Raw genomic sequence first — 144179 nt, 5'->3', positions numbered from 1 at the left:
GTCAAAATTCTTCGAAGTGATAATGGTGGTGAATATATTGCCAACTTATTTCATGATCAATGCATCAACCATGGCATCCACCATGAGTATACCATTCCATATTCTCCCCAACAGAATGGAGTTACAGAGCGAAAGAATCGTATAATTTTGAATGCAATTAGATGCATGCTTATTCATCATTCTAGATTATCTGTCTCTTGTTGGGGCAGAAGTAGTATTGATAGCCGTTTTTGTTCAAAATCATCTTTCAACTATTACACTTTTTGGTAAGATTCTAATCACAGCTTGGACATGCCAAACTCCTTCTGTTACACATTTCCAAGTCTTTGAGTGTATTGCTTATATTCATGTCCCAAAAGAGACACGACACAAGCTAGAACCTTCAGGTTTAAAGGTTATTTTTATTGGTTATTCTGACAACTCAAAGGGTTACAAGTTTTACGATCCAAGTTCTCAAAATACAATTGTTAGTCGAGATGCTATATTCAATGAGCAATTGATGGGAGGTTCGTGGTCCACGGATGATGCTGACGATACAAAAACATTACTCACTTCTTTTCCTTCTCTACTTTTGGACAATGATTTTCATGATGACAACACTGTTTTGATGGATATTGGAGACAATTCTATTGATGTTAATCCTATAGTTTCAAAGGAGGAGACTGCTACAGATCTTGATATCTATGTTGATCTTCCTATTGAACTTGAGCATGGTGCAAATCATGTATATGATGATGATCTTGAAACCTTTAATCACGTATTGACTGTTTGTTGTGAAGATCCTTCAACTTATGCAGAAGCTATGTCCTCTCCACAAAAGGAACGATGGAAGGAAGCCATGGAAGCTGAATATGAGTCTTTGATCTCCAAAGTACATGGGTTCTTACCAATCTACCTTTTGATTGTACTCCTATCAAATGTAAGTGGGTTTACAAGACTGAAACAAAGGCAGATGGATCCTTTGATAAATTCAAATCTCATTTAATTGTTGCAAAGGGATACTCACAAATTGCAAAGGGATACTCACAAATTGCAAGGATTGACTATCATGACACTTTTTCACCCGTAGTTCGTAGTACAAGCATTCAAGTATTACTAGCTTTTGCAACTCAGTTTGATTTGGAAATACATCAAATGGATCTTAAGACAGCTTCTCTTAATGGAGACTTAAAGGAGGAAATTTATATGGAGCAACCTGAAGGATTTACAATTCCCAGAAAGGAACATCTTGTATACCAACTCCACCGTGCTTTGTATGGACTAAAACAAGCTTCACAATCATGGTACATCAAGATTGATTAATTTCTCACATCTCAAGGGTTTGTTTCTTGCTTCTCTGATCCAAATCTTTATATCAAGATGAATGTGAATAACCATTTTGTGATTGGCCCTTTACGTTGATGACACTATAATTGTGTCTAATAATCTATCTTTCATGCAACAAGTAAAAAAGGTTTTATCCTCAGCCTTTGATATGGTGGATCTTGGAGACATCCATTCATGCCTTGGTATTCAAGTTCAAAGGTATCATCACAATGATATTTTGCTTCTTCGTCCCGTCAAACAAAATTTATCCAAGATATTGTTCAAACGTTTGGATTGGTTACTGCATATTCAACAAACACTCCTTGTCTTGCAAGCTCTACTAGGAGTACTTCTACAAATATTGAGGCCAAATAATTAGCTTTAAATCAACCCTATGCTAATCTTGTTGGTTGTCTTCAATGTGTGGGCATGAGCACTCGTCGTCCTGATATTCTGTTTGTACAAAATCTTTTAGGACAATACTTGTCCTCTCCATCTACATGCCATTGGTGTCAAGCTAAACGTGTTTTGAAGTACTTGAAGGAAACTATAGATTTCGAACTTGTATATAGCCGTCAAGAAGACATATCTTTATCAACTTCTCTTAATCTTTTGGGTTATTCAGATGCTGATTGGGCAAGCTTTAACTTGTCCATGCAATCCACCAATGGTAATTGCTTCTTTATCAATGGTTGTTTGGTATCTTGGGCTAGCAAGAAACAACGCTGTATTGCAGTTTCTACTACAGAGTCTGAATATGTAGCTACATTTTGAGCAGCTCCTGAATTGGTTTGGCTTTGACAATTGCTTGCTGATATTGGTCATTCTCCTTCCTCAAGAACTCCTCTTAGATGTGACAACCAAAGTGCTATTAGTCTAGCCAAGGACTACGTGCAACATAGCAAGTCCAAGCATATTGCAGTTCATTATCACTATGTTCGTCGTTCGACATGAAGTAAGGAAAGGAGCAATAATGGTAGAACTTTGTCCAACTGATCAAATGATTGCAGACATTCTCACCAAAGGACTCCATGAAGCTTAGTTTACACTTTTGCGATTAGAACTTGGACTTCGAGTGGTCTCTCTTTTTGGAGATTAGCACATCTCATGTCATGTCAATTTTGCCTAGACTTGTACACAACCTATAGACTTTAGGACACCTTACACATTACTTCACATCATGCACATTTATTCTTTGTACTTTGTATATAGAAGCACATTGCACATGGACTTTAAGGTGGCATTGTAGATTTGTATGTAGGAGCTCGAGTTTTTCCCTTGTGCTCCCAAGGGTTTTTTTACTCGCAGTTGGATACCTTTATTTGAGTGGGAGTGCTGGAGCTATATCTAGCTAGCCCTGAGTCACTCTAGGTCTTGCCTATATATATGTAACTTGTAACTAATATGATTCATTCTTGTGGAGCGTATGTGGTGTCTATTGTCTCGTCTCTCTCCATCTCTCAACAGATAGAGCCCTCTATGCATTTACATAAAACATGTACCTTATGCATAGAGCTCAAAACACCTCTATACATAAGGTAAGATCCCTTATGAAAATGTATAAATAGCTCCAATATATTTGGTATATTCCTCTATACATTTGCATAAGGAATATTCCTTATCCATAAAGGTCAAAGAGAGCTCTATGACAAGGTACAAGCCATTATGAAAATGCATAGAAGATTCTTTGAGTACTACATATAAGGTTGAGCCCTTAAGCAATCTCGTAGAGACCTTTCATGCATTCTTTTGTAGATCCCTCTTAGTAAATTCACAAGAGCTTTAGCTTAAGCATATATCTCAAAGAGAGCTCTATGAATAAGGTAGTTATATAACTTCATAGAGCTCTCATGCATTTGGTAGAGCACCCTATACATTCGTATAAAGGGCTCTATCTTATGGATAAAGCTAATGCATTTTGTAAATCCTTTATGCAGAGAGATATACATTATACATGGAGATATCATACATTTGTGGGTAGATCTTGTTGGAGCTATATATAGCTTGCGCCCAACTTAACCCTAGGTCTCACCTATATATACTTAGCCTCGGTGTGCTTTTCATAGACTTTTGGGAGATATCTTTGGTGTATCATGACTTTCTTTCTCCTTCTTTCAACATGGTATCAGAGAAAATTATGCACTCTTCAAAAACTTAAAACGATCATAATTTCTTCATACGATATCGGAATTTGATGATCTAAGAGTCATTTTTAGGATTTAAAGGCATTCTGAGACTGCTCGTCTCACATCACATTCATCAAATTCTACACAAAAAAAATATCTACACTAATATAGCAGCTTTATTCACATAATAGAACACTTTATGGATGTGACCAATTGGTGCATTGATTATCTCTTGTTTACGCTTCATGGATTCATGTATACGAATTGGATCTTCTCTTTGAGTTCTGCGTGGATCTTCTCTTCAAGTTCTCAACTCTAGTTTTTCATCAAATATTTCCAGGAATGTTTCTCTTTTCCTAATTATTTCTAATCATATTTAAGTTTTGTTTTATATCACAGATTTGGATGCATGTTTTTCTTTCCCTTATATCCATTATCTACTTTGATAGTTATACATGGATCTTCTCTTCAAGTTCTCAACTCGGGTTCTCCATCACATATTTCCAAGACTATTTCTCTTTCCCTAATTATTTATAATCATATTCAAGTTTTGTTTTAAATCACAGATTTGGATGTATGTTTTTCTTTCCCTTATATCCATTATCTTCTCTAAGCCTATTCAATTATTTCTTGACTCTTAGCCTATTCAATTTTTTTCTATTGCGTACACACATAAAAATCAATATTGACATAGTATATCTATTTTATGGAGATTAATGCTTCTATGTGATATTATTGCAATTTGCTACTCGCTAGAGATATGACATATCTTGATTTTTCATGGCTTCCTCTATGTTTTAATTTTCTAACAAGGTCTGATTGTGAGTGTGCATGCAGAAGGTAAGATATAAAGTCACTTTATGCATGAAATAATTTGAAAGTTAATCTTTCTGTGAGTGCCTCTGATTTTATATTCACGTGATCACAATTTTTTTTTTGTTAATAACATGTGTTAACATGTTATTAACATGTTCACATGTTAACATGTTCTCAAAAAAACCGGTGGCAAGCGACCTGGTAACCGGGAAAAATCCCGCCGGGATAAATCAAAGCCCGGCGGGTCCCTGCGCGGTCGTCATATAGCCCGGTGGGGTACAATTTTCGATATATATGGGCCCGGGGGGCCCTTTGGGATTTCATTGCTGACAGCATACACAGGTAATGAAAACTTGTGTGTGTGTGTGTGTATGTGGGTGTGTTTGTGCGGGCAGCCGCCCACTGTCGCAATGCGCGGCAGGATGTGGGTGGTCCGCCACACAAGGGATGTGTGTGTGGGTGAGTTCGTGCAGGCAGCCGCCCATTGTCGCAATGCGCGGCAGGATTTGGGTGGCCCGCCACACACGACTGGTGTGTGTGTAAGGCCATTCTTCGGAATGGTGCTTACCCTGGGGCACTTAGTCGGTAACGCGGCTAGTCTGTGTCCTATGGTAAGTATGGCACGCCGTAGCGGTACTAGTCGGTAACGCGGCAAGCATAGTATTGTTATGGCGATGTCACCTTCCCTTCCCTTCCCTTTGTTAAATGCAGACATATGGTCGGTAACGCGGGCAGTGTATGTTCGTATCCTATTGGTATTCCCATAGACTGGGGCCGCATTTTGTCGTTAACACGGCAAGTTGGTGTCGTTCGCTAGTGCATAAAATGTTTTTTGCATATTGCGGCATTTGATCGTTAACGCGGTCGAAAAAGTGTCGTAAATTTGCTTGCGTATTTCGGCATATGATCGTTAACGCGGTCGAATAAATGTCGTAAATTTGTTTGATTTGACTTGTATTGTTTTTATTGTGTTTGATCCATGCGATACTTGGTTGCTAACGCGGCATTAGTATTTCATGGATCAAAGTTTACATCATATTGTCTAAACGTTTTATTTTATAATATCGTGATTCGTAACTCGAAAAATATGGATCTCTCTCTTCTTACCCCCCTCTCTCTCCCATGATACACTTCACAACTCTTTCTCTATCTCTCTCATGATTCACTTCACAACACGATAGATGTGTAGATAATGATTTTTTTTTATTTCTCTTAAAATATACATAATTTTTAATAATTTCTTTTTTCTCCCTCTATTTACTTAAAAATTAAAACAATACAAGACTTTTCTCTTTAGGAACTCACAAAAACATTAAAAATGTCATCTAATGTTTCTTCTCTCTATCTGTCTCACAACTCTCTCTTCCTCTCCTCTCTCTCTCTCTCTCTCATGATACACTTCACAATTCTGTCTCTCTCTCTCGCAATGATACACTTCACAACTCTTTCTCTCTCTCTCTCATGATACACTTCACATCTCTCTCTCTATCACGATAGGTATGTAGATGAAGAGTGCTTTAGGATTACAAAACATTATTTTTCTCTCTTTAGGAACTCACAAAACTATAAAAAATGTCATTTAATTTTTCCTCTCTCTATCTGTCACACCTCTCTCTCTTCCTCCCCCTCTCTCTCTCTCTCTCATTCGATAATGTATACACTTCGTAAGTAATAATGCGCTTGTTGCGGTTGTCTCACGTTCGATAATGTATTGCATGAAGCGAGCAAAGAGCCAAGAGCAAGCGCATGAAGGCGTTGGATGCAGAGTCCCTCCCCAAAAGAGTGCGCATTGCCCAGGACGTCACTGCAACGTCCAGTCAGGCAGATGCAAGTGGTACAGGTGTCATTAATCGTACCATCTACAATTCTATGTGCACACATCTTATTGGCATCCGCACGAGGCTTTGTTCGAAGGGCGAACAATAGGCTCCGGTGTCTTTGGAACAGTAAAAGAGTATGCAATTAAAGGTATATCATTTTTACCAGAGCACATCACTTTTTACGGAAAGCACTACAAAGGAGAAGGCAGCGCGAAGTTCGAGAGCTTCCAGGCAGAGCAGGGTATGCAAGTGCTACATCCATCGATTGTCCGATGCATTGCCTTTACAAAAGAGGCTCCTTGGATCACAATTTTCCCGTACTATAATGGCGGCGCTCTTGGTGATACTCTTCTGAAGGTTCCCTTCAGATTCAGTGGGTTCACCAGAGCAATTTTCTGTTTGGATCGAGGATGGAGACAACCCCCGCCTGATAATATCCCTTTAAGTCATCTAGAACTTTCAAAAATAAAACAAATAGTAATAAGCATGCCACATATTATGCATGCCCTGGTGGAAGGTCTAGCGGCAGCACATATGGCAGGTATTGTATATACCGACCTACATCCTTTCAATGTAGTGTTGGATTATACAAAAGAGCTAAAGCCACGCATAGGTATTATCGATTGGGGGTTGCTGCTGAGAGCGCCCAAAAAACGGGTGTCTCTCAATTTTGTGTTTGAAGCAGACAAGAACCCTGAGAAGGTGGCACAGGCAGTCTCCTATGCAGACAGAGAGTGAAATAAACGGCCGTGGATAGCCCCAGAGCTTTATGATCCATTTTTGGCAGATGCATACACTCCTGCATCTGATGTTTTTGCCTTGGGATATTTATTACAAACTTTATATGACTTTTGGCAGAAAGTGCAAGAGTTGTGGATGGATAATAGTTCCCATGACAAAGTTACCATGGATACTATTATTCATAGAGTCAAAAATTGGATGTTTCTGCCTAATCGCGATGAGCGAAAATCAATTTTGCAAGTAGTTGAATTTTTTAGATCACTAAATACTGACCCTACGAGGGCACAACGTCCTCTTGTAGAGCTATCGGTGGCATTCACCCCAACTTTGTAATGATACAGTATCAAGAGATTAAGTTTTAGGAATGGCATTTTGTTTCTCTCTTCATTGAGTCTTTGCAATATCTCTCTCCTCTTGTGGTGTTTAAGTTTATGTTTTCTATTCAAAATTTGATGTGCGAGCATTGTTTGAAGTGTTTTTGAAGTCAAGTGGATATTTCTCATCGAGTCTTTGCAATACATATCTCCTCTCGTGGTGTTTGACTTCAAGATTTTGAGAGTAATGGTCAATTTATCTTACGTTGATCTTTACAGTTCATTAAAATCCTAAAGTCATTTACGTTCATGCAGATATGGAGCAGGCGCAAGCGAATGAGCATCAGGAGTTAGCCAAGAAGGCATATGAGCGAATGAAGGCCCTTGCACATGGCCAGACAGCCCGCGAAGCTACAAGAACAGCATGCAGGTTATCGAAATGGACAAATCCAACTTATGCCCAATGGAAAGACATAAACAAACGCGTAACCACGGAGATGATAAAGGAAATATGGCCATGTCCAGATGGCGAGATTAAGAAGGGAAGATGGAAGATTTCTCGTTGCACTCACAATGACATAAAAACTAATGCCGAGCACATTTTCTTGGAGGTGTACGGTCGTCCTCTCCATAACGCCGACGCTCCACTGTATTTTGCTAAAATGCTATATGCTCAATTTATCCTAGAAACTCCAGTGGACTTCGCCTCCAGAGAGGCCACTATCAACACCCACGACATACGTGAAGAGACAGTGACATTCACAAGAGAAGAACTTGCTCTCATGGTGGAGGGCACTGGACTGGAGTTAAACCAGGTCAAAGAAAGCTTAGGGACACAGCTAGCAGAGAAGGAGAAAGAAGCTGACCGATTAACTCAAGCGTCAACTCCTCCCCCGGCCAATAGAGGGATTCAAGAGCAGCTAACAATAGAGGGATTCAAGAGCAGCTAACAAAGATCAGCCAAGATGTGCAGAGCATCTCTTCACGTATTGCTCCTGTGCGCCAAGGAAACCACATCTCTCATTTTTTGATACATCCTAATCTTGTGGGAGTTTCTGCTGAGGCTACAAGTTCCTCCATCCCCCAATGTCCTGTATGTTACAAAGTATTCGATGGGTGGAGCGGCCAATATATACTACCATGTGGACACTACTACCACTTAATATGTTTAGTGAGACAAATGCAAAATACTTCCACATGTGCATTGTTCAATGTCCCAATAAATCAAGGTATTTATACAGTGTTCGGCATGGCTAGCGAATATAAACCACCAGGACCTTTAGATGCAACTCCTAGTGCAATTCGCAATTTATTTCAAGATGAGAGCTAAGAAAAACAAATTCTACTTTTGTATTGATAATTTCTCCAAATATGATCATTTGTACAAGTACTTTTTATTAAATTAATGAAGTGACTTCTTCCTCTATGTCAGTATCTTGCTCCAAAATTCTTTCACCGTTTACTCTCTCGTCTGCTAAATTAAGCTCATCTAAGTCAATGTCTAAATTGTCTTCTATCTCAAGGGTGGTGCACAACGTACGTCCAACATCAAAGTTCTCGTCTACTACATCATCACAATTCTACATCCATCTGGGCATATCTTCTTCATACTCTTCGCTTTCAATGTCTCGCAAGATCTTTTCATTGCAGTACATGTAAACAAGTTTATCTGCTCGATCTGCAAGAAGTCGATTGCGAATAGTACTATGAATATATTTATACATGCTCCAGTTTCTTTCTGAGCCTGAGTTTGAAGAGCACTGACTTAGAACCTTCATCGCAAGGTTGCGCAATAAAGCATAATGCTCACCACCATTCATCATCCACCACTTCCATGCAGGTTGCTCTTTAGCCATTTGTTGAACAAGGGAGTTGGAAAATAAACCCTCTTTCAACCGAAATGAGGTCATCTCCTTTATGCACTGTACACGATCATCATCATTATTATAGAAAGTGTTTACCACTTTATAAAAATCTTGCACCACCTCAACGTGGACATCAAATCCATATTCCAATATTCAGGATCTAACATGTAAGCAGCACTGTGCAGTGGTGAATGCGCTCCAATCCATCTAGCATGAAAGTACTTCAACAGAACTTTTCTTTCTCTACTGGAGAATGGTACACGCCATTGCTTTTCCACCACCGAATGCTCTAATTTCGTAGGACACTCCAAACTCCGCTGGGCAGTTCACCATTGCATCCATGCTTTTCTGAGATTAGGCGCTCTTTGATCAAGAATTCGTACAGCATACATAACAGGCATCATTACATGCCATCACACTGTTCCACCAACTTCTTCTCGTAAGCGCTCCCTTCAAGACTTTGATTTTCTCTTTCACTTTTTCAAGTTGAGTGTTCTCCCACAGTCATGAAATGCCATGCATGTAAATGTTTCACAAACTGCATCTTTATTTCTAAGAAGAGACTCAAAAGTGTAAAAGTGAGTGCAAAACCTAGTCTCCGCTGGAAGCTTTAACATAACTGACATGCGAGGTCGAAACATATCTAAAACTCTCTGTCTCTTGAGCATGAATTTCACAAGCTGGCGAGCAGTGTCGACGATTGAGGCAAACCATTTGGTATCATCAGATTTATACCAATCTTTTAATACAAGATTCAAACTATGAGTATTACAACCTACCGGAAAAATATGTGGATATTGTCGCTGTAGGATTCTGGATGCATTTTTACAATTTTTGCATTGTCCATGACGACTTGGACTACATTTTTGGCACCCACTTCCTCTATCACAGAGCTAATGACTTGAGCAATGTAAGCCTCAGTTTTGATTGAACCAGCTGAATCCACGGCACGGATGAAAGTCTCACCTCTAGGTGAAATAACCATCACTACAAGATCTTGAGGACATACCGACGCCAAAATACCGACGCAAATGTCGAACGTCGGTATGTCCGTCGTCATGTTGGAGGAGACAAGCATGGCGGGGTTTTTTTAAATTTTCGTGTCCCGTCGCGTAAACCGACGCCTATACCGACGCTTATTCCGACGTCTATACCGACGCATATTCCGTAGCATATACCGACGTATATTCCGACGCATATTCCGTAGCATATACCGACGCTCGTAAGTTTTTCACAGCCGAGAGCCTATTTTCTGGTTTTTTCGCAGAAGAAGCGCAAGTAGAAGCGAATTAAGGTGCTTTCTCTCCCTCTTCTCTTTCTCTCTCTCTCCTCTTTTTTCCTCTCTCCTCTTTTCTCCTTCTTTCTTCTTTTCTCCTCTTCTCCTTCTCCTAACATGTTATTGCAATTGCTTTTAGTTTTTAATTCAAGAATTAGGACGTTTAGGGTTTTGTGTTTTTTTGGCTCTCTATGCATGTTGAGAGCTCTCTATGTATGCATAGATCTCCTAATGCATGCATAGAGATTTTAGGGTTTTGTATTAGTTCTTTTTCTTGTGTTTAATTTACTAATTAGTTTGTTTAATATTTTATTTTGCAGCTCTTTCACCTCACCAATCTTTCACCAATCCTCTCCTTCAGCTTTGCAAAAAAGAGGTAGATCCTCTTTCGATTTTTCTTGTTTATGCTATTTTCTATGAATTTTTGCATCCCTGTTTTATGGTTTAGGGTTAGTTTTGGGTTCTTGTAAGCTTACACATAGGATTAATTTAATATCTATGCATAAAACCTATAATAAGCTTGCAATCTCTATTATCCATGTACGTAAAACAAGATCATGTTTATTACACCATTGGGTGATGGGATTAGGGGTTAGCATAGTGCATAAGGCATATAGCATAGAGCTTATGCATAGAGCTTATGCATAAGTCTTGCATAGAGCGTATGCAAGAGACTTATGCATAGAGCGTATGCATAAGACTTATGCATATGACTTATGCATAGAGTTTCTGCATATGGCTTATGCATAGAGCGTACGCATAAGACTTATGCATATGGCTTATGCATAGAGCTTATGCATAAGGCTTATGCATAGAGCGTGTGCATAAGGCTTATGCATAGAGCGTAATTGCATAGAGCGTGTGCATAAGGCTTATGTGAAAGGGATTAAGGGTTAGCATAATAGTGCATAAGGCATATAGCATAGAGCTTATGCATAAGTCTTGCATAGAGCGTGTGCAAGAGACTTATGCATAGAGCGTATGCATAAGACTTATGCATATGACTTGTGCATAGAGTTTATGCATATGGCTTATGCATAGAGCGTACGCATAAGACTTCTGCATATGGCTTATGTATAGAGCTTATGCATAACGCTTATGCATAGAGCGTGTGCATAAGGCTTATGCATAGAGCGTAATTGCATAGAGCGTGTGCATAAGGCTTATGTGAAAGGGATTAAGGGTTAGCATAATAGTGCATAAGGCATATAGCATAGAGCTTATGCATAAGTCTTGCATAGGGCGTATGCATAAGACTTATGCATAGAGCGTATGCATAAGACTTATGCATATGACTTATGCATATGGCTTATGCATAGAGCGTACGCAGGTAGACTTATGCATATGGCTTATGCATAGAGCTTATGCATAAGGCTTATGCATAGAGCGTGTGCATAAGGCTTATGCATAGAGCATAATTGCATAGAGCGTAATTGCATAGAGCGTGTGCATAAGGCTTATGTGAAAGGGATTAAGGGTTAGCATAGTGTATAAGGCATATAGCATAGAGCTTATAAGTCTTGCATAGGGCGTATGCATAAGACTTATGCATAGAGCGTATGCATAAGACTTATGCATATGACTTATGCATATGGCTTATGCATAGAGCTTATGCATAAGGCTTATGCATAGAGCGTGTGCATAAGGCTTATGCATAGAGCGTAATTGCATAGAGCATGTGCATAAGGCTTATGTGAAAGGGATTGTTGAAATGCAATTGCAAATGCCTTGATTGTGGTTAACAAATGCTTATGCAAATGCCATGGTGAGGGCATTGTGAATTGTTGGTTTGTGTTGGAGCTTTTGGATGATGGATTGAGGCATGAGTCCATGCTTTATTGATGAGTTCTAAATTGTAAAAGGGCATGAGTCATGCTCAATACTTGTAAGCCAACAAACTTGTTCTGTCATTTGATATTATCCACATCATTTTGTACCTACACTCACCATTGCAACCACTTCAAGTTTCTATAGAATCTAGCAATGTGTGAGGGTACCTTGGCATTGGTTGGAGAGGCCAAGGGGAGAATGGCTTGAACTCTTTGTGCCGTGATTGCTTGGTAAAGCGGTACGAAGGGGGTTAGGTACACCGGTGTGAAGAAATGGCCTCAACCTTCACCTTGGAGGAAAACTCGGTGAAGGGGTGAGAAGAGCTTGGCCGGGAGATCGGCAAGCTTCAACGTGCGTCCTCAACAATCCTCACCATCGACTTTGTGGCTGCATTTGGGCAATGGGGCCCCTTTTCCGTCATATTGTGTGGATATTCCAAATGCATATGATCTTTCATGACATTGTGGGATACAAAGAGTATTGCGTACAAGTTTTAAGAAGTTTAGGGTTTAGGGTGAGATTTGGTTCCAATTACAAAGCAGACTCTTGCGGAATTTACAAAACCGTAATTCAGTCCTAGGGTTTTTGGGATTAGGTCCGAGCTTATGGCTTATGCATAAGACTTGTGCATAGAGCGTGTGCATATGGCTTATGCATAAGACTTGTGCACAGAGCGTGTGCATATGGCTTATGCATAAGACTTATGCATAGAGCGTGTGCATAAGGCTTATGCATATGGCTTATGCATAGCATAGAGCTTATGCATAAGACTTATGCATAAGGCTTATGCATAAGGCTTATGCATAGAGCTTATGCATAAGTCTTGCAGCCTTATTATGCAAGCTTATACTTATAATATGCATTTAGATTATTGCATAAGGCCTTTATAAACAGCTATTTATGAATAGAGATAGCTTCTCTCTCCATCCTTGTTCAAATTCTATTTAACTTTGTATGGAGAGGAGATAAGCTGATTTGTGTTTAATGAGCTGCATGTACATGTTATCCTGCTAGATGGAGCCTCTCAATCTTGAAGAGAGAATAGCGTGTCCATGCATGCGATGTAAGTACCAAATCTTTCGAAAACGAAGGATTTGCAACGAGCATGTTCATGACGCTGGCATATTTCCAATGGAGCGCTTGCAAAATTTACGGTTTCAATCGTACAACCAAGCAAGTGCGCAGCCGCATCTTGATAACATTGCGCCTGTGAATTCTCGTCCCCAACAAAGGATGAGGATATCGCAGGAGGGAGTGACAGATGGAGCTCAATTAACAGCACCCGAGGGAATGGAAGAAGGTCAGGAAATGGAAGAAGGTCCAATGGAAGAAATGTTGGATGCCTTCATCGAGCAACAAGAAGCTCTCTTCGAGGAGCATGAACATGAAGATCATCAACCACGACATTCTCAACGGTCAAATTATGAACCAGAGGAAGAGGCCATGCGTAAACTTGCACGCCTTCCATTATACAATGGTGCCAACATATCTGTATTGCGTGCATCTCTTACGATGCTAAATTTGCAGTCAATTTTTGGATGGTCTAATACAAGTGTCACTGAACTATTCAAGTAAGGTCTTTTTTTGGAGATTACACCTACTGTTGAAATGTTAAATTATCAACTTGTATTTGAGAAAATCTTAATAGTAACGATCAGATATTGCCATACTTGCAGGCTTTTGAAAGATCAAATATTGCCCCCTGGCAACGAGATGCCTCCATCTCGTGCAGATGCGAAGAAGTTATTGAAATCCATAGGCATGGATTACAATAATATTCATGCTTGTCGCAATGATTGTTGCCTCTTCCGCCATGAATATGAGCATTTGCAAGAATGTCCCCATTGTGGCTCTAACAGATATAGAGAAGATGTTCAGGGGGAAGTTGTCCCGGTAAAGGTTCTCAGGCACTTTCCAATCATCCCAAGGATAAAAAGCATGTTCAGGTGCAAATCAATAGCAAGCTTGATGACATGGCATGCCACAACTCGATCCACAGATGAGGTGATGCGTGTGCCTGCTGACTCACCCGCATGGAGACACATTGAAGAGAAATGGCCGGCTTTTAAGGAAGAACCTAGAAACCTCCGTCTTGGCCTAGCAATGGATGGTGTAAACCCTTTTGGTCTAAGGAGCTCTTCATGGAGCATATGGCCTGTGTGCCTTGTGAATTATAATCTTCCGCCATGGTTAGCAATAAAGAAAGGTCATCTGTTGCTCTCATTAATGTTCCAGGAAAGTACAAGGTGAAGAACATGGATGTATATTTGGCACCACTTATTGATGAGTTACGCACCTTGTGGAACGAAATTGAAGTGAAGGACATGTCAAAGCAGCAGAGTGGCCAAAGACTTACAACTGTGCAAGGTATTCTCATGTGGACAATGCATGATTGGCCTGGCTATGGAGAATGCTCAGGTTTGTCTATATCGGGTTACAATGCATGTCCTGTATGTGGTCCTCGACTTGATTCAAGATACTCAAAAGCATTATGAAAGAATGTCTACCAAGGACATGTTAGGTATCTTCCAGAAAATCATGAATTGCGGGATGGTAATCTAGGAAGACCTCCTCCAAGTGCATTGAAGGCAAGCGATTGGAAGATCAAATGGGAGGAATGTGGCAACTTGGCATGTCCTGGGATGAAGAGGCTCTCTATCTTTCACCAACTCCCCTATTGGGGTGATCTCCTTATAAACCATTTGCTTGACCCGATGCATATTTTCAAGAATGTAGCTGACATTCTGTGGAAGACCATGACAGGAAAAAAGGATACTAAAGGCCAAAGGGATGACTTGGAAGAGATTGGTTGTATGCAAGAGTTGTGGGCTCGCACTAGACCCAATGGAAAGGTGCTACTTCCAAGAGCCCCATGGGTTTTTAGCAAGATGGAGGAATAACAAGTCAAGAGGACAATTTCTGAGTTTCGGACTCCTACAGGTTGTATGCATTGCTTGAAAAGTGCATTTACAAAGGATGATGATCTTAGTGGTCTCAAGAGTCATGATTGGCACAAGTTTCTACAATTTGTGCTACCCATAGCAATAAAAGATTGCCTCACTGAAGACATTAGAGCTACTATCTATAAGATTGGCACATTGGTGCGCTGGATTTCTTCAAAAGAGATAAAGAGAGACACTTTGGAGACAGCGCGTTTAAACTCCATAGAGGCAGTCTGCATGGTAGAGAAGTTTTTCCCTACAAGTTTATTAACAATCTAGATGCATCTGCTAGTTCATGTTGTAGATGAGGTTGCAGTTGCTGGAACAGTCCATTCAAGATGGATGTTCTTTTTGGAGAGGTTTATGAAGACATTAAAGGGATTTGTTCGCCAAATGGCTCACCCAGAGGGTAGTATGTCAGAAGGGTGGCTGATACAAGAGTCCCTTGTTTACATCACTGAATATTTAAGTTCCTCAGATCCAGAGATACCTTGACTATGGTCTCAAGAGTCCAACAGGCGAGTCATTGGTGAGGAACCTCAAGGCCAAGGCATTAAGAGAAAGATGGATAACACTTTGAGAGAAAAAATCAACAAATTTTGCATCTTGAACTCTCATGTAATGGAGAAGTGGATTGAGACATATGAAGCTCTCAAGCGACAGCGAGTACAAGATCATTGTGTGCCCAGAGCATTGTGAGCAGGTTGTCTTTAAAGCGGATCCAAAAGATCCACGCTGGCTGTTTGTGGTTCAAGTCGCCTCCCGCAGTAAGCAAATTTTTGAAGAATTTGAGCTACAACAAGGTGATGTGGATGCACATGGTAATGGAGAGCAGCAAGAACAAGCCGAGATCAACAATGAAGAGGAGCAAGCAAAGGAAGAGGAGCAACTAGAGCAAGATCCAAATGAAGAGGTGCAAACCAAGGAAGCTGAAAAACAAGTTGAGGAAGAAGACATAGATGATGAAGACATCCTTCATCAAGGGACTTTTAATGATGAGGATGCTGAAATGTACATAGACATAGATCTCTTTGGGGCTACTGATCTTAATGAGGATGATAGAATAGATAACGATTTTTAAAATGATGTATCTCAATGATTATGCAAATAGTTATGACATATTTGTAATGGGTTTATGACATTGAAGGTCCATTCATTGTTTACCATTGTTAATGTTTACCATCATAATCACTACTGTAGGAGCAAGTTGATATAGTTTTACCAATGTTGTTTATCATTGTTAATGTTTATCTTATGGTTCTTTCATTCATTGTTTACCGTGTAATTTTCATTTCGTACAAGTTTGTCATATGGTTTTTTGTCCAACAGGCCATGGGTGACTCACCGCCCTACGACTACAGTCCAGATTTCTCATTTAATCCTACACCGCAGGGCATGAGTCCCCAGCAGTTATATGGTTTTCTTTCGTCCATGACTCCAGAGCAGAGAGCCATGGCTCAGAGTTATTGGGGTTCTGGAGCAGGGACATCTGCCTCACCATCTGGCTTCCCGACGCCAGTTCCCACACCCGTGGGTACGACAGCAGCTCCCACACCTCATACCACACAGCCTTCCACTCCTCTTACAGCTCGATCTACCACCTCTTCACATAGACGGCGCTCACGTAGTAGGTCTTCAGGGGGAGGTTGTTGTGGTGGTAGTGCCACAGATGCTGTGACACCACCACCACGTGAGCGTCGTCCTTCGCTCTCATCTGTTGATAGCACACGCATAGGGTCACCTTCCACTCGCTGGGGTGCACATGACCATGACAACAGCAAGATTTACACAATTAGGGATGGGGCACCAATAATGGATAGTGCAGGGAAAGCAATGAAGACACGCATTCGACAATTGTGCACTATACAGTTTCATGACTCTGTCATGACTAAATGGGATCAGCAAGACAAGGGGAAGAAAAATTATATAAACACAAAGATAAAGCAAGAGTTCCAGCCATCTGACCCTATGAATGTCATCTCTAATGAGTGGATACAGTATACAGCTCGCATTTTGATGGGGCATCGTAGGTCAGAGGCGAGGGACGCATTTAGAGAGGGGAAGGAGAAACCTATTTGGCTAGATGACAGGGAGTGGGCAGCCATTGCTCAGGAGCTCACCGAGACACCAGACAGGTTTCAACAACAAAGAGAGGCGGCAAGGGCAAGACTCCAAACAATAGGGGCTTCTCATCTCGGGAGTGGTGGTTACGAAACCATGCGCCATGAATTCGTAAGTGTTTGTAGCAATTTTATTTATTTAAATGTATGTTTGTGGACTAAATGTTGATTTCTAAAAGTTATAATTGTTAATCGTGTGTGCAGGAGTTGGCCATGAATCGCCCACCAAGTAGGCGAGAGGAGAAGTACGCTCACAAACATGGCCTTGTGGCCTTGTTTGAGATGCTTGAAGAAGAAGGAGAGACCGTCAATTGGGAGGCATTACCATGATGTAAGATGACCTTCAAACTAATGAAATATGATCAAAACATTCTTGAGTATTAATGTTTAATTTAATTTCTTGTTTCTCGATCAAGAGAATATGCAAACGAGCACGGTTATTTTTGTGCTCTATTGTAGACAGAATGGTGCTGTCTGTTGCTGTTGTTGATCCTGCTCATTGCAGGCAGCTAGGCAACAGCCAGGCAGCACTATTCTACCCAAAAAAAAATTTCTGCTACAGCGTCGGTATATGCCCCGGTACGGACGTCGCTATATTCATTGGTATTTTCGTCAGTATTAAGGTCGGTACAGACGCTGGTATAGGCGCCGGTATAGAGACCGGTATAGACGTCGGTATAGGTGCCGGGTGTATTACCCGACAGTTATACCGACGCTGTGGTTTCGGCGCATATACCGGCGCTTATACCGATGATGTGGCTTTTTTACACCCCGTTAAATAGCGCCGGTACAAGCCCCGGTATTAGGCTAACATGTAGTAGTGCATTACATTAATTAATGGTTTTCTTTGCACATTAGACCATCCATCACTTACTTTACTACATCCAGAAAGCTCTATATTGCTAAGAATTATTCTTTGTACACGTTCTTTTACCTACGCATAACATTTCTCTAATAGATCATTTCGCATAGCATGATACGTAGGCGGTGAAAACCCTCGTCCAAACTCACCAATTTTTTTCCATGCTCTCTTCCAATGCTCACTGTCCACCATCATCATAGCACTCCCAGAAAAGTAAATCGCTTCAGCAAGGACGAGTTGTGCATCATTGAGTCGACCTTGACGTAGGCTTTCTTGCAATGAAGTTTGACGCATGGGTATATTTCCTACGTCAAAGTTTCGCTTGCAAGAAGATGCACTGGGTAGATTACTTTCTGGTTGCACATTGCCGTTCAGGGTACAAGTAGGCGATGTAGCGGGAGTTTGATGATTAGAACAACAGTGTTCTTGCTGCCTTGATACATTAACAGTAGGAGTGTCATGTTTTCTTGAATCTTTCTTTTGAATTTCTTCTCTTATGCGTTTGGCCACTATAGGTGCAGAGGGGTGGGTACATGACTTTTTCTTCTCTTATGCGTTTGGCCACTATAGGTGCAGAGGGGTGGGTACATGACTTTTTCTTCGGTCCGCCTAAAAAGTGTTCTCTTAGTCGAGGCGCCCCACCTGATTTTACTGCATGGCATAGCTTACAATCCCAATCTATGAAGCGATCACCAACGTTAATTGCATATTGCCACTCTATCCCAGGTGCCTTTTTTTTCCTGCTATTTGAAATTTGGACTCTATTGGAGGTAGCACTGGATCCAACATTGTCCTCCATCTCAACAAATAACCTATTCAACCAAGCATATAACAATGAATACACAAATGAAAAAACAACAAATCACTCACGTATAACAAAACATACATCTGCAGACAAAGTACTTCGAAACTATCTTGACAAATACAAAAGATCATCACATAACACAAAACTACTTCAAACTATCTTGCAAGGTCTTACTACAAAACTACTTCGAAACTATCATGCACATTGCACCCCCAATGAAGGATGCCTTTTGTACCCAATTAAGGATACTTTACGCAATCAAAGATCTATGCTTGCCCAATACTCTAGTATAGGACAATAGACCTTCTCTAACATTCACAAAAAAAATCAAAGATCTATGCTTGCCCAATACTCTAGTATAGGACAATAGACCCTTGTCTACTCTAAACTATATCAAGTATCAAGAACCAATACAAGCCCCTAAGCAGGACTCTTGGCTCCATCAAACAATTCATAAAGCAGAATGAGGTAGATTACGTACGTGGCTCAAATGCAAAGCTGAATGACTCCAAATTTGTCCCTAAATCTCCGCAAGTATTAGCTACGAACCACACCCTGCCCCCAGTTCAAAGAACTAAGGATAAGTGGCTCAATAGCCTTACGAGTGTCTACAAGAAAAGACGACAGCCCCTAAAATAAGGACGTTCTTTCCAAGAGGACACTTCTAGCAACTCGAGAGCTCTACAAGTACTTTGAGGAGAGATATCACGCCCCCAAAACAAGGACTATCTTCCCAAAAGTTGTACGATGGTTGTCGGGCAGTGTTTATATACAGAATAATACCCTGCCGGTGTTCCTTGTTTTTTCCGGCGGGCCCGTCGGGCTTTTATCTTTCCCAGCGGGCCCGCCGGGAAAGATAGAAGCCCGGAGGTGTTACTGGACTAGTGGGTTCCGGCAGGTCATTTCTCAGGTCATGTGAATATACAATGTGATCACAAGTTTTAATATGTTAACACTAGGTTTTGTTAACGTGATCACGAAATTGTGAAGACGTTAATGAAATCCCTGGTGAGTGCAAGTGCACGTCCAAGATTATGAGAAAGAGAAAAAAGTTGCATGCAGGTAAAGAAGCTTTGATCTAAGTTGCAAGCATGTAAAGAAGTTTTAATTTAGTTATATGAGAGGAAAAGAAGCTTTGATCTAAGTTGCATGTAGAAAAAGAAACTTTGATCTAAGTTGCATGCGGGTAAGAAAGCTTTGATCTAAGTTACATGCGGGTAAAGAAGCTTTAATGTTTTGGGAATTTTACCACTTTATTAAGATTTGAAGCTAGCAATTGTGTGTTTCTGTATGTGATAACAATAATGTATCATGTGGACACTTAAGCACTATGATTGGATATAGGCTTGCTATGCAGCTTTTTTACATGCTATGGTTTTGATCCATTTTTCATACAATTTAAGCTTGTTCACATGCTATGGGTTTCAATTATCACATCATGCTTTGTACTTCTAGAACTAGTTTTGGCATGTATACATTACCTTACAATGTTTATAGGCTATGGATTTTGATGCAAAATACAATCTCTTGAGCCTTTTGCAGATAACAGATAATTTTGGCATCTATACATTATCTTATAATGTGTAATAGCTTTTCCTTTTTTTGCATGGATGGTGTAGGTATTTGAAATTTATGTAAAGATTTTACAACCTTACGTAGACTTTATGATAAGTTCACTTTTATGTCGTTTGGCTTTAAGATTTTGATGAGCTGTTTGGCCTTATAATTTATGCCACTTGACCTTATGCTTAAGATTTTTATAAGCTGTTTTGCCATATAATTTATGTTGTTCGGCCTTATGCTGCTTAAGATTTTGATGAGCGGCTTGGCCATATGCTTAAGATTCTGATGAGTTGTTTGGCCATATAATCTATGTTGTTTACCATATTATTTTATATGTTCACTTATGATATAGCCTACCAAGTGGGTGCACACATGAGGCATGGTTGGTATCATACAGATGAAGTATGATTGATTCATATATTCTATTGGGGATGCTGCTATGTTATTCTATTGGGGATGCTGCTATGTTATTCTATTGGGGATGCTGCTATGTTATTCTATTGGACATCTATTTGGATGACTATTGGATGTTGATGCTGCTATATTATCTCATTGGACATCTATTTGGACCATTCTATTGGACGAGATGACCATTGGATGCTATTATGTTATTCTATTAGACATCTATTTGGACAACTATTGGATGTTGATGCTGCTTTATTATCTCATTGGACATCTATTTGGACCATTCTATTGGATATCTATTTGGACGACTATTGGACGAGATAAACTTTGGATGCTATTATGTTATTCTATTAGACATCTATTGGATGTTGATGCTACTATATTATCTCATTGGACATCTATTTGGACAACTATTAGACAAAATGACCATTGGACGCTATTATGTTATTCTATTGGACATCTGTTTCACCCACTATTGGATATTGATGCTGTTATATTCTATTAGATATCTATTTGCCTATTGGATATTGATACTACTATATTATCTCATTGGACATCTATTTGGACCATTCTATTGGACATCTGTTTGGACAACTATGCTGTTATGTTATTCTATTGGACATTTATTTGGACCACTATTGGATGATGCCTGCTGTTATATTATTGATTGGACATATGTTTGGACCATTCTATTGGATATCTATTTGGACAACTATTGGATGTTGATGCTACTATATTATCTCATTGGACATCTACTTGGACCATTCTATTACTCTACAGGCTATGAAGGGTCTGTGGGTTTTTCCCTTCTTAGTCCCCAAGGATTTTTCATCCATAGCTAGAGACCTTTGTTTGAGTGAGGGTGCTGGAGCTATATATAGCTTGCCGAACCTAACCCTAGGTCTCACCTATATATACCTAACCTCGGTGTGCTTTTCACACATTTTTGTGAGCTATCTTGGGTGTATCGTGGCTTTCTTTCTCCTTCCTTCAACTTATCTCTCTATGCATTCATATACCCATGCATATAAATCTCTCATGCATTTGAAAATAAAAGTACTTCCAGAGCACCCCCACCATGGATACGACATTCAAGAAAAGATCAATGGGTTTCAATCTTAACATGCATGATAGAAGAAAGACCTACACTTTCAAAAACATGAGCTACGTGAAAACAAAAATGTATAAAGAGAGCTCTATGCATAGGGTAAGAGCCCTTTAAAAAATTCACAGAGAGCTCTCATGCATTTTGTAAGGCCCTATATGCAAATTCATAGGGCTCTACACTCTACATAGAGCTCTCATGCATTTTGTAAGGCCCTATATGCAAATTCATAGGGCTCTACATGCATTTTGTAAGGCCCTATATGCAAATTCATAGGGCTCTACACTCTACATAGAGCTCAAAGAAAGCGTTGTGTATATGGTAAGAGCCCTTTAGAAAATGCATAGAGCTCTCATGCATCCGGTAGATCCCTCCATGCATTTTCATATAAAGCGACCTACCTTATGCATTGAGCTCAAAGAGAGATCTATGCATAAGGTAAGAGTCCTTAATCATAGGCCTCTCATACATTTGGTCGAGCCCTCTATGCATTTGCATAATGGCTCTATATTATGATTGGAGAGGAAGAATGGAAAAGAAAATAAATATGCATTATACTCTATGCATATAGTATACAATAGAAAACACATACCTAAATCCTAAACATAAAACCATGAAACATAAACACTCCTTGTAGGGTTGAAGCTTAGCTCAAGAGTTATCCAAAGAGAGAATTTCCTAAACATTATTCACCTCAACAAAAAATGAAACTCACAAGAAATAATATTCAATTCATTATAAGAGAGAGAGGGACTAGATCAGGAATGCATAAGAAATAGAAGGTATGGGCATTTTGATTGAAAAATGATGAGACACGTATCTTATGATTGAGAGCACTATTCTCATGGAAGAGAGAACTATATTTGTTGAAGAGTAAGGAAAGAAGAAGATAAATGAAATAAACGTAAAACAGAAGGTAGGTATGTCATGGAATTAGGGTACTATAATGCATCATGGACTGGGTGGGATAATCCAAAATTTTCCCATTCAATGTAGCTATTTCCATGGCTATTAGGCTAGCTATACACTTGGATATACATGTGGATAGATGTGCGAGTAGTCACCTACATACACTTGGTTATTGGCATGGCTATACACTTGGCTAAACATGTGGATAGCCATGTGCGTAGTTGGGTTTATACCCACTTGTATAGCTACATGTACAACCACACAATAGCCACATCTCATTCATTACCATCGATATCACTACTTAAACTACTCTCTTAGTACTTTCTCTCAATTATGTGGCTACCTTTTTGTAGTGACTATTGCTTAACCAAACAATAGCCACGTCACATTCATTACCATTGATATCACTACTTAAACAACTCTGTCAATACTTTTTGTCACTTATGTGGCTATCTCTTTAGAGATATAGCCTTCATTGTCCTGTAGTGACTTGATACTAATCCCCTTCATGATTATCATTCTCTTGTTTCTGATGGTACCAAGAAATTTAATTTACGCATCAATTTTTACCTCTTATAATGTTGTTTCAAATGAAAAGTGTTTATCTCTCTTCTTGTTACTAATGGCTACTAAAGTGCAACATACTCAGGCTCAATATGATGTTTTTTATTTCTTCGAAATGGGAAAGTATCTCATGAATTTGCCGAGTCCAATGAAGTTGAGGTAGATTCCCACAAAGATTATCAAACCCCTTATTCATTCATGTAGTCTCTAGGTTTACATGAAGAATCAAAAAAACCTTTCCACTCTCTATGGTTCACAAATCTCCATTGATCTAGCAGGACACAAAATTATGGACATGTAATCTTTATATTAAGTAACCAAAGATTGAAATTAATGAATTTCCTTTCATGCACATGTTTCTTTAGCACATATATATGCTCTCATGGGAGGTGGAATGTAACTATGAACACAACGATTTCAATCAACATGTCTCCAACTCATGCAATCCATAGTATTTTTATTATCAATTACCTTCTTCATATATCAAAATAAATCAATCAAACACAATCAACTATTTTGTCTATATTCTATTTATGTGTATACTGTCTTTGTGCTATCTTATATTTTTTTCACCTATGACCCTTTGCACTACCCCCTAAGATTCACGGATTGTCAATGTTCTATTCATACTTTGTCTCTGTCCAATGCTTTACACCCTCTAGGGCTATCTTCTATTCTTTTTACCGAAGAACCTTTGGACTGTCCCTAAGCTTCAAGGCTCAAGTTGATGCTTCTTCTTTATAAAATAACTCGCTCAAAGCACCCTTCTCTACTTTTGTGCATAGGTGAAAGCAATAGAAGATAGCGCAAAGACATCCTATACTATTTTGATACATGAAGAAGGTAATTGATAAACACAATCAACTATTTTGCCTATATTCTCTCTGTTTGTGTATGATGTCTTTGTGCTACCTTCTATTGTTATCACCTATGACCCTTTTCACTCCCCCCTAAGGTTCAAGCCTCAAGTCAGCGTTCTATTCATACTTTGTCTCTGTGCATTGATTTACACCCTCTCGAGGGATATCTTCTATTGTTTTTACTGAAGACCCTTTGGATTGCCCCTAAGCTTCAAGGCTCAAGTTGATGCTTCTTCTTTATAAAAATCACTCGCTCAAAGGAACTTTCTACTCTTTTATGCATGTGCCATTATTTGTGTTAGCTTCGCCACCACCGACCATAAATAAGGAGTTTTAATGTGGCCTTCATATCCACCAAAAGACTCCTCTAGAAGCAAATGTAAGGCTTATTGCATGCCTCCAAAGATCTAAGGCTAACATTTTTAATCCCATAAAACCTCCTTAGTCCTGACCTTCCTTTCCATCCCAATATTATTTGCAAAGTTTAGTTAATCCCCCATAATAGCAATAAAAAAGAAGAAGATTAATTAGAATTAGCGATCTCCACATCCTAAACTCTTTCCAAACTCTATCGTGGGTATGCCAAGAAAACAAGAGCGTCCCATCCTTAATGCTATATAGTACCACCCAATGTTCTTCTTTCCTACATGATAAAAATCTTATTCCACCATTATGTAGACTCTCCACCTCGACATCAGAAGCATCTCTTATTCATGTAAGCAAGGGTCTCTCGATTATCCTTGAGGAGCTCATTATTCCAACGTTTGTTTCATGATGCAAGGGATCACACTCTTTTTATGTAAGAGCTCCTCCAATAGATGTATTATCTATTTTTAATAAATCAAATGCCTTGTGCATAGGCTCGTGTGTATTATGCATAAGGTCTCGTGCGTAATGCATAAGATCCTATGCATTTGCGATAATGTATATGATCTTATGTATTATGCATAATGAATAAGAGATTATGAATTTGAGAAAATGTACATGATCTTTTTAATTTTTTACAATATTAATAAGAAACCAAGAAAGAAATTGATCGAAATGTATGTTGGGCTCGTTATTGATAGATATTTGGTGTGGTAATGTTGGCACTATATGTGAAAGAGTAAATCTAACCAATGTGGTTTAAAATTTAACCAATGTGGTTTAAAACAACCCCCTCCCCAATTTGTACTTTTCCCTTAGATTTCTTGAAATGAAAAAAAAAATTCTTACCCAAATCATATACATATTTGCTTGCATGGTTTTAGTAAAGTATCTCCTACCATATCTAAAATATTATGCTTGCATAATCTCTTAATACATAAGATCCTAAAGAAAAGAAGTAATTCATTAGCGTCAATGCATTTTGTCTTATCCATATGAGCTAATGCAATATATTTAATGTAAAACAGCGCATGCATTGAAGTTTATCGTTAATCTCTTCTGCAAAGGATTTTTTTCATTATGCAAAATCTAAGCTTATAAATAATATCTTAATGCATAATAGCTTTGGTTTCTCTATACATAAGCTTATACATAAGTCCTTAAGGCATATAAATTTCTTAAAGGTTAGAAATCTCTAACATATGTGAGGGTTCCCAAATAAAAATAATGAGAACTTGAGGAGAAATCTCCTAATTGAGAATGAGTGTCAAGGAAACCCACAAAGGAAAAAGATTTTTTTGTCTTCTTGTACATGTGTTTTTCTTACAAATAAGAAAGAAAGATATGAAGAGGACCATAAGTGTGTAAGAAGAAAAAAATACATTTGTTTCTATAAATAGAGCCTTTAAATAAATAGTATGTTACAAAAGTATACATGATTTAATAATCCTACTTGAATAAAATTTTAAGAGAAAATACAAATTATTATTATTATAAAATAGAGGATTAAACTAAAACAAAAAATCTAGATTTATCAAAATATTTTTTAATATAAAAAATAAAGCTCCATATTTTTGATGTTAATAAAAATGAAAATAGAAGAAGATATATCAACGTACCAAACCATAAAGTAGTGTTAAAGATATCTATAATGGTTTTCATGAGTGGCCCCACCATTATACAAAATTAGTTTATATCCCATTATCACAAAACTTCCAGATTTAATGAAGAAAAAGTTCAAATCATGTACTTCTATTGAAAGAGATATAATTATTATAGGGTAGCTAAAGTTGTCTACAAATAATTAAAAGTGTATCTTTAAATTTGAAAAGTGCTTAGACATTTGCTAGTCCAAGACATATAATCATGTACTTCTAATGTGAGAGTTATGTAATTGCATTCACAATAGCTAAAGTTGCATACTACACAATCAAAACTATATTGTTTAACTTGGTAAGGGCTTAGACACTTTCTTGGAATACTAATTTAAATGCACCACTTCAAATGCATTTGATCCTTTTTTTTGCATCTTCTTTCATCATATGTTTGTGTTCGTCAAATGGGTGGAAGTTAGATCTAAAAAATCTTGCATATTTGGCATGAGTGGTGTAGGAAAGTTCACATTATTCCAACCCACCAATAAAAGCTCTAGCACTACTTCAACCATGTCCATATTACACAAATGAAAAAGTTCAAATAAAGGCAAGAGTCCACACAAAGTGACATCATGAACTTGCCCATACTATATGTAAAGAGTGAGTTAAGAAAATAATATGTTCTTTATTGGCTCAATTTTGCACTAAATAATTGCAATGATCCATTTAATTCAAATAACATCATCCAAGAAGAACTGGTACAAAAAAGAAATAGAACTTGTAAAAAGTAAAAATTATGCAATATTACTAGTGAAGCCTTTTAAAAAAGGTTCCTTGGAATACGTGGGAGAAATTGTGCTCATTCAATGGGGTGATGGAGATGAATAATTGAGTGCATGTGCAAAACATTTATTGCATCATTGTCCCACTCACTAAAGAATTGTTGATTGATTCCATGTCCAACATATCTATTGCATCATTTTCCTTCCCAATCCTTCTTAAAATTAGACTCTCACTTTCATAATCACTATAAAATCAATAATCTTTAAAATGAAAAATAGCCATATTTTGGAAGATTTTTTAGTATGCGAGAAAATGTGATATGAGGAACCATCTCACATTTTCTAATATGTAAGAAAATGTGATACGAGAACTCGTATCTCTGAAAATAAGAAAACCATATAAGGAAACAAAATTGTAAAGGAAATGAGTAACTAATAACCTTGTCTTTGATTGTTTTTTGGGACATGGTAATTTATTTCATACTCCTATATATTATAAAACTCTCTAAAAGAGTTGAATATACTAGGTAGTCTTTTAGGAAGGTGATAACATTTGGTGATTAAGTGCTAAAAACTACTCGATATAGCAACCATTTTTCCTCCAAAAAACAAGGATGAAAAAGGGTATAATTACAAATTTAATATATTGGAAACATTGTTTAAAATTTAGAGAACTTCATAGGGCTCTTGAAATAAAGTGATCCATTGGAATAACAAAACAATTTCTCTAAAATATATTTTTGATGTAAAACAATAGTTAATGGCATTAGTATACATACATTTGCGAGTAGAGATATAAGCATAGCATTGTGCCCTCAAGAATAAACTCTCTAATACTTTGTAAAAAGCATTAATGTGCTGATATACCATAGAAATGCTAATGACCTATCACAAAGCCTAAGGGTTATGCAATATCATAGCTTGTAATAAGAATTAGGCTACTATTAAATTATGTGATAGATTGAGTGATGGAAAGTTTTTTTCTCCAATTTGTCTATACTATATGATGTGATAAGATAGAACTAATAGTTCCTCCTTGTATTTCTATTTATAGATAAAAAAAGACGGTGGAAAAGAATTCACCTCTAAAATAAGAAGGTGCAAAAAAATATTATGTCTAAATGAAACTCAGCACTTGTATATATGAAAAGATATTATGTCCAAACAAACTTTACCACTTGTATGCATCCACTTCATGCATGTTCTTTGGTGAATAAAAGTTGAATTGCACTTTTATCCTCCATTACATATTATATAAAAAAAGTTCAAATCCTATTTTACTTTGTTGAGGGTATTCATGTGATGTGTGTCTTCTCTAAAGTCATTGCTATTACCTTTTTTAAGGTAACCTTTTATTTTATAAACATATTAATACGAAAGGAAATTCAATGATCTACATGTAGAATTGTCTAAAGTATTTTTTAGCTTGTGAAAGTTTGATTGCATCTATGTTTGTATAAACATTAGAAGGTTGCTAGATCCCGTTAACATGCTAACTATAACTATATAAATACTACTACTCATTGTGATTTAATTTAAAAAATGTCTTATCACAATTCAACCAAGAAATATTATACTCAAGCGTGCATATGTTTTGTTAACCAACATTGATAACTCTCACAAGAAAATTATACATTGACATCACTAAAAAAAGAGTAACTTTTATGTTGTGTCAGTGTGTGTGAGTGGGGAAGGCGGGAGAAAGAGAACATGCACATGTGTGTGTGTGTGTGTGTGTTTGTGTGAGAGAGAGAGATATTTGAATGTTTTTCCAATATATATAACATTATAGGATACTACCATTGGTTTTGGAAAAATAAAGGAAGAGAAAGTTATTCCCCTTATCTCTCTCATGCCATCATCATTTCTTCTACCAACACCACAGGAAAATTCTTTGGAACATGATGATTGTAAGAAGATTTTTTTCCAAATCTATAAAAATTAAGTAAAAATAAAAATTTGACCTTTCAAAATTAAGCTTTTCTACATTCAATGATGCTCTTTTACTAATTTGATATAGGTGGCCCTTTACGTGGAACTTATGGGAAGTTCAAAATATATATTTGTATTTTTGATATGGACCCACCTATTAGTTTTTTCTTGAGATTTATTAAAATTGGACAATGAAAAGATGTGAATGGATGAAAAATAAAACAATGACAACATAATCATAAAGCATAGTGTAAGAGATAACCTTATAGAACAAGTAAAAATAGGGATGTGATACAAAAGACTTATGCACCATGCTTTGCTACGATGCAATTATAGAGTTGGAGGAGCGTTCTAATTTTGAGGAAACCCTATCATCATAGACTTGCAACCAATTATTTTTACTTAAATAATTTTTTAAAAAACTCATATAGAACTGTGATTAATAGTGTGATAAAACACATATTTTCCAAATGTTTTGCATGTCATAAAATTAAATTTAAAACCAACATAAAGGAAACATGGAAATAGGATGAGGAATGCTTAGAATACAATATATAATTTTATCTCAAGCATACACCCTTCCTTTCACCTACCTCTTGTAATAAAATAATGCAGCCCCTTTTCCTTATATTTCAAGACCAAATTGTCTATGCCAAAGAACAAACCTTCTTAAAGCATCTTAATTCCAACTCAAGGGCAACCATATTTTAGCACTTTTAAGTAGAAAATAACATCAATATTATGTCTATGTATTCAATTCGTAAGATGAAACAAAAAGGTGCCAAGTTATTGCAAGTCATTGAATCGTAAATAGGTTTTTTAACTAAGATGTTTGAAATCAAAAGCTATAAAGGATTAAAGCCAATAACAAAATTCATAATTATAAGATTAGGATATCTAAATCTTAATTTTAACATAATCTTGGTGCTCTAATAATCATGGAAAAGAATTCATAATCCTGATTATTCAAAGAAGTTTATAAATACAATCATTTTATAGCTCTACTTAGATCTAACTAACCACAGCAAAAAACAACTAGTGGCTCCACATGTGCCCATAGCATTCTATCCAAAACCATAAAATTTTGACCCTCATGTTGGACTATTCTTTAAACCCTTGTTCTAATTCCTCATTCCAACTATACAAATGAGCCATAAAATAATGTAGGAAAACCCTTTTCCTTAATCAAATCAGAAAACAAATTAGTGATTTTCCATGTCAACAAAAGGAGACCAAATATTTCAACGCTTCCCTTGAAGGGATGTGCTTATTTGAACATATTTAGTGACTATATCTTCCCCAACACCCTTCATGGGTGAGAACCACATTGACTATTAAAATTCCTCCTCACTCAGCTTGCCGTAGGGCTATTTTTCTTGATATTTGTTCATGCACCAATGTACACGCTATCATCTCTCATCTCTAGAGAGCTTGTTTGCATCAAAGTTTTTTATTTTTCATGCACCAATCTAGGTGCTAACATCTCTCATCAAGAGAGAACTTATTTTACATCAAATGTTTTTGGGACTATATCATGAGGCTCTCGATCCTTCGGCTTTCACCCAAAAAAGGTTCACAAATTTTGGCTTATCTTTTCCTTCTAAGAGATCTTAGAGGATAATATATGTATAAGGGAGAAATCCTCAACAACAATAATGAAGAATTTACTAATGAAGCCCAATTTGATAACAAATTTTGTTGATGATGCAACATTGATAGAGTATATTTAAATAATAAAAAAGGATTTTGTAAAGAATGTATTGGTGATATCCCATTTGTTAACATTTATTTTATGATACAACATTGATAGAATATTTAAATAATAAGAAAGCCTTTAGTAAAACATCTAAAAACAATCATAATAATAGTGTGCATATGGATTGCAGGAATCAGGGGTCCTAGGCTATGGATGCTCATAGATCACCATAGTGGATGTGTAGGAGAGAGAGACTTAAAGATGAGTCCATGGAAATGACCTACACATAGATGAGAGAGAGTAAGCTACATAGGGACAGAGAGACCAAAAGGGAGAGAGAGAGACAGAAAGATGTGACACTCAAGTCAAGAGGAAAAGTTTGCGCAACTCAAATGATATTCACTGTGATAATGAATCTACCCAGATGGATGCTTTTATTGGCACCATGGCCTTATCTTTTGACCCTAAATAAGAGGATATTCACATGTACTAATAACACTTCACTAGACTCCATACCAGCTCCAAATATCTAAAATAAAACCCCTTCAGAGTAATGGTGGAATTTCATGCATAAACTTCAACAGTCTTTTATTGCAACACAAGAAAAGACCAAACTTGGAACCCATAATTATTGGCTTAGTGGCTCGTGCGCATATGGCTCAGCAAACTAAAAAGGTTCATAAAGTATCTCTACGTAGAAAGGACTTAGAGGTCAAGTCCTGTCCTTGAGTAAACACCCCCTACCTAAAGGAAGGTCAAAAAGGAAATAACGGAGAAGAGCCTTTTATAGAAACAAGGTGTTAGAAATTCAAAAAGAATCCAAAATATATAACTCAAATTTTTGGGGACTACCGGGCAGAGAACCCAACACAAATAACTGAAAGCTAACAAACTTCCCACATGATAGAATGTCGATGATGATCTGATGTCGTTCTCTTCCATCAACATTTATAAAATTCTAGCACTTGAGCGCCAAGTGTCGATAAAGTTATTCCAAAGAGTAGATGCTTCACAATGATGTTTTTCGTACTGATAAATAATCTTCTTAGACATGATAGCCAATGCATCGAACCCAAGTAAACCAAGTAAACCAATGAGCTCCTCCATTACTTGTTTTGTCAAAATTGATATGATGACATACGTGAGCTATTTCAGAGGACTCCAATTAAGAAGAACAACAGCTAAACCCCAAGGCCAAGACTCAGGAGTAGGTACGTTGATACAGAAGATAGTCTCTATTTGGCTTGTTATATGGGTAACATAGAAGTAGACGGTTGGGCCAATGGGGTGGTGCTAATGTGGGATAGAAAAGGAGGCTAAAGGCCTGCAGAGGTTCGAGCTCACTGGTGGAGAGATAGATTAAGAGTAGTGAGGTGCCTTTCAAAGAAAATGGAGAAGGAAAAATTGTATATGGACTCTGAAGACTATAGAGTTATGGGTATTAACAAGGAGACACACGTAAGAGAGTAGGCACACGTGGCGGAGAATGCAGGTTAAGCTGGTTGAAAAACCCAGGTCATATGGTGGAGGAGGCAGCTAGGGTAGAACATCAGCTAAGGCAGAGAGGCGTGAAAGAAACGCCCCTGTGACGATGACAGATCCCTTTATACTAGCATCCCCTCTGATGGGCGGGAGGAGGTCGTTAAGCAGTTAGTGATGCCAATCCTATCGCCAGTAGTGCCCGCTGGCCAGCTGCACTATTGGGGATAGGAGGTGGTCCATAGCTCTCAGTAGTGCTGGAGGGGATGCTTCACAACCTAGGCAGTGTGGTGGAATAGATGGCTTTTTGTGATAAAAGAGGTGGTCCATGGCTCTCGGCAGGTGGAGAAGGAGGTGGTCCATAGCGTGGGCGATGGTGGAATAGACAGCTTCAGGCATCCATATTGGTGGTGCTTTGAGGACGATGGAGCTCGCAGAGGAAGAATAGATTGCTTCGGCATGAAAGAAGAAAAGATTGCTTAGGCATTTTCATTCGACTGAGAATTACTGGTGACTTGCTCTGATTCCGTATAAGAAAAAGTGTCTCCGGCTTAGGAGGCTCATAGATCACGATGGTGGGTGTGTAGAACAGAGAGAAAAAAGCTGGAGGGATTTGAGGCTCAGGCCATGGAAGTGATGCACAAGGCTAAGAGAGAGAGATAGAGAGAGAGGGAGAATACTTAAGGCAAGAGAGCAAGTTTGTACAGCTCAAACGATATTCACTCTCCTATTCACTCTCCTATTCGGAAAAAAATATAACTCTCGATTCAAAAAGAGGACGACAAAAAGAAAACCATAGATATTTTTTATTTTTCAAGACAAAAATTCCTATGGATTCACATTTGAGAAAAACATAATAAAAATGTCATTTATTGATATTTCAAGTGATTACAATACCAATATTTTTTTTCTGTAATAAAGGAATATATTCTAGCTTGTGGATGTTCTCCTCATTGTCACTATCATCAACTTCGATATCAATTGGAATGTCTTTATCTTTTTCAATTTCTTTACCCGGTCTATGTGTTTGCTCTTCCTCCATTATTTCAATTGTTTGCTTATTTGTCTTATAAGAATTCTCTACTATTTCATCTTCATTAAAGGCATACCTCAAATCGTCAACTTCATTCTCATTTCTTTTCCATCTGTTCATAAACCAATCTAATCTTGGATGTGAAGCATCAAAATTTTGTTTATTAATAAAAATATCATAGATATCTTTCATTGTTGTGTTGGATGGGTATACCATTGTCCTCCATAAAGCATCAACTTTTTGAAGCTCCATTCCTCTTCCTTGATATGGTGTTATCCAATTAGAAGATGGGTAGTACTTTCCTGTCTTGATCATTTTATGAATGGTGGTGCAGAAATTATTGCCTAAAGGGTGCTTTAAATAGAACTTCCAAAACATCAATGCTCTATCAAAAATGTTTGTTGGAGTAAGACAAACTTTGTTCTTCAAATCATCTGCACCATATTGCATGTAAATTTCTATTCCCTTTGAAATATCTTCAGCACTAATATTATGTGACACATTTTTATAATGAGGTTTATCAATATCTTTCATACAATAGCCTATCATACCATGAAATGTGTGCATGTTTTCCTGTCTTAATGCTCTACACATTACAATGCCACCAATTGGATTATTCTTATCCCATCCAAGATACTTTTTGATGAGCTTATTTACTGCAATTATTGACTTTGCATGAATTCTAATGACCATTTGATAGTGTAAATGGAAAACTGTGCCTTCTCTTTCCAATGAGCAACTACCAGCAAGGCATTCTTTAGTGATAAAATCATGAAGATTATTTAGTAATGCTTCATCAATGTCACTACCACCTAATGATATAGTCACTAAAATCATGAAGATTATTTAGTAATGCTTCATCAATGTCACTACCACCTAATGATATAGTCACACTTAGCTCAAGTACTTTCAAGCTGACATTGGATTGATCTAACATTGCATCTTCATTAGATAACTTCTTTGGTCTTCCACGATTCTTCTTAGGTTCCATGCTTGAAACTTCATGGCTTTCAATAGTTGAATTTATAAATTTTCCAGTCGTTGATTCTCTTGCTCTTTTTTTCATTTTTGACATTTCACTACATAATAAAAAAGAAAAAATAAGTTAATAATTCGGACTACATATAGTCAATCGCCCGCTGATTGTGTTGGTTCTGTTCACTAAACCGACGGATCTCATTTGGGTCAAAAGAGATGAAATTTATATTTTTTAGATATAAATAAAAAAAATTTCAATAAGGTCTCTTACAGGAAGTTGCTGAATCGAACGACTGTAGAGCGATTGCGGCACACCGCTAACTGCTGTCTCGCCCACGCCTGTGAGAACAATCTGGAACAATCGCACGTTGATTGTGTCGGTTCTTTAGAGTCATTAAAACAACCATAATATATATGGACAAAAAAATAATAATAATGAAAAAAAAGTAATTAAAAAATAATTGCAGCCACCCTCCGTCTCCGTCTCCATCTCCGCCGCCACCCTCCTTTTTTTTCCCCCGGCACCTCGGTCTCCGTCTCCATCTCCGCCGCCACCCTCCTTTTTTTGCCCCGGAAACACCTCGTGTAACATTCCTGAATTTTTCATTAAGATCCTTGCATCTTTAATCACATACATAATTCGCATTATGATATTAACTATGCAATTTCCAATTTCGCTAATTTTCTTTTCACATCCAACAGATCCAGTCCTTGAGACTCTTGATTTCTATTTTTATTTATTTTTTTGCTTCAATTAATAATTTGCTCAAGACGCCTGCGCTCAATAGCATCATCAAGGTATCAAAGCGGATTAATAATTTGCTCAAGATGCCTGCGCTCAATAAATAGCATCACCAAGGTATCTGCGGCCCTTTTTGCTTCCCATTAATTAGTTAATGTCTTGTAGAACAGACACAAAGCAAGCTTAAATTAATGTATTGCATTAACTCTAATCCAGCCCTAATTCGAACACATCCACTAATCCTCTCCTCAATCGCATGGCTGCACTGCTAATCTCTCAATAGATTAATCCACTAACGTTTCTTGCATGCGTTAAACTAATCCACAATGCAGGAATTCGTTCGATTTCGCCCAGTGAAAATCTACCACCCTACGTTATAATCTATTCGATCATTATTATAAATCTTCTAGAGAATGTGGATGAATAATGTATCTTACAGGAAGTTGTTGAATCGAACGACGGCCGCCAACCATCGTAGCGTCTAATGTTGAATTGAACGACTGGCACCAAGCGGAGGTTGCTGAGTTGCACGAGGAGGAGGGACAGATGCGCGGGTGAGAGAGAAGCGGGTGAGAGAGAAGCGGTGACGGTTGTCGTTTAATTATTTCATGCAACCAGTCTCTAAATTAAATCGTAATGGAAAGGACCTTGGAATAGCATCTCCTTCACTAATTAATACATTTCTTTTTTTAACTCATTGTGGACCCCTATTCACTCTATAATAATAATCCATCCAAATACATGCTTTTATATGCACCAAGGCCTTATCGTTTTCACCACAATAAATGAAGAGCACGACCACGTCAAAAGCTTGCAAATTTAAAAGAATCTATATATAGAGAAAAATATTGGCACGGATATCAGTGCAGCTATGCATGTAGCTATGAGCATGCGGCTACAATCAATGATTAATTGCATGTATAGTAGCATAGATATCTGCATATACAACTGCATATGTGTGTGTGTGTGTGTGTGTGTGTGTGTATCCACGCATACAAGTGCATATATAGCCATGTATATCTGCTTATACAACTACATATATAGCCATGTATATCCGCTTATACAACTGTATATATAGCAATGTACGGCTATAGCTACGATCTGTTTGTAAAAACAAACGGGAATAGAACGGGTGAGATTTGTGGAGACATGTGCCCCACATCTCTCTCCCATTCTTTCCCTATTTTTGTTTTTGAAATCACATTATTTAAACACTAGTTAATCACATTTTTTTAGATCACTTAAACACTTAGAAAATTAAAATAATTACAATACAATAATGTCATGACTTATATTGCAAATTACATACATAGTTGCAAATTAGACAGTCTATTATACCTAGATCCTAAACTACATTTTGTTGAGCTTGTTGCACTAAATTGGTAAGCTCATTATGATCTGTTGCTTCTTGCATAGAAGAGATAAGATGATTCTGCATCCACTCTTAGATTTCTTCAAAAAGATTCTCTTGAGCTTTGTTGATGTCATCATAAGTTCACCCGCCATGCTCTTGTATGCCATGAACAAGATCTACAACATACTGATTTCTACAAAGAACAATGTTGTATGCATCTTGATTTAAAGAAAAATAGCAAAAAGAGTATTTTTGTACTTTACCGATATATTTGTTGATGCCTTAATTGATTGGAAATCCATGTCTACCTTCCAAAAGTCGTGGAAGAACTATTTAAGGATTTGACAAGCCTCTTAGATTTGTTGTCAGGATTACAACCTGCAAAACAGGTATAACTTCACGCAGAGTTATGAGAAACTAGTTATAAGGATACTTAAAATTACGAGAACATGTGCAGTCTACAACCCAACACAGGAAGAATCGGTAAAATCTGTTGTATGTGAAAGTTGACTCTAAAAATAGATTACGTTTTACTTTTTTATCAAAGTTTGATATGCATGTCCATATACACACTTAAAGGCTTTCTTTGAGTATACTAACTAATTGGAAAATCAATCTTGAATTTTCACTTAATTTTAACACTTAGATATTTTGCTGCTGAAAAACTACTGAAAATTTGTTGGAATTCACTACTAAAATCTGTAGCATCCAAAACTTAAGATTATCTTTGATCACAACTTCGTTAATCTCAGAGGTATGTTACATTGTTCGAGTTTCAAGTAGTGAGAAATCTATCATATGATAAAAATACATCTAAACATCCTAATCTCACATCTAAACCTAGCTTAGCTTTAATACTAGTTGTTAGACCCCTACCATTCATTCATGACTTTACAACCAGGGATTTTATATTGATGTAATTACTCAATTGTTTTATATTATTTACATGCATAAATTGTTGGACTATATATAGCTCACCCAAGCTTAGCCTAGATCTCACTTATATATTCCTATGTACTATCATTAATATAAACTACTTTAGGAGTAATGTTTTGTGTACCTCTCTTTCTCTTTATCGTATCTGTCAACATGGTATGAGACCGAAATACCCTTTCAACAATGTAGAAGATTGGTTTGAATAATTTTGAACGTTTTCATTTTGCAGTAATTTATGGATTTTGTAGGCTTCTTTGAAAAAAAATCTATGTTTATCTATGTAAGTATTCATGATTTTGCATGACACATCACTTTTGTCCTTGTTGTGTATTAAGAAAAGTTGCAAAATTTTAACCCCCTAAGCTTACCGGTAAATTTTGAGGACCTTATGGTCCGCATTTGACAAGTTGGTTGACAAATAGGATCTTAGATTGAATTTGTCATGGGATTGAAATCATAGAGCCGCTCATGCCCTCAATCTTGAATTAAAAAAAACTGTTGAAAACCGAAGCGAAAGTTATGACTATTGTACGGTTATGTATGTTTTGGCATTCTACACGCATCATCATGTAGAAGTTTCCTCAGTTTTTCTCTAAATATTTTTGCCTTGGATCACTAATTTTAGCAACCACATGCCCTTTTACATATAAACTTTGGGAACTTTTCCCTATTTTTCAACATCTTATTATTCAAAAAGAATTAACATTGCTATTTTGGTGAATTTCATTTTTATTATCAAGGCTTTTTTGCCTCATATCTTCTTTACGTCTCCAAAAGCATTAACACTACTATTTTGGTGACATTCATTTTTCTTCATCACACTCTCTCCATTTTGATGTTGCTCTTATTAATGGTTATGCTTCTAGTCAGCGCTCTATTCCTATTTCTGAAGGTCATGGTTTTCTTAGTTGGAAGGCAAAGATGACTTTGATTCTTGAAATTGTAGATGAAAATTCTCCATATCCTCCGCAACCTATGTTGGTGGTTCACTTATTATACTGATGGGAAGTTATTTATTGATTGGAAAATACTTTCATCTAAATGGACAAAGAAAGAGAAGGACGCTTGACGGTATATTTTGTCTGCTCTTCATGATTCTCTTATGTTGGATGTATTTAATCTTCCCATTTCCAACGATATTTGGAAATATCTTATTTATACTTTTGAAACGAAATCTATCACCGAAATTCTATCTCTGTAATATGTTGGACGGGTTAATTTACAAAGTTTCTACTTCTATGACTTCTCGTATTGAATCATTCAAAGAAATTGTTAATCAACTTGCTACTGGTGGTGCTCCTAATGCACAACCTCAACTTGTTACCCAGATTCTTCTTATTATCAAAGATGAAAATATGATAATATTGTCACGATTCTTTCTAATGAAGATGGTAATGATTTTGATAGTTCTTGTGTCTCTCTTATTGAATATTCACAGCGTGAAGAACGACGTACAGAGCCCTATGCTACAGATGCTTTTCTTACACGTCACTCATATTCTGTAGAGGCTTCTCTTCTAAAAAGATCCTCTTTCCATGGTTTCCTCATGGTGGAAATCTTTTTTCTCATGAAGCAGGCTTTAATCAGCAATATGGTTCTAGTAGGTGTTGCAATTATTGTCACAAAAATGGACATTTTGAATCTAATTGTTTTGCTAGATTATATGATGAAGAATATGGGTTCTCTTGATCTAATAAGATATAAACCACAAGTCCACCTACAACATGTACAGGTTGTGGTCATACAAATCATCCTACTTCTCAATGTCTAAACAAAAAATATGATGATGAATGTAATCAAGCTTATGCTATCAATAACTCTCATGATGATATTGATCACGAGAAGGTGAATTATGTTAACCACCATATTTCATCAGATAAAGTGCTTCTTGTTCATGATGGTGCTATGCTTTTAGTGGATTTTGGTGCCACTAGTAACATGAGATATCAATCTTAATGGCTTCATAATTACAATACTTTACTAATTAAGAAGATAGTTTATCTTGTTGATGATACTAAATGTCAAGTTATGGGTATTGGTGATCTTTTAGGTATAAGAATTAAGTGTACATTTAAGAGAGTATAATTTAAAAGAACTTTGTATACATTTAAACGCATTACAATAGACTAGAAGAATACCCTTAAAGTTTAAGAATGAAGTATACATTTAAGAGAGTATAATTTAAAAAACAATCACTTTATTTCATTTCAATGATTAGGTTTTTATTGAAATTTTCAATATTGAAAAATCTTGGTGAAGATATTTAGGCTCATTAACAAGAATCCGCGACTTGACTAGGTTATTGTTGGTGTTGGTCAATAGTGCCTTTTGTGGTTATCACTTGGTAACTTATAATAGCTAGTATAGTCACAATTAAACTAACCACGAGCCTAGTTTCCCAACGTGCTAGCTAGTTTTTTCATCAACTAAACCAACTAGCTTGTAGAACCTCTTGGCCCATCATCTACCTAGTTTTTTGAATGTTGTTAGGTTGATTATGACTCTATTTCAAACACACTAGATCTAAGGTTGACACAACAAGTCCTCAAGTAATCCCCTAGCAAACATGCATGCTTTTCACTACAAGCTAGCGAGTTAATTCTCATTGAATCATTGTCCTTTGGATTGTTTTTCATGGCATTACTTGATATGCCTAAGCCTTTGGATGTATCCATTCCTTTCACCACATTACTCGATTTATACCTATTTCTTTTCTATTTCCTTAGCATATTTTTTCTTGCAAATATGCTTTCTAGAGATTCATTTGTATATAAATGCACCAAAAAGTCATGCATATTATTAAAATCTTGTGCACATAGTTCAGCAAATGATATTTTTGGGGATTGAAGATTCTGTTTTTCTTTGCAAGGTCCACAATTCCAATGAAATTGTTGTAGACTACGTCTATAAGTGCGTCTGTAATCACATCTATAAGCACGTCTAATTTCAAAGAAACTAGACGCGCTTATAGACGCGACTGTATATGCAAACATAACTTATGCGTCTAGTTTCAAAGAAGTAGACACGCCCACAACCTGTGCGTCTATGCTCGCTTTATGTTGTAGTGGTGTAGTTGGGTCAAATGCTCGTGTGCGACTAAGAATGGATGAAAAAAAGAAGAAAATAAAAAACTTCACAAAGAAGAAGGAAAGAGAAGACTTCTCAAAAATAAGGAAAGAAAAAACCTCATGCACTCTTCAAATATTAAGAAAAAAATAACGTTACATTTTTACAATTAAATTAATAAAAAAGTATTATAAACAAAGAAAAATACCTTGATATGAATCCTCTCAAGGCTTCTTCTTATGTTGCTCCTACGTAAGCGGGATCCTGAGCTCTCCCTCATTTGTTAGGTCAATTTCTAAGCACCTTGGCCATCATCCTCCTTGAGATCATTCTTCACATACTCCTCCTTGCTCTAAGTTAATTTAGCATTAATGATGCTAATAAGGATACATGAGAAGCTTTCTCACAAAACATACCACTCACAAAACAGATGTGAATAATGTCAATAGGAAGCAAGTATGAGAAGCGCTCACAAAACGTGTTCACCATCCAATTAACTCTGAAACGTCAATCAAAAGGAATGACGAAAATAGAATTGATACACACCACGGCGGCGATGCGTTGACAGTGAGGGAGCCTTGCTTCAGCAACCAATGAGAGAAAACTGGAGAAAGTGTTGTCTGTACGAGGGCACTCGTGCCCATGGATCAGAAGATTGTTGCCGCCGCTAGCTGTTCTGATAATTAACATCTTCAGCCTGATTTGGATGATGATGGAATCGAGCTGCTGCTGCTGCCGATCACAAGATACTCTTATCTCGTATTGAGATAAGAGATGATGGTGTAGGTCATGAACATGCAGATCTACATGAAAAACTACTGAAAATTTGTTGGAATTTTAACACTTAGATATTTTGCTGCTGAAAAACTACTGAAAAATTTGTTGGAATTCATTACTGAAATCTATAGCATCTAAAACTTAAAATTATCTTTAATCACAACTTCGTTAATCTCAGAGGTATGTTACATTGTTCGAGTTTCAAGTAGTGAGAAATCTATCATATGATAAAAATACATCTAAACATCATAATCTCACATCTAAACCTAGCTCAGCTTTAATACTAGTTGTTAGATCCATACCCCTCATTCATGATTTTACAACCAAGGATTTTATATTGATGTAATTACTCAATTGTTTTACATTATTAACATGCATACATTGTTGGACTATATATAGCTCACCCAAGCTTAACCTAGATCTCACTTATATATTCCTATGTACTATCATTAATATAAACTACTTTAAAAGTGATGTCTTGTGTACCTCTCTTTCTCTTTATCGTATTTGTCAACATGGTATGAGACCGAAATACCCTTTCAACAATGTAGAAGATTGGTTTGAGTAATCTTGAACGTTTTCATTTTGTAGTAATTTATGGATTTTGTAGGTTTCTTTGAGCAAAAATCTATGTTTATCTATGTAAGTATTCATGATTTTGCATGAAACATCACTTTTTTCCTTGTTGTGTATTAAAAAAAGTTACAAAATTTTGACCCCCTAAGCTTACCGGTAAATTTTGAGAGCCTTATGGTCCGAATTTGACAAGTTGGTTGACAAATAGGATCTTAGATTGAATTTGTCATGGGATTGAAATCATAGAGCCACTTATGCCCTTGATTTTGAATTAAAAAATCTTTGAAAACTGAAGTGAAAGTTATGACTATTGTACGGTTATGTATGTTTTTGGTATTCTACGCGCACCGTCATGTAGAAGTTTCCTCAGCTTTTTGCTAAATATTTTTGCCTTGGATCACTAATTTTAGCAACCACATGCCCTTTTACATATAAACTTTGGGCACTTTTTTCTATTTTTCAACATCTTATTATTAAAAAAGCATTAACATTGCTATTTTGGTGAATTTCGTTTTTATTATCAAGTCTTTTTTGCCTCATATCTTCTTTACGTCTCTAAAAGCATTAACACTACTATTTTGGTGACATTCGTTTTTCTTCATCACACTCTCTCCATGGTGAATGTTGATCTTATTAAATGGTTATCCTTCTAGTCAGCGCTCTATTCCTATTTTTGAAGGTCATGGTTTTCCTAGTTGGAAGGCAAAGATGACTTTGATTCTTGAAATTGTATATGAAAATTCTCCATGTCCTCAGCAACCTATGTTGGTGGTTCACTTATTACTGATGGAAAGTTATTTATTGATTGGAAAATACTTTCATTTAAATGGACAAAGAAAGAGAAGGCCGCTCGACGGTATATTTTGTCTGCTCTTCATGATTCTCTTATGTTGTATGTATTTAATCTTTCCACTTCGAACGATATTTGGAAATATCTTATTTATACTTTTGATCACCGAAATTCTTCATCTTTCTAATATGTTGGACGGGTTAATTTACAAAGTTTCTACTTCTATAACTTCTCATATTGAATCATTCAAAGAAATTGTTAATCAACTTGCTGCTCGTGGTGCTCCTAATGCACGACCCCAACTTGTTACCCAGATTCTTCTTATTATCAAAGATGAAAAATATGATAATATTGTCATGATTCTTTCTAACAAAGATGGTAATGATTTTGATAGTTCTTGTGTCTCTCTTATTGAATATTCACAGCGTGAAGAACGACGTACAGAGCCCTATGCTACAGATGCTTTTCTTACATGTCACTCATATTCTGTAGAGGCTTCTCTTCTTACCTCCAAAAAGAGCCTCTTTCCATAGTTTCATCATTTTTCTAATGAAGCATGCTCTAATCGACAATATGGTTCCAGTAGGTATGGCAATTATTGTCACAAAAATGGACATTTTGAATCTAATTTTTTTGCCAGATTATATGATGAAGAATATGGATTCTCTTGATCTAATAAGATATACACCACAAGTCCACCTATAACATGTATAGGTTGTGGTCATACAAATCATCCCACTTATCAATGTCTAAATAAAAAATATGATGATGAATGTAATCAAGCTTATGCTATCACTAACTCTCATGATGATATTGATCACGAGAAGGTGAATTATGTTAACCACCATATTTCATCAGATAAAGTGCTTCTTGTTCATGATGGTGCTACGCTTTTAGTGGATTCTGGTGCCACTGGTAACATGACATATCAATCTTAATGGCTTCATAATTACAATACTTTACTAATTAAGAAGATAGTTTATCTTGTTGATTATACTAAATGTCAAGTTATGGGTATTGGTGATCTTTACTTGGGAACACACTCCTCTACTTGAATTTCACGAGCTCTTTTACATGTTCCTGATCTTCAACACAATCTTTTATCAGTTGCTCGTCTATATAGACTATAATAAAAACCTTAGGTATAAGAATTAAGTGTACATTTTAGAGAGTATAATTCAAAAAAACTTTGTATACATTTAAATGCATTACAATAGACTAGAAGAATACCCTTAAAATGTAAGAATTAAGTATACATTTAAGAGAGTATAATTTAAAAAACAATCACTTTATTTCATTTCAATGATTAGGTTTTTATTTAAATTTCCAATATTGGAAAATCTTGGTGAAGATATTTAGGCTCATTAACAAGAATTTGCCCCCTGACTAGGTTATTGTTGGTGTTGGTCAATAGTGTCTTTTGTGGTTATCACTTCCAGTAACTTATAATAGCTAGTATAGTCACAATTAAACTGACCAGGAGCTTAGTTTCCCAATGTGCTAGCTAGTTTTCTCATCAACTAAACCAACTAGCTTGTAGAACCTCCTGGCCCATCATCTACCTAGTTTTGTGAATGTTGTTAGGTTGATTATGACTCTATTTCAACCACACTAGATCTATGCTTGACACAACAAGTCCTCAAGTAATCCCCTAGCAAACAAGCATGCTTTTCACTACAAGATAGCGAGTTAATTCTCATTGAATCATTGTCCTTTGGATTGTTTTTCATGGCATTACTTGATATACCTAAGCCTTTGGATGTATACATCCCTTTCACCACATTACTCGATTTATACCTATTTCTTTTCTATTTCCTTAGCATATTTTTTCTTGCAAATATGCTTTCTAGAGATTGATTTGTATATAAATGCACAAAAAAGTCATGCATATTATCAAAATCTTGTGCACATAGTTCAGCAAATGATATTTTTGGGGATTGAAGATTCTATTTTTCTTTGCAAGGTCCACAATTGCAATGAAATTGTTGTAGACTGCGTCTATAAGCGCGTTTGTAATCGCGTCTATGCTCGGGTCTATAAGCACATCTAATTTCAAAGGAACTAGACGCGCTTATAGACACGATTATAGATGCAAACATAACTTACGCGTCTAGTTTCAAAGAAGTAGATGCACCCACAACTTGCACGTCTATGCAACGCGTCTATCTTGCTTTATGTTGTAGTGGTGTAGCTGGGTCAAATTCTCGTGTGCGACTTAGAATGGAATAAGACCTCATGAAAAAAAGAAGAAAATAGAAAACTTCACAAAGAAGAAGGAAAGTGAAGACTTCTCAAAAATAAGGAAAGAAAAAACCTCATGCACTCTTCAGATAGTAAGAAAAAAATAACGTTACATTTTTAACATTTAAATTAATAAAAAAGTATTATAAACAAAGAAAAATACCTTGATACGAATCCTCTCAAGGCTTCTTTTTATGTTGCTCCTATGTAAGCCGGATCATGAGCTCTCCCTCATTTCTTAGGTCACAATTTCTAAGCACCTGGCCGCCATCATCCTCCTTGAGATCAATCTTCACATACTCCTCCTTGCTCTAAGTTAATTTAGCATTAATGATGCTAATAAGGATACATGAGAAGCTGTCTCACAAAACATACTCACCTGCATGCACTCACAAAACAGATGTCAATAATGTCAATAGAAAGCAAGTATGAGAACAGCTTCTCACAAAACATACTCACCTGCATGCACTCACAAAACAGATGTCAATAATGTCAATAGTAAGCAAGTATGAGAAGCGCTCACAAAACGTGTTCACCATCCACTTAACTCTGAAACGTCAATCAAAAGGAATGACGAAAATAGAATTGATACACACCACGGCGGAGATGCGTTGAGAGTGAGGGAGCCTTGCTTCAGCAGCCAATGAGAGAAACCTGGAGAAAGTGTTGTCTGTACGAGGGCACTCATGCCAGGGCACTCGTGCCCATGGATCAGAAGATTGTTGCAGCTAGCTGTTCTGATAATTAGCGTCTTCAGCCTGATTTGGATGAGGATGGAATCGAGCTGCTGCTGCTGCCGGTCACAAGATGCTCTTATCTCGTATTGAGATAAGAGATGATGGTGTAGGTCATGATCATGCAGATCTACATGATATTCATGTGGATCGTGATCACCGACATGGGTTTGAAGGCGACTACGCAGCTCATGAAGAAGAGGCGAGAGGTTATCTGTTGATAGGATCTGCATTGGAGTACTTGAATTTCTAGCCAGACGGTGATGGTCCGCGATTCTGCAGGACGATTAACTATCAAAGGAGCTACTGACAGGCGCCAAGGCAAGCTAACAGTCTCGCTAAGATGACTACAGTACTTTATTGCCCTTCTACAGTTCATCATTGACTAGCGGGAGGGAGCGGTGGCCGGAGTCCGGACAGCCGTTCATTTTTCCTGCGTTTTCTTCAGCACGGTGTTCCAGTTCTTCTTTATCTCCTTGTCCATGAAAGCCTACTGGCCTGCTATAGTTAAATTGATTAATGCAGGCACTAGATAGTGACTCTTACGTTTTTATTTTTATTTTTTGGTACAAACTTGCAAAATTATTTCTCAGCCAGCCGTCATAAATTACATGTAAATCGTATAGTAATTGCAAGTCTCATCCCTTTCCCGTCAAATTGCATCATTAACCTTGTTATGTGTAACTTAAGTCACTAATTGTTTTTTTTTCCAAAAGAAGATTTTTCAAAGTTCAGGTGTCCACAAAGCAAAGCCGTGAAAAAGCCCTATAGAATCAAATACGCACATGCATTTGCTCGAAGAAGTCAATTTATTTAGAAATTTAATGATCCTGCTTGAACATTTATTTCTTTGAGGAAATATTTAAGATGAAGAGAATAATAGTACGAATGGTGCCACAAAAGGGTAAACCATTTCCTAAGTGGTATAGCTTGCATTCAAACTTAATTTTAAGCTTAAAAGTCTCTATGATTTTAAATCCTCTTATTATTATCAAAAGATATCCCTTTTTTGTGCTTATTGTAATTAAACTGTTTTAAAAAAGATTTAAGAATTCAAAGCAAGGTCAAGGTTAAAAACATAACCTAATGATGTTGTTGTCTTTAGCTTTCATCCTTTACATACACCGAGAGTTACACTAAATCCATTTTTGGGCCTTATTCTACCCATGCAACCTCTTTCTAAAGTATACACTTCGTGGACCTCCATGGTCCACAAAGGTTTATAATCAAGGCATATCACTCCGTGTTCCTCAGCCCCTTAGTTGCTCATGAGACCAGAAAGCTTTATGACTCATTAACAATCCCAACCTAGCCAATTGATACTAAAACTCAAGTAGCAAAATCACGTGAGGAGTGACCCATCAAGTTACATGAATGGCAATACATCTATATTCTCCTTATCCAATTGCATCTTGATAAGCCATCAAAAAATTTAAGTAAATATATTTGGTTGGTTGGAACCATGCATGTACTGACTCCTAATGAGGCACTATAATAGTACTCCACAACCATGTTAACTCCAACCTAAAAGTTTATGTGAGCATTGGTTAATGCATTATAGCGAGCCTCATTAGGGAAATTATGAGCTCATTTTGGGGCTCTCTAAAGAGTTTCATGCTCTTTCTCTCTCAAAACAATGGGTCCATGGTGATCCCTATCAATGTTATGTTAGAACCCCTCCATGTGACATATCATTAAGAAGCTTATGGATGAGTAGATTTCAAATATATAGCGTTTGAAAACTTTCAAGTAGTAATTCTCAAGATACACCACAAACAAGATTTAAGCTGCCAAAATGTAACGTCACATACCACATCATGACTTCTGAAACCACTTTTTGAGGAGCTTCACTATCCTATGTTAAAACCCCATCATGTTATATACCATTGGAAGATCTTAAAAAGTACATTCTAAATCTACCAACTCTGAAAACATGGGATTGATGTGCTCAAATTTCACCGTGGCCCCATTTTTTAGAGAGAGAAAGAGCATGATCCTCCTTATTAGAGGGTACCAAAATGAGCTCTTAAATTTCCTAATGAATACTCAAACATTACAGGTACATTTTGGTCATCTTTGGCCATGCCCTTTTAAAGAATTTAAAGGCTTTATCTTATGGACATGGAGTCTAACTCATTGAATCCCGTTCAAGATAGCTACATAACTTAACTAGTCATACATATAGAATTAACTTTGACCACAACCTTGTCTATGTAGAAACCTCAAGCTTGAATAATATGATAACACTCCTTGTACTAATCTATCATCACTTTATTTACTTCTAAGAATTGCATACCTATACTCATCCAAGTTGTTAAAATACAAATAAGCACGTTAGTGGAACATATACAAACTTATATGTCTATACCCTAGTTCTAAAAATTCTATACCTCTCATCCCAAGTTCTTAAAATATAGACAACTAAGGTAAGTCCTACATATATATACTTCTATGTCTATACCCTAGTTAAGCTATACTTTCCAAACTAGGCATTCACAACATGATACCACTCCCTATAATAATCCACCATTACTTTTATTTTTACATGTAGTAATTTACTTATAAGGATTCCATACCTATACTCATGCAAGTTGTTAATATATAGATAAGTAGGTAAGTGGAACATGTACATACATAATTATTTCTTACATGTCTATACCCTAGTTAAGCTATACTTTCTTAAGCTCTGATGTCACCTTTTCTTAACATGGCATTAGGCAACATGTCAGTTCACTTTTTCCCTTCCTCTAGGTCCTTTTGCACCACACCATTAAAGCTAGTGGTATATCTCATCTTTCTCTACCACATTGAATACAACTCAAGATAAATTCTCCCTTCTATCTCTTCTACAAGATCTCTATCTTAACATTCACTGGATTTTGTTGATCGGTAACTTTCTAAAGTGTTTACCACTGTCAAGAACAATCCAACAACACTACACTCCTTTCTTCAATTGGTACATACTTCTTCTCTTCTTAATCGATGCAAGCTTCTTTTATTACTATTTAGGGGCCATCTAACTATGAGCATGTATCTTCATCTCGCCTTGTGCCCCAAAATAAGGGTTACCCCCATTAAGACTTCTTTCGCTGTGTTGTGTGATTCTCTTCACTTAACTATTTCTATTTTACAATGATACTTGTTTTGGTACCTCCTTGCTCTCTCTATAAACCATGCCATTTCCTAGACTAGTTAAATTCTTTGATCTCAAAGAGATAATTAAGTAAATATCTAATGACAAGAACATCACTATACTACGTCAGATATGCTGCTCGTCAAGGTTTTTACTATGTCTATAGGTGTGGTAAATAGGTTCATAAAGTTTTGGGAGAAAGAGTTATCTGGGCGCAAAGAAAATGATGCCCTCCAATAAATCTAGGGGAAAACAATGAATGCAACTAAACAAAATATTAGATGATTGGATTAGGAAGTTAGAACATGAGTTGGAGCCAAGATCTGATACCATTTAGAGATCATGGGTTAGAGCTTGAGCAAGAGCGAAGGCTAAAGTTATGGTTTATTAGAGACATAACTACCAATGACTAAAAAGAGAAGAGAAGGCTGATTACATGCTAACTACACACGAGTAGCATTAAGGGAGGACCAAGAATATTTATTTATTAATATAGGTCCATTTTTTAAAGTAAGTACAATCCAAGAAAGAAACCAAAGTCAACTCCTCAATGAGCTTCTAGATTCTCTCCTGAAATATCTGCTAGCCCCATTCTTCTCTCTCCATGATTGTCACTCCTTGATTCATGGGCATCTACCTTTCCACTTGTAAATGTAGAGATTCTTAACTAGCTAAGATACTTTTACAATAATGAGGAAACCTTAGAACATTTCACCTAACACATTTTACAAGGAGTATTTCGTGAATAATCCCAACATTTAGATTAGACCCATGTTTAGATATTTTAATAGAAGGGATATGGTTAGATGGAGTTGAAATATTGGACAATTCTACCCATAAAACTCGATTCATCGTTTTAAAAAAACTTAACATAATAATAAATAAGAGCCTACCTACCCTGATTGTATCTAACGTACTCATATGTACGTATTTTTGGGCCCATTTGACTTGGTGATTTTTAGCATCTACATTTAATGTTGAAATGTAGATGCCAAAAATACTTAGAGGACATAAAATATTAAGCTTGGTCACAAACTTAGTAATTTTAGAGATATCAATTTCTGGTCAATTTTGGGGCTTTTTATGCATGTTTTATAGTGTCATTTGTAAGCAATTTCTATTATATACATAACCATATTAGATAATGTATAAGAGGGTCATAGTGAGTAGTTTAGCCTACAAAGGAAACTCATATGGGGATTTACATAGTAAATATAATCGCAACAACGGACACCCGCAACATGACCCCGATACCAAATTGACCCTTAATTTTCAGTAATAGCCTTGCATGAGGTGGTAGATAACTTTATTTGTCAGAGAGAAGTATTAAAGAAAGGTAGTTCATCACAAGAAGAACAAAGTCCGTGTTCGGATGATTTGGATATTCCGCATTTGCTGGCCGGTATTCGTGAAATGAAGCTGACACCACTTTCCAGTGTTTTTAGAAGGGATTTCTATCTTTATCGTTTTCGTGCATGATAATCAACTAATTCTCGTGGGCTGTTTTTTTAGCTTCTTCCAAAGCCTTGAGATGATTTTTGTGCAGGAGAGATAGAGAGAGATTTTCAGATTCGGGCCGATCGTCCCTAGATAGGGAAGACCAGACAAAGAATGCGATTTATGCCCTCTAGGAGCCATGTAGTAGAACTAAGAGAGGACGAGATGTAGAAGAAGCATACCCAGGATAGCCGCAACATCTAGCGTGGAGGTTGGGTGGACGAGCGTTGGAGAAAAGCCATAGATTGGCTAGATCTTTTTGTCGGTGATTCTCTCTCTATTTTTTGTATTTTGTATTAGCGATTATTATGCTACTTTGCATTTTCAACTATTATGGTTTATTGAAAATCTCTTTGTTTTCTAAACCATGATGTGATTTTTCTATAAATCTTGAGAAATTTTGTGCATAGATCATGGAACATAATAAGGGTACATTTTATTGTAGGCTTATTTTTTTAAATGTCGATTCAAAGAAGTTTCCTTTTCTAAAAACTTTAATTTTCTTCTTGAAAGATTACAACAAAAGCCGTAAGGGACTATCCATCTAGGTTAGAGATAAAGAGTTTATTTGCAAACCTAAATCCAAGCAAATATCACTCCATCTATTTCATGTAGTCGTCAAAATTAATGAGATTATCATTGTTATTATTCTAGATAATAAATTGCATCAATTTCTAAGAAAATTCTAAAAAGTAGTCTTTAAAGGTCTTCTAAATCTTAAAATTCTATATTTTCAGATAGAATTAATAAACCATGCTTTTATTCAAGAAGTGAGGTTCTCAATAAACCTACACAAAAATACCCTTCTTAAATAAACCTACACCAAAATACCCTTCTTAAATAACTAAGAGATGAAATTACACATAGCTTACATTCAAACTTATTCCAAGCTAGAAAGTCTTTGTGGTTTTTATTTTTATTTATTTTTTAGTTTCTCTTACAATAAACACCCTTGTGATCGAGCCTATGATGGTGCATTAGGTGGTCAGAGAAATTTATTGTCAGATCAAATGGCATACCACCCGATTTTTATGTTGTTTATCTCATGTGTTTCTTCGTCAGACAAAATGGCATACCCACTTCCTCCACTATTTAGCTCATGTGTTGTGCCTCCTTACAAAATAATATGCAATGTATGTTTGATCTGAGCATTGTGATAAGGTATTTTAGATTTTGAATCTCGTGTTAGTAGTAGCTCTTGATTTTATAACCTTCATATTCACTACAAGGAAAAGCGATCGTAGGTGCGTTTATAGATGTATTTTGACAATGTGGTTTAAAATGGTACGAGTGCAATTATAAGTGCGTCTAAAATAACATCTACAAATGCATCTATAGGCATATCTATAGGCATGTCTATAAGCGCGTCTATATCATTATAGATGCACTTATAGACGCGTCTATAGATGTGCCTATAGACGCACCTATAAACGCATCTATAGACATGCTCTGGAATTAAAAAAGTTTCTAGAGAGCTGCTTATGCAGATGTACAGCTGCATTTTTGCACAAGAGGCAGCTCTCTCTGGTTGTATTGGTGTTCTCCTTGCTCGATTGTATTGGTCGTCGAAGATGATCCCTTCATTGTGAAGGTAATCCCATTTATCTCCTCTACTGTAGCATTCATGAGCATTATTCATAAAGCTTATGCGCAAACCTACAAAACACAAAACAAATCCCCACCAGCACCCAAGGGTGCAATAATAATAGAGGAAAGAGAGAAAAGATATGAAAGCACTTACCTCTTTTTTATGATGTTGAAAGAGAGGATTAGAGGACCTACAAAACAAACAAAAAGGTAAGAAAAATATCAGTAATGCATACATACAAAATCTTATGCAATCTATGCTAAATCTTATGCATAAAGCATGAGGCCTTATGTATAAAGCTTCAAGAAAAATGCTTTATGCATGAGGCCTTATGCATAATAAAGCTTTACACATAATGCTTTATGCATGAAGCCTTATGCATAAGGCTTTATGCATGAAGCATAACGCTTTATGCATGAAGCCTTACGTATAATGCTTATGTATGAAGCACTATGCATAAGGCCTTAAGCATAAAACTATCCATGAGGCCTTATGCATAAAACCTATGCATGAGGCCTTATGCATAAAGCTATGCGCATGAGGCTTATGCATAAAACTTATGAATAAATCTTATGCATAAAGCTTATGCGCAAACCTTCAAAACAAATCTCCAGCACTCAAGGGTGTAATAATAATAGAGGAAAGACAGAAAAGATAGAAAAGCACTTACCTCTTTTTCGTGATGTTGAAAGAGAGGATTAGAGGACCTACAAAACCAACAAAAAGGTGAGGAAAAGATTAGTAATGCATACATATAAAAGCTTATGCAAGCTACGCTAAAGCTTATGCATAAAGTATGCATGAGACCTTATGCATAAAGCTATGCATGAGGCCTTATGCATAAAGCATGCATGAGGCCTGATGCATAAATCCTATGAATAAAGCTATGCATAAGGCCTTATGCATAAAGCTATGTAGTATGAGGCTTATGCATAAAGCACTATGCAAGCCATGCTAACCTAAACTAAACCGTACCCCGGCACTATGCATAGAGCTTAATGCATGCATAGATTAAGCTCTATGCATGCATAAAGCACTATGCATAGAGCTTAATGCATGCATAGATTAAGCTCTATGCATGCATAAAGCTCTATGCATAGAGGTCTATGCATAGAACTTAATCTATGCATAGATCTCTATGCATTATTATTGCATGCATAGAGCTTAATCTATGCATTAAGCTCTATGAATAGAGCTTAATGCATAGGTTAAGCTCTATGATTAGAGCTCTATTTATAGATTAAGCTCTATGCATAGAGGAACTACAAATAAAACCCCTCTTTTTTATAGATAAAAATAGAGGAAAGAGATGATAGAAAGATAGGAAAGAGAAGAAAGATAGGAAAGCTATGCATGAGGCTTATGCATAAAGCATTATACAAGCCACACTAGCCTAAACTAAACCGTACCCCGACACTATGCATTAAGCATGCGTGCATAGAGCTTAATGCATGCATAGAGGTCTATGCAAAGAGCTTAATCTATGCATAGATCTCTATGCATAATGAATGCATCTGTGAAGTGCATTAAGCTCTACGAATAGAGCTTAATGCATAGATTAAGCTCTATGATTAGAGCTCTATTCATAGATTAAGCTCTATGCATAGAGGACCTACAAAACAAAACCCCTCTTTTGGGTAGATAAAAATAAAAGAAAGAGAGGATAAAAAGATAGGAAAGAGAGGAAAGATAGGAAAGCACTTACCTCTTTTTGGTGATATTGAAAGAGAAGATTAGAAGACCTACAAAACCAACAAAAGGGTCAGGAAAGGATTAGTAATGTATACATACAAAAGCCCTAAGAACCTAATGCATACATATAAAATCTAAAAGATTAAGCTCTATGCATAGATCTTAATGCATCATAGATCTCTATGCATGGAGCTTAATCTATGCATTATGAATGCATGCATAGAGCTTAATTTATGCATTAAGCTCTACGAATAGAGCTTAATGCATAGATTAATCTCTATGATTAGAGCTCTATTCATAGACTAAGCTCTATGATTAGAGCTCTATTCATAGATTAAGCTCTATGAATATAGGACCTACAAATTAAAACCCCTATTTTTTGGTAGATAAAAATAGAGGAAAGAGAGGATAAAAAGATAGGAAGGAGAGGAAAGATAGGAAAGAAGTTACCTCTTTTTGGTGATGTTGACAGAGAAGATTCGAGGACCTATAAAACCAACAAAAGAGTGACAAACGGATTAGTAATGCATACATACAAAAGCTTTATACCGCTATGCAAGCCTTATGGAAACTATGCTAAAGCTTATGCATAAAGCATGCATGAGGCCTTATGCATAGAGCTATGCATGAGGCCTTATGCATAAAGCTTAAGCATGAGGTCTTATGCATAAAGCATTATGCATCAGGCCTTATGCTTAAAGCTATGCATGAGGCCTTATGCATAAAGCTATGTATGAGGCTTATGCATAAAGCACTATGCAAGCCACGCTAGCCTAAACAATACCATACCCCGGCACTATGCATTAAGCATGCATGCATAGAGGTTAATGCATGCATAGATTAAACTCTATGCATGCATAAAGCTCTATGCATAGAGCTTAATGCATGCATAGAGGTCTATGCATTGAGCTTTATCTATGCATAGATCTCTATGCAATATGAATGCATGCATAAAGCTTAATCTATGCATTAGGCTCTACGAATAAAGCTTAATGTATAGATTAAGCTCTATGATTAGAGCTCTATTCATAGATTAAGCTCTATGCATAGAGGACCTACAAACAAAACTCCTCTTTTTTGTAAAATAGAGGACAGAGAGAATAAAAAGATAGGAAAAAGAGGAAAGATAGGGAAGCACTTACCTCTTTTTGGTGATATTAAAAAAGAAGATTAGAAGACCTACAAGACCAACAAAAGGGTGAGGAAAGGATAAGTAATGCATACATTAAAAAACCCTAAGAACCTAATGCATACATAGAAAATAAAAAAGATTAAGCTCAATGCATGCATTAAGCTCTATACATGCATGAAGCTCTATGCATGCATTAAGCTCTATGCATGAAGCTCTATGCATAGATACAAAAGCTTATGCAAACTATGTCGCTATGCAAGCCTTATACAAACTACACTACTATGCAAGCCTTATGCAAGCTATGCTAAAGCTTATGCATAAAGCATACATGAGGCCTTATGTTGCATAAAGCTTTAAGCATAATGCTTTATGCATAAGGACTTATGCATAATAAAGATTTAGGCATAATGCTTTATGCATTAGGCCTTATGCATAAAGCATTATGCATACAACACTAGGCATAAGGCCTCAAGCATAAAACTATGCCTGAGACCTTATGCATAAAGCATGCATGAGGCCTTATCTATAAAGCTTATGCATAAAGCTATGCATTAAGCCTTATGTTGAAAATACAAGTGAATAGGGTGTGTGCGGGAACAAGCCCTTGGTTAGAGGCTGTAAAAGAGGATGAGTAAATGTAAGAGAACTTGTGAAAAGGTGAGAAGAATCTACTGGGAGAGAATAAAGGGTAGCATGAGAAGATCTAGGAAGTGTGGAGATATTCTAGGAAGTGTGGAGATATTCTGAAAAAAGTGAAGAGGTGGAGAGAATCTGGGAAAAGAGGTGGAGTGAATCATGGAGAAATCAGTGGGATTTGATGCTTGGATGTAAGCTCTATAAATTGAGACATTGCCCTAATGAAAATTTGCTAGTTTTTGAGTATCCATGCCTACATCAATCTATATGTTAATTATCTACTAATTACGTCTTAAATAATATTGATTCTAGTGTTTGATCCACCATATCTCATCACAATGCTCTAATTTCAACATGGTATCAGAGCCATGCTAATTTGTGAGCCCATTATCTTGCTAATTATTTTACTAATTAAGATTAGTAAAAAATTATAATTTTCTCTCTGTTTTCAACTCATCTCTGTATCCCCAGCCAGTGGAGGAGCTCCCTCTCCTTGCACACATAAAATTAGCCCAAACTCTTCTAGCCATAGATAGCCAACTCCTTGCTACTCCAGCCAGTCAAATCAGAAGCACAAACCGCCAACCGGATGAAGAGAAATCACGTTTTTATCAAGCTACGTTTTTTTACCAGAGCAAATCAGTAATTTTCACTTCATCAAATCAAATTGCTCTAATTTCTCTTAGCCCCAGGGGTTTTCAAGCAGCATGCTCTACAAGCTGGTGAAGACAGAATTCAATTTCATCAAGTCTATAGTGAGATCCAAGCTCTTCATCAAATCTGCAAGTGACTTTGGTAAAACAGAGATTAAGCTTTCAATATTTGATCAAATCTTGTGTTTATTGGCTTAATCTTCTACTAGAATCATTGTTATTGATGCCTTTGAAAGCATTTGAGCTCATTTGAAGTCTAAGGCACCAGATCTGGACTCCCCACATACTCTGTTTTTTGCACACAAAATAGTAGATAAATTTACTAATCAATGATTAATCAATACTAATCACTATATTTTGATACAATTGAGGGTTCAAATAAACCATTAGGTATCTAATATAGATCCCTATAACTTCATATTGCAATTTGTAGTTGGTTTGATACTCCAACCATTCCGTACAAATTGATTATCCTTGATTTAATATAATTTTTGAAAAAATTATGCTGATAAAATTGTGATAATCATCATTTTATATTTAACCCTTGGTTAATGCCTATAAATCTCACTCAAATTCAAGATTATTCACAGCCAGAGTTGCATTTGAGAATGTGCATGAGAATGAATGCTATACGCATCAGTGTAAATATGGGATTAGACACTACCCTTGTCTAGAATAAGGCAAGAGGTAAGACCACCTGCATAAATTTGGATTTGCATTGCATAATGATACAAGATAAATATCAAAAGCCCAAAGGAACTATCAGCAAAATGGTTAAACATGTTGCTCACATGGAGCAAAAAGACCTGACGGACAAGCTCATGGTCCCAGCCACATGAAAGAAGAAGAACATCTCCTTCCAAGAAGAAGATCCACACCAAGAAGATCTAGAAGAAAAGCTGAAGGAAGACATGGACATGAGAAGAGAAGCTGCCACAAGAAGACTGAAAGAAGAGACGAATGCGTGGAGAGAACTGCCACGACAAGATGACTAAAGACAAGAGAAGATGTGTGGCTCCAAAGAGTGAGGAGCCATGTGAAAATCTCTAAGAGAGAGAGAGAGAGACCCCACAACCCAATGTAACCTGCCCCAACAAAGTAAAACCATCTCTGAGCCACTCGATGATGTAGGCCATGTGGTAAATGTATGTGTGAGCACTTTAGTCAAGGTCGCGGGCACTTATAGTAGCCTTGGACACATAGAGAGAGAGTGTCAAGGACTATGGAGTTTAGGGACTTGAGGCACTGGTTGCTGACTGTCAAGTAAGAAAGAAACTTGATATAGGGTCCAGGTGTGCTAAGATAACTTGAGGGGAGGAGTAGACACTAGTCGCGGACTATCAAGTAAGGGGAGGCAAACTTGGTATAGGGTCTAGGTGTACTAGGAGTATTCACTTGAGGGGAGGTGTTGAAAATACAAGTGAATAGGGTGTGTGCGGGAACAAGCCCTTGGTTAGAGGCTATAAAAGAGGATGAGTAAATGTAAGAGAACCTGTGATGAAAAGGTGAGAAGAATCTACTGGGATAGAATGAAGGGTAGCATGAGAAGATTTAGGAAGTGTGGAGATATTCTGGGAAGTGTGGAGATATTCTGGGAAAAGTGAAGAGGTGGAGAGAATTAGGGAAAAGAGGTGGAGTGAATCATGGAGAAATCAGTAGGATTTGATGCTTGGATGTAAGCTCTATAAATTGAGGCATTGCCCTAATGAGAATTTGCTGATTTTTGAGTATCCATGCCTACATTAATCTATTTGTTAATTACCCACTAATTATATCTTAATTATTTGCTAAATTAATAATGTTGATTCTAGTGTTTAATCCACCATAGCTAATCACAATGCTCTAATTTCAACACCTTATGCATGAGGCCTTATGCATAAAGCATGCATAAAGCATGCATAAAGCTTTTGCGTAAAGCATTATACGCAAACCTACAAAACAAATCCCTAGTACCCAAGGGTGCAATAATAATAGAGGAAAGAAAGGAAAGATAAAAAAGCAATTAGGTCCTTTTCGTGATGTTGAAAGAGAGGATTAGAGGACCTACAAAACCAACAAAAGGGTGAGGAAAAGATTATTAATGCATACATACAAAAGCTTAATGCATATATACAAAAGCTTATGCAAACTATACTGCTATGCAAGCCTTATGCAAACTATGCCGCTATGCAAGCCTTATGCAAGTTATGCTAAAGCTTATGCATAAAGCATGCATGAGGCCTTATGCATAAAGCTTAAGGAATAGAGCTATGCATGAGGACTTATGCATAAAGCTTATGCATAAAGCATTATTCATAAGGCTTATGCATAAATCATGCATGAGGCCTTATCGATACAGCCTATGCATAAAGCTATGCATGAGGCTTATGCATAAAGCACTATGCAAGCCATGCTAGCCTAAACTAAATCGTACCACCCTAGCACCATGCATTAAATGTGCATGCATAGAGCTTAATGCATGCATAAAGCTCTATGCATAGAGCTTAATGCATGCATAGAGCTTAATCTATGCATAAAGCTCTATTCGTAGAGCTTAATACATAGAGTAAGCTCTATGCATGCATTGAAGATGCATAGAGATCTATGCATAGATTAAGCTCTATGATTAGAGCTCTATTCATAGATTAATCTCTATGCATAGAGGACCTACAAAATAAAACCCGTCTTTTTGGTAGATAAAAATAGAGGAAAGAGAGGATAAAAAGATAGGAAAGAGAGAAAAGATAGGAAAGCACTTACCTCTTTTTGTGATGTTGAAAGAGAAGATTAGAATACCTACAAAACCAACAAAAGGGTGAGGAAAGAATTAGTAAGGCATACATACAAAAGCCCTAAGAACCTAATGCATACATATAAGATAAAGCTCTATGCATAGAGCTTAATGCATACATATAAAATCGAAAAGATAAAGCTCTATGCTTAGAGCCCTTTCATCTACCTGGGGGGAAGAGGATGCGGTTCGGGTTGATGCGTAGTGCAACTCGTTAGATATGTAGAGCCATGCTGAACCCTTTTCCATCATTTCTTATCCGATCGATATGTCTATATCTTGCTTAGAAGCAACTAATCCATGAGTGGTCAAACGCACAAGATAAGGTCTAGCAAGATATTTATTAATCATTAGAATCCATGGCTAGTTGGAATGAATAGAATATTCATAGGCTCTGGTCACTAAATCCCAAGAATCAATTGTAGCAAAGGTCGCTACGGAATAGAAAATAAAAAAAGGGGCTCTAAATGTGAATAGGCCCATTATTTTTGAATACATGAATCATGGGAATAGAAAGAGAGAAAGTAATACTATTTGTTCTTTAGAGCCTAAAGATTCTTTTCGTTGAAGGGACTAGATTACAAAGAGGAAGATACTGGTGTCAAGGAAGTAGGGGCGCTGGGGTAGGTACACCCCTCGACACACTGGTTTACAATACGGTTCAGGATGTTCAATAGATGGGACAGACAAACGTAAACCAAAAATGGATGTATTATGAATGCATGCATAGAGTTTAATCTATGCATTAAGCTCTACGAATAGACCTTAATGCATAGATTAACTCTATGACCAGAGCTCTATTCATAGATTAAGCTCTATGATTAGAGATTTATTCATAGATGAAGCTCTATAAATAGAGGACCTACAAAACAAAACTCTCTTTTTGGTAGATAAAAATAGAGGAAAGAGATTATAGAAAGATAGGAAGGATAGGAAGGATAGGAAAGAGATTATAGAAAGATAGGAAGGATAGGAAGGATAGGAAAGCACTTACCTCTTTTTGGGGTGATGTTGAAAGAGAAGATTAGAAGACCTACAAAACCAACAAAAGGGTGAGGAAAGTATTAGTAATGCATATATATAGAAGCTTATGCAAGGCCACTATGTAAGCCTTATGCAAACTATGCCACTATGCAAGCTATGTTAAAGCTTATGCATAAAGCATGCATGAGGCCTTATGCATAAAGCTTATGCATAAATCATCCATGAGGCCTTATGCATAAAGCTATGCACGAGGCCTTATGCATAAAGCACTATGCAAGCCACGCTAGCATAAAGTAAACCGTACCCCGGCACTATGCATTAAGCATGCATGCATAGAAGTCTATGCATAGAGATTAATCTATGTATAGATCTCTATGCATTATGAATGCATCCATAGAGCTTAATCTATGCTCTACGAATAGAGCTTAATGCGTAGATTAAGCTCTATGATCAGAGATCTATTCATAGATTAAGCTCTATACATGGAGGACCTAAAAACAAAACCCCTCTTTTTTATAGATAAAAATAGAGGAAAGAGATGATAAAAAGAATATAGGAAAGAGAGGAAAAATAGCACAACACTTACCTCTTTTTGGTGATGTTTAAAGAGAGGATTAGAAGACCTACAAAACCAACAAAAGAGTAAGGAAAGGAATAGTAATGCATACATACAAAAGCTCTAAGAACCTAATGCATACATATAAAATCAAAAATGTTAAGCTCTATGCATGCATAAAGCTATATGCATAGAGCTTAATGCACAGATCTTAATCTATGCATAGATCTCTATGCATTATGAATGCATGCATAGAGCTTAATCTATGCATTAAGCTCTATTAATAGAGCTTAATGCATAGATTAAGCTCTATGATTAGAGCTCTATTCATAGATTAAGCTCTATGCATAGAGAACCTTCAAAACAAAACCCCCCTCTTTTTGGTAGATAAAAATAGAGGAAAGAGAGGATAAAAAGATAGGAAAGAGAGGAAAGATGGGAAAGCACTTACCTCTTTTTGATGATGTTGAAAGAGAAGATTAGAAGACCTACAAAACCAACAAAAGAGTGAGGAAAGCATTATGTAATATATACATACAAAAGCTTTATGCCGCTATGCAAGCCTTATGCAAGTTATGCTAAAACTTATGCATAAAGCTTGCGTGAGGCCTTATGCATAAAGCTTTAAGCATAAAGCTATGGATCAGATCTTATGCCTAAAGCATTATGCATAAGGCTTATGCATAAAGCATGCATGAGGCCTTAGGCATAAAGCCGTTGCATAAAGCTATGCATGAAGCCTTGTGCATAAAGCTATCTATGAGGCTTATAGATAAAGCCATAGAGCTTAATGCATGCATAGAAGTCTATGCATAGAGTTTAATCTATGTATAGATCACTACACATTATGAATGCATGCATATAGCCTAATCTATGCATTAATCTCTATGAATAGCGCTTAATGCATAGATTAAGCTCTATCATCATAGATCTATTCATAGATTAAGATCTATGCATGGAGGACCTAAAAATAATACCCCTCTTTTTGATAGATAAAAGTAGAGAAAAGACATGATAAAAAGATAGAAAAGAGAGGAAAGATAGGACAGCACTTACCTCTTTTTAGTGATGTTGAAAGAGAAGATTAGAAGACCTACAAAACCAACAAAAGGGTGAGGAAAGGATAAGTAATGTATACATACCAAAGCCCTAAGAACGTACCCTTGCTCAGGCCCCCAAGGCAGCAACATAACTCTCTCTCTCTCTCTCCTCCCTGCCTGTGGGAAGGACTGCAGAGTGATTTGGAGGAATGGCCCCGAGTCTCCAAGAGAAACTCGAGGCCCTCGAGATGGCAATGAAGGCACTAATCAAGGAGAACAAGAAGACAGCCGATTCCAACCTCAATGAGGTGGAAAACAAACTACATCGGCACATCATAGCTCTCGAAGCACGGGTCACAAACCTCGAACAAGAGAACACAGCACTCAAGGAGGAGGTGAGTGCATTGAAAGTGGAAATGGTAGCCATCAAGAATGCTGAGAAGGAAGAAGGGGAGATCAATGACAACACTCTCACGGCCATCAAAGAAGAGATCTCCAAGGAGATCACCAAGGACATGGAGGGAAAGCTCGAAGCCAAGCAATCAGGATGGGTCGAGGTGGTGAAGAAGAACATCCGAAAAGAAGTGAGGGAGGAGACTCAAAGGGAAGAACACCAAATCATTCACACCACCATTGAGGAGGAGAAGATGAGGCATGCTCGCCGCCTCAACATTCGAGTCACAGGTATAGCCGAGACACCCGACTCCACCCCCGAGAAAGATGGACAGCTTCTATGCATGAAGCTCGGCTACAAGGAAGAGCACCCTCTCCCCTTCACCAAAGCGTGGAGAGCCGGGAAAGACTCAACACGCAAGCGAGCCCTCATCCTGCAGTTTGCAGGAGAGATGGAGAGGGTCACCTTCATGAGGAAGAGGGTCGTACTACGGGGTTTAGAGGGAGCTCCTATTTTCTTGGATGATGATCTCACGAGGATGCAGCTTGAGCATAGGAGAACTTGCATGCCACGAGTCTTACACGCGAGGAGAGAAGGCAAGAAGGCCTTCTATCGAGATGGTCGGGTCATCATTGATGGCCGGCCCATGGATTAGTGGTTTGGGGTCTATGGGACACAGACCAGGCCACTGACAGAGATACACATGGCAGTATGGAACTGTAATGGTTCACTATGGGTGCAGCCTGGACGACTGGAGCATGTTATGGTGGGGAGAGACATCATACTTCTGACAGAGACACATCAGAGCCCAGAGAGAGGGCTACCTCGAGTAGAGGGATTCCAGTGGGAGTCAGCATACAGGAGGACCACACGCCAGGGTACCTCGAGAGGGTCGGGGGGAGTAGCAGTCCTATTCAGACGGGAGTTACAGGGGAGACTGAGAGTGGTAGCACAGGATCCAGAGGCTAGATACATGTGGATCAGCTTACAGCTCTCACAAGACAGGGTTATATACATAGCTTTATGTTACTTTTCTCCATCAGGATCCTCCTATGTCATTACAGAGGACATGCCACAGGAGGAGGAGACAGGAGCCTCGCCATACACTTGTCTGTCAGAGGAGATTATGCATTATTCTACACTAGGGGAAGTATTTCTTACGGGCGACTTCAATGCCCACACAGAGCAGACAGTGTGAGGTGTATGACTATGATGACATGGAGATCCTCCACCCTGTGGATCCAGAGGAGATAGGGGCTAGTCGGGCATCAGAGGACACTGGACCAGATAGAGGACATTATGGGGACCACTTACTAGAGTTGGGAGCCAGGCATCGTCTCGTTATTTATAACGGGATGCTACAGTGGCCGGGATCAAGAGGGCTGACATGCTTTCCACATGGGGGTCATACACGGACCGGAGGCACGGTGGTAGACTACATTATGGGGTCTTTGGAGGCATCACAGCTTGTCACCTCATTCTCCATTCCACCTCGTCCTATTGGGGCAGATCATACATACTTGGCATTTTCACTAGCCGGATCACCAGTATCACCAGCCCCCCACATACCGACGCCACACACTACCATCTACTTCACACATGACATGGCAGACATATACACTGGCATAGTAGAGGATGGGCTCCTACTCATGGATCCCCTGGCACCTATGGATACCATTACAGCCCAGCTCGCATCACTCCTACACACGGCTGCATTACAGAGCTTCCCACATCGTGTACACTCAGGAGAGCCTGCGAGACCTGGGACTATGCCCCAGAAGAGATGGTATGATGACGAGTGCAGAGCCCTATACTCACGGCTGCGCATACAGAGAGCCTTGGGAGCCATCACAGAGCAGGAGTCGAGGAGAGAGATGAGGAGACTTACTCACCGCAAAAGGCGGGCCTTCGCAGAGATACAGGAGCTAGAGATCTTTCATTTCTTCATGAGTAGAGATAGCCCTGTCTCATGGCGGCACTTTAGAGAGCCCCGGACCCCGACACCTATTGCAGACCCACAGACATGGCACACATATGCAGAGGGACTATACCATGCCCCATAGCAGCCACCTATACCTCAGCCACAGGAGCCTCGACCTACCACAGCTAGCTTCTTTACCCACTCGATGGTACAGGAAGCTATCCGCCGCCTACAGCATGGACGGGCCGCCGACCATATGGGCCTGCAGGGTGAGCATCTCATATATGCAGTAGATTCTTTAGCTCCTTTTCTTGCACACCTGTTTAACATGGCACTAGCAGTGGGTTTGCCTGCAGAGTGGACGATGCATACCATTGTGCCGATTCACAAAACACGGGATATGCTCGATCCGAGCAACTACAGGACGGTTATGGTTGGCCACGTGCTGGCCAAACTGTATGGTGCAGTGCTGGAGCAGGAGCTTAGCTTATATGCTGAGCGAGCAGGTTTACGCTCATCAGGGCAGGCAGGCTTCAGGAGAGCTTTCTCTACCACCGACCATGTATTCACTTTGAGATGTATGATTGATCAGGCCAGAGTGAGGAAGAGAAAGCTCTTTTGCTGCTTCGTGGATTTCCGCAAGGCATTTGACACAGTACCACGAGAGAGGCTCTTTCAGCGCCTGCAGTCTCTTGGCATACCAGCAGATATGACATGGGGCATCTATGCATTATATGAGCAGGTTTTTGGGCGAGTCAGATGTCCAGGAGGCATGTCCGAGACTATTGCTAGCACCATTGGTGTGAAGCAGGGATGCCCACTTTCCCCCACGCTATTTGGGTTATACATTGATGAGGTGGCTGACTTCATTACACGGGGAGGCGGAGATGGAGTTGATTTAGCAGGTACCTCAGTACATATTATGCTCTATGCTGATGATATTGTATTAGTGTCTGAGTCTCCAGGTGGTCTACAGCAGCATTTACATGCACTCCATGATTTTTGCACACAGAGGGGTCTTACTGTGAACCTTGGGAAAACCAAGGTTATGGTCTTTCATACATCGAGACAAGGCAGGAGTCAGCTGACATTTACTCTCGCAGGATGCCACGTGGAGGTGGTGACATCATACGTGTACCTAGGGGTTACCTTCTCTGCAGCAGCCACACGCTTCACCATGGGTTCAGCAGCCAGAGCTAGATTGACACGGGGATATGCAGCATTGGCTATGCTAGAGAGACAATGCCACCAGGCGCATTTTCAGGAGCCCCGGACGAAGGGGTGGCTATTTGACACATTAGTCACACCGGCATTGATGTATGGAGCAGCGGTATGGGCGCCAGGCCTTGCTACCCATTGGTGGACACAGATAGAGAGACCACAGGCCCTCATGATGGCATGCATGATACGCAGCAAACCGTCAGTACCTCATGACATTATCCGAGCAGAGTTTGCTGCGCCTCCTATGATGGTAGAGGCCATATTTCAGACTATATGCCTGCTAGACAGATTCAGAGAGATGCCACAGGACAGATTGTCATACAGAGCTTTTGAGGCATCTAGACAGCTGGCTGAGGCAGGAGACAGAGGATCATGGTATGCACAGGTCACACATTGGTTCTCACAGCATGGCCTAGACATGGATCATCTACCACCATTCCAGTATGATAGGGATGCACCACATATCCGTCTCTCTCATAGTGAGAGGAACAGAGTATTGAGACAGGATCTATGGCAGCTCTATACACGAGAGACATGGATATCGCCTACACAGCCTCTTCCACCGAAGATGCTATACTACAGAGATCACTTCATGAGTATCACTGATGATGGATTTATAGAGAGGCCTAGATACATGGAGGGCTTTTTATCACACGGCTCCCGAGTGGCTATTGGTCAACTCAGAGTTTCATCACACCGATTGGAGATTGAGACTGGCAGAGCAGCACGGATCCCCCGAGAGGAGAGGGTATGCAGATTGTGCAGAGAGGCGGTGGAGAGTGAGGAGCATTATGTATGCAGATGCAGAGCATATACAGCCATCAGAGAGAGATATCCCATTCTATTCAGAGAGCCACGTTCCCTACGCCAGATCTTTGAGGCAGCAGACCAGCGCATACTGGGGAGATACATTCTAGACATACAGCGCCACAGAGAGACATTATTACAGGCTCAGACAGCTCCAGAGGGGGGGAGACAGACACAGATTACTGCATTTTTTCAGAGATCCATCCCCCTCCCAGCCCCTACACGGCAGGGAATTACTCTCCAGAGAGCAGAGACACTTAGAGCCCGCAGGAGACAGAGGGCACCTGGCTTTCGGACACCACGCCTATACCAGAGAGAGATGACAGAGATCAGAGCTCAGTTTCACAGAGAGGGTGCGGAGCGACTGGCTCGCTTCAGAGCACACCCAGGCATGTTCTTCAGGGAGCTGTGGACACCCCCTTCACTGATGTATACCATTCTATACCCCCACTATGGTACAGGATGGAGCTAGCTAGGTTGCATATCATGATTGTATACTCCATGCATATAGCTTTGCATTTTTCTCCTAGTAGTAGAGCTCCATCCCCCGCACACCCAGATTCAGCTTTTTTTTGTTCAGTACTTTTTCATTTTGTTGGGATGACAGAGGATACCCCATACAGGTACTCCGATTTGTCTCATAGGCCGAGTTCGGTCTTTTGGAAGACGTTAATAAAATCTTTCTTTCTTTCTTTCTTTCCATCATCTCCATCACCATCCACATTTCCATCTCTGTATCCATCTACATCTCCATCTCCATTTGCTAGGTACAAATGGCTCTACGGGACATCACCAACAAGCAATCAAAGTCTCGCTTGCACGTGGACTTAGACGAGGAGTATGCCACAATGCGAAGTAATCCAACGAAGGGATGTATTCCTACTGAGGTGCTACGACTTCAAGGTGCAAAAGCCATTGATCTTTGGACTGATGGAAGCATTTATCCCCTTGATCCACAGACTGGTGCACCTCCCCCTTTTCGTAATATCACGCAGGTCGTACGCTTCTTGGGTGATGGTTATAATGGTTTCTTAGGGTACTGTCATCAGAGGCTCTATTCTTTGTACTTGCAGGAACTCTCAAATCAAAATCACCTTAGGAAGCTTCTAAAATTATGCAAGGCAGAAAAGGACGAATGTGCGTCAACTTTCATGGCCACAAAGGAACATATGCTGGCTCGAGTCAAGGATCTAGAGAAGGAGAATGCAGAGCAGAAGATGATGCTTGATGAAGGTGTGGAAAGCAGGGATCGAGCTATAAAGAACTATCTCCGTCTTCGAAACTCAACTCGGAACCTTCGCCGACGTGTCGATCATTTCACTCACCTCCCCGTGGGATATAATGCAAGGCAATGAAAGCGCAAGCCTCTGAGTCTTCTTTCCAAAGATGGGGGGGCTCGCAAGCGACGTGTGCGTCAAACAAGGTAATCACAGCTTCAAAACTAGCATTACATTCCTTTTTCATATAGTTATGTCATTGACTCTAAACTATGTGATGTCCAGGGAATGTGCTAAAGCAATATTAGGTTGTTCCAATACTGAGGAGTCTATCCTTGAGCACATTATTCCAGAGCAGAAAGTAATCAATATGATAACCAATCCAGTAAATGGTGCGTTGCATGACAGGATTCAAAAGTATTTTCTCAAGGAATTCGAGCAGATTGTCAGTCCCGTTATGCTCACTATGTGCGACATAGCAGGTATCAGTGATAAGGGATACAGGGCTTTGTATACTTGCATCACAGCACATCTACGAGGCAAAGGAATGACACGATCTATACTTCCAATACCATACAATATAGTTATGGCAAGGAAGTCAACAAACAACAATATTGCCGACTTGCTAGGCAGCTACAGATAGGTGGATGGTAGCATGCCAATGTCAAATTCAAAAGATTTTGCTTACAACAAGTTTAACAATGTTTACGTCGAGGTGGAGGCGCTTCAACGAGCTATGATTCAGTTTTATGATATGACATTAGAGGAGACGGATGGAAAGGCTATATTTGTCCTCAAATTGGATGAATGTCAGGTTGTAAAGGGCCAAAGGGTGGAACGTATAAGTCTGACACTCATGAGCAGGGCATTGAAGCGAAAGAGCTTAGACGACGAAGATGAAACAGGTGATGCGGAGAATAACTTGCACACAAAGCGACGCAAGCAAGATTACTTTGGAGTGCAGTCTGAGAAGAACATATGGTGGCAGGCGGCATGGACCCTTCTGCACGAGGACCATGACAGTCTGAGGTGGTACTTCACCCGTACAGGTATTCAAGGAGTGATACACAAGCAATCAAATGGTGAAGTCTTGCATGTGCCTGGCACTGGTCACTTTGAAATAGAGTGGCACCTTGGTGGTGATCTCAAGACCCTCAAATGCATGTTGGGAACTAAAAGCGGTGCTAACACTTTGTTTCCATGCATCTTTTGTTGTCATCCAAGGATGCCAAGTGTCGCAGTGGGGAAGGCAAAACAAGCAACCAAGGTGAAAGGTCGTAATAAGTAGGCAAGTGCAAAGGGCTCAAATCAATTACAAAAAGGGAAGGGTATGCACGTCTGGCTCAATGGAATTATGAGCTGCAATCAAAGCAAGGCACCATCTTGCGCAGAGGAGGATGCTACTTGGAACCCTATTCTTTCAATTCCTCTGTCGCGAGTACATGTGTGTACCTTGCACGCAAGGCTTAGAATTCTGGACAAATTGTTTATGCTCCACATCAATTATGCTTGGAACATGGAGCCAGAGTCACGGCGAGAACAGGGCATCCAAGAGCTTGAAGTTGTTTTATCATCTGTGGGGCTTCATGCAGGTGCTGTCACCCTCTCTAAGGATCGCAAAAACCCATCAAGAAAAAAATTGAGCGCTCTAAAAGCTCTGATCCCGAACAACCAGTATATAGTAGCTTGCCGATTACAAAGTGGTGCGCCTCAAAGGTTCCAAAAAGGGCCTCTAAAGGCTCCCATTCCACAAATGTCGACGGAAAGATGTCTGCACAGAACATTACAAGAACACACTTGAAAAAATCAAGCTTCCGTAACATGAAATGATATTAGCATGTCTCAGTGCAGCCCATAAAGCAAGAAGCACAAATAAAACTTACAATTTGCAGGAAAGCGTTTGTGATTGGCATTGTCAACACGGAGTTGCGATGCCTTGTAGACGTGTTGGATCATCACCTCCTTGCTTCCGTCAGCCCCCTGCTTGAGATCCACTATGCGACCCTTCCAATGGTATGACTTTAACCCTATGTATGACTTTAACCCTATGTATCTGCGAGAGACTTTGTGGGCTCCCCTTGTGCTTGGACTCATCGTCACCCACATTCCTTTTTCAAAGGTGCTTGTAACCCACAAGCCAGTGTCGTCTTGTTCGTTGCTGCTGCTAAAGGACTCCACCCTTGAACGAGGTCGGCGACCCATTGTGCTTGGCTAACCAGTTAAGCTAAATGCTATGAAGTTGTAGGTGTGTGAGAAGATCTCTGCAACCTAATGCTAGCAGAGCATATGAGCTGGCAAGAGGAGTGAAGAATGTGTATAAGCTAGCAAGAGGAGAGTGAAGAATGTGTGCAAGCAAGAGAGGATGGACTTGATGGGAAAAAAAGTGGACTGTTTTCCAATCTTTCCATAGCCAAGAAGATCTCTGCAACCTAATGCTAGCAGAGCATATAAGCTGGCAAGAGGAGTCAAGAATGTGTATAAGCTAGCAAGAGGAGAGTGAAGAATGTGTGCAAGCAAGAGAGGATGGACTTGATGGGGGAAAAAGTGGACTGTTTTCCAAGCTTTCCATAGCCAAGAAGGCACAGAAAGATAGATCTAACTTTAGGAGGGAAGGGGAAGGCAGAATGGGGAGGGAGGAGGCCAAAAAAAGACTCTTTTAGTTAGAGAGAGACTCAAAACCGAATTGCTAGTTTTAGAGAGAGGAAGAGGGAGTGGGGAGAGGAAAAAGTAGCTTTAAATGAGGAATAATGATGGGGGGCATTTTTGGCCCTAGCCCACTTTTTGAGGTGGGGTCATTTATGCCAGTTTGAGCTATCTTTATTAAAAAAGGTGGGAAATTTGATTTTATTGAAAGATTTTACATTTTTCAGTCCAATTTCTTTAAAAAAAATGGTATGATTCAAGTTTGACCCCTACATATTAGGGGCAGGGAAACCCAACATTTTTCTCCACATGGCCTTCTCCCATTGCACCACTTCTTAATGACTGTCATTAGGCTTGGGACAAATTAAAGGGCCCAAGAAGACCCCAAACAAGTCCTAATGTTGTAGATAAAAATAGAGGAAAGAGAGGATAAAAAGATACGAAAGAGAGGAAAGATAAGAAAGCACTTACCTCTTTTTAGTGACGTTGAAAGAGAAGATTAGAAGACATGTAAAACCAACAAAAGGGTGAGAAATGGATTAGTAATGCATACATACAAAAGCTTTATGCTGCTGTACAAGCTATGCTAAAGCTTATGCATAAAGCATGTGTGAGGCCTTATGCATACAGCTATGCTGAGGCCTTATGCATACAACTATGCATGAGGCCTTATGTGCATAAAGCTTATGCACAAGGCTTATGCATAAAGCATGCATTAGGCCTTATGCTAAAAGCATGCATTAGGCCTTATGCTAAAAGCATGCATGAGGTCTTATGAATAAAGCCTATGCATAAAGCTATGCATGAGGCCTTATGCATAAAGCTATGCATGAGGCTTATGCATAAAGCACTATACAAGCCACGTTAACCTAAACTAAAGTGTAGGGTGGCAATATGCATTAAGTATGCATGCATATATCTTAATGCATGCATAGATTAAGCTCTATGCATGCTTTAAGCTCTATACATCGAGCTTAATGCATGCATAGATGTCTATGCATAGATCTCTATGCATTATGAATGCATGCATAGAGCTTAATCTTTGCATTAATCTCTAATAATAGAGCTTAATGTATAGATTAAGCTCTATGATTAGAACTCTATCCATAGATTAAGCCTTATGCATAGAGGACCTACAAAACAGAACCTCCTCTTTTTGGTAGATAAAATTATTTGAAAGAGAGGATAAAAAGATAGGAAAGAGAGGAAAGCACTTACCTCTTTTTGATGCTGTTGAAAGAGAAGATTAGAAGATCTACAAAACCAACAAAAGGGTGAGGAAAGGATTAGTAATGCATACATGCCAAAGCCCTAAAAGAGCCTGATGCATACATACAAAATCGAAGAGTTTAAGCTCTTTTCATGCATTAAGCTCTATGCATAGAGCTTAATGCATACATAGAGTTGTATGCATAGATACAAAAGCTTATGCAAGCTATGCTAAAGCTTATGCAAACTATGCTAAAGCTTATGCAAACTACGCCACTATGCAAGCCTTATACAAACACCACTATGCAAGCCTTATGCAAGCTATGCCACTATGCAAGCCTTATGCAAACTACGTCACTATGCAAGCCTTATGCAAGCTTTGCTAAAGCTTATGCATAAAGAATGCATGAGGCCTTATGCATAAAGCTTTGCTAAAGCTTATGCATAAAGAATGGATGAGGCCTTATGCATAAAGCTTTGAGCAAAGTGCTTTATGCATGAGGCCTTATGCATAATAAATATTTAAGCATAATGCTTTATGCATGAGGCCTTATGCATAAAGCATATGCATAAGGCTTATGCATAAAGCATATGCATAAGACCTTATGCATAAGACCTTATGCATAAAGCACTATGCATAAGACCTTAAGCATAAAACTATGCATGATGCCTTATGCACAAAGCATGCATGAGGCCTTATGCATAAAACCTATACATAAAGCTATGCATGAGGCCTTATGCATAAAGCTATGCATGAGGACTTATGCATAAAGCATTATACATAAAGATTATGCGCAAAGCTACAAAACAAATCCCTTGCACCCCAAGGGTGCAATAATAATAGAGGAAAGAGAGGAAAGATAGGAAAGCACTTACCTCTTTTTTGTTATGTTGAAAGAGAGGATTAGAGAACCTACAAAACTAATAAAAGGGTGAGGAAAATATTAGTAATTCATACATACAAAAGCTTAGGCAAGCTATGCCTAAGCTATGCGAGCCGTATGCAAACTACGCCACTATGCAAGCCTTATATGCAAGTTATGTTAAAGCTTATGCATAAAGTATGCATGAGGTCTTATGCATAAAGCATTATGCACAAGGCTTATGCATAAAGCATGCATGAGGCCTTATCCATAAAGCTATGCATGAGGCTTATGCATAAAGCACTATTCAAGCCACACTAGCCTACTAAACCATTCGGTGGCACTATGCATTAAGCATGCATGCATAGAGCTTAATGCATGCATAGAGGTCTATGCATAAAGCTTAATCTATGCATAGATCTCTCTGCATTATGAATGCATGCATAGAGCTTAATCTATGCATTAAGCTCTATGAATAGATCTTAATACAAAGATTAAGCTCTATGACTAGAGTTTAATCTATGCATTAAGCTCTATGAATAGATCTTAATACATAGATTAAGCACTATGATTAGAGCTCTATCCATAGATTAAGCTCCATGCATATAGGACCTACAAAATAAAACCACTCTTTTTGGTAGGTAAAAAGAGAGGAAACAAAGGATAAAAAGATAGGAAAGAGAAGAAAGATAGGAAAGCACTACCTCTTTTTGGTGATGTTGAAAGAGAAGATTAGAACATCTACAAAACCAATAAAAGGATAAGGAAAGGATAAGTAATACATACATACAAAAGTGCTAAGAAATTAATTCATACATATACAATCAAAAAGATTAAGCTCTATTCATGCATAGAGCTTAATGAATGCACAAAGCTCTATACATAGAGCTTAATCTATGCATAGATCTCTATGCATTTTGCATGCATAGAGCTTAATCTATGCATAGATCTCTATGCATTTTGCATGCATGCATGCATAGAGCTTAATCTATACATTAAGCTCTACGAATAGAGCTTAATGCATAGATTAAGCTCTATGATTAGAGCTCTATTCATAGATTAAGATCTATGATTAGAGCTCTATTCAAAGATTAAGATCTATGATTAGCGCTATTTTTATAGATTAAGATCTATGAATAGAGGACCTGCAGAATAAAATCCCTCCTTTCGATAGATAAAAATAGAGGAAAGAGAGGATATAAATATAGGAAAGAGATGAAAGATAATAAAGCACTTACCTCTTTTTAGTGATGGTGAAAGAGAAGAATAGAAGACCTATAAAACCAACAAAAGGGTGAGGAATGGATTAGTAATGCATACAAAAGCTTTATGCTACTATGCAAGCTATGCTAAAGCTTATGCACATAAAGAATGTGTGAGGCCTTATGCATAAAGCTTATGCACAAGGCTTATGCATAAAGCATGCATGAGGCCTTATGCATAAAGCCTATGCGTAAAGCTATGCATAAGGCCTTATGCATAAAGCTTATGCGCACAAGGCTTATGCATAAAGCATGCATGAGGCCTTATGCATAAAGCATGCATGAGACCTTATGCATAAAGCCTATGCGTAAAGCTATACATGAGACCTTATGCATAAAGCTATGCTTGAGGCTTATGCATAAAGCACTATACAAGCCATCTAGCAGCCTAAACTAAATCGTACCCCGGAAATATGCATTAAGTATGCATGCATAGATTAAGCTCTATACATAGAGATAGCTTAATGCATGCATAGAGCTTAATCTATGCATAGATGTGTACGCATAGAGCTTAATCTATGTATAGATCTCTATGCATTATGAATACATGCATAGAGCTTAATCTATGCATTAAGCTCTAATAGAGCTTAATGTACAGATTAAGATCTATGATTAGAACTCTATACATAGATTAAGCTCTATGCATAGAGGACCTACAAAACAGTACCCCTTTTTTTGGCAGATAAAAATAGAGAAAAGAGAATATAAAATGATAGGAAAGAGAGGAAAGCACTTACCTCTTTTTGGTGATGTTAAAAGATAAGATTATAAGACCTACAAAACCAACAAAAGGATGAGGAAAGGATTAGTAATGCACACATACCAAAGCCTTACGAAGCTAATGCATACATACAAAATCTAAAAGTTAAGCTCTTTTCATGCATTAAGCTCTATGCATAGTGCTTAATGCATACATAGAGCTCTATGCATAGATACCAACGCTTATACAAGCTATGCTAAAGCTTATGCAAGCTATGTTGCTATGCAAGCCTTAAGTAAACTACGCCGCTATGCAAGCCCCTTATGCAAGCTATGCTAAAGCTTATGCAGAAAGAATGCATGAGGCCTTATGTATAAAGCTATAAGCAAATTGCTTTATGAATGAGGCCTTATGCATAATAAATATTTAAGCATAATGCTTTATGCATGAGGACTTATGCATAAAGCATATGTATAAGACTTATGCATAAAGCACTATGCATAATGCTTTATGCATGAGGACTTATGCATAAAGCATATGTATAAGACTTATGCATAAAGCACTATGCATAAGACCTTAAGCATAAAACTATGCATGAGGCCTTATGCACAAAGCATGGAGGACTTATGCGTAAAGCCTATACATAAAGCTATGCATGAGGCCTTATGCATAAAGCTATGCAAGAGGCCTTATGCATAAAGCATTATACATAAAGATTATGCACAAAGCTACAAAACAAATCCCTTCCATCCAAGGGTGCAATAACAGTAGAGGAACAAGAGGAAAGATAGAAAAGCTCTTGCCTCTTTTTTGTGATGTTGAAAGAGAGGATTAGAGGACCTACAAAACCAATAAAAGGGTGACGAAAAGATTAGTTATGTATACATACAAAAGCTTATGCAAGCTATGCCACTATGCAAGCCATATGCAAACTATGCTGCTATACAAGCCCTATGCAAGTTATCCTAAAGCTTATGCATAAAGCATGCAAGCCATATGCAAACTATGCTGCTATGCAAGCCCTATGCTGCTATGCAAGCCCTATGCAAGTTATCCTAAAGCTTATGCATAAAGCATGCATGAGGTCTAATGCATAAAGCTATGCATGAGGCCTTATGCATAAAGCTTATGCATAAGGCTTATGCATAAAGCATGCATGAGGCCTTATCCCAATAAAGCTATGGATGAGGCCTTATGCATAAACCACTATTCAAGCCACACTAGCTTACTGAACCGTTCCCTTACACTATGCATTAAGCATGCATACATAGAGCTTAATGCATGCATAGATTAAGCTCTATGCATAGAGTTTAATGCATGCATAGATTAAGCTCTATGCATAGAGCTTAATGCATGCATAGAGGTCTATACATAAAGCTTAATCTATGCATAGATCTCTATGCATTATGAATGCATAGATCTATGCATTAAGCATCATTAGGACCAAAAACGTCTCAAAATGGGTTGTGTAAGGAATTTTGCTAACTTGCTAATTAGTAGAATGTTGACGGTCAAAACGGCTCCAAATTTGGCCGTTTTGGATATTTAAAGCGTATCTATGTGATTGAACACGTATCTAAGTACATATTTTAAAATCTAAAAAAATATATCCTTTTCATGCTACTCTTTAATGGCTCATCTCGAAATTTGTCCTCTTTTAGTGACTTCGCGGCAAATACTCATTCATTCTCCAAAAAATTTCACTCCTTTCCTTCTCTAAGAATTTCACAAGCTACATCTCATTCTCATTCTTTTGCGTCTCTCATGTTCTAATAGCTCTGCTAATATTTTTAGCTCTGTTAGTAATGAGTGATACATCTAATCGTAATTTTCATTTGAATATTAAGCTCAACCAAGAGTATGCAACTACCATGGAAACCCATTTGAGAGAGCAAGGCTTTACATTTTTCTATGCACTCATTTGCAAGTTTAGTCCGCTTAATAGAATATGCATAGTCCAGATGAAGTCGGAGCAATTTGTCCAAGATTCTTATCTCTGCATGCAATGTACATATATGCACATTTTTCAAATGTATTGGTAGAATTGGATCCCAAATTTTAACAGAAGTTGGATAATCGACAACATTCACATTATTTCTGGATGGTGGTTTTTCAATCTCATTTTCTGCAAGCCATTCTCTTGTCCCTGTGCTTGCCATGCAATAAAGACATGGATATTTGGTATTTGCTCCTCCACATACACCAAACATACACTTCAACGCCTTAAGGTCGGCACTCAAATGCCATTCCACAATGAAATCACCTATGTCGTCTACATGAAGGTGTTCACCTGCATTTTGGCTCTGAATAACTGAAGGAATGTCTGTTTGTGAGAAGAGCCACTTTAATGTTTCATGACTCTCTACTGGCACATGAGCTGATCCAATCCACCATAGCTCCATTTTTTATTGAGTTTTGTGGTATGGAGAATCAAGCTTACCTTGACTATAGTCCAATGCTTTATTCATTAGGGATATAGATATTCTTTCCATTTTTTGACATTTTTGGATTTGAGCTTCATCTATTTTTATAACAAATACAAGTTTTCCTTCACAATATATTTCTCGAATGTTGTAATATCTCACCATAAAAGATTGGACTTTTCTAATGTTCATCCAAATATTATTATAAACGTTGTATTCAAAAGACGATTTTTTTTTTGTCTCTCATATGGCATTGTTCCCTCAATATAGAAATACTCTCCGAAATGTTTAAAAATTTCCTCATTTCACAGAGTTCTATATTTTCCAACATTGTGAGGTCTAGGCAACCCAAAAGCTTTGATTTTGTAATACTTAAGGACCCTAAACTAGATTTTAGAGATGGCTCTGTATCCCTTTCTACTCACTCCCACTGTGTCACAAACTTCTTGCATTTGGAAAGGCTGGACCAATAAGTCCATATCTTTTAGTAGATGTTGAAAGACTAGTTTTTTTTTAGTTTGATTTTCAAGAAGTTTCAAAAGTTTCAAGATATCCGACCTATTCATAAGCTCATTCAAAAATCTTACCCTTTCCTGAGCATTAGACATGTCAAATCCTAGAAGGGTAGTAACATAATCTCTTACAAGTTTTAACCTTTTTTTCCTTTGTCCAGATCTCTCTGTCAAAGTTAACTACATCTCGTATTCGTTTTACTCATGCTCTTAACCCTATTGGAGTTTCTTTTAAGGTTTTCAAATGATAATTTTCTTGTTTCAAAGACACTATTTTGTTTTCAAGTTCTATAATTTTTGTTGCATTCAAAGATAAAGTATTTTGAAGATATGTAATATATTCTACATGTGATTGAGATAGTCTTAAACTATAACCAAGTAATCTTAAAAAAGATCATGTTCTTTCTAGAGGTACATGTGATATTCTGCAAGATGTTTCAATGGGAGGAGCAAAAGCAAGAAGATTTTTGAGCAACCATGACACCAAACAAGTCAATGCATTGTGGAACTGCTGGAAACATCTATGTGTCATCACCACAAATGTCAAAAGTAGACCAGATGTAGCCAACAAACGTATGGAAGTTTGAAAAAAACTTGACGATTTTTTCAAAGTCCTAAGACAACAAGTTGGTTCAAATACTTATGCAAATGATTTCAAAAAAGCAATAAAGATTTTAATTAAAGCTATCATAGATGCCTGGGGAGAAAAAGACATAACTTATTACTTGGTGAGTGTTCAGACTTATCAAAACAATTAAAATTAAAGTGTAATTTCTTAAATTTACTAACAAAGAATTGTCTTTGTAGCATATTCTTTACTTGCATGGACCATATTTTGCTGCAGGACCCCTTGCAACATGGAACACACAAGGAATGGAAAAGTCTCACTATCAAGCGAGAAGTTCCTTTTTCAGATGTACCAGAAGAGGAGGTGGTCAAAGAAGAAGCAATGCACTTAAAGAATTATTCAATTGGTTCTATAGGAGGCAATTACAAAGGATGAGATCAAAGAACCACCAATCTGAAACTACACAAACACCTCAAGATAGAGACTAATGATTTACTAACACATTTGTACCTCTTACAAAATATTTGCTGAATTATTACTAGTCCTTGCAAAATATTGTGTGTACATTAGTTTTTTATTCTCTTGGGACTATTTGGCATGTCACCTCTGTATCTCAAAAATTTTCTCCTTCTATAACCTCCAAGAAGATTGATATCTGACTCCTCAGCTGGCAGCTGCATAGCTAGAGTAGCAAAGAAAGTATCCTGCTCTTGAGGCATTGAAACTTGCAGCATATCCAAAGATTCTAAGAGCAGCAACTCTCTCTAAAAGCAAGACCTTGTTAGCATTTTTTTGAAGAGGAGTGTATCCCATGAACCTTGACAACACCTTCAAGGCAAATATTAGCAACTCAGCATCTTCAGAGAAGTTCATGTGGAATGCACAGAACACAGCCTTATCCAATGTAGGTAAGTAGTACATGAGAGCAGATGAAGGCCTTCTTGACCTAGTCTCTGTAGCTTTCACTCTACTGCCTTTACCTCTTTCTAGAAAATCATCCTTATCAAGCAATTCAATCAGCAAGACAAAAACCTCACTTTAAAAAAATTACAATCACAATAACATTTTACAAAAGATTAAATGGAAACTACCTTCTGCAACTCATCCTCAATAACTACTTTGTCTTTCATCAAGTTGCATGAGCCAACCCTTTCCACTTTATCAGAATCTGCCTGAAGCTTGAAATCTCTACCAAAAGACTCTACACCTAACTCAATAAGCCTGTTCTCAAAATCCTCATCTCTAAGGGAAGGTTTCTCCTCATCCACTCTTTTAAGACACAAGGCAAGAGCATCAGGAGCAAGGATAAAAGAGTAGTCAGATGTTTGCAAATCAAGTGCCAAAAACTCTTCCTGTGACTCTACTTCTGTATCAATAAAGTCTTTGGTCACCTCACAAGCTTCTGAAATTGCTGCAATACAGTAGTCTTCCCTGATATTGAAGAGACATTGAAGATAGGACAAAGGAATAAAATCTTTCTCATTGATATAGAAGAAAGAAAGGCTTGGAACAGTTACAGAGGATTCAGATATGCTTGCTTCCTCTGAGGGCTCAGTAACATTAAAAGCCCTAAATTCAGCAACATCAAGATTGGCACTTTCTTTCTCCTCACAGCTTGAACATCAATTTCTTTCTCCTCAGCTTGAACATCAATTTCTTCCTCTTCTAAAATCTCACTTTTCTCTAGCTTTGAGACTGTGGTGACATTTAAGTTTTCTTCCTCCTTCTCTGCATCAATTTCTGATTGTTGCTCTTTATCTTGTATTTCTGCTCTCAAAAATAGAAAGAAAAGAAAAGAGACATCCTTGGGGACAAGGTTACAAAGCTTTTTATGAATTGGACAAGAAATGGATGAAGGGCATGTGAAAGAGATTCTATTTGAAAATCTACTGAACCTCTTTGTAACTTTGGCTTTCTCCACTGACAGCTGAGTAAAATCAGTAAGGTGACAAAAATCATTGTCTCCGATATGAAAACAATGAGCTTCAATTGTTTGTACTCCTCTTCAAGAATGTCCTTAAGCTTCATCAAAACATCTGAAAGGAGAAACCTTGGATTGAATATCTCCACTGCATCTATGTATACCTTCATATCATGACAATCTTGCAAAATAGCATTCAAGAGTCTTTCACTTGGGCTTTCTTCAACAAGTTCATGTCGTCCCTCAATACTTTTACTCATTATGATATTTTAGAAAAACGCTTGAATAAATCTCAAGAAGGCTAAGAAGTCTTGATATGAAAGAGCCCGAACAAAGCGAAAATAAGTGGTCCAAAAGTTTTGAAATGCTTCTATCGCTTGGTGCTGGCTTTGGCAATTTAAAGGTTCGAAAAAAAAAACAGAGGGTTTTGCAAAATATAACACAGCTTGACTAAGCGAAAATAAGTGGTCCAAAATTTTAGAAAAAAATTGAGAGAGTTTTGAGAAAATTTGATGGAGCACGTGGAGCGTGGCAAAAACACCTTAAATAGTGACCGTTCGTGCCACGTGGTAAAAATGATTGCATGACACGTGTATCCAACAGTCCTATGTACGACCTATTCAAGGTATAAAAAGTTAATTTTCTTGAAAACATTTCTATTTTTCACCAACACGGTATCAAGCGAGATCACCCCTCCGAGTTTCTCGGAATTTTCTTTTACTCTTCTCACCCATATCAAGCGATAGACCTCATCCATATCAATCGAACCTCCTTCATCGCTTCGTTCCGAATCCTACCCTATCACTTGGACATACCCAATCAAGCTAGAACCAAGCGATTGCACATTTCCAATACTTTAGGAAGCCTTCAATCGCTTAGTTCTAGCTCCATTTGTCATTGCCCGAATCAAGCGATAGTGCTTATCCATCCACTTTGGATCCACCCAGTCGCTTCGTTCGGGATTTTTGCCCTATCACTTGGCCATTCCAAATCAAGTTAGAACCAAGTGATTGCCTATTTCCAATACTTCTGGAAGCCTTCAATCACTTAGTTCCATCTCTTTTTGTCATTGCTCGAATCAAGCGATAGTGCTTATCCAACAAATTTGGATGCGCCTCATTTCTTCGTTCGAGCCACTATGAGTTTTCTTTATCTCAACACACAAATCACTTCCATCGGGTCTCTTTTTTTTCTTTAACTTCAATGGCGAGAACAAAACTGACTGCAAGGAGAGTCTACCCCCCTTTGGAGACTAAAAAAGCTCAAGACAAACTAGGATCTTCCAAAAAGCCAATTAGCGATGAAAAACAAGAAAAGCCTCCTCCAGAGCCTCGTGCTAGGGCAACAGCAAGAAAGAGATTAAACTATCAGGTGAAGTCATTAAGAGAGATCAGAGCGGCACAGAAATCTACAAGTCTTCTCATCTCTCGACTGCCATTTATTCGAGTTATTAGGGACATATCAGAAAGGTTAGTTGGTAAAATGAGAAACACAAATCTTGATAAAGTCCGATGGGAGTCACAGGCCCTTATGTGTCTTCAAGAGGCTACTGAAGATTTTTTAATCGACTTTATGAATGATGGATACATTGTTGCTGCATTTGCTCATAGGATCACTCTTATGAGGAAAGATTTTGTGCTTGTGTTCAGACTTAGATACAAGTTTGACAAAGCTTTGGAACCCATTCCAAGTCAAGATATGAGGGCTTTTGAAATTCTTAATATTCCTCCAGCAAGACAACCCAAGCAATCAGTTGTTATTGAAGATATTTCTCATACTTATAGTACAAGAAAAGCTCAAGATATTAAAGAAGAAGTGGAGAAAGAGAGAGAGAAGGAGAAGATTACAGAGGATGCCATTCTTTCTCAGCAAGCTAAAATTTTTCATGCATCCAATTCAGAGCTTTATCAGAATGTAACAGGTCAAATGATAGTAGATGTCTCCATGCATGGAGAGGATGAGGTTTATTGTGATATTTCCCCTGAAGACACAAGTATACTTGTGAATCACAATATTGAGATATGTGACACAGTCCTCTTCATCTGTCTGAGATTTGTGTAGATTTCCTTTTGCTTTCTTGATGAATTTCTCAGATTCCATATTCTGTTGATATGTTTTGTTTATGTCTCCAGACGTCTTATGAGGGATCTTCCTGACTCAATGGCTATGCAAGCGACCATTCTTGATCCCCTTATTACACAATGCCTTTTCAATAGGCAAGGAGATCTTGCAAGTTTTCTCAAAAACTTTGATATGCTAACATGCAATTACATTGTATACCCTTATGTTGAAGTGTAAGACTCACACTCAATTATCTTTTGTCCATCATTACAATATTCACAACTAATTACAGTATTCATCTTATCACAGAGGCCATTGGAGTCTTATTATCTTCAATCTATTGGATAGAGATGTTATCTTTATGAATTCTTTAGCATCCATTCATGGGAGAAGTAAAATGTAAGAATCAACTTTACCATGGTTTATGTTCTAGAGCAATATTTTGTATGTTTTCAATTGTTTGGTTGACCCTCAATATTTTATGCTTGCAGTGCTGCCAAACTTATCTTGAGTTTTCTAGGTTCCACCTATGAAGACTACAAACTTGAAGATTTTAAGTACTACAATCAGGAAGTTCCTTTGCAGAAAGACTCAACATCTTGTGGATGGATGGTGCTTGCTAATGCTTGGAGATATCTTGAGTCAAGATTTAGAATGACAACACTTACTATAAGTTCATGTAATAATAGCATTGATTGATTTGGTCAATACATTTAGTGACTTTGTCATATTAAGAATTTTTCTTATTTTCTTTTGCCTTAGTTGCATGAATATACAGATTCTTGGGTAAGCTGGGTAAGGGAGAAGGCAGTGTCTATGGTTTTGAACAGATCTATCAACCCAGTTGATCTTGATTCTCCCTTTCCACCTAATAAAGGAGCCAAGGGTACAACTTTAAAGAAAAGAAAAAAGGATGAGAAGGAAAGCCATGTCAAGGATGGCTCATCCAAAAAGAAAAAGACCTCTACCAAAGAGAAGAAGAAAAGAAAGAAGAGCCCTACTAAGAGCAGATCTTCCAAGGGAAAAAGGAGCCATTCTAAAGAGAAGACCCATTCTAAGAGTCCTTAGGCTACAGAGAAGAGCCCTAGCCCTCTTGCTAAAGAGAAGAGCCCTACCCCTTCTGCTAAAGAGAAGACCCCTAGCCCTCCTGCCAAAGAGAAGAGCTCTTCACCAGCTCAAGAGAAGACTCCTATCAAAGAGAAGACCCCTGTCAAAGAGAAGAGCTCTTCACCAGCTCAAGAGAAGACTCCTATCAAAGAGAAGACCCCTAGCCCTCCTGCCAAAGAGAAGAGCTCTTCACCAGCTCAAGAGAAGACTCCTATCAAAGAGAAGACCCCTGTCAAAGAGAAAACCCCAAGCAAAGAGAAGACCCCTGTCAAAGAGAAGAGTGCTACTAAAGGTCTTCCGTTTCACTCACCAGTGAAATTTAAAATTCAGAAGCGTCGTTCATCCAACAAAGAAAGTAAGAGGACAAATGTTGGCTCTCCATTCAATTTCTTTTTCATGTTCCCCAAGAAGACTGCCAAGTCTCCAAAGCCAACCTCCAAAGAACCTTCTCCAAAACTAGACCCCACTGCCAAATCTCCCTCGCCAACACCTAAAGATCTCAGAGAAGAGCCCAACTTACCACCAGTTGAGGAATCCACTGCAAAGTCTTCCTTTCCAACACCTCAAGAGATTAAAACTTGAACCTCAATCAGCCAAATTTGATCGAAGCAAACAAAAGAGAGAAAGATTCTCTAAAGAACCAGGGTCATCCCATGCCAAAAGAAAAGTTGATTTTGTTGAGTGATTCCACAAATTGGCTTTTGTTTTGTTCATTTTGTCCATATGAACACACCCTTTTTGGGACAATATTCTGTACTTAAATTCAGTATCAATAATTTGATATTCAACTGTTAAACCTTGGTTTGTGTTGCAAACAATATGTTGACCATTTTTGTGAAGAAGTCAAGACGAAATTTAGCAAAATATATTGATTACATTATTGGAGAAATCCTTTTCAGCTTTACAAAATTGCCCTTGCAACAAGTGGCTCAAATACAACTCTTTTTGGGGAAAGACATGTGATGCATGAGGTTACACTCTCCATCCTTGTACTGACAACAATATCATCTACTTTGAATCTATATTCAAGTGATGTTTTGTCCAGAAACTCAAGCGACTCTCTTACATGTTGTAGTCTCTAGTTTGATGTTACTATGAGGTTCCTAGGATCTATGAATGGATGGACTATGATGTTAAATTCAAACTCTGGACAATTCTCTTCAAAATCCAAAGGGACCCAACTACCAAGCTTGCTTTTCCATCTCCTATAGTCATAGCCCAAAACTAGGATTGACGACATAGTTGGTATGATATAGACATAGAATTTGGGCTTACTCTACAATTGATATTGTCGCCAATATGAAAAGTTTCCTTGGTACTCCATTCTTCTCCAAGTAAAGTGTCCAAATCAGTCGCGTCGATAGTCTTCTATTAAGCCACATCATTCTTTTCCTCTCCAATTCCATTGTATTAAAACATGCCACAAAGACATGTATAGGCAAGAACCATTGAATTTTTATCCTTCTTGAAATCCTTCCAGGAGACATAGCTTTAAGAATATCATCTCTAATTTTGGATTTGAAGCTTGTTGTGGTATTTGGATCAGGAACTTCCCATTCTAGTGACATTAATGTGGGAATAGGTATATAATTCTCCATGAACACCTTCTCTTGATGGAACCCTGTATTCTGCAAAATACACAAATATATCCACTGATTTGTAAAATGAAGGTGGTTTGTCTGCATACATTACATCTACAATCCCCTTGTGAATTGCTTTGAATGTGCCACTTAAGCTCTCAACAGGCTGCCACTCCACAGCAGCTGTTGATGGAAAGATAACTGAAATTAAACAAACAACAAATATATCAGAAGGAGAAATATTGTGTTGTATCAAATAGATAAAGTTTTGTTAAATTACAGTAAGAATGGAGAATTGGATGTTCATCCAAGTTCAACACCATGTCTTTGGCCATGTAGATATGTTGAACTTTTGCAAGCCAGCCACATTGTCGATCACTTTGAAGGCAAGAACACGACCTTTCCAATGGGATTTCACTTCATTTCGCTTGGTTCTTTTCACCTTGTGGGCACCTTTGCAAGAGAGAAGCATTGTTACCCAATCATTCACACGAAAAGACATGGGTTTTCAAACACCATCCTCTCTGGTGTTATGAAAATCACAAGAAGTTATATTATGAGAAGGACGACGTGAGGATGCCATAGAAGCTCACAGATGAGAGAAAAATAGTGAGTCTTTTGAAAATCCAAAAAAAGGAGAATAAGCCATATGCCAAAATGGAGGGAAGGTGGAAAAGGGAATGAGCCACACCAAAATGGAGGGAAGGTGGAAAGTAGACGTTTGAAAAAATTTGGTGATTTGTCATTAATAGCGTTGTTTTCAGAGCCTGAAAAGAGAAGATTTCGTATCTTCCTGCTTGATTTTTTGAAATATAAAATGGAACAAGATGTCACTATTTTGGACCCAAACTTTAATGTTAGCCATCGTAAACATCTAAATTAAGCCGTTTTGGCCATTCGCCACTAAAATAGAACCGTTAAGAAGACATTTAGAGGAGACAAGAATGCCATACTTTTGTATACGTGTCAATTCACAATTAGACAATTTCTTAATCCTTAGATTAACAAACATCCCTTTTCTAGTCGTTTTTGACCCTAAGATTAAGATCTATTCATAGATTAAGATCTATGCATGGAGGACCTAAAAACAAAACCCCTCTTTTTGATAGATAAAGTAGAGGAAAGACATGATAAAAAGATAGAAAAGAGAGGAAAGATAGGATAGCACTTACCTCTTTTTAGTGATGTTGAAAGAGAAGATTAGAAGACCTACAAAACCAACAAAAGGGTGAGGAAAGGATTAGTAATGTATACATACCAAAGCCCTAAGAACGTAATGCATACATACAAAATTGAAAAGATTAAGCTCTTTTCATGCATGAAGCTCTATGCAAAGATCTTAATGCATACATAGAGCTCTATGCATAGATACAAAAGCTTATGCAAGCTATGCTAAAGCTTATGCAAGCTATATCGCTATGCAAGCCTTATGCAAACTACGCCACTATGCAAGACTTATGCAAGCTATGCTAAAGCTTATGCATAAAGAGAGCATGAGGCCTTATGCATAATAAATATTTAAGCATAATGCTTTATGCGTAAGGCCTTATGCATAATAAATATTTAAGCATAATGCTTTATGCGTAAGGCCTTATGCATAAAGCGTACGCATAAGGCTTATGCATAAAGCACTATGTATAAGACCTTACGCAAAAAACTTTGCATGAGACCTTATGCACAAAGCATGCATGAGGCCTTATGCATAAAGCCTCTATATAAAGCTATGAATGAGACCTTATGCATAAAGCTATGCATGAGGCCTTATGCATAAAGCATTATACATAAAGATTATGGGCAAAGCTACAAAACAAATCCCTTGCACCCAAGGGTGCAATAATAATAGAGGAGAAAAGAGAGGAAAGATAGAAAAGCACTTACCTCTTTTTTGTGATGTTGAAAGAGAGGATTAGAGGACCTACTGTTGAAAGAACGGTAGAGGAGGAGGAGACACACACACAGGAGCAAACCCTAATGTCTATTGCAAACCCTAACCATAGAGGGAAGTCATGTCCACTCTCACACAAAGCATAATGCCCTAATCCATAATCCACACAACACACAATGAGCTGTGTCCACACTCTACTAACCCTAGCTAATGTCCACACACTATGACCAGCTGGACACGCGGTCATTTATGTCTCGCACATGTTCCTACCTAATCTGCCAGCACATAGCATAGCTGGCTCACACTGACATATCGAGCTTGAATCTCAACAGCCCCTCTCAAGCTCATGATGTACTGCCGATGAAGATGTAGATGAGCTTGGGATATCAAGACTCTCAACACTCCCCCTCAAGCTCATCCCATGTACTCCCAACATAGTCCGAAAGTACTCAAACTTCTCCCTGCTAAGTGGCTTTGTGAAGATATCAGCCACCTGCTCATCAGTCTTCACATAGTGAAGATCAACTGTACCATAAAGTGATAATGGACCTCTATGTGTTTGGTCCTCGCATGAAATACTGGATTCTTTGCCAGCTATATACTGCTCATGTTGTCACAATGAATGACAACTTTCCCATCAAGAGGCTCACATAAATCTGCCAAGAGACTCTTTAACCAAACAGCCTCGCAAGTAGCAATGGTTGCACCCCTGTACTCAGCCTCTATACTGGATAAAGCAACTGTAGGTTGCTTTTTGCTACTCCAACTCACCACAGCACTTCCAAGTGTAAAAGCATATCCACTAGTAGACCTCCTATCATATGCGCTACGTGCCCAATCAGCATCTGTGTAGCCATGAATGTCCAAGCTTTTACCACTCTCATAAAATAGACCATAATGTGCTGTGGTCTTCACATATCTCATGATGTGTCTCACTGCATCCAAATGTGGTTTCCTGGGGCTCTGCATAAACTGACTGACTAGCCCCACTGCATAACTCAAATCTGGGCGTGTGATAGTCATGTATATGAGACTACCAACCATCTTCCTGTACATGGAAAGATCATCCAATTCCTCGCCATAATCAGCCTGCAATTTCACATTTTGCTCCAATGGTGTACTCATAGGTTTACACCCTGTCATGCCATACTGTGCCAACATATCCAAGGCATATTGGCGCTGTACTAACCAAGTACCTGCATGATCTTTCACCACTTCAATGCCAAGGAAGTATCTCAACTCACCAAGATCTTTCATGTCAAATTTCCCACTTAAAGCTTTCTTGACATGCATCACATCTGCACCATGATCACCTGTAATAATCAAGTCATCCACATAGATGACTAGTAAAACAATCCCATGCTCTGTCTTCTTCACATAGAGTGAAGAATCTACTGTAGAAATCTGAAAACCAAGTGAGATAAGATAGCTACTCATCTTATCACTCCATGCACGTGGTGCTTGCTTTAGACCATACAATGCCTTTTTCAACCTGCATACGTGAGTAGGATATCTAGGGTGTACATACCCTTCTGGCTGTGCCATGTATACTTCCTCTTGTAGATCTCCATTAAGAAATGCATTCTTTACATCCATCTAATGCATTTCCCAGCCATTAGCTGCAGCCATAGCAATGACTGCTCTCACTGTGCCCATCTTAGCCACTGGGCTAAACGTCTCATCATAATCCAATCCATGGGTCTGTGCATATCCCTTTGCTACCAATCTTGCTTTATGTCTTTCAATAGAACCATCAGATTTGCACTTCACTTTGTAGACCCATTTACATCCAATAACATTCTTGTCCTTTTGGTAGGGCAACCAAATCCCATGTATCATTATGGACCAATGCATCCATCTCTATGTCCATTGCTTTCTCCCATACATGCTCTCCAATAGCCTCTGTGTAGCATGTAGGTTCCACATGCTTTACCATAGATGTCATGTATGCATAGTGCATAGCAAAATCTCTGTATGTCAATCTGTCAACAGGATATCTGACTCTCTGGGATCTTCGCAATGCATGCGGGTCACTCTGTACACCTGTGACTCTAGCATGTGGTGGCACATATCTGTCTTGTCTAGCATCAGGTGTACGTAAAACAGGTATGCCAAGCTCCTCATCCAAACTTTCAGAACTGGATGACTCATATCCTGTGATTCCAATTCCTTCGACTTTCTTTTTGCCTTTATCCAAAGCACTACTCCCAGTGCTTACACTCTCATGCCTCAAACGTCCTGACCATGGACGTACACTGTACTCTCAGCTTCTGCTGTGCTGGCCCAGACATAGTAGTAGAACTTGAACTTGCTTGTGATGGCAAGTTCACATGTACATCAGCCTCAAGTGACTCAATAACACCCTCATCTTTTGCTTTATACCAACTAGCAAGCTCATCAAACACCACATCACGTGAGATGACCATTTGTCTAGTTTGTGGATTATAACACTTGTAGGCCTTTCGATCCTGTGCATATCCAACAAATATACATTTCTCTGCTTTAGGATCCAACTTTCTTCTCCTTTCATCAGGCACATGAACATAAGCTATACATCCAAAAACTTTAAGATGTCCAATGTCTGGCCCCTGTAACCTGTGAGCCGCATCTCTGGCGTGCTTCCATGAGTGAATGGCTGCTGTAGGTGTTTTGTTCAATATGTATACTGCAGTAGCACATGCTTCTGCCCAATAGTAATCTGGCATGCTCTTTTCATTAAGCATTGCCCTTGCCACTTCACATATAACTCTATTCTTTCTCTCAGCCACACCATTCTGCTGAGGTGTATACCTGCATGTCAACTGTCTTCTTATTCCATGCTTCCTCAAGAAATGCTCAAAAGCTTTTGAGGTGTATTCACCACCTCCATCTGTCCTCAGACATTTAATCCAACAGCCATACTGCTTTTCTGCAAAAGCTTTGAAATCCATGAATTTTTCCAATACTTCACTCTTCTCCCTGAGAAAGTATATCCATGTCATCCTGCTAAAGTCATCAATGAATGTAACATAGTATAGACTGCCTTTGATAGATGGGTTTTGTGCAGGACCCCATACATCACTGTGCACGATTTCAAGTGGTCTGTTACTCATATTTCCTTCTCTAGGAAATCTCAACCTTGCCTGCTTCCCAAACTGACAGGCTTCACAAACATGCATATGTCCATCATATTTGAACCTAGGTAAACCATTGACAATGCCTCTTGTTTCTGTATATTAACATGGCCAATCCTCTTGTGCCACATATCAATATCCTGTACCACATTCCTGCTCTTTGAAAACATGGCTGATTTTAGCTCAGGAATTCCAGCATCCAGCTTAAACAGTCTTCCTTCTTTCTTGCCTTTAGCAATCACTCTACATCCATGTTTGAAGTCTTCAACAAAGCATCCATGCTCGTTGAATGTAACCTGTAATCCCTGTTCCACCATTTGACCCAACTGAGGCCAAGCTTTTAGTGATTGAAGGCACATACAGCACATCTGACATAGACTTTGTCTGACCATTATGCATGACCAATGGTACACTTCCAACATGTGTAATGACATGCTGGGTATCATCACCTGTTTCCACATAGCCTTTGACATCCATTGGCTTTATGTGCTCAAACCATTCACCATGGCATGTCATATGATTTGATGCTCCTGAGTCCATATACCATGTATCATCATTCTCAGCATTTGTTGTCATAGAACCCACAACATGCTTCATGGCAAACAAATGATTTGCAGTTCCATCATTGCTACTTGATGCATAGTTGCCACCATGTTGTGCATAGTTTCCACCATAATGACCACCACGCTGTGTTCTTCTCCCTCTCAAATCATTCTGTTTGCGAAAGCAATCTCTCGCCATATGACCATATTTGCCACAATAATGGCATTCCACATCTTGCATAGAATTTTGTTGGCCTTGCCAACGTCCTCGACCACGGGGGGTACCTCTACCTCGCTGAGGTGCATAACCACGACCACCTCGAGCACCATAAGGAGGCTGAAAATTCTGTTGTGGAGGTCTATCCTGCCATCCACGACCATTACCACCACGTCCACGCGATGCAAATCTCCCCCTGCCTCTAAAACCTCTCTGCGAGTAAAATGCCTGATTTCTGCCATCATCATGGCTAGTAGATGCATCCTGAAATGAATCATTGAGCTTGATTTCCTCAACCAACAAGAGGGAAACCAACTCATCGAAGTCGGGTAGACCTGTACTCCTCACTGAGATAGATGTATCAAAGGACTTGTATTCCTTGCCAAGACCACGCAAGGTAATATCCACCAAATCATCATCAGGCATGGGGGCATTTATTGTGGCCAATGCATCTGCAAACTTCTTGATTTCTTGCACATAATCGTGTATGCTTCTTTTATTCCTTTTCACATTGTGTATCTGCTGTCGCAATTGAGACTTGCGAGCACTCGTATCTGTATCAAACATTTTGACCAAAGTATCCCATGCATCTTTGGGATTCTCAGCATCCTGAATGTGTATGAGCATAGCATCAGATATACATATAGACAAATAATGCAGCACTTTGAATGCTCTCTCTGACCATTGCTTATGAGCAATAAGCTGCTGCTGTGTGTAGGTTGCCGAGGTAGCTCAGGCTCTGGCTCAGCACCTGTAATGAGATTCGAGAATCCTTTCCCTTTCAAGAAACTCTTTATCCTGTACTTCCATGCCTGGAAGTTCTTCCTATCCAGCTTTTCACCAACAATCTGAACTGGATTGTCAGACATGTTTGCTCAATGCATACACCTTCTGCACACTTCAAATCTGTAAGTGAGCCTTCCTCAGCTCAACCACACTCCAATGAATGTTCCAGATACTCCAAGATAGCCAACAAACTCTAAATTTGATGTAGAAAATCAACCTGTAATCATCCGAGATGAACTGACTCACGCAGTGCGGAATACCCTGTATTGATACGCCTTCCAAGGCTCCAAATCGCAATGTAATGGTGCAATCAAGTCTAGGAAACTTTCATTGACACCTAATGAACCTCAATGTTGAGTATCAACTCCATCTGACATGTGTAATCATCAATTTTTGAAAATCCCTTTTTTTGTTTTTGAAAAAATCAGAAAAACCAGTAATGATTTGGCTCTAATTCCTTCAATAATTCACCAAATTGCGCAACCAGGCATTCATTAGCTTAGCAATAGTTTCCATCAACTCCATGTAAGAGGAATTTATCCAATTGTAAAACACCAAAGATTAATTGCTCGATTAAAATGCTATGTTTCTCTGCAACCAGTGGGACAGCCTATTTTAATCAGCTCATTCCCAGCTCAATTAAGCATCATTGACCAAACAAATCACATACCCCTCTTCTCCAAGATGTAAAGCATCCAATTGCTAAAGCAAACTTGAAGTATGTCAAGCAACCAATGAATAATTGACCTCCTCGTAGGCAAAAACCAGAAAAACTGTCCTGTTTTCTCCTGTCTGGCTGCGCCGCCTGCTGTAGGGCCCTTTGGGAAGCTTTATGATGCTAATTGATGAGTGCTACAAGTGCCCAAGACACCTAGGTATGTGTGCAACCCACCAATGGTTGGATTTTCACCAAAAATAGGCTCCAAATGCATCAATTTTTGACTTTCTCTCTGTTTTGTGAGAGCTCAAAAAACCAGTAATTTCTCTCAATTAAATGCATGTAAATTGCTCCAAAATCACAGTAGGGCTTGCATAAGAGTTGCCAATACATCCCTCATTGTCAGATACATGTTTGCTTTGCCAGATTTACATGTATTTCCACCATACATCAATGTTCCCAAGCTTTAATGGAAAGCTTTAATGAAAAGCTTTAATGGAAAGCTTCAAAAAACCAGAATTTTGCTTTGCTTTGATTTGCTCTAAAATGCTTTGCTTTTGCCTGTTTCACCTGCAATCCGCTCAAGGATGTTTAGAGGACCTTACCCGATAGGCCAAGCTCTGAGATCTGATAGTATTTGGTGTGCTCCAAGCTTCACAGCTCCAATGGCAGCTTCACAGCTTCTTCTTCCCTCTTCACTCACTCACTCATAAACCCTAATAAACAGCACAAGGCTCTGATACCATGTTGAAAGAACGATAGAGGAGGAGGAGACACACACACAGGAGCAAACCCTAATGTCTATTGCAAACCCTAACCATAGAGGGAAGCCATGTCCACTCTCACACAAAGCATAATGCCCTAATCCATAATCCACACAACACACAATGAGTTGTGTCCACACTCTACTAACCCTAGCTAATGTCCACACACTATGACCAGCTAGACACGCGGTCATTTATGTCTCGCACATGTTCCTACCTAATCTGCTAGCACATAGCATAGCTGGCTCTCACACTGACATATCGAGCTTGAATCTCAACACCTACAAAACCAATAAAAGCGTGAGGAAAAGATTAGTAATGCATACATACAAAAGCTTATGCAAGCTGCTATGCTGCTATGCAAGCCGTATGCAAACTATGCCACTATGCAAGCCTTATGCAAGTTATGCTAAAGCTTATGCATGAAGCATGCATGAGGTCTTATGCATAAAGCTTTAAGAATAAAGCTATGCATGAGGCCTTATGCATAAAGCATGTATGAGGCTTTATCCATAAAGCAATGCATAAGGCCTTATGCATAAAGCACTATTCAAGCCACACTAGCCTACTAAACCGTTCCCTGGCACTATGCATGCATAGATTAAGCTCTATACACAGAGGTTAATGCATGCATAGAGGTCTATGCATAAAGCTTAATCTATGCATAGATCTCTATGCATTATGAATGCATGCATAGAGCTTAATCTATGCATTAAGCTCTAGCTTAATCTATGCATTAAGCTCTATGAATAGAGCTTAATGCATAGATTAAGCTCTATGATTATAGCTCTATCCATAGATTAAGCTCTATGCATAGAGGACCTACAAAATATAACCCCTCTTTCTGGTAGGTAAAAATAGAGGAAATAGATGATAAAAAGATAGGAAAGATAGGAAAGCACTGACCTCTTTTTGGTGATGTTGAAAGACAAGATTTGAACACCTACAAAACCAATAAAAGGGTGAGGAAAGGATTAGTAATGCATACATACAAAAGTCTTAAGGACCTAATGCATACATATAAAATCAAAAAGATTAAGCTCTATTCATGCATAGAGTTCAATGCATGCATAAAGCTCTATGCATAGAGCTTAATCTATGCATAGATCTCTATGAATTTTGAACTCATGCATAGAGCTTAATCTATACATTAAGCTCTAAGAATAGAGATTAATGCATAGATTAATCTCTATGATTAGAGCTCTATTCATAGATTAATCTCTATGATTAGAGCTCTATTCATAGATTAAGCTCTATGAATAGAGAACCTACAAAATAGAACCACTCCTTTTCGTAGATAAAAATAGAGGAAAGAGAGGATAAAAAGATACGAAAGAGAGGAAAGATAAGAAAGCACTTACCTCTTTTTAGTGACCTTGAAAGAGAAGATTAGAAGTCTTGTAAAACCAACAAAAGGGTGAGGAATGGATTAGTAATGCATACATACAGAAGCTTTATGCTGCTATACAAGCTATGCTAAAGCTTATGCATAAAGCATGTGTGAGGCCTTATACATACAGCTATGCATGAGGCCTTATGCATACAACTATGCATGAGGCCTTATGTGCATAAAGCTTATGCAAAAGACTTATGCATAAAGCATGCATTAGGCCTTATGCTAAAAGCATGCATGAGGTCTTATGCATAAAGCCTATGCATAAAGCTATGCATGAGGCCTTATGCAAGAAGCACTATACAAGCCACGTTAGCCTAAACTAAAGTGTACGGTGGCAATATGCATTAAGTATGCATGCATATATCTTAATGCATTAAGATATATGCATGCATTAAGTATGCATGCATATATCTTAATGCATGCATAGATTAAGCTCTATGCATGCTTTAAGCTCTATACATAGAGCTTAATGCATGCATAGATGTCTATGCATAGATCTCTATGCATTATGAATGCATGCATAGAGCTTAATCTTTGTATTAACCTCTAATAATAGAGCTTAATGTATAGATTAAGCTCTATGATTAGAACTCTATCCATACATTAAGCCTGCATAGAGGACATACAAAACAGAACCTTCTCTTTTTAGTAGATAAAATTATTTGAAAGAGAGGATAAAAAGATAGGAAAGAGAGGAAAGCACTTACCTCTTTTTGATGCTGTTGAAAGAGAAGATTAAAAGATCTACAAAACCAACAAAAGGGTGAGGAAAGGATTAGTAATGCATACATGCCAAAGCCCTAAGAACCTGATGCATACATACAAAATCGAAGAGATTAAGCTCTTTTCATGCATTAAGCTCTATGCATAGAGCTTAATGCATACATAGAGTTGTATGCATAGATACAAAAGCTTATGCAAGCTATGCTAAAGCTTATGCAAACTATGCTAAAGCTTATGCAAACTACGCCACTATGCAAGCCTTATGCAAACTACGCCACTATGCAAGCCTTATGCAAGCTATGCCACTATGCAAGCCTTATGCAAACTACGTCACTATGCAAGCCTTATGCAAGCTTTGCTAAAGCTTATGCATAAAGAATGCATGAGGCCTTATGCATAAAGCTTTGCTAAAGCTTATGCATAAAGAATGCATGAGGCCTTATGCATAAAGCTTTGAGCAAAGTGCTTTATGCATGAGGCCTTATGCATAATAAATATTTAAGCATAATGCTTTATGCATGAGGCCTTTTGCATAAAGCATATGCATAAGGCTCATGCATTAAGCTCTATGCATAGAGCTTAATGCATACATAGAGTTGTATGCATAGATACAAAAGCTTATGCAAGCTATGCTAAAGCTTATACAAACTATACTAAAGCTTATGCAAGCTATGTCACTATATGCAAGCTATGTCACTATGCAAGCCTTATGCAAACCACGCCACTATGCAAGCCTTATGCAAGCTTTGCTAAAGCTTATGCAGCATAAAGAATGCATGAGGCCTTATGCAAAAAGCTTTGAGCAAAGTGCTTTATGCATGAGGCCTTATGCATAATAAATATTTAAGCATAATGCTTTATGCATGAGGCCTTTTGCATAAAGCATATGCATAAGGCTTATGCATAAAGCACTATGCATAAGAACTTAAGCATAAAACTATGCATGATGCCTTATGCACAAAGCATGCATGAGACCTTATGCATAAAGCCTATACATAAAGCTATGCATGAGGCCTTATGCATAAAGCTATGCATGAGGGCTTATGCATAAAGCATTATACATAAAGATTATGCGCAAAGCTACAAAACAAATCTCTTGCACCCACCCAAGGATGCAATAATAATAGAGGAAAGAGAGGAAAGATAGGAAAGCACTTACCTCTTTTTTGTTATGTTGAAAGAGAGGATTAGAGAACCTACAAAACTAATAAAAGGGTGAAGAAAATATTAGTAATTCATACATACAAAAGCTTAGGCAAGCTATGCCCCGCTATGCAAGCCGTATGCAAACTACGCCACTATATGCAAGCCGTATGCAAACTACGCCACTATGCAAGCCTTATATGCAAGTTATGTTAAGCTTAGCATGAGGCCTTATCCATAAAGCTATGCATGAGACTTATGCATAAAGCACTATTCAAGCCACACTAGCCTACTAAACCATTCCGCGGCACTATGCATTAAGCATGCATGCATAGAGCTTAATGCATGCATAGAGGTCTATGCATAAAGCTTAATCTATGCATAGATCTCTATGCATTATGAATGCATGCATAGAGCTTAATGCATAGATTAAGCTCTATGATTAGAGCTCTATCCATAGATTAAGCTCCATGCATATAGGACCTACAAAATAAAACCCCTCTTTTTGGTAGGTAAAAAGAGAGGAAAGAAAGGATAAAAAGATAGGAAAGAGAAGAAAGATAGAAAAGCACTACCTCTTTTTGGTGATGTTGAAAGAGAAGATTAGAACATCTACAAAACCAATAAAAGGGTAAGGAAAGGATAAGTAATGCGTACATACAAAAGTCCTAAGAAATTAATTCATACATATAAAATCAAAAAGATTAAGCTCTATTCATGCATAGAGCTTAATGAATGCACAAAGCTCTACGCATAGAGCTTAATCTATGCATAGATCTCTATGCATTTTGCATGCATGCATAGAGCTTAATCTATACATTAAGCTCTACGAATAGAGCTTAATGCATAAATTAACCTCTATGATTAGAGCTCTATTCATAAATTAAGATCTATGATTAGAGCTTTATTCAAAGATTAAGATCTATGATTAGCGCTATTTTTATAGATTAAGATCTATGAATAGAGGACCTACAAAATAAAACCCCTCCTTTCGATAGATAAAAATAGAGGAAAGAGAGGATATAAAGATAGAAAAGAGATGAAAGATAATAAAGCACTTTTTAGTGATATAGTGAAAGAGAAGATTAGAAGACCTATAAAGCCAACAAAAGGGTGAGGAATGGATTAGTAATGCATACAAAAGCTTTATGCAAGCTATGCAAGCTATGCTAAAGCTTATGCACATAAAGAATGTGTGAGGCCTTATGCATAAAGCTATGCATAAGGCCTTATGCATAAAGCTTATGCACAAGGCCTATGCATAAAGCATGCATAAGGCCTTATGCATAAAGCATGCATGAGGCCTTATGCAGAAAGCCTATGCGTAAAGCTATACATGAGACCTTATGCATAAAGCTATGCTTGAGGCTTATGCAAAAAGCACTATACAAGCCATCTAGCAACCTAAACTAAATCGTACCCCGGCAATATGCATTAAGTATGCATGCATAGATTAAGCTCTATGCATGCTTTAAGCTCTATACATAGAGATAGCTTAATACATGCATAGATTTCTACGCATAGAGCTTAATCTATGTATAGATCTCTATGCATTATGAATACATGCATAGAGCTTAATCTATGCATTAAGCTCTAATAGAGCTTAATGTATAGATTAAGCTCTATGATTAGAACTCTATACATAGATTAAGCTCTATGCATAGAGGACCTACAAAACAGAACCCCTCTTTTTGGCAGATAAAAATAGAGAAAAGAAAAGATAAAAAGATAGGAAAGAGAGGAAAGCACTTACCTCTTTTTGGTGATGTTAAAAGATAAGATTATAAGACCTACAAAACCAACAAAAGGATGAGGAAAGGATTAGTAATGCACACATACCAAAGCCTTACGAAGCTAATGCATACATACAAAATCCAAAAGTTAAGCTCTTTTCATGCATTAAGCTCTATGCATAGTGCTTAATGCATACATAGAGCTCTATGCATAGATACAAACGCTAATACAAGCTATGCTAAAGCTTATGCAAGCTATGTTGATATGCAAGCCTTAGGCAAACTACGCCGCTATGCAAGCCCCTTATGCAAACTACGCCACTATGCAAGCCCCTTATGAAAGCTATGCTAAAGCTTATGCATAAAGAATGCACGAGGCCTTATGTATAAAGCTATAAGCAAATTGATTTATGAACGAGGTCTTATGCATAATAAATATTTAAGAATAAGGCTTTATGCATGAGGACTTATGCATAAAGCGTATGTATAAGACTTATGCATAAAGCACTATGCATAAGACCTTAAGTATAAAACTATGCATGAGGCCTTATGCACAAAGCATGCATGAGGACTTATGCATAAAGCCTATACATAAAGCTATGCATGAGGCCTTATGCATAAAGCTATGCAAGAGGCCTTATCCATAAAGCATTATACATAAAGATTATGCACAAAGCTACAAAACAAATCCCTTCCATCCAAGGGTGCAATAACAGTAGAGGAACGAGAGGAAAGATAGAAAAGCACTTACCTCTTTTTTTGATGTTGAAAGAGAGGATTAGAGGACCTACAAAACCAATAAAAGGGTGAGGAAAAGATAAGTTATGCATACATACAAAAGCTTATGCAAGCTATGCCGCTATGCAAGCCGTATGCAAACTTTGCTGCTATGCAAGCCTTATGCAAGTTATCCTAAAGCTTATGCATAAAGCATGCATGAGGTCTTATGCATAAAGCTTTAAGCATAAAGCTATGCGTGAGACCTTATGCATAAAGCTTATGCATAAGGCTTATGCATAAAGCATGCATAAGGCCTTATCCCAATAAAGCTATGCATGAGGCCTTATGCATAAACCACTACTCAAGCCACACTAGCTTACTGAACCGTTCCCTTACATTATGCATTAAGCATGCATACATAGAGCTTAATGCATGCATAGAGGTCTATACATAAAGTTTAATCTATGCATAGATCTCTATGCATTATGAATGCATAGATCTATGTATTAAGTATGTATGTATGCATTAAGCATGCATACATAGAGCTTAATGCATGCATAAATTAAGCTCTATGCATAGAGCTTAATGCATGCATAGAGCTTGATCTATGCATTAAGCTCTATGAATAGAGCTTAATGCATAGATTAAGCTCTATGCATAGAGGACCTACAAAATAAAATCTCTCTTTTTGATAGGTAAAAATAGAGGAAAGAGATGATATAAAGGTAGAAAAGAGAGGAAAGATAGGAAAGCACTTACCACTTTTTGGTGTGATGTTGAAAGAGAAGATTAGAACACCTACAAAACCAGTAAAAGAGTGAGGAAAGGATTAGTAATGCATACATACAAAATTCATAAGAACCTAATTCATACATATAAAATCAAATGAGATTAAGCTCTATTCATGCATAGAGCTTAATGCATGCAGAGAGCTCTATGCATAGAGCTTAATCTATGCATAGATCTCCATGCATTATGAATGAATGCATAGAGCTTAATCTATACATTAAGTTATATGAATTGAGCTTAATACTACAAAGATTAAGCTCTATGATTAGAGCTCTATTCATAGATTAAGATCTATGACTCGAGCTCTATTCATGGATTAAGCTCTATAAATAGAAGACCTACAAAATAAAACCCCTCTTTTTGGTAGATAAAAATAGAGGAAAGAGAGGATAAAAAGATAAGAAAGAGAAGAAAGCACTTACCTCTTTTTAGTGATGTTGAAAGAGAAGATTAGAAGACCTATAAAACCAACAAAAGGGTGAGGAATGGATTAGTAATGCATACATACAAAAGCTTTATGCTGCTATGCAAGCTATACTAAAGCTTTTTCATAATGCGTGAGGCCTTATACATAAAGCTATGCATGAGGCTTTATGCATAAAGCTTATGCACAAGGCTTGTTCATAAAGCATGCACAAGGCTTGTTCATAAAGCATGCATGAGGCCTTATGCATGAAGCATGCATGAGGCCTTATGCATAAAGCTATGTATGAGGCTTATGCATAAAGCACTATACAAGCCACGCTAGTATAAACTAAGCCACGCTAGTCTAAACTAAGCCATACCTTGACAATATGCATTAAGCATGCATACATAGATGTTAATGCATGCATAGATTAAGCTCTATGCATAGAGCTTAATGCATGCATATATGTCTATGCATAGAGATTAATCTATGCATAGATCTCTATGCGTTATGAATGCGTGTATAGAGCTTAATCTTTGCATTAGGCTCTATGAATAGAGCTTTATGTATAGATTAAGCTCTATGATTAGAACTTTATCCATAGATTAAGCTCTATGCATAGAGGACCTACAAAACAAAACCCCTCTTTTAGGTAAATAAAAATAGAGGAAAGAGAGAATAAAAAGATAGGAAGAGAGGAAAGATAGGAAAGCACTTACCTCTTTTTGGTGAAGTTGAAAAAGAAGATTAGAATACCTATAAAACCGACAAAAGGGTGAGGAAAGGATTAGTATTGCATACATACCAAAGTCCTAAGAACCTAATGCATACATACAAAATCGAAAAGATTAAGCTCTTTTCATGCATTAAGCTCTATGCATAGAGCTCTATGCATACATAGAGCTGTATGCGTAGATACAAAATCTTATGCAAGCTATGCTAAAGCTTATGCAAGCTATGTCGCTATGCAAGCCTTATGCAAACTACGCCACTATGCAAGCCTTATGCAAGCTTTGCTAAAGCTTATGCATAAAGAATGCATAAGGCCTTATGCATAAAGCTTTAAGCAAATTGCTTTATGCATGAGGCCTTATGCACAAAGCATGCATGAGACCTTATGCAAGCTTTACTAAAGCTTATGCATAAAGAATGCATAAGGCCTTATGCATAAAGCTTTAAGCAAATTGCTTTATGCATGAGGCCTTATACATAAAGCATATAATGAAGCTAATCTCCATTAGAATTAGTGGTTGGACACAAACCCTAAATGTAAACCATAAGCTTCACCATCTTAATCTCCTTTTTTATGCAACATCCTTGGCTTGATTAAGGGTTGTACTCTCATAAGCCTTTCTTTTTCTACTTACGCCAAAACATCACAAATTTTTGGTTTTTTCTTCTTTTTAAATCAGCCCATTACTCTCTAGTAATCTCCTTCAATACCCAATGTCAAAGGACGACACCCAAATTAAGAAGTTCTCAAGAGAGGGCATCCACAGTTGGCAAGTCCTTGTAAAGTACAAGATGATGTCCAAAGGTTTTTTGCCATTCATCTCTCCGGCACTAAGGTTATTGAACAAACTAAGGCTGAAGATATTGAAGATGATGAGAGAGCACAAGCCATCATCATGCTTCATCTTTTATGAGGCTCTCATTCACCATGTGGACCAGCTTCTGACTGCAAAGGAGAAATGGGATGAGCTGAATAAGCTCTATGAAGCTCGTAAGAATTCCAAGATCTCACTTAAAATTAAAATTTTTAGCTTTTCGAACTCAAAGAGGAAGACAGCATTGGAGCCTTCATCTCTCACTTGAAGGGCCTTATGGCTCAACTTACATCAGCGAATGCGAGAATGGATGATGATGCAGTGGCTCTTTTGCTAGAAGCAATCAAGAAAGGTGTACTCCACCTTAGTCACCACCCTGAAGAACATACCTAATCCCACCCTTGAAGGAGTCATTCAATCTTGTCTTGACGAAGAAAAGAGGCCAAAAAGAGGAGCCGAGTCTTCAATTGTAACAACTTCATCGAATATCGAACAAGCTTTGTCACATCAAGTGATCAAAGTAAGATGTGTCCATTGCAAAAAGGTGGGTCATTAGTCAAATAATTGTTGGATCAAATATCCCAACAAAATAAAATGTAACAAGTGTAAACAAACGGGACATATCACTTCTAAATGTCCTAACAAAGAGTCATAGGCTAACTTTGTATCAGCCTCTAACTCCACTAAGAAATTGTTTTAAATCTCAATGTAACCATGCCTATATTCCTAACCTTGTACGCCTAATGTTATAAAGGCAACCTATGTCCAATACCACCTATTCCAATTTTCTTTCATAGTTGGTATTGAGGGGAGATATTACGAGACTAAGGTTATGTAAAAGGGGAGGAGAAGGGTGTGTGTGTGAACGGACTTATGGTCAACTAGCTCACCTATTTAAAGGTAGAGCTAGAATGCATTGTATGGAGCATGAAGGGATTGTATGGAGCATGAAGCCTAGTTGTATTTTGAGCAATTGAATAAGCAAGGTATTTTCTTGTATTTTGTGAGTCTCTCTCCTCCACATCTTTGAGCTAGCATTAGCACCACAAAATTGTAACAATGAGGCCTTATGCATAAAGCATTATGCATAAGGCTTATACATAAAGCATGCATGAGGCCTTATCCATAAAGCTATACATGAGGCCTTATGCATAAAGCTATGTATGAGGCGTATGCAAAAAGCACTATTCAAGCCACACTAGCCTACTAAACTATTCCCTAGCACTATGCATTAAGCATGCATACATAGAGGTCTATGCATAAAGCTTAATCTATGCATAGATCTCTATGCATTATGAATGCATGCATAGAGCTTATTCTATACATTAAGCTCTATAAATAAAGCTTAATGCATAGATTAAGCTCTATGATTAGAGCTCTATCCATAGATTAAGCTCTATCCATAGAGGATCTACAAAATAAAACCCCTCTTTTTGGTAGGTAAAAATAGAGGAAAGAGAGGATAAAAAGATAGAAAAGAGAGAAAAGATAGGAAAGTACTTACCTCTTTTTGGTGATGTTGAAAGAGAAGATTAGAACACCTACAAAACTAACAAAACAGTGAGGAAATGATTAGTAATGCATATAAAGAAAAGTACTAAGAATCTAATTCATACATATAAAATCAAAAAGATTAAGCTCTATTCATGCATAGAGCTTAATGCCTGCATAGAGCTCTATGCATAGAGCTTAATCTATGCATTATTATGAATGCATGCATAGAGCTTAATCTATGCATTATTATGAATGCATGCATAGAGCTTAATCTATACATTAAGCTCTACGAATAGAGCTTAATGCATAGATTAAGCTCTATGATTAGTGTAAGATTCCTCCCCAGTCTCACTAAATGTCTAGCATCTTTCCCTGTAATCAATCCCTCTTCAGAAATATAAAGACCTTGTTTCTAACTGTTTTAACCTAGAGAGAGAAAATATTCTAGAGAGAGAATATTCAAATTTTGAATATTTTTAGATAGAAAAATATCTCACCTTATTAAAATAAGTTCCCCTGAAACAGAAATTCAAAAAGAATTTTCCAATGTGCAATTGGAATTAATTAGAAATAGGTATAAAGAACCTTAGTCTAAGGGTCTAGATTTTCATAAATCTTTGGATTATGGTCCAATTAAGGTTCCTATGGACCAATAGCATCAATCCATGTGTAGGGAGGAGATAAATCCAAATTGTAAAAAGAAGATACCCAAAAATGAGTAAATGCTCACATAAGATGAAGAGTTGAAAATGTACAAGGTTTATTAGTAAAAAACTATGAGCAATATTAAAAATATGAGATATTTTGGATATAATAATTTTATTATGACACATATGTAAGGAAGGAGAGTCCCTTAAATGCTCACATAAGATGAAGAGTTGAAAATGTACAAGGTTTATTAGTAAAAAACTATGAGCAATATAAAAATATGAGATATTTTGAGTGTAAGATTCCTTTTTGACACATCAGTAAGGAAAAGGAGGACCTTAAATGAGGTGCCTAAAACACATGCTTAAATGTGTTTTAAAATCATAAAAGTTGAGATATTTCATCTCTCCTCTCTCCTCATTCAAGTCTAGTTCCAAAAAGTTAGCTTAACTGACCTAAAAATGGTCAAAAAGTGACCAAACTGACTTGGAAAATTCTAGAATCAGTTTGTTTGGTTAGAAGCTCAAATTTTCCTATAAATAGAAGCCTCCCCTTGTTGAAAAAAATATAGTGTCTTATGCATAGTTACTCTACTCCACCTTAGCCAAGAACTGTGAATTCTTTAATAATTCACTAGTTTTTGACACTTCCCTCTTCTTTAATACCCATTGGTGGCTCCATCAACATACTAAACCAATTGATTGGTTGGGGACCTCTACCGTGATCAAAGAATCAAGCAAATTGTAAGGTAAGTATGGTGAATTTTGATTTTTCTATAATTTCTCAATGTTTCTCTCTTCTCAACCCCTCTCAAGCTTGAGAAGCTTAATTGGTATGGTTTTTGAATGCTATTGAAGTTAATTAATTAATGATAGTAAAGAATTACATAAATTTCCATTTATGTTTAATTCTAATGGTTTTTCTCTCTCTCACAAATTAATGGTTTTTCTTTATCTATGCTTTATTTTTTTAAGGGTTAATGATCCAATTAGGAATCATTCTAATCATTCCCTTAAAGATATGTCTTATTTTTTAAAAAAATAATTGAGATTATCAGTTATAGTAGCGGAGCTATTGCAAAATTTTATAAAAATTTACACATAAAATAATTTCATTCAAAGCATAAAAAGAGGATTTCCTACCATATTCTAGGAATTATCATCCTAGACTAATTGAATGAATTTCATTAGAATCATGAGGAAATTGAATTTATATATTATGCATAAAGGATAAATTTTGTATCAAAAGTATTACTTTTATCATTTTTATTTTATGCATAGAAGTATGCATAATGGATAAAATTTTATATCAAAAGTATTACTTTTATCATTTTTATTTTATGCATAGAAATATGCATAATGGATAAAATTTTATATCAAAAAAGTTACTTTTAGCATAATAGAATTTCATGCATAAAGGTATGCATAAAAGATAAATATTTTATTATAAAAGTGTTACTTTTAATATAATTGAATTTCATGCATAGAGGTATGCATAAAAGATAAATATTTTATTATAAAAGTGTTACTTTTAACATAATTGAATTTCATGCATAGAGGTATGCATAAAAGATAAATATTTTATTATAAAAGTGTTAATTTTAACATAATTGAATTTCATACATAGAGGTATGTATAAAAGATAAATATTTTATTATTTTATTATAAAACTGTAAAGAAAAAAAATGATTATTTTATTATAAAAAGTTATTTTCATCATATTAAATTTCGTGCATAGAAATAAAAAAAATAAATAAATTATTTTAGTATAAAAATATTATAAAAAATAAATAAATAATTATTATTATTTTATTGTAAAAGTGTTACTTTTATCACAATTGATATTCTTGCATAGAGGTATGCATAAAGGATGAGTTAGGATGTGATAAGATGAGTTAGGATGTGTATGAGATGTGATAAGAGGTGTATGAGATGTGATAAGATGAGATAAGATGCATATGAGATGAGTTAGGATGTGATAAGAGGTGTTAGGATGTGATAAGAGGTGTATGAGATGTGATAAGATGAGTTCAGATGTGATAAGATGAGTTAAGATGTGATAGGAAGTGTATGAGATGTGAAAAGATGAGATAAGAAATGTATGTGATGAGATAAGATGAATATGGGTTGTGATAGGGTGAGAATGGATGTGATGAAAAAGAATAGATGAGAAGACGTATGGGGTTATATGAATGGGAATGAGGAAATGGTGTATGGATGTATGCATGTAGATGTGAGTGTGAATGTGGATGTATGGATCTAAATGAGGATGTCGATGTAGAGGTATGGATGTATGGATGTGGAGGTGGATATATGTATGGATGTGAATATATGATATGTGATGTGAAGGAATCTGAAGTGATGAGATGGAAAATGATGTGATGGGATGAGTACACATATAACTGGAATGTGGAATAAGCAATGTGGATTGATGAGGGATAATGTGGAAAAATGTGAGTTAATATAGAAACTGTATTTTGTGACTGTTTGTAAATGCTGTTTGTAAATGACTGTTTTATGTCAAGATTGCTGGGAAAGCATTGTGACCATCTTATGATTAAGGTCGTGGAGACCTAACTGATAAAGTTGCAACCGCTGACGGAGAGTCAATGGAGGACGTCTCGCGTAGCAAGGTCGGCCGAGGTCTTGACCAGCCTCGCTGCGATTAAAATGGTGAGCTTCCGATATGGTGGATGAGGGGCCAAGGAAGCGGCCTATGAGTGAAACGCTAGGTCACCTGTGAAGGATCCTAGAGGATGCTGACCATACGGTGCTCGGGCTCTGGGTCGCCCCCAGGATACCCACGCGTGCGTCGAGGAAGATATTGGAACAAGGAGTAAGAGTTGTTTTCTGAAATCGGGCATGGATCTGGTTGATTGACCTTGCTGGTCTTCAATGGATGAGTCCATGGCTCTTTATATGGATCTGTTGGTTGATCTTGCTGATCTTCAACGAGAGTCCATCTTGATAAGTGATTATATTGTCGAGTATTATGGACTAGGGATTAGGAAACGGCCCCTGAGTGGACAGGTGGTGAGCGTCCTAGTTGCCAATGATGCCATAGATACTCTGATGAAGAAATGATGGGAAAATTGAGAACCAACTGGATAAATTGGAAGATGGTGATAAGTGATACTATGGTTTTATTAAAGGATTGTTTTAAACTGGCTGAATCTGTGAAAAGGTAATTTCATATTGGGTGTGTGAGTGGTGTGACTAGTTTTATTTTTGCATGAACATCCGGCTAGGGGGCCTTGGGACTCTTTCCTTGGTACCCGGGACAAAACCTAACCAAATTCTTAATTGGATCCCATCACTACAGTGCTTGGACGGTTGGCTAACCCATGGGACTGGATGGGATTAGGCTGGACTGATGGATCCGTAAATCGAGACTCAATTTCTGTTATTACGATAGATAAAGTAAATCTCAGATAGTAATTGTTCTATGGATAGGAATCAACGGCTGTGCCTCCTTGGTGGGGAAAAAAGCGTTGATCCAAATGATCCAAGTACAAGTTTCTTCCTTGATCTGACCAAGTATCTTTATAGATGCAGTCGGATCTGTTTGATCAGTAAGGGTTTTGACTATGTTAGAGTAAAAAAGTTATCCTGGTGGAATCACCCGTGCTTTCCGGTAAAAGAAGTTTTTCCAGATTCGATTTTGGAACAACCGACGGATTAGTCTCTTATCCGGATATCCGTGGGCGAGGCCCCGAGTGTGGGACCCCTGTCCCGCGCGAGAAGTGCTACTTCCGCTGCTAGTACCTTGAATCCATTGCTCGGTGAGAACAGGGATCTTACAATTAGAGCTCTATTCATAGATTAAGCTCTATGAATAGAGGACCTACAAAATAAAACCCATCCTTTTGGTAGATAAAAATAGAGGAAAGAGAAAATAAAAAGATAGGAAAGATAAGAAAGCACTTACCTCTTTTTAGTGATGTTGAAAGAGAAGATTACAAGACCTATAAAACCAACAAAAGGGTGAGGAATGGATTAGTAATGCATACATACAAAAGCTTTATGCTGCTATGCAAGCTATGCAAAAGCTTATGTATAAAGCATGCGTGAGGCCTTATGCATAAAGCATGTATGAGGCCTTATGCATAAAGCATGTATGAGACCTTATGCATAAAGCTATGCATGAGGATTATGCATAAAGCACTATACAAGCCACGCTAGCCTAAACTAAACTGTACCCCGACAATGTGCATTAAACATGCATGCATAGATCTTAATACATGCATAGATTAAGCTCTATGCATGCTTCTGTTAACAATCCTAAAATGGGATTGATCATGGTGAAGGACAATGATTAAGCAACATAATTAAGGTGGATTAAACCACACTAAAAACTCCATGAGAGAGAGAGATTGCACACTCAACACTCAATTCTATTCACTTGCATATCACAATGAACCATACAATGATATAGGCATTCTAGCCTTATCCCACATTACACATCATCATCCATGTGGCACTCCCTTTTCCACTCTTTTGGTCAACACTCACACACCATACAATATTACATATGGCATTCCTATCTCACCACAATATCTTGCACCTCTAGGGTGCTTTCACACATACACAACACCGCGATTACATCTCTCAACACCCCCTCTTAATCAAGGTGTTCCACAGCTCACCCATCATCCATCACCCATATCAATGTAGCATTGCACAAATGCAATCGCTTCCTCTAAACACTCCCTCTCAATGATACATTGGAGTGTCCATCAACCAAACATGTGTGCCCGTTTCTACCATCTTAGACACCTAGTCTATTTTGAGCCGACTCACTCACAGCGGAACCACTGAGTCCGATTTTAACATGGAATTTCGGTTGGGAGCCAACCCATGTGCATGCACCTCACATGTACATCGCTCATGCACACATCACAACAACCATTTTGAGCTTCTCGATGAGCTCGGGCATGGTCACCCTCATACCATGGGTGAATACATATCTCATTTTGAGCATGCAAGCTCGGGCACGGTTCGCCCTCATATACATGGGTAAAACAAATACAATCTTTTTATACGTGCAAGCAAGAACAAGGCCCTCGTCTTAAAAAAATAATGATCAACATCCATGGCTTTTGTCACCAAAGCTGATATTTGTCTATTATTTCAAGGCATAGGAAAGATACAACATAACATGTCAGGACTCCCATGATGCTAGATTTTACGTGTGACTCCACCGTCAAAAATGGATACAATACATGTGGTTTTCCATGTCCATAAAACAAGGGCTAAAATGGCTATGCACCATGGGTTGAACCCTTGGATTTTTGAGCCACACATTTTTTTTAAATCTCTGAAATTCTAATTTCTCCATGCCTGTTGAATGCGCCTCTGTGTGCCGCGTTGAATGCGCCTCTGTACGTCGCGTTGAATTTCTTGACACCGAGATGGTCTTCTTCTCCTTCCTCTCGACTGCTTCTGCACATCTCGCTGCTGCTTCAATGTCTTCTCCATCGCCACAGTTTGAAGTTGCCTGCATCACCTCTGTCTTCCTGTACGTGTTCACCTTCTTTTTTACTAGCTACGATGCCTATGCTTGTGTTTCCTCTCTCTTGCACTAGGTGTAGCTACTTGTAGCTACTGTTTTGCTTGCTCTCCTGAGCTACTATCACCGGAAGTCGCCACAACAGCCCAGCCGACTTAGCGTCAGTCACATCAGCTGGCTTTTGTTTTCAAAGCTTGCTTTGCTCCTCTACTACCTACTATCTGTCTGCTTCTTTGCAAATGCCTTCTCCATTATCTCCTATAATTCAATGTGCGGGTTCTATGGCAACGTTTTGATGGTCCTTTCTTGTATGACCACTCTCTTGCATCTTGATGGTCCTTTTCTTGTATGACCACTCTCTTGCATCTTGTATCTGCTTTGAGCTCGCAGCTGATGCCGCTACCAAACTCTGTGTGCAAGCTGCCTTCCTCTTCAAGTGCCTCGATAATGCCATACCCTGGCTGTCTTAATGCTGCTTTGTTGATAATACTGACACTACAAGTTTCTTGGTAATGTCATAAGCAAGCTTTTACTCTCTAAGTCTGGTTGCTCATAGCTTCTTTTAGAACTCTGTCTCAATGCTCACTTTCTTGCACCCATGCTATTGCATCCAAATCTTCCCTACCTTCAGAAACCTCATTTTGAATGAGGTTTTCTCTTCTCAACCATTGACATGGCCTTCATGGCCTCCAAATTAGTATGCTTTTTCCTTCAATGCATGCATCCATTCAGGGGTGCTTCTTCACAAGTTTCTTATAAGAACCAAGGTGCATAAACATGTGGAAACCGCCAAGGTTTCCATCCCCTTCTTTGCTCTCCTTCATTGAGCAAGCATCCACATGTGTGCATCCTCTTCTTGATGCACACATGTGAACTCCATTGAATTCACCATCTCACTTGCCATTATCTTGACAAGCATGCACCTCCATACAAGATTCATGGGATACACAAATCCCATACATAGCAACCCTTCATAGAGCATTCTTCCATACTCAAACACAAAACTTTGAGAAAAAACTTCACAAAACCAACCTTCTTGATGCATAATCAGCAGCATATCTTCTCTTGACAGCTTCTCCTTGACGATGATGAAGACTCCATAGCCTTCATAAAGCTGAAATCTCCATTTTCAGCTTCCTTGATGAGATGAGCAAGCTCTCCATGTTGCAAAACTCCATTTGCAACTCTCTTGGGCAGCTTCTATGCAACCTCCTTGTTGCAAATCTCCTCTCGAATCCTCACAAATGTAAATCCAAATGATAATATGAGTGTAATTTTTTTTTTCATAAATAAGCTGAAAATAATGCTTAATTATAATAACACATAAGCAAGCTAATATACATAATAATCACCATGACCAAGAGTCCACCCAAGCTCTGATACCATGTTAACAATCTTAAAATGAGATTGATCATGGTGAAGGACAATGATTAAGCAACATAATTAAGGTGGATTAAACTACACTAAAAACTCCATGAGAGAGAGAGAGATTGCACACTCAACACTCAATTCTATTCACTTGCATATCACAATGAACCATACAATGATATAGGCTTTCTAGCCTTATCTCACTTTACACATCATCATGCATCTAGCACTCCCTTTTCCACTCTTTTGGTCAACACTCACACACCATACAATATTACATGTGGCATTCCTATCTCACCACAGTATCTTGCACCTCTAGGGTGCTTTCACACATACACAATGGGCCAATAGGATCAATCCAAGTGTGGAGAGGAGATAAATCCATTTTATAAAAGAAGAACTCCAAAAAATGAGTAAATGCTCACATAGGATGAAGAGTTGACTAAGGATAAGGTTTATTAGTAAAAAACTATGAATATTACTAAAAAAATGAGATATTTTGGGCATAATGATTCAATTTTGACACCTTGGTAAGAAGGGAGATCTTCAAGGAAACACCTATTTCACATGTGTGGTGGAGTTTTAAACTCAAAAATATTGTGATATTTTTATCTCTTCTCTCTCCTAGATCAAACCAAATCAAAAGGGAGCTAAACTAGGTCCAAATCTTGTCCAAATTCAGTCAAACTGAACTTGAAAATTTCTAGAAACTAGTTAGACTTGGTTAGAGGCCTCCCTCACCTATCAATAGATCCTTATCCCTTTGTAAAAAAATATGAGAACTATACTATGCCAATATTATATTAAAATAATGATATTTTTTACTATCCTCTAAAAATCCTCTACAAATTAAAGAGATTGGAGCTTCTCTCTCTTCAATCTTCCTTGGAGATTTCATCAACATACCAAACCAATTGATTGGTTGGGGGCCTCTACTGTGATCAAAGAATCAAGTAATTTAGGAGGTAAAGTATGGATTATTATCTTTTTTTTCTTAAATCTCTAAATGTTTCTCTTCTCAACTCCTCTCAAGCTTGAGAAGCATTAATTTGAATGGTTTTTAAATACTATTGAAGTTCTTTAATGTATTGTAATGAAGAAACACATAAATTTTCATTTATGCTTAATTTATAATGGTTTTTAAGCATTTCTCTCTCTCCTCCAAGAATGGTCATTCCTATGACCTAGTCTCAATTCGAATGAAGCTTCTCATGAAGCATTTCTCTAATCTAAAAGTAATTTCTATGCTTGTCTGATTGGAGACCAAAATAATGACTTTTTAATACTTTTATGCTATTTAATTTATGGTAAAATTAAGAATCGATTCATAATTGGATAATGATCCAATTAGTGGTTATTCTAATCACATGAATAATACTAAACTTTATTCTTTCAAATTTATTGAGAATTATCAATAATAGCAAAACGGAGTTATGGTAAAATTTTTAAAAAATAAACACATAAATCATTTGTATTTATATTATGAAAAAAGGACTTTCTACCATATTCTAGGATTAATTTAATGATTCTCATTATAATCATGAAAAAGTAATTTTTATGTTTATGCATAAATAGTTAATTAAGAAAAAGAGAAATTTCTAGTAACCCATTTTTATGTTAAAAGAATAATTCCCATGACAATCGAAATCCATGTATTCCAATGAATTGGAGAAAAATTTGAATGCTAAAATAATGTATATTTTATTCAAAAATTAAAGAAAGATTTTAGTTAAATTTTTCTTTTTGCATAAAACACCATATTAGATAATTTGAAAAAAATCCCATTCCCATTTGAAAAATGGGAGCATGGTGAACTTGTCCAAAAGTTTATCAAAACCCCCTCATGTGACATATTATCGAAAAGATCTTGAAGAGTAGAATCTAAATCTATGATCTTCCACAAATTTGGAGTTAGTATGTTTAAGATATGTCCAAAACTATATGGAGTAATTGATTCCCAAAATGAGATTTTTTTTCCAAATTACCTAATATTGACTTATAGATAAATTTAAATGTTAAAAGAGGAATTCCCACCATATTGGAATTTAAATATTTAACTGAGGAAAGTGTAATTCCTAGTATAAAAGAATTAATGGTGATTTTTGCTTAAATTTTAAGAGAAAATTAAGTTAAATTTATCTTTTTTCTTAGATAAGTTTAAATGGTGAAAGAGGAATTCCTATAACATTTGGAATTCCATCATTGAGATGGGAAAAGAGAAAACCTTAGCATATTGGAATTAATGAGTATTTTAATTAAATTCAAAGATGAAATGAAGATAAATTTATTTTATCTATGAGAAATATTTAAATGTTAAAAGAGAAATTCCTATTACATTTGGAATTCCATCATTTAGATGGAAAAAGAGAAATTTCTAGCATATTGAATTAATGGATTTTTTATTTTAGATGAAATTACTTTATGAGAAATATTTGATTATAAAAGAGGAATTCCCAGGATATTAGAATGCATATAATTAAATTCAAAAAGAGTAATTCTCATGGTAATTGAGATCCAAGAAATAAAATGAGAAGAAGAGGAGTTTTTAGTATAATTCATCTTATGATTATTTATCAAAAGTGAAAATATGGGTAGAATTGATTTTTGTAAATCCCATGAATTCTTTTATTCAAAAGAGGAATATTGAATATAATTCAATTGAGGAATTGAGAAGGAATATGAAAATAGTCGTTGAGAAAAAGAACCTTTAATTAGGCCAAGTAATTGGTAGAAAGTTAGAAAAAGTCCCATTATCGGTATTAAACTACAAAAAGCTATTAAATAGGAATAGCATGTGAAAGGATGTGATAAGATGAAAATGAGATGCGATAAGATGAAAATGGGATGCGATAAGATGTGTGTATAGGATGTGACAAGATGTGAATGGATGTGATAAGATGTGAATGGATGTGACAAGATGTGAATGGATGTGATAAGATGTGTGTATAGGATGTGACAAGATGTGAATGGATGTGATAAGATGTAAATGGGATGCAATAGGATGTGAATGGATGTGATAAGATGAAAATGGATGTGAATGGATGTGATAAGATGAAAATAGGATGTGATAAGATATGATGTAATAGAAATAGATGCGGCTGTGAATGATGGGATGAGAATGAGATAAAAGGATATGTGTGAAAGGGTGAGATAGAAAGTACATGGATGTGGATGTTGATGTGTATGTGGAAGAATGAATTTGAATGTGTATGTAGAAGAATGGATGTGGATGTATGAAAGTGGATGTGCATGTGGATGTATGAATGTGGATTGTGTATGTAGAAGAATGGATGTGGATGTATGAAAGTGGATGTATTGATGTGGATGTGTATGTGGAAGAATGGATGTGGATGTGTATGTGAAAGAATGAATGTGGATGTGTATGTGGAAGAATGGATATGGATGTATGAAAGTAGATGTGTATGTGGATATATGGATGTGGGTGTGTGTGAAAGAATAGATGTGGATGTATGGATGTGGATGTGTATGTGGAAGAATGAATGTGGATGTGTATGTGAAAAAATGGACATGGATGTGTATGTGGAAGAATGAATGTGGATGTGTATGTGAAAAAGTGGATGTGGATAAATGAGATGAGATGTGTATGAATGAGACATGATGTGGATGTGATGTAATGTGGATAGAATGTATATGATGGGATGGTAATGAGAATGAATGTGACGGATGTGAATGGATGAGATGTGATGTCATGTGAATTTGGATGTGAATGGATGAGATGTGATGTCATGTGAATTCAGATGTGAATAAATGAGATGTGAGGTGAAATGAATGAGGTAATGGTATGAGAATATTGGTTGATGCGAGTGGATGAGATGTAAATGAGGAAAGATGTAATGAGATGAAAAATGACGTGATTGAATGAGAATGGGTATACATATGAATTGGATATGGATTAAGTAATGTGGACGGATGTGGAACAATGTGAAAGACGAGAGTTCATTATAGGAGCTGTATATATGACCTGTTTTTAAAAGACTGTTTTATGTCAAAAATGCTGGGGAAGCATTTTGACCCTCTTGTGAATGAGGTTGTGGAGACCTAGGTGATAAAGTTGCAACAACTAACATAGAGTCAATGGAGGACGTCTCGCATAGCAAGGTTGGCCGAGGTCTTGACCAACCTCGGTTCGATTTAAATGGTGAGCTTCCGGTATGGTGGATGAGGGACCAAGGAAGCGGCCTATGAGTGAAGCGCTAGGTCACTAGCGCTTCCGGTATGGTGGATGAGAGACCAAGGAAGCGGCCTATTGAGTGAAGCGCTAGGTCACTAGTAAGGGATCCTAGAGGGTGCTAACCATACGGTGCTCGGGGTCACCAAATATACCCACACCGGCATCATGGAAGATATTGGAACAAGGAGTAAGAGTTATTTTCTGAAATTGGGAATGGATCTGGTTAATTGACCTTGCTGGTTCCCAACAGATGAGTCCATGGTTTTTTTTATGGAGCTGTTGGTTGATCTTGCTGATCTTCAATGGAGATTCCATCTTGATTTTTATAAGTCATTATATTATCGGGTACTATGAGCTAGGAACTATCGAAAAGGCCCCTGTGAGGGACAGGTGGTGAGCCTTCTGGTTGTTGCCAATGATGCCATAGGTATACCGATGATGAAGGAATGATTGAAAATTAAGATTTAACTAGATATTTTGGAAGATTATGATCAATGACACTATGGTTTCATTAAATGATTGTTTTAAAGATAACTGAATGTATGAAAAAGGTAATTTTATATTGGGTGTGTAAGTGGTGTGACTGGCATTAAATATGCATGAATATCTGCCTAGGGGATCTCGGAACTCTTTTCCCTGGTACCCGGGACAAAACCTAACCAAATTCCTAATTGGATCCCATCACTCCAGTGGTTGGGCGGTTGGCTAATCCATGGGACTGATGGGGTTAGGCTGGACTGATGGATTCGTAAAATGAGACTCAATTCTGTTATAGTACGATAGATGAAATAAATCTCGGATAGTAATTATTCTATGAAAAAAGAATCAACGCCTGTGCCTCTCGATGAGAAAAAAAGCGTTGGTTTCTATGATCCAAGTGCAAGTTTCTTTCTTAATTTGACCAAGAGACTCACAAGTTCGGTCGGATCAGTTTGGTTAGTAATGACCCTGACTACGTTAGACTAAAAATATCCTGGAGGAATTGCCCATGCTTTCTGGGCAAGGAAAGCTTTTTCGAGTTCCGTTTTTGTAGAACCCAGGGATTAGTCGCTTGTCCGGACATCCATGGGCAAGGCCCCTAGTGAGGGATCCTGCCCCGCACAAGGAGTGCTACTTCTAATGCTAGCACCCAACACCATGTTAGTGAATTTGGAAATTTTCCAATTCCCATTTTTGAATACTTAAAATAGGAGACATGGATAACATGTTTGTAAGTTTCTCAAAACCCTATCATATGACCTATCGTTGAAAAGCGCTTGAAAAAATGGAATCTAAAGAGCTATAAAGAGCTCATTTTGGATTAGTGGTGTTCAAGTTATGGTTAATCCAAACTTTTTACCATGTGTCCCAAACTTGTGAGAAATTCCCATATTCTCCAATATGGTGTTACCCTCGAATCCAGGAGGGGGTAGAGATCTTTCACTTTATGCATAAGCCTTATGCAGAATGCTTTATGCATAAGACCTCATACATAGCTTTATTCTTAAAGCTTTATAGGGTTGCATAGTCACATAGATTGCATAAGCTTCTGTATGTATGCATTACTAATCTTTTCCTCACCCTTTTGTTGGTTTTCTAGGTCCTATAATTTTCTCTTTCAACATCACGAAAAAGAGGTAAGTGCATTTCTATCTTTCCGCTCTTTTTTCTATTTTTATTGCACCCTTGGGTGCTGGGGATTTGTTTTGTAGGTTTGCGCATAAGCTTTATGCATAAGGCCTCATGCATAGTTTTATGCTTAAGGCTTTATGCATAGTGCTTTATGCATAAGCCTTATGCATAATGCTTTATGCACAAGGCCTCATGAATAAAGAATTATGCTTCAATCTTTATTATACATAAGGCCTCATAAGGCCTCATGCATAAAGAATTATTCTTAAAGCTTTATGCATAAAGCCTCATGCATACTTTATGCATAAGCTTTATTATAGCTTACATAAGGCTTGCATAACGACATAGTTTGCATAAGGCTTGCATAGCAACATGGCTTGCATAAGCTTTTGTATCTATACATAAAGCTCTATGTATGCATTAAGCTCTAATCATAGAGCTTAATCTTTTCAATTTTTTATGTATGCATTAGGTTCTTAGGGCTTTTTTATGTATGCATTACTAATCCTTTATTCACCCTTTTTTTGGTTTTGTAGGTCTTCTAATCTTCTCTTTCAACATCACCAAAAAGAGGTAAGTGCTTTCCTATCTTTCCTCTCTTTCTTATCTTTTTTTCCTCTCTTTCCTCTATTTTTATCTACCAAAAAGTGGGGTTTTCTTTTGTGGGTCCTCTATTCATAGAGCTTAATTGGTTAAAGGAGCTCTAATCATAGAGCTTAATCTATGCATTAACCTATATTCATAGAGCTTAATGCATAGATTAAGCTCTATTATTAGAGCTCTATTCATAGATTAAGCTCTATACATGCATTCATAATGCATAGAGATCTTTGCATAGATTAAGCTCTATGTGTGAGCTCTATGCATGCATTAAGCTCTATGCATGCACTAAGCTCTATGCATAGAGCTTAACGTCTCATGCACGATAAAGCTATGCATGAGGACTTATGCATAATGTTTTATGCATAAGTCCTCATGCATAGCTTTATGCTTAAATCTTTATGCATAAGATCTCATGCATGCTTTATGCACAAGCTTTAGCATAGCTTCCATAATGCTTGCATAGCAACATAGTTTGCATAAGGCTTGCATAGCGACATAGATTGCACAAGCATTTGTATGTATGAATTACTAATCTTTTTCTCACCCTTTTCTTGGTTTTCTAGGTCCTCTTATCCTCTCTTTAAACATCATGAAAAAAAGGTAAGTGCTTTTCTATCTTTTCTCTCTTTCCTCTATTATTATTACACCCTTAGGTGCTCCAGATTTGTTTTGTAGGTTTGTGCATAAGCCTTATGCATAATACTTTATGCATAAAGCCTCATGCATAGCTTTATACATAAGGCCTCATGCATGCTTTATGCATAAGGCCTCATGCATAGTTTTATGCTTAAGGCTTTATGTATAGTGCTTTATGCATAAGCCTTATGCATAATGCTTTATGCATAAGGCCTCTTGCATAAAGTATTATGCTTAAAGCTTTATGCATAAGGCCTCATGCATGCTTTATGCATAAGCTTTATTATAGCTTGCATAAGGCTTGCATAGCATCATAGCTTGCATAAGGCTTGCATAGCATCATAGTTTGCATAAAGCTTGCATAGCGACATAGCTTGCATAAGCTTTTGTATCTATGCATAGAGCTCTATGCATGCATTAAGCTCTATTCATAGAGCTTAATCTTTTCAATTTTTTTATGTATGCATTACTAATCCTTTCCTCACCCTTTTGTTGGTTTTGTAGGTCTTCTAATCTTCTCTTTCAACATCACCAAAAAGAGGTAAGTGCTTTCCTGTCTTTCCTCTCTTTCCTCTTTTTTTATCTACGAGAAAGAGGGGTTTTGTTTTGCAAGTCCTCTATGCATAGAGCTTAATCTAGGGATAGAGTTCTAATCATAGAGCTTAATCTATACATTAAGCTCTATTTATAGAGCATAATGCATAGATTAAGCTCTATATGTGCATTCCTAATGCATAGAGATCTATGCATAGATTAAGCTCTATGCATAGACATCTATGCATGCATTAAGCTCTATGCATAGAGCTTAAAGCATGCATAGAGCTTAATCTATGCATGCATTAAGATCTATGCATGCATGCTTAATACATATTGCCGGGGTACGGTTTAGTTAAGGCTAGCGTGGCTTGTATAATGCTTTATAAACCTACGCATAAGCCTCATGCATGCTTTATGCATAAGCCTTGTGCATAAGCTTTATGCATAGGATTTATGCATAAGGCCTCATGCATGCTTTATGCATAAGCCTTGTGCATAAGCTTTATGCATAAGGCCTCATGCATAGCTTTATACATAAGGCCTCACGTATGCTTTATGCATAAGCTTTAGCATAGCTTGCATAGCGGCATAAAACTTTGTATGTATGCATTACTAATCCATTTGTCACCCTTTTGTTGGTTTTATAGGTCTTCTAATCTTCTCTTTCAACATCAATAAAAAGAGGTAAGTGCTTTCTTATCTTTTCTCTCTTTCTTATCTTTTTATCCTCTCTTTCCTCTATTTTTATCTACCAAAAGAAGGGGTTTTATTTTGTAGGTTCTCTATTCATAGAGCTTAATATTTGAATAGAGCTCTAATCATAGAGCTTAATCTATGCATTAAGCTCTATTCGTAGAGCTTAATGTATAGATTAAGCTCTATGCATGCATTCATAATGCATAGATATCTATGCATAGATTAAGCTTTGTGCATAGAGCATTGTGCATGCATTAAGCTCTATGCATGAATAGAGCTTAATCTTTTTAATTTTATATGCATGAAATAGGTTCTTAGTACTTTTGTATGTATGCATTACTAATCCTTTCCTCACCCTTTTATTGGATTTGTAGGTGTTCTAATCTTCTCTTTCAACATCAGCACAAAAAGAGGTTTAGTGCTTTCCTATCTTTCCTCTATTTTTACCTACCACAAAGAGGGGTTTTATTTTGTAGGTCCTCTATGCATAGAGCTTAATATATGGAAAGATCTTAATCTATGCATTAAGCTCTATTCATAGAGCTTAATGCATAGATCAAGCTCTATGCATGCATTCATAATGCATAGAGATCTATGCATAGATTCAGCTTTATGCATAGATCTCTATGCATGCATTAAGCTCTATGCATAGAGCTTAATCTATGCATGCATTAAGCTCTATGCATGCATGCATGCTTAATGCATAGTGCAAGGGAGCGGTTTAGTAGACTAGTGTGGCTTGAATAGTGCTTTATGCATAAGCCTCATGCATAGCTTTATGCATAAGGCCTCATGCATGCGTTATGCATAAGCCTTCTTCATAATGCTTTATGCATAAGGCCTCATGCATAGCTTTATGCATAAGACCTCATACATGCTTTATGCATAAGCTTTAGCATAACTTGCATAAGGCTTGCATAGCGGCATAGTTTGCATATGGCTTGCATAGCGGCATAGCTTGAATAAGCTTTTGTATACTAATCTTTTCCTCACCCTTTTTTTGATTTTTTAGGTCCTATAATCCTCTTTCAAAATCACAAAAGAGAGGTAAGTGCTTTTCTATCTTTTCTCTCTTTCCTCTATTTTTTTTGCACCCTTGGGGGTGCTGGGGATTTGTTTTGTAGCTTTGCGCATAATCTTTGTGTATAATGCTTTATGCATAAGGCCTCACGCATAGCTTTATGCGTAAGGCCTCATTCATAGCTTTATGTATAGGCTTTATGTATAGGCTTTATGCATAAGGCCTCATGCATGCTTTGTACATAAGGCATCATGCATAGTTTTATGCTTAAGGTCTTATGCATAGTGCTTTATGGCATAAGCCTTATACATACGCTTTATGCATAAGGCCTCATGCATAAAACATTATGCTTAAATATTTATGATGCATAAGGCCTCATGCATAAAGAAATTCGCTTAAAGCTTTATGCATAAGGTCTTATGCATTCTTTATGCATAAGCTTTAGCATAGCTTGCATCAGGCTTGCATAGCGGCGTAGTTTGCATAAGGTTTGCAAAGTGTCATAGCTTGCATAAGCTTTGCAAAGTGACATAGCTTGCATAAGCTTTAGCATAGCTTGCATAAAATTTTGTATCTAATTATATAGAGCCCTATGTATGCATTAAGCTCTATGCATAGAGCTTAATGCATGAAAAGAGCTTCTTTTTTTTTTGATTTTGTATGTATGCATTAGGTTCTTAGGGCTTTTGGTATGTATGCATCACTAATCCTTTCCTTACCCTTTTGATGATTTTGTAGGTCTTCTAATCTTCTCTTTCAACATCACCAAAAAGAGGTAAGTGATTTCCTATCTTTCCTATCTTTTTATCCTCTCTTTCCTCTATTTTTATCTAAAAAGAGGGGTTATGTTTTGTAGGTCCTCTATGCATAGAGTTGAATCTATGGATAGAGTTTTAATCATAGAGCTTAATCTATACATTAAGCTCTATTCGTAGAGCTTAATGTATAAATTAAGCTTTATAGATGCATTCATAATGCATAGAGATCAATGGATAGATTAAGCTCTATGCATAGACATCTATGCATGCATTATGCTCTATGCATAGAGCTTGAAGCTGTTGAGAGATGTAATCACGGGAGAGTGAACGAAGGACGTCTTGTGTAGCAAGGTCTATCGAGGTCTTGACCAGCCTCGGTTTGATTTAAATGGTGAGCTTCTGGTACAGTGGATGGGAGACCAAGGAAGTGGCCTATGAGTGAAGCTCTAGGTGACCTCCTGCGAAGGATCCTAGAGGGTGCTGACCATATGGTGCTTGAGCTTTGGGTCGCCGAAGATACCGGGGAAGATATTGGAATAAGGAGGAAGAGTTGTTTTCTGAATTCGGGTATGGATCTGGTTGGTTGACCTTACTCGTCCTCAAGCGATGAGTCCATGACTCTTCTATATGGATCTGTTGGTTGATCTTGCTGATCTTCAACGAAGATTCCATTTTGATATGTGAATATATTGCCGGGTACTATGAGCTAGGATGTTCACGGGAACACTCACAGGAACACGTTCCAAATAATGTGAATAATCGATGAGTCCTCAAGTGAGGACCATGGCTGGCATGTTCCAACTACTCTAGTCACTACTCAAAGAAGTCCAGGTAAGAAGGAATCATCAATTTGTCTACCCAAAGATGCGTACAAACTTATACCATCTAGCCTAGTTGCTAAACCTCCTAAAAAGAATATCTTTTCCAAGCCTAAGCCTTAGATTGTTACTCATTGGGTCCCAAAGCATGTTCTTAAAGCACAAGGCTATTATGAGGGTGCAACAGCTTTTTGGCTTCCCAAATTCCATGGGTTGCTAAAGCCAGAAGAGTGTATCAATAAGATTCCAAAAGCCACTCTTGGTTTTTCATATTAGTGGATGCAAAGGAAATTAACACAACCTCTAGATAGGATAGGTGGTTGTGATAGCACCTACAAATCTCCTTGTGTTGACCTTCCCAAAACATGTATTGAATCACCAGTTGTCCCAACTTCTCCTTGTTACACACTTCCACCATCAACTTGTGTACCTAAGACAAATCCAACTTTACATGAGTCTCCTTTGAGCATAGATTCTAGCACTTCACTACCTAAATCCTCTTATCTTGCTCAAATTCCTCAACAATTACTATCCTTCCCACCTCTTAAGAAGTACATTGTAACATACCCATTGTAAATAACAATGTACTTGCTTCAGAGTTGAAAAATATAACTTAGTTTGTCATTTTTACGATCAAAAAACTTCTATTTTTAGAAAATGAGCCATTTTTACTTAGAAATTTGTAATTTTGAATCCAAATTTGAAATCTACGCGTAATTTTACGCTTAAAATGGTTTTTTCTGAACTAAAAACGGGCACCCGGAATGGGTTTAATTAAGCTTTTAAGCCTTTAATCTGCGAACTTCCGACCAAAAATAGTAACTATCCAGGCGTCTAATCAACGAACGGAATACGCCTCCATGGTCACGGGGCAAGGCCGGACATTTCCGTCAAAAAATATTTTTTGACCCCTCGGACGACGGCGGGCGGCCGGCGTGGGCCCCACCACGGGCGCCGCCCGTGAAAAAAACCGACAATCCGCCCGGGACACCCAAGCGTGTACACGACCTAGACGCACCCTCCAGCACACCCCTACACGTACCCCCTCCTCCCAGAACCCTCTATCCACCACAGGTGTCGCGCTCTCTCTCTCTTGGGGACACCTCCACCCCCATGTGTCACACTTTCTCTCTCCTCGAGACACCTCCATCCCCAGGTGTCTCACGCCCACACCCTCTCCCGGACACCTACACCACCCAGGTGTCACCTTCGCGCACCCGGACGTCCACCCTCCAGCACCTATAAAAGGACCCTCCCAACCCCCTTCTCCAGACAAGCCCCCAGCAAGCCCCTACGCGCAAGCCCTCTCTCAAGCTCTAGGACATGTCCTACACTCTTCTCCCCCCCCCCCCCCGTGTGAATAGACTTAAAGTGTGCCTCTCCTTCAACCCTTGCCTTACTCTTCCCTAGGCCTCCCTAGACGTACACTCTTCTCAAGAGCTCTCCAAGTTAAGGACACCCCTCTCAATTCCCCCCCCCATATGCGGCGACTTAAACTTAGGCTAAGAGGTCGTTCATGCCTATAAGCCCAACAAGCTTTTCCTACCCCAAACGGACTCCGTTTTCGAATCCGTTTGAACCAGTAGAATTCTCTCTTTTCTCTCCACGCTCCCAACCTCTTATATTCACCTCGTTTTCTCTCTATCCTCTTAAAACTCTAGTGCTCCTATGGCACCGAAACGTCGCCGAATTGAAGAACCACGCGCTGCCCAAGGAGGGAACGAGGCGAATCGCGTCCCTGCAATCGACTTCGCCCCTCTTGAAGCGAATAGGCATGAAAATGATAACCAGGTTGGTCATTTAATAAGTTTAAGTAAAAATTCTCTCTTATGAAGTTTAATGCAAAGATTCGAAATAATAGGAAAGGAACCAAGGTTAAACCCTAGTATAGATGGCCTAAAGTACCTTATGGTTACTCTTAAGTAAAGTTATAGGAAAATAATTTTGCTTTTGAATCATTGTCTTTCCAAAACGATGGGTTTTGTTAATGTGTGAATTCATTGAATAAAGGCTATGTCTTTCTTTTATTGGATATACTGCTGGTTTATTGCTAACATGCAGGTACAGCTTCTCCCCCCCTTAGCTAACTCCGTGCTTGTCTGTGTAGACGGGCAGAGGATATAGCGAGGCCGGGAGTCGGCCCAGGGCAATCCCCTCCTATGCCACTGGGAATTGGTTTTCACCACCAGGGTGATGTATATATGCTGCCTAGTTCTATGGATCCAGGCTAGTGCGGTGACTTAACCCCCACCTCATGAGGAGACGTCCCCTCCGCAGAGCGAGAGGGTTTGGTACAAGCGTCAATACCTGAGGGGGTGACAGGACGGCTTGGCCCTCGTCGGCTGGCTGACGACGAGGGGAGACGGTCCGTGAGGTTTATCCAGCTGGTTGAGGCTGGAAGATCGAATTCTAGATCATCGATGTGGTTGTGGTTGTGGTTGTGACTGTGATTGGATTGTGGTTATGCTTATGGTTTGGACATGAGTTTGGATTGGAATATCGGCCCGGTTTCAGGGTCTTTGTAAATATTTTTCACTGTAAGTATGCTCGTTGATTTCAATGTTGTGCTAAGGAAGATTTTTCTTAAGGAATCAAGTGTAATTAATTAACAAAGGAATTTGTTTTTAAGTGTTTCACAGTGTGGTAGGACGTAATTAGAAAATAATTGAACGGGTGAGTGCGTGGAAAGTGGGAGAACGAATGCCCTGACGGTACCATTCTAAGGATGGGTGGACCCGATCAGTCGGGTAGCTTTCTAGTAGTCGTAACTTACGATACTTAGGGAATAGTAGAGTCACGAACAAGACTTGTTTTAGGGGACCGAGCCAACGGCCGTGCCTCTTGAAATACGGGGGAAAAAGGCGTTGGCTTCCTTGAACCAAGTGTGGGTCTTGTTCCATCTCCACGCACATTTCGTGCTGGGGATTAGAATTTCCTTTAGGATGACTACGCTTCCCTTGCGAGATAGAGTTAGGTCCGTCCGTTTGCTCGTAACCTCGTATTTCTATGAGATCGAGGTGTCGTCAATCGAAAAATAACATGAGACTTGACCGCCTATCAAAAGGATTCCCCCGCCCTACGGGTCGGGGGTCTTACACGTGGTATCAGAGCAGGTTTAGACTTGGGAGATTTTATATTGTATTCTCTTGTTGCTCTAGGAATTCTTGTTAAACTAATCTAGTTACGCCTGATGCAGGAGGACGAGATGGATCCCTATTCTCGCTTCCTGGTATTCCAATGCATGTTCATGACTGCTTGTCGCTCTTCCGAATTCGAGTTCCGTGACACTATGATGCACATTGTAGACAAGCTAACCCTTCCTCTTTACACTCGCATCGAAAGGGGATGGAACAGAACTGAGTATTGGCATCGTCGATCTACCTATTTCATCATTCGAGCTGAGCACGTCAGCAATCTCACCAACGACTTGAGGCGGATCCGCCGATATGCCGAGATGTTGCGGATGGTTCGCCTGTTCTGGTTTATTGGCACTCCTCGTAACACCTATGTCACTATCGATGGAAATCGCATGCTGCAGAATCGTTGGGTTTATGATAAGGTGACTCAAGTTGTATCCCCTGATAGAGTAGCCGTTACCCGTCTTTCTAGACGAGGTTTACCTCCCCTACCAGAGACTTATCGAGTTCTTGAAACCATGGGAGAACCCCCCTACTTTTTCAATGCTACCACCGCAGATCTTTATTAGGTTCCTTAGAGGACTACCATGTAAATAAATAAGATTGGATTTAGTCCAATCCTTGTAAATGGCTTGGTTTACTTGTAAATGGCTTGGTTTACTTGTAAATATTAAAGCTTGGAATAAAAGGTTTTGATTTTCACACTCATTGTCTTATGTATATTAAACCGCCTAAGTGACATGATTCTAAATTTAGCTTCTTATTGATAACCAGGATCGTCAACTTCTTGCTCCCAATGCATTATATACAGATACACAGGAGAAGAAGCTTCTCCTCAAACAAATGCAACCTCCCTCATTTAATGGGGCAGGCTCAAAGATTGAAAGGGATGCAGAAGTTTGGATAGAAGCCATGGACGATTACTTTTCGGCTGTGCTGGTACAGGAATTGGGAATCAATCCATGCTTGCCAAATTCCGTCTTACTGGGGACGCCAAACTTTGGTGGAAGCAATGGTGCCGAGATAAGGGCGTCACTGAAGATACCCAAACCTGGAGTGACATTAAGCAAGCTGTGAAGGGCCGTTATCTTCCCCCATCTCATGAATCTATTAAGATGAACGAGTTCTTCAGCCTCAAGCAGCTTAGCTTAACCCTGGAGGAATACTACTCAAAATTTGTCACACTTGGCAAATATGCTCCACCTATGTAGATCACTCAACAAGTGGCCCGATTTTACCAAGGGCTGAATGAACCTTTGGATTCTCGCCTTGAGGCAATGAGGCCAACTACCTTGCAAGATGCTCTTACCCGAGCCAAACCTCTGGCTAAAGAAGTAAAGAGTGGTCAAGCAAAGAAGAGAGTCTATCCTGAGTCTAACCCAAGGGGGCGCCTTCAGAGGAATTACCAATCGAATTTCCGCCACAACACTATTGGTCGATATCCCAATAATTTTGTCCCCCGCAGTTATGCTAATTCCACTTCAGAATCCTATGGGGACCAAAGGTGCTTTTATTGCAATGAAGTTGGCCACTTCCGGAATGAATGCCCCAAACTTGCAAGACCCTCTTTCAATCCTAGTGTCACTGCTGCTCCACAAGGCGGCCAGGTAGTTCAAGGTCGTGGGATTCCTAATAACCGCCAAGCTAGACGAGGTGGTGGTGGACATGGTAGAGGTCGTGGAGTGACTGCCCGTGTCTGCTCTATGATTGGTGAACCGACTTTAGAGATGGAAGAAGAAGAGCAAGCCACCATTCATGCAGCTATAGAACATCAAGGACCTAATCAGCAGTTTTCTGTTATCCAAGCTCCGGCTACTTATCAAGGTAGATCTTTCCAGCTTTTGGTTGATTGTGGTAGTACGCATTCATTTCTTTCTCCAAAATGCTTGCGTAAGTTACAGTTAGATCAAAAACCAGCCCAAGCAATGATTGTTGAGTTAGCTAGTGGAAAAGAAGAAGTATCCCGACATTGTGTGGGAGATCTTGAATTTGAATTGGATGGTGAATCAACCCATGGGTATTTTAGAAGCTTACCATTAGGGATTTATGATGGAATCCTTGGTATGGATTGGTTAATTGCAAACAATGCTGACATTCACTGTGCTGAAGGAAGCATCACCTTTAAGAATAGTCAAGGACAGGTAGTATCAGCCCAGGGAAAAACAGGTAAACCCAAATTTCATTTGGTCAAAGCTAATCGTCTTCTTAAGGGAGTGCGCAAGGGCCAACAGATCTTCCTTGTCAAACTCAACAAGGTAGAAGAAAGCAACCCAGATTTAGAACCCTCTTGGCTCCAGGAGTTTTCAGATATCTTTCCAGAGGAACTTACAAAACTACCCCCATCTCGAGAAGTAGATCATGGGATTGAGTTAATCCCTGGTGCTGAATCAGTTTCAAGGAGACCTTACAAAATGTCTCTTCCCGAAGCCATAGAGCTCAAGGAACAACTTAGGCAGCTCATTGAGCAAGGATTCATTCGCCCTAGTAATTCCCCATGGGGAGCGCCTGTTCTTTTCCAGAGAAAGAAGGATGGCTCGCTTCGGTGTATTGACTACCGAGGCCTAAACAAGGTCACTGTCAAAAACAAATACCCCATTCCTCGCATCGACGAACTTCTTGACAGACTTTATGGATCCAAAGTTTTCTCCAAGATGGATTTAAGGTCTGGCTACTATCAAATTAGGATCAAGGAATCAGATATCTCAAAAACCGCTTTCAATACCCGCTATGGCCACTATGAATTTACAGTTATGCCATTCGGATTAACCAATGCTCCCGCCACCTTCAACCGCCTGATGCAGGATATCTTCCGACCCTACTTGGATGAATTTGTCCTTGTCTTCTTCGATGACATCTTGGTCTATTCTCAGTCAAAAGAGGAACATGAGGAGCATGTACGCAAAGTATTGCAATTACTGCGCGAACATAAGCTCTATGCCAAGAAAAGCAAATGTACCTTCTTCACTTCCCAAATTGAATATCTAGGGTTCATTGTCTCCTCAAGGGGCATCTCAGTAGACCCTGCCAAAGTCAAGGATATATTGGAATGGCCACCCCCTAGGACAGTCAAAGAAATCCGTGGGTTTCTAGGCATCACAGGATGGTATAGGATCTTCATCAAGGATTATGCCAAGATAGCCGCACCCTTAACTGATCTCCTCAAGAAGGAATGTAAGATAGTATGGTTACCAATCCACCAAATCAGTTTTAGCCAACTTAAGGCTATCCTCACCTCAGCACCAGTTCTGAAGCTCCCTGACTTCACCAAAGAGTTTGAGGTTGTCACTGATGCTAGTGGCCTTGCACTTGGTGGTGTCTTAATTCAAGAAGGAAGGCCTGTGGCTTACACTTCTCGTAAGCTTAAATCCTATGAAGTCAATTATGCCACCCATGATTTGGAACTCCTTGCAGTTGTTCATTGTTTCAAGTTATGGAGACACTATCTCCTAGGCCGTAAGTTTCTGCTTGTAACTGACCACCAGAGTTTAAAGTGGATCTTCACCCAGCCCAATCTCAATATGAGGCAAAGAAGGTGGATTGAGATTCTTCAAGAGTTTGATTTTGATATCAAATTTCGTCCTGGAAAGGATAATGTTGTAGCAGGTGCCCTCAGTCGCAAATCCTTCCTAAGTGCAATCTCTATGCCAAATAACCCCATCCTAGAGAAGGTAAAGCAGGTTTCACTTCATGACCCTGATTACCAAAAGCTAGTAAGCCTGGTTCACAAGGAGGCACCCACAGAAAAGGAAAATATATTGATCAAGGGATACACCCTCGATGATGAATGCCTCTACTTCATGCATAGGTTATGTATTCCCAAAGATCTTGCACTGAAGAAGATGATTTTGTATGAAGCTCATGATAGCCCCGTAGCAGGACATCCAGGTTATGCAAAAACCTTGAATGCCTTAAGGAGAAGTTACTTTTGGCCTGGAATGAAGAGAGATATCCTTCAATACATCAGACAATGCCTTTCATGTCAAAGGATTAAAGCTGAAAGAATCAAAATGCCCGGGAAACTCCAACCTCTGGACATTCCTCAGATGAAGTGGGAATGTATCAGTATGGATTTTGTCACAAGTCTTCCCACAACACAAGGAGGGTATGATTCTATTTTAGTAGTTGTGGATATGCTTACCAAAGTCACCCATATTATCCCAGTAAAGAAGACATTTAAATCTTCTGATATTGCCCGCCTTTTCATCAAGGAAATCTTTAGGCTTCATGGATTGCCAAAAAGAATAGTCACTGACCGGGACTCTGACTTCACTTCAAAGTTCTGGACATCATTATTCCAGGCTATTGGAACACAACTTTGTTTCAGTACAGCTTACCACCCAGAAACAGATGGTCAAACTGAGAGAGTTAATCAGATTATAGAAGACATCCTGAGAGCCTATTGTGGGCGTGAACCAAAGAAGTGGATTCAGTATCTCCCTCTAGTGGAGTTCTCTTACAATACATCCTATCACCAAAGCATAGGGATGTCACCATTCAAAGCTCTTTATGGTCAGGAGTGTTTATCTCCCTTAAATTTCTCTGACCCCACACTAAAGGTTGAAGCCTTCAGGATAATGCTTGAAGAAATGGAAGAACAAACCAAAGCTATTCGTAAGGATATTAAAGCCGCCCAGGATCGACAGAAGCATTATGCTGATACCAAAAGATCTGACAGAATTTTTCAGCAAGAAGACAAAGTTTTTCTTCGAGTGCGGCCAAAGAGAAGTTCTTTATCTCTTGGGAAATTTAGGAAACTGAGTCCAAGGTATTGTGGGCCTTATGAAGTCATCAAATGTTTGGGAAAACATGCCTACAAACTTCGCCTCCCAACCCACCTCAAGATCCATGATGTATTCCATGTAAGCTTACTAAAGCCATATGTGCCTCATCCTGATCATGTTCTTGATGATGTACAAATTGTAATGCCAACTCAGGGAGTCCTTGAAATGAGACCTAATAGAATCATCAACTCTAGAGAAAGAGTGCTTCGCAATAGAATCCTTAGGGAACATTTAGTGGAATGGAAAGATTACCCTGAGGAGGATGCCACTTGGGAGGAAGAGTCAACCCTCCAAAAGAATTACCCAGAGTTCGTGCCGAGATGAGGACATCTCGAGTTCTTTTAGTAGGGAAGGATGTAACATACCCATTGTAAATAACAATGTACTTGCTTCAGAGTTGAAAAATATAACTTAGTTTGTCATTTTTACGATCAAAAAACTTCTATTTTTGGAAAATGAGCCATTTTTACTTAGAAATTTATAATTTTGAATCCAAATTTGAAATCTACGCGTAATTTTACGCTTAAAATGGTTTTTTTTGAACTAAAAACGGGCACCCGGAATGGGTTTAATTAAGCTTTTAAGCCTTTAATCTGCGAACTTCCGACCAAAAATAGTAACTATCCAGGCGTCTAATCAACGAACGGAATACGCCTCCATGGTCACGGGGCAAGGCCGGACATTTCCGTCAAAAAATATTTTTTGACCCCTCGGACGACGGCGGGCGACCGGCGTGGGCCCCACCACGGGCGCCGCCCGTGAAAAAAACCGACAATCCGCCCGGGACACCCAAGCGTGTACACGACCTAGACGCACCCTCCAGCACACCCCTACACGTACCCCCACCTCCCAGAACCCTCTATCCACAGGTGTCGCGCTCTCTCTCTCTTGGGGACACCTCCACCCCCATGTGTCACACTTTCTCTCTCCTCGAGACACCTCCACCCCCAGGTGTCTCACGCCCACACCCTCTCCCGGACACCTACACCACCCAGGTGTCACCTTCCGGCACCCGGACGTCCACCCTCCAGCACCTATAAAAGGACCCTCCCAGCCCCCTTCTCCAGACAAGCCCCCAGCAAGCCCCTACGCGCAAGCCCTCTCTCAAGCTCTAGGACATGTCCTACACTCTTCTCCCCCCCCCCCCCCCCCCCCCCCCCCCCGTGTGAATAGACTTAAAGTGTGCCTCTCCTTCAACCCTTGCCTTACTCTTCCCTAGGCCTCCCTAGACGTACACTCTTCTCAAGAGCTCTCCAAGTTAAGGACACCCCTCTCAATTCCCCCCCCCCATATGCGGCGACTTAAACTTAGGCTAAGAGGTCGTTCCTGCCTATAAGCCCAACAAGCTTTTCCTACCCCAAACGGACTCCGTTTTCGAATCCGTTTGAACCAGTAGAATTCTCTCTTTTCTCTCCACGCTCCCAACCTCTTATATTCACCTCGTTTTCTCTCTATCCTCTTAAAACTCTAGTGCTCCTATGGCGCCAAAACGCCGCCGAATTGAAGAACCACGCGCTGCCCAAGGAGGGAACGAGGCGAATCGCGTCCCTGCAATCGACTTCGCCCCTCTTGAAGCGAATAGGCATGAAAATGATAACCAGGTTGGTCATTTAATAAGTTTAAGTAAAAATTCTCTCTTATGAAGTTTAATGCAAAGATTCGAAATAATAGGAAAGGAACCAAGGTTAAACCCTAGTATAGATGGCCTAAAGTACCTTATGGTTACTCTTAAGTAAAGTTATAGGAAAATAATCTTGCTTTTGAATCATTGTCTTTCCAAAACGATGGGTTTTGTTAATGTGTGAATTCATTGAATAAAGGCTATGTCTTTCTTTTATTGGATATACTACTGGTTTATTGCTAACATGCAGGTACAGCTTCTCCCCCCCTTAGCTAACTCCGTGCTTGTCTGTGTAGACGGGCGGAGGATATAGCGAGGCCGGGAGTCGGCCCAGGGCAATCCCCTCCTATGCCACTGGGAATTGGTTTTCACCACCAGGGTGATGTATATATGCTGCCTAGTTCTGTGGATCCAGGCTAGTGCGGTGACTTAACCCCCACCTCATGAGGAGACGTCCCCTCCGAAGAGCGAGAGGGTTTGGTACAAGCGTCAATACCTGAGGGGGTGACAGGACGGCTTGGCCCTCGTCGGCTGGCTGACGACGAGGGGAGACGGTCCGTGAGGTTTACCCAGCTGGTTGAGGCTGGAAGATCAAATTCTAGATCATCGATGTGGTTGTGGTTGTGGTTGTGACTGTGATTGGATTGTGGTTATGGTTATGGTTTGGACATGAGTTTGGATTGGAATATCGGCCCGGTTTCAGGGTCTTTGTAAATATTTTTCACTGTAAGTATGCTCGTTGATTTCAATGTTGTGCTAAGGAAGATTTTTCTTAAGGAATCAAGTGTAATTAATTAACAAAGGAATTTGTTTTTAAGTGTTTCACAGTGTGGTAGGACGTAATTAGAAAATAATTGAACGGGTGAGTGCGTGGAAAGTGGGAGAATGGATGCCCTGACAGTACCATTCTAAGGATGGGTGGACCCGATCAGTCGGGTAGCTTTCTACTAGTCGTAACTTACGATACTTAGGGAATAGTAGAGTCACGAACAAGACTTGTTTTAGGGGACCGAGCCAGCGGCCGTGCCTCTTGAAATACGGGGGAAAAAGGCGTTGGCTTCCTTGAACCAAGTGTGGGTCTTGTTCCATCTCCACGCACATTTCGTGCTGGGGATTAGAATTTCCTTTAGGATGACTACGCTTCCCTTGCGAGATAGAGTTAGGTCCGTCCGTTTGCTCGTAACCTCGTATTTCTACGAGATCGAGGTGTCGTCAATCGAAAAATAACATGAGACTTGACCGCCTATCAAAAGGATTCCCCCGCCCTACGGGTCGGGGGTCTTACATACATACCCAAAACCAAAGGTAAGGCATTAACACTACAATTGAAACTCTTTGGTAGATCAGTGTTTGAATAGTCTCACTTTTACTAATGTGGTTCCTTCTGCCATTACAGGATTGAGTTCTTTTTGAGATGATCTTATCTACTTGTTTTTTATAGGAATTGTAATACTAGATATGAGTGTATAAAGTTTGAAGTTTCTAAATTTCATTGTTCTATGCCCAGATACCTCCTGATGGATACTTGGCGAGATACATGTCCACCATGCATTGACCCTGATAGTACTCAACCTGAACATTGCGGGAGTTATAGTGCTCCTCCTTTTCAAACTCATTCTAGGTACTTTTATGCTCTCTTAGGTGAAATTTGCTGTGGACATCACTTTGTCACTTTATTCTATCAACAACATCATCCATTTCCACATTGTCAAGAGTGTGCACGACTCGTATTAGGGAAAGCTTCACACATTTGTTGGCTATGCCGCTCTTACTTTCGACGATATGGCACGGGCTTAATGAAACAAATTGTGAGAATTACACCCCCACGCCATAACCTTCTTGATATGAGAGTACCAGACCGAGGACCAAATCAACGTAGATTACCTGAGGAGGTTCAAGAACAACAATGGAAGGATGCATGCATAAATGACTTGCAACCACCTATTTTGCAAGCCCTTCTTCCCCCAACCTCAACATGTCAATTTTGGATCACTATGAGCACCTATATGGAGTAATTTCAAAATCGGCATTGTCTGCTCAACCTTCCCATAGAACCAATGCCATATTTTAGCAAGAAAGCACTCCTTCCTCTACCACCTTCTCCAGAGGCTGACTTTTGTACAGGGTTGTCCTTGTATCCTAAAGTGATTGATACAATCTTTCCAACAGAAGTGGACACGGATCCACCACCAGTGCAAGGATAAGCACATCAACTCCACAATAAGATCAACAAGCCAGGGCACTTTTCTCCCACTAGGTTTTTCCCCTCGACTATATTCGGTGATTAGCACCAATAATAAATTTTATTCTTTTCTTTTCTTGTTTGTTAATAAGACATTTTGTAGAGATCTCAGTAAAAAGTAAAACAAGAGCATACACACGCTCCAACAGTCCACCTACCGTGCACACAAATTAAGGAGGGAGACATGCAATGCCTACAAAGAGCAAAGAGAAGCAATCTGCATATCAGCAATGCATCAAGACAAACGCGTCACATCAATGAGCACTACAACAGGTGTATTCAAATCATAATCTTTTGTTCTTTATATGCTTTTCACTTTTGCATATATTGTTTGCATGTTCACACACAGTTAGCTGGTTTAAGTTTTAAATTAGTTGTTACTATTGGCGAGTGTTTTCTAGATTCTAAGAGGACTTAGTAGAAGGTATTTCTATTTGAAGATGGTGTAAGACATATACCAACGGAGTATGCCAAGTTCTTAAGCTCTAGAAGTATATTAGTTATCCCTAGTGGTAGCTACCTCTTAGGTATGGGCTAGGTGCTACGATAAACAAAAATTTACGAAACACATGCCCTAAAAAATATATAGAAGTGACTTAAGACATGACATGTCTACGGCCATGTGGAATGCTTGGTAAGACCTTGAGTTGTTTTAGCACCTTGGGGCTGATGCCTTGGTTTCCATGGGGTGTACAGTGACGTCTAAAAGATTAAGAAGAATACCTACAAGGACTCTATTGCCTTGATAGATGCTGGTAGGACACTTGCGTACATTATGGACCCTCGAGACCGATGCCCTCATCTTCATGGGGTACTCCTTATGTCAAAAAGAAAGAAAAAGATCTGTCGCACTTGAGATACTTAGTGGCCTTTAGATTCTCTTGGCGGAGGTCTCTTGGCCATTGCTTGGGTCTTATTAGGATGGGCTGGCATTAGGAAAAGCTAAGATTTAATCAATGTTTGAATGGGATTAAGAGATTGCCATGCATTGCTTGTTCTCTTGATTAGTGTAGTGGATTTAAGGGATTGAGAGATTGATTGAGGTGTTAAATGGTTGAATTGTCAAGTGGTGGTTCGTGTATTTGAGCTCTCCCTCATGGGATAAGCCTTCGTGCACTAATCAGGTCGAGTCCTCGGATTGACATTGTGTTTTTTAACACATTTGTTGATCGGTAGTACTCTATGAGCACTATATTGCACGGTAGAGAGAACCGCTCTACATAGGAACTATCGAAAAGATCCTTGAGTGAACAGGTGGTGAGCGTTCTGGTTGCCAATGATGCCATAGGTACACTGATGAAGGAATGATTGGAAATAAGGATTCAATCGGAGATTTTGAGGATTGTGATCAATGACACAATAGTTTTATTAAATTATTGTTTTAAAGATAGCTGATGCTGAGTAAAAGACAATTTCATATTGGGTGTATAAGTGGTGTGACTAGTTTTAAGTTTGCATGAATATCTGGCTAGGGGACTTGGGAACTCTTTTCCCTGGTACCCAGGATAAAACCTAACCAAATTCTTAATTGGATCCCATCACTACAATTGTTGGACAATTGGCTAACCTATGGGACTGGGGCTAGACTGATGGATTCTTAAATTGAGACTCAATTCTGTTATGGTACGATAGATGAAGTAAATAAGTCAATATTAGATAAAGTGAAAAAAAACCCATTCCCATGAAAAAAGTGAGGATATGGTAAACTCATCCAAAAGTTTGTCAGAACATATTCATGTTACATATCATTGAAAAGAGCTTAAAAAGTAGAACCTAGATCTACTTTGTCTGACAAATTTAAAATTTGCATGTTCAAGTTATGGCTAAAATAAATTTTTTAAATACATTCCTATTTTGAGAAATTTTTTCCATTTTATCTAATATTGACTTAAATCCCGGGCAAAAATTATTCTATGGAAAAGAATCAATGACTGTGCCTCTCAATGAGAAAAAAAGCATTGGTCTCTATGATCCAAGTGCAATCTTTTTCCTAATCTGACTTGGGACTTACGGGTTTGGTCAGATCAGTTCAGTTAGTCAAGGCTTTTGACTACATTAGAGAAAAGTTATCCTAGAAGAATCGCCTGTGCTTTCCGGGCAAGGAAAGTTTTTACGAGATTGATTTTGGAGAACCGATGGATTAGTCTCTTGTCAAGATATAAGCGGGTGAGGTCCCGAGTGTGAGACCCTACCCCGTGCAAGAAGTGCTAACTCCGTTGCTAGAACCCTTGCATTCATTGCGCGTGGTGGGGATAGGGATCTCACAAGCTATGCATAACCTATGCATAAGCACTATGCAAAAACACAAAGATCAAAAAAGAGGGCTTACCTCTTGTAGCCGAATCCGTATGAGCTGCCCGTGGGTGGCCTAAAGCCTTGGTGGTTGTTTGCCTTGAATAAACCTACAAAAGATTATCGTAAAATTAGTTCAATTTAACATATTATGCAATAGACCTTATGTATAAGGTCTATTTTATAAGGCCCATTGCATAGCCTATATATGCATAAGGCTTATGCAATAGGCCCTATTACATAAGGCTTATGCATAAGGCTTATGAAAAAGGCTATGCATAGGGCTTCTGCATATATCTATTGCATAAGGATATGCATAGCCGTATGCATAGGGCTATGCATAAGGCTATGCATAAGTTCTATTGCATAAGGCTATGTATAAACCTATTGCATAGGACTTATCCATAAGCCCTATCCATAAGGGTATGCATAAACCTATTCCATAGGGCTTATGAAAAAGCCCTACTCCATAAGCACTCTACATAAGGCTTTGCATAAGCCTATTACGTAGGGCTTATGCATAAGTTCTATTGCATAAGGCTATGCATAAACCTATTGCATAGAGCTTATGCATAAGCCCTATATTATGCATAAGGCTATGCATAAACTTATTTTATAAGGCTTATGCATAAGCCCTATTGCATAAGGCTATGCATAAACATATTGTATTGGGCTTATGCATACGACTATACATAAACCTATTGCATAGGGCTTATGCATAAACCCTACGCATAAGGCTATCATTAAGCCTATTGCATAGGGCTTATGCTTAAGTCCTAAGCATAAACCTATTTCATAGGGCTTATGCATAAGCCCTATTGCATAAGGGCTATGCATTATCCTATTGCAAGAGGGCTATTGACCTAACCCCAATCCCGGTAACCCAAGGTTTAAAAAACACAAAGACAAGAAGCATAAGCCAACATGAAGAAAGATGGCTTACCGTATGAGAGGCTATGCCCAAACCCTTGTTCACTCGAATAAACCTACAAAAAAGAAACATAATTAATAAAAATGTTAGTCCTCATCATTAACACATTAGCAAGTAAGCAAAACAAGAGCAAAAGGATGTGAGTACCCTAAACCCTAATCTTAATGCCTAAGTCAATGAAAAAATTAGTTTATGTTGAGCCTAAACTATAGCTCTATGCATAGAATGCTATTCATTTCACATTGTGCTATGAACAAGCTTGAAATAAGATAAAGATCAAAGCTTTACGTTAAATCTTGAAGAAAGCAAGAAAGAGGGCTTAACTTGGAGAGGGAGAGTTGATTGATGTAGAACCCTTGAAGAAAACAAGAAAGAGGGCTTAACTTGGAGAGGGAGAGTTGATTGATGTAGAACCCTTGAGGGAAGAGGTGTGGTGGTAGAAATAGTCAAAATGTAGGCATAGTCTGTGTATGTGCAGGATAGGGGAAGTAGGTAGGTATTGACACCCATCGGTGTGGCGATTGAGGCAGGATTACAGTTCAAAGGTCACTGCACTTTCACTGCTAGGCAGTGGATTTTCACTACTTACTAGTGAAAAAACATTCTTGTGTTCAATGTGCAGCACCCAGCAAAACCTTAGATAATTGTATATTTATAGTTTTCGATGTTGTCGTGTGTTATGTATGAACCCTAAATCCATTTCGGCCAAGTTAAAGATGTTTGACAGTGATCATCAAGGGCCAAAAGCTGGTTCCGAGACATAGTTGAGAGAAAAAATTTGTTGTTGTGTTTGATCGATATGCAAGGACTAGTATATACGACAACGTCGTATAACAATTGAGCATGTTCGGACATATGGTCTTCATGAGGAAGTGGAATGAACAAGTGCGGATGATGACATGGAGGAGAACCATAGGAGATTCTAGGTAACATAGAAGATTCTAGGTAACATGCCTTACCATTCAGTAACATTGGGTAGAGTGCAGAAGGTAACAAGGCTTCATATGAAAAGCATGGCTGAGACTCATCGTTTCCCAACCAATGAATGATGTGCCTCCACTATTGCCATATAAGGAGGAAGAGAATCTCATCATGGACATGGTGAATGACTTCTTTGGATGGGAGGTCATAGATGATAGTTAGAAAGCTCCAATGTCACAAGAGGAGGAAACCTTGCATAGAGAGGTAAGCACCCATTGTATGAGGAATGTTTGTACTCCACACTGTGAGCAAACTTGGAGCTATTGAACTTGAAAACAACTTATGGATGGAGTGATGCAAGTGTCACAAGTCTTGTCTGGTAAGACTGCCTCATTCTATTGAACTCTCAAATAGAAAATGTTTCATGTTCTATATACTCTCCTTGCTAATATTTTGATATATAATTTCTTATGTTTTGTTGCAGGCTTCTTAAGAATATTATTCCCCCTCAAAATCTATTATCAAAATCATGATATGGGTGTCATCAAATGCTCTCTAAGCTAGGTATGGATTACACAAAAATACATGAATGTCCCAATGATTTCATTGTATTTAGGGGGGTTAATAAAGATGCGACACAATGTCTACACTATGGGGTGAGCTGCTATAAGGATGATGTGCAAGGAGATAAAGTTTCCCGAAAGGTTTTTATATACTTTCCTTTCATTCCTCGCATCCAACACATGTTTAAATATAAGGGGATTAATGCAGAACTCATGACATGGCATGCTACTCATCGCTCGACCGATGACATCATGAGGATTGTAGCTGATTTACCGGCATGGAAACATGTGGAGCATCAATGGAAAGAGTTTAAAGATGAGCCTCGTCACTTACATCTTGGCTTGGGCATGGATGGTGTTAACCCATTTGGCTTTAAGTCCATAGCATGGTCTACTTGGCCTATTATATTGGTGGTGAATTACAACGTCCTTTTATGGGTGGCATTCAAGAAAGGTCAAATCATGCTTACTCTCCTTGTACCAGGCAAGTATAAGGTGGCAAACATGGATGTATACCTCGAGCCTTTGATTGAGGAGCTTGAGACACTATGGTGAGATGTCAAAGTACATGACATTTCAAGGCCAATAAATAGGCATGAGACGGAGGTGAAAGGAGTTTTGCTTTGGATGATGCATGACTATCTCGTGTTCTTGGAGTACTTAGGTACCTACTTGAATCTTATATGCATAAGGCTTAGCCTTTAAACTTTAAGTTTATATCTCTATCTCAATCATCTTAATTTTAAAATCGGTTTGGTAACCTCTGGATATCATGTATGCCCAATTTGTGGACCATCACTTGTTTCAGAAAGACCCTCTACACTTAAGGTGATGTATAACAAACATCATCGATTTCTCCCTTCTTCACATCCCATGTATGTGCCACATGATGTCTCACCACTTGTAATGAGAGGTAGAGATTGGTTTGAGGCATGGAGAATCACTCCCAATCGACCAACAAATGAGTTGTCTATTTCAACTTCCATATTGGTGTGACATGAAGATTAATAATCTCTTAGATCCCATGCATATCTTCAAGAATGTGGTAACAAATATTTGGAACCATTTAATTGGTAAAAGAGATACAAAGGGTGCAAGGGATGACTTACAAAACATCAAACGCCTTCAAAGTGCATGGCCAATTGAAAGTGAGAGTGGAAACATAGTCCTACCAATGGCACCATGGGTATTAACCAAGAGGGAGCACAATAAGATGAAAAATCTGATTGCCTCTTTTTGTATAGCAAACGGGAGTAATGTATTCATTGAAGAGTGCCTTCACAAAGACCAAAAAGGTAGGAGAGAAACAATTATATGGCCTCACGACACCTGATTGGTACAAGATATTACACGTATATAAGTATTTGCTTATTAATTTTCTCTTTGTGGTACATAATTTGTAAGCTCATAGTTTATTCTTCTAATTGATATAGTTGGTTGTGGAGACAAGAAGGTGAGAGGCTATTTACAAAATTGGAAGAAGCTTGGTGAGGTATGCATCTTCTCTTAAATTCACTGAGTTATATTGCTTATTTTACATTCTCATGCGCTCACAGGTTATGTATTGGTGAATAGTACACATACTTGCTATGTATGTAGGTACATATCCTTAAAAGAGATAGATCCTACATCCATTGAGATGGCTCGTCTCTCAATGTTATTTATTTAGTGTGTATGATCGAGGACAACTTTCCTAGAACAATTATCACTAGCCAATTACATCTTGTGGTGCATTTGCTTGATGAAGTGACATTGTGGTGTTGTTTATGTTATATGGATATTTATGGATATTAATGAATGTAAATCCTAAGTGGTGCATGGTGAGAAAAAGGATATCTATACACATCTTTGTTGATATTTTTTCTATTCTTTGGAAATCTCACATGTTTGGAGGGCATCCTAGATTGGGTGTAGGGATGTTGGAATGGTCTTTGGATTCATCATGGAGGTGTACAATTTGTTGGTCACACTATTGCTATTGTCTTTGGATATCTTCTTTAGAAATAGGCTATGTTGTGTGTTTTTATGTTGATTCTATGAAAATATCATTCCTTTCCCCTTAGCATCTATGGGTGAGAGTGTCTATATGAATCTTGGACTTTATGTCACTTTCTTGCTAATGTTCTAATGTGGATATATGTATATATATATATACTTCTCACAAAAGAATGCACAAACCAAAGTGACATATGTTATGTCAAACAATTTGAGTAAATAAAAAGATAGATTCTTATAATAAATATGTTAATTTAATTGTAAATATTTTAAAAATATTATGTGTATCTATAGATTCTTATAATATATATGTTAAATAAATTATACATATACAAACAAGATATGCAATAAGATGCCAGTGATCATCTCAGCATTTTTAAAAAACTTCTTTTAGCCTTGAGCCTACATGCTCTATGCCAAGCCAAAAAGAAATATAATTGTTTTCACTCATTTCCTTTTAAAACGAAATCCCTTATATAGCATATCATTCTTCTAGAGGGGCCATCATAGGGGAATGTAAGACATCAAGACCACCTTCACAATGAACATTCTAAATCAGAAGGATAAAAAAATGTTGTCCCATTTTTTAAAAATTAGCAATAGTCTCTATGCTAACTAATTGAAACATCCTTTTGAGAGACTTGAATATAGTGCACACAAAGGTTGAGCTTTGTTGAAATCTTTGCAATCCCATTTTATCTCATCAAAGGAGTTATCTTGTTTTAATTTGATTAGCTAAACATGAGGGTTTTACACTTATCGTGCATCTAGAAAAATAATTTATTATTATAATAGCAATTCAACGTTCTCGTTAGAGAATTCAGCAAGAAACAACAAGGAGTCATAAACATTGGATCAATACCTATACACCTTCCCTTAAATGAAGAACTTTAATATGATTTCTTAGAGTTGCTTTCTTATAGGCGTGGATAAGGGAATGGAAGATAGCCACAAATAGTACGGAGGTTAGGGAGTATCCTACTAGTTCTAATTCTAAGGATGAAGGAACAAATTAAGAACCCGTTGAGAATAAGACTTTTTTAGCCCTAACATTTAGAACATAAAATGAGGTTAGGAGTTGGAGGACAAATCCCAACTTGAAAAGCATTTTGCTAAGGAAAAGAAAAGATGTTAAGGAAAGAAAAGTGAAATATGTTATAAGATTCTAAGTCAATGATGTAGAACTTTCATTACTCATTTGTACAAATTCCTTTTTTGAGAGAAAAGAGTATGGATCATCCCTAATGAACCTTTACAATCCTACTTCTAAAGTTGATAAATTTTAGAACTTTGATGCAAAGGAAAAAGGTGATAGAAAAATATTGTATTTTATACACAAGAATGATATAGATTTGTGGGACCTCAACCAAAACATGATACCATATGTAGGCTTTGATTTGAAATCCCATGAGTTCAACCATGTAGTGGAATGGTTGATACCATCTGTAGGCTTTGATTTGAAATCCCATGAGTTCAACCATTCCACTATTTCTTGATATAGTTTCCACTATCCCATGAGTTCAACCATTCCACTATTTCTTGATATAGTTTCTTGATCTCGAGCATAAAAAAACTAATGATTTTATTGAAAAATATTCAATATAATTTAAATTATATCATATGTTTTGAATAACTTGAGTTTACAATGCTTTTTCTTCTCTAAAGTAAAATATAAATTGAAACTTGAAAGTTAAACGCATTGCAATATAGACTAGAATAATACCCTTATGTGTAAGAATTAAGTATGCATTAAGAGAGTATAATTTAAAAATAATCACTTTATTTCTATTTAATGATTATGTTTTAATTTAAATTTCCAATCGTGGGTAATTTTGGTCAAGATACAGAGGCTCATTAACAAGAATCCACCACTCAACTTGGTGTTAGTCACAATGGTGCAATTTGTGGTTATCACTCGGTAACTTATAATAGCTAGTATAGTAACAAACCAACAATGAGCCTACTTTCCAACATGCTAGTTAGGTTTTTCATCAACTAAATTGTAGAACCTCTTGGCCCATCATCTACCTAATTTTGTGAATGATGTTAGGCTAATTATGACTCTGTTTCAACCACACTAGACCTATGGTTGACACAACAAATCATTAGGTAATCCGGTAGCAAACAAGCATGCTTTCCACTACAAGATACCTAGTTAATTCTGTTAGCCAACTACCTAGCTTTCTCATGATCACCTTAGCAGCTTATGCTTTAACTAGTAGGTTTACTTTTAATTGTAACCAATGTGCCATACTTGCCTCGCGATTGATATAGAAGGCCATTAAGTTAGCATGATGTTGATTTAACCATTGAGATACCTCTCAACCAACAATTTACCTAGTCAATTAGATCATCCCCAACGTGTTTTTCATAATTTCACCGAGCCAATTCTCACCTACAAAGAGATTACAGCTCTCTCTCTCTCTCTCTCTCTCCCCCCCCCCAACATCACAACTATCCAAAAGAGGCGGGAAATATTTGTTTGTGAGCTTAGGGGTTGCAAGCTTTGTGATATTTTAACAAGGGATTTTGCACATTTAGGTAGATTTTTAGTAATATACTCACATTCAACCAACTGAATCCAATTAAACTTTAATATATGCATATTAGCTTTAAATAAAAGTGACACCTCCCATATTTGCACTACCATATGGTCCGATCATTTATACAATAGAGACACCTCTTAGATTAGTCCAAATAGTATTTACATATGCAAACTTAGGTTTGATACAATGTGGAAATGACCTCTACAAATGCAAAACCACATGTATGTCAAAGCACATATCCTTGTACAAGCTCATCACACAACCCCATCACAAAGTGATGCCTAGCTAGGCATCTTCTAATGTATAATGAGTACAAATCCTCTCCCCTTTGTAGGACTTGTCATATCACCAATTGTAGACATATGGGACACATCAAGGCATCTTCTGTTGTAGAATGATTACAACTCCTGTCCCCTTTGACTAATGCGGCTTGATCGAACGGATATGAGAGGCATGGTGGGTATGGGAGGCTTTGTAAATGGCCATGGTGGTGATGGACATGGAAATCAACCTTGAGCTTCATGGAAAAAGGGTAAAAGGGATGATCATGGCCAACCAATAGACTTCTCAGACCCTCGCTAGTCATGGTTTTGTGACCCTTGTGACACTTTGTGGTTAAGTAATAGGGAATGAGAGATAAACATGAATGGTTGATTTTCACAGTGTTTAGACCCTTCGTGGGTTTTCTATTTTTCTTGTCCATATTACAAATTTTTCGCTAAGCATCAGATTGAAGTACTAAGCTAGAGAATGTCACATGCATCACCTCTAATGTCGAAATGTATGATGTACTACGGCGTTCTTAGTCGTCACATGAAACATGTAAGAGCTATCTGTTTAGTAAGAGAATTCAATGAGTTTTGTCCCCAAGGTGGTAGCCTAGTGGATAAGACCTTGGACTTTCTACGGGAGGTCTTGGGTTCAAATCCTCTTGGGGACATCTTATACTAAGGCTGTGTTTGCATGTAAGTGGGCACATAGGCAGCCATCCACACTCGTTAGGCCGTCATCATTCAATCATCATGGTGCTTGCTTCTACCTTCCTCTTCAGTGATCATGTGGCAACAAAAGTGTGCAACACTTGCTCTTCAAGCTCACGCTTTGGATCAGGGACGATGGCTGCCGTGGAGATCAAAGATCGTGACTCGAATTATGTTACCTAGTTCTACCGAAGTTGTGAAGGGTGTTTGTGCTTGAATTGGCCAAGCGACTAGCTTGTGGGATTTGTCCCACGACTTCTCAACACTGCCTATAAAGTGGCCAATATTTGGAAAGCATGGTTCCTCCTTGTGGTACTCGAGTGTGTGTGGGGTTAGTAGGGTGTGTGTAACCGGGTGAAATTCCCATGTTTGACTAGGAATAGAATAAGACCTCATGAAAAAAAAAACTTGATAGAAAACAAGGAATGAGAAGACTTCTTAAAAATAAGGAAAGAAAAACCTCATGCATTGTTTATATTAAGAAAAAATCAACATGCCATTTTTTACATTTAAATTAAGAAAAAGGATTTGTAAGCAAAGAAAAATACCTTGATATGAATCCTCTCTCGAGTCTTCCTTTAATGTTGCTTCTATGTAAGCAAGATCATGAGCTCTCCCTCATTTATTATGTCACAATTCCTAAGCACCTGGCCATCATCCTCCTTGAAATCAATCTTCACATACTTCTCCTTGCTCTAACTTAATTTAGCATTAATGATGCTAATAAGGATATATGAGAAGCTCTTTAAAAAAAACATACTCACCTGCACTCACAAAACAGACGTCGATAATGTCAATAGTAAGCATATATGAGAAGCCCTCACAAAACACTTGTATGAAACGCAAATCTAAAGGAATGACGAAAATAGAATCGATACGCACCACGGCGGAGATGCGTTTAGAGTGACGGAGCCTTGCTTCAGCAGCCAATGAGAGAAAACTGGAGGAATTGTTGTCTGTACGAGGGCACTCGTGCCCATGGATCAGAAGATTGTTGCAGCTAGCTAGTTCTGATAATTAGCGTCTTCAGCCTGATTTGGATGATGCTGGAGTCGAGTTGCTGCTGCTGCCGGTCACAAGATGCTCTTAGCTCGTTTGGAGATAAGAGATGATGGTGTAGGTCATGATCATGCAGATCTACATGATATTCATGTGGATCGTGATCACCAACATGGGTTTGAAGGCCACTACGCAGCTCATGGATGAGAGGGCGCAGCTCATGAAGAAGAGGCGAGACGTTATTCATGTGGATCGTGATCACCAACATGGGTTTGAAGGCCACCACGCAGCTCATGGATGAGAGGGCGCGATGCTGCGAGCTCATGAAGGAGAGGCGAGACGTTATCTGTTGATAGGATCTGCATTGCAGTACTTGAAGTTTTAGCCAGCAGGCGGTGATGGTCCGCGAGTGCGGGCAGCCGCACAGATCTGCAGGACGATTCACTATCAAAGGAGCTGCTGACAGGTACCAAGGATACATAACAGTCTCTACAGTACTTTATTGCCCTCCTACAGTTCATCATGGATTCTGAACTGTAGGACTAGTAGGAGGGAGCGGTGGCCGGAGTCCGGACGCCCTTTCATTTTTCCTGCCTTTTCTTCAGCACGGTGTTCCAGTAGTTCTTAATCTCCTTGTCCGTCCTCCTTGGAAGGGGTGCGAGGCCATGAAAGCCCACCGGTAGTTAAATTGATTAATGCAGAGGCACTAGATAGTGACTCTTAAGTTTGATTTATTTATTTATTTTTGGACAAACTTGGAAAATTAGATGCCACTCAAAAACTAACCTTGCCTATGTGTAACTTAACTTACTAATTGTTTTTTTTCTCAAAAGAAGATATTTCAAAGTTCACGTGTCCACAAAGCAGTGAAAAAGTCCTCTCTTCTCTCTTCTCTATATTATCTTAAGGAAGAGTTTCACAAAGCTGCCATGTTGTAAGAATTTGGAGGTTCGGGAAGAAGAGGAGGAGGTTTGGAGAGAATTTGATTCGTGACGAGAATTTGAAAGCCTTAAAAAACGTACGAAGCATGAGTTCCCAACTAGTGGAGTCTAATACCCACATGCACTTGCTCGAAAAAGTCCATTTATTTTGAAATTTAATGATCTTGCTTGAAGATTTATTTCTTTGAGGAAATATTTAAGATGAAGAGAACAAGATTATGAATGGTGCCACAAAAGGGTAAACCATTTTCTAAGTGGTATAGCTTGCATTCAAACTAAACTTCAAGCTAAAAAGTTTCTATGATTTTAAATCCTTTTATTCTACTAATCTTTAAGATGGCTAATTTGGCCGTGTACACATGTCGTGATTTTCTCGCCTTCTACTAACGTGTGTGTACATGCAACCGCCATCTTCACTGCTACGCGAGGCGGATGCAGACTCTACCAAAGAGGGTTCACTCCATGCGGTAGCCAATTGAAGTCGTCAACCACAGTCGTTTTGAAATCGTCTCTCTCGCTCAAC

General features: G+C 38.3%; 2 protein-coding genes across 2 annotated transcripts; one reads left to right on the top strand and one right to left on the bottom strand.

The window, feature by feature from the left end:
* Positions 1–71869: 71869 nt before the first annotated feature.
* LOC147614241 (uncharacterized) lies at positions 71870–142696 on the bottom strand. The gene is made up of 9 exons (XM_086780494.1): positions 142599–142696; positions 142265–142292; positions 134724–134766; positions 133818–133890; positions 101322–101366; positions 97835–97873; positions 85274–85310; positions 73261–73297; positions 71870–72002 (listed from the first exon to the last, which is right to left on the bottom strand). The coding sequence occupies exons 1-8, from the start codon at positions 142694–142696 to the stop codon at positions 73289–73291; spliced, it is 372 nt and encodes a 123-aa protein (XP_086636620.1). The 3' UTR covers positions 71870–72002; positions 73261–73288.
* Positions 79851–80697, top strand: LOC147614242 (uncharacterized). Its single transcript, XM_086780341.1, has 2 exons — positions 79851–80561; positions 80680–80697. The coding sequence occupies exons 1-2, from the start codon at positions 79851–79853 to the stop codon at positions 80695–80697; spliced, it is 729 nt and encodes a 242-aa protein (XP_086636467.1).
* Positions 142697–144179: the final 1483 nt, after the last annotated feature.

This window comes from Cibotium barometz, chromosome 42 (genome assembly GCF_041138505.1).
Source record: "Cibotium barometz isolate CiBa-2024 chromosome 42, ASM4113850v1, whole genome shotgun sequence".
NCBI classification, from domain to species: domain Eukaryota; kingdom Viridiplantae; phylum Streptophyta; class Polypodiopsida; order Cyatheales; family Cibotiaceae; genus Cibotium; species Cibotium barometz.
This window is presented reverse-complemented; position numbering and strand designations above follow the sequence as displayed.

Excerpts from the sequence above, each read along its gene's own strand:
- LOC147614242 (XM_086780341.1), top strand. The coding sequence starts at position 79,851 with ATGGCGAGAACAAAACTGACTGCAAGGAGAGTCTACCCCCCTTTGGAG.
- LOC147614241 (XM_086780494.1), bottom strand. The coding sequence starts at position 142,696 with ATGGGCACGAGTGCCCTCGTACAGACAACAATTCCTCCAGTTTTCTCT. Across the intron at positions 134,767-142,264 it reads GAGAGAGGATTCATATCAAG|GTTTATTCGAGTGAACAAGG; the intron begins GTATTTTTCTTT and ends TCTTTTTTGTAG. Across the intron at positions 133,891-134,723 it reads TGGGCATAGCCTCTCATACG|GTTTATTCAAGGCAAACAAC; the intron begins GTAAGCCATCTT and ends AATCTTTTGTAG.